Genomic DNA, 144179 nt, shown 5'->3' with positions numbered 1-144179 from the left:
AATAAATAAATAAAAAAGGATAGGGATGTTGCTCAGTGTGAAGTACCCCTAGAACCAAACACAAACACTCCCTCACCCCACCCCACATACCCACACGCATAAACACACACACACACACACACACACACACACACACACACACACACATCATACACACCCCAAAGCACCCAGCCTGGAACAGATCTGGGAAAGAAGATGGTTATGCCTAATGGTTATGCCTAAATGCCATCATTTTGGGGGGACAAGGGGATCGGGAATGGAATTCTGAGCCATATCCCCAGCCCTATTTTGTATTTTATTTGGAGACAGGGCCTCACTGAGTTGCTTAGTACCTCACTTTTGCGGAGACTGGCTTTGAACTCGAGATCCTACTGTGGCAGCCTTCTGAGCCACTGGGCCTAAGTCAAGTGCCCCTTAATTCCACCCCTGATACTCCCTCCTCCAAAAAAAATTATGGAATTTAGGCACAACCACTAAGAAGTTTAGTCCATTATGGGATGGGTAGAATCATAATATTCTGAAAGGTAACGTACTAGATACGGAAACAGTTGGTATGCCAGGGGCTGTGCCCACTGCATCCAGAGCACTGCTGCTGCTGCTCTCTTCCACAACTTCTCTGCACTTGTCTGGTCCATTTAAACAGGTTTCTGATACATTTCTCTAGTACAATCTGTGTCACACTTTTTATTGGGCCATTTTAATGTTTTTCAATTTAATAAATATTTCTCTTGATTACAAATATGTAAGGCTGTTTGATGGTATTCAGACACATCATAGTAATGGTAATTTTCTTGATAGGTTTGTTGTCAGTCTTCAGTAATTATAAAGAGTTATTTGTATGAAATTGCCATCAAACAATTAAGATGGCACTTAGGCCCAGTGGCTCAGAAGGCTGAGGCAGGAGGATTTCCAGTTCAAAGCCAGCCTCAGCAAAAGCGAGGCACTAAGCAACTTAGTAAGACCCTGTCTCTAAATAAAATACATAAATAAAATAGGGCTGGGGATGTGGCTCAGTGGTCAAGTTCCCCTGAATTCCATCCCTGGTACCCCTCTAAAAAAATGATGGCATTTAGGCATAGCCATCATTTTCAGGACTGTTGGTAACCCATACATACATACATATTCCCTAAACAACCTTGTATTTCAGTTCATTCACATCTGCCTCATTGTAGTATCTTTGATAATAACACTTCAAATTATAGATGATGTGATGAATATATAGATGAAAACTCGTGATGAATTATTTTTTTATTTTTCTACACCAAGTATTGGCAATCAAAAGGTCATTCAGATGTGTTACACAAATCTTCTTAAAATGCAAGGTCATTGGCCTACTGAAGCTTTCATATTTAGGTGGTTTTATTATAAAGCCATCTTCAACAAAGCAGATCAGGACATTGTACCAAGAAGCACAGAGAAAGCTTCATTCATCAAGACCAAAATTTATACCCCAAAGGCACACCCCACAATGACTCACCTCCTTTAGCCATACCCTACCTGCCTATAGTTACCACCCATTTATCCCATCAGTGGATTAATAACTGATTTGGTTAAGGCTCTTAAAGCCCTATCATTTCAACTCTGAACATTCATATTGTCTCACATGCAGCTTTTGGGGGAACACCTCATATCTAAACCAGAACACTATAAGAAAAAAAAAGAAATAAGGAAAGTTCAGATGCTCATTTATGTTCAAAGAAGACAAATAAAGTGATTGGTCTGCAGGCTGAGTTTTACCATAAACAGCAATGAGGTCAGAGTCCTCAGGATCCAATCATTGTCTAAAAGCCCCACTTTGAAACTTCTACATTGGGACCATGCTTTCAACATGAGCTTTTTGGATTATATTTCAGATTCAAACCATAATAGTGGTTATCATCCCAAGCTAAATGATTTTCTAATGTAATTAAACAAACATGAAAAGAGAAGCCAGAAAATGGGAAGTACCTCTGCCCCAAGTTCATGCCTCCACCACATCCTTCTACCATGATGTTCTGCCTCACCTTTGGCTCAGAGCTAAGGAGTTAACCAACTGTGGACTGAACCTCTGAAACTGGGAGCCAAAATAAACTTTTCCTCCTCTGTATTGTTCTTGCCGTTGTTGACAGGTGTTCTTCTCACACCAACAAAAAGCTGATTAAAACACATAGTAAACCAAATGACATCCATAGTGTTTAGGGTGTGATTCAACATTCATTTTGTGGCTTGAAGCCAGTCATAGAGCCAAAGTGCATTCTCTTGGTATAATACTTTGAATTTTCAAGCCCCAAAGACCCATTAGCTGATTCAGCAATGCCCCCAACAGGAAAGGCTTTGGCTTACCTTTGAACAAGGGCTTTGGTATGAGTCTCTGATCACCTGTATCAGCTTCTGTTAGGTCATACTGTGAGGAACTAAGCATTTTCCTTTTGTCCTTCGCTCCTGGCCATACCATGTTCCCTGGAAGTAGAACAAGAACCTCATTTCAAATATCACCTATTAACTGGGTTTCAGTTATCTTGTCCTTCTTTTGGAATTGAACCTTCTTAGATGAAAATCAGCGTAGCAAAAGTAGCTGTAATTTGTTTAGTGTCTACCATATGCAAATTTCTCAGCTGCATATTTTTCATTCATATAAGCCTTCAACCACTCTTGAAGAAATTATTATCTCCATTTTACTTATAAAAACACTCCAGTTCTAAAACATTATGTAACTAGTACTAGGTAATCTATGTGGTAGACACCAAGGAATTAAGTCCTAAATTGAGTTAGTCTCAAATCTCATATTCTTACCTCTTTAATTAGGAAAGAATATTACTTATTACCCAAACTAGGTAACTTTTTAAGACTAAAATAGGGCCTTATTAATAATTATAATTAATAGTTATTAATAAGAATAAACATAAGCCAGGTCCATGGCAGGCATATGGAAAGATATAATTTCTTTACCCTGTACATTCTTGGCCCTATTTTTACATTAAGAGACCTCTTATCAGCCAATTTAACCATTGGTGTCACTTCCTGGAGTGGGTCTCAGCTTCTTCTCTACCCTATTGTTCAATGATACAGAGGTTCTAACATACCTAAGCTAATTCCTAGAAGTCTAGCACAAGTATATGAGTTTGAACTTTCTGAATGTAAAGCCTAGCAATAGGTCAATTTCACACTTGAGTACATACTGCTCCTCTTCCTTAACATCAGTGAGACTTCTCATTTGCATCTCAGAGACCAAGAAAGCTTCAGAGTAACTGAAATTTTCTCAATAATTACATCTATGCACAGTTCTAAACACAGTGATCATTGCAAAAGATTTTTGAAATATTTATTGGTTATGATAAATATGGACAAATACATAGTCCATATCTCTGAATATGAAGACTAAAGCATGTGCATATACACATATGTTTTAATATACATGTAGACAATTTTCATTCATACTATCTCATATCTGGATCCATAAATAGTATAAATCTTCCTATATTTTATTTTAAGTCCTTAATTGTTAAGGTCTGATGAATTTAATCTATGGTACAACATAGCACAAGACTTGGTTGAAATGAGAACACAATAAATAATACAAATAAACTAATCACAACTAACATGGTATCCCTGAGTGTAGTTCTCTGCAATCCCATAACAACATTCACAGTTAATTTCAATTTCCTTTTTCACTAAGTAATTTTCCAAAGTAATTATATGGTTTCTAATTTTTTGAGATTCTCTTTTAGAAAGAGTTGGATAGATTTTCAAGCTAGAAAAACACTATTTTAGAATTTTGTCTGGACTTCTTATAAATACTTAATTTCACTTTTCTAAGAGATCTGGTTTCCACAAGGACTCTCAATTCTTTACACTTTTCAAACTTATGGGGGAAACAAATAAAAATGGCCTTGGTATATATCTATTGATCTAGCTTTGTTTTTATAGAGGGCAAGAATAAGGTGATTAAATTGTCTTTATAAACTCTATCATGAAAATATAAATCTTTGCACCTTATTATTGTGATTAAATGGTGGTTAAAACTCTCCTATGGGGGAAAAAATCTATATTCAGATAAGTTGGGGAGACTCTGTTCTTTCTATTACTTCTCTCAATACTCATTTATTATCTTAAAACTTTTAAGAAGGTTGGCAATAAAGAACTCAGAATTTGGCCATAAAAACATGTCCACAAAGACATCTTCAATAATCCCATTAAACAGCACTTATGTGGAATACACATTGGGAAATACTCTCCTAAATGACATGAATTCTCAAGACTGGTTGTAGTGTGTGGCCATCTCTCCCATTGTGAACAGAGGAAAACAAAGAGACAGAGATGCACAGATTCATATAAAACAAGAGGTTTGAAGCTGGGGATAATGGAGTTGGGGATGATATTTTGGTAGTCCTCTTCACATTAATCAACTAAATCCTGAAAGTTGGTCTCATTTGTAGGAATTTATTCAACATTTATCACGCTTGATATTATTTATTGTATGCTGTTCGTTGCCACATAATACAACTTCACTCACAGCAATAACAAAAGAATCTGATATTGGTAGCCTCCTACTCTGAAAATTTTGACATAATAAATGTCAAAAATCACTGCAACTAGATAAAAGACATAGGTGGGTTTATGGCACTCCTTTGTCAATTTTTATTTGTTTGTTATTTCCATGATATAAATAATTTCAAAAAAAATCAGTTAACCCAATTTGGTACAAAGCTATTCTATTTTAGTGGCACCTAATATTACACTATTTAGGAAAAATAGGGGAAAATTTTGTAAGACAGAGTAAGATTCCTAATTGGACCTTGTAAAAACAATGGGAAGTTTCTACAACATTAAAAAAACATAGTTAAACTATGTTTTAGATTGCAGTTATAAACTTTCCAAAGAAATTATAGTGCTCTCACATGCAATACATTAGGGATTTGAGCCCTTTCATTTTATTAAAATGCAAACTAACTATGCCATCTTGCTCTTTATGAAAATTCAATTACATTGAAAATCAACTAGAGAATATTGCCTCTGAGTTTAAGATGATTCAGTGAGCCACAAACGTTATGAAGATTATCAAGGAAGAAATTAGCCACAAGTCGCTCTTCACTTTAGGTTTTATAAACCATTCTCATGTACATAATCTTATTTTTTCCAACCAATGTTCTGTTTCCCTGACCTCTGACCTCCCAACCTCTCAAATAAGATTCCAGGGGTCTATGAGTAGAATCAAGAGAAATTATTTAAATTTTGCTTAATGGTAAAACACATCTACCATTTTGTGCATTTCTTTGTCCCTAGATTATAAAATTCATATGAAGAACGTGTATGTGATTTATATTATTGACCTTCAAACACTCCTGTTCCACCAATCAAGCAATCAAGTCTAGTTCAGAACACAGAAGACTGGTACTTGAAGGTCTCTTTGAAGGAGCTTCATATGGGATTCTTACATTCCTTAAATATAGAATGTCACAGGCCCCCAAAGGCAAATAGTACTGCACACATTTCAAGACTCCTTTCTGGCCTCTGGTCTTGAAAGGCATTTGAAGGAACTTTCCTGTATTACAGTCTGGTGGGCATATACAAATCCACAGGTTGTGAATTACATACACTGTACTTTTTACTTGTGTACATAAGAAGACTTAAATTTGTTTCCAAGTTTTCTCATCTAAAAGTTGCAATGAATTATTAGATATTTTAATATTACAAAAAAGAATCCAAAACAAATGGAAAACCTCATGTGTTTCACTGATTGAATAAATCTACTAAATGATACTTTATCACATTAACTTTGAGAGTAAACTCATTTTTTTGATATACAACAAAAACCCTGTCTCCACTGTTCTATGTAATTGTTACTAAATTAGATTCAAGATTTTTGAGAATGAGGAATAAATCAATAAATATTGGAATCTTTTCCATACAATTAAAAGCAAACTTAAAGATACACACACAAAAAGTGTCCTCTCCATGAGCCACTGACCACATGCATTAGGTGAAATTCCAGAAGTTTGATAATTCATTTTCCCTACAAATTGTGCAGGAGAGTTGCAACTCTAAAAACAATTAGTATTTTATGGTAAAAGCCATAAATATCAAGCCGACTTATAAAAATATCCTAAAAGATGAATATGAATCCACTTTACCTTGAGAAGAGACTCAGAGTAACAAATTAACTCAATAGAGTTTGTAGGGAAACATCAATTATTTAAGAAGGAGAATTCATTGCAATAAAGGAGATTCAAATAACAGACTGATCTCATGTTTTCATTGTACATGCAGGATAACAAATCGATGAGGGCCTGTCAATTGAATTTACAATATCCAATCAGTGCCACACATAATTATATGGTGCATATAACAGATGTGGCTTCCGATAAGGCAAACAAAAAGCAAAGAAATCTACTGGCTTAAGTATACAAAAAGCTGTGCTAAAACAGTCTTGAAAATAAGGCCACATATCCCCTCTATAATGCAGATAAATATAAAATAAACAGATGCTTGCCTAATGAAATTCTAACAGCTTGAAAAAAATAGTCTTTTACTTTTCTAATTTTATCCTTTCATATTATATTTTGGAATATTTGAAATTCTCATTTAGGAATGTCACATAAGGTATAATTTAGATGAAAAAGAATGAATAATGTGCTTTCTTCAATTTCAGCTTCTTTAAAACAATGAACAATAGAAATTCTGCTTTGCAGGATCACACTGGTCCAGAGAACACCTTTGTCTTTGGCAAAGAAGTTCATGGGATGAGAGTGGAGGGTGAGTTTCTATGTACTAGAGTGTGTAAGAACGATTTTTATCCTGAAGGGTGAATCAGTGCACATCAATCAGTCTTAGGAAGGGAAGGTTATAGAAGGGACTTCACCATCTCTTAGGTTTTTTCCTTTGCCTGGTAACTCACATGGAATGAAAAGGACAATGAAGGACCTCTGGCCAAGGACCAGGAATTTCTTCCTCCAACCATATTATGCTACTCTTTCACCCTAATATAATCCAAATAATTTTTTTTTACAAAAGTGTTAAGTAAGCATCCTAAAAGAGTACAAAATAGGACAAAAAAAGTTGTCATCTTATTTAATTAACTTCTTCCATTGAACTACACAATGGCATCAGAAACTCTAGTTTGCCCAGGTCTTTCAAAGAAATCCTTCAGGTGGGAATTTTCTTATTCCCTAACCAAATCAGTTTCATTCCCAATCCTATAGCAACACTTTTATTTTCTTGGTGTCAGGATTGAACCCAGGGCCTCACACATGCTAAGCCCATGCTCTACCATTCCACCTACATTCCCAGACCCACATGAAACACTTTGATCCACTCTTCCCTTGGAGAGTTCATCTTTCCCCAGACCACATTTCTATTTCCATCAAAATCATACTGGCATGGTTTCTGGCTTCTGAGCCACACAGCCAGCCCAATAATCCCTGCCAATAATCCCTGTGGTGGTGGAGAGACAGAGCAGTCAGGCTGGAACAGAGCAGCAAGAACTAACCATGGCCTCATGGAGCCCACCATGCTCTTGTGGGCCTGAGCCTCAGCAGGCTTGAGATGAAGAGCTGGCCTATCACTCACAGCCAGATGCCAGATGCCCACTGCAGAAGTCCATTCTACACAGATCTGTAGACCTCAACCTCCCACTTCCCCAGAAGCAGAGGAAAAATGGAAGTAGGGCAGACCTGAATAGGATTGCAGAGCCAACCAACAACATTAGTAATTTTCTAAAACCAGAGTAGTATGAGTCTCTGGACCAATAGTATTGACCCAAGTACTATATAAGCCCCTAGACTAGCAGCACACTCATGCATCAACCTCTCTTGGGTGGTCCCAAGGGAGTTCTGTTTCTATTCACACTTGAATAAATCCTACTCTTACACTTATCTTCCTCTGTGGATTTCATTCTTCAAAATTTCAAAACAAGAACCCAGAAAGAAGAAATTGGTGGTGAGCTTCTAGATAACACTGGAAGCCTTTAAGAGCTGCAACAGAGACCTCACCCACCAGCAGAAGTGGAGAATCTGGTTTCATCTCAAACTCCAGTTTCTCTACCTTTCCCATCTGAGAAAGGAGTCTAATGATGATTTTGTCTCTTCTTGCATATTGCAAACTGTGCCATCTCAGACTTGGGTAAAATGATGTTGTTTGAAGTTTTTTTCTTCCCAGGCTTCTGCTGGGTCTGAGGGGACACCATGGGCCATGCACCCATGAGTAGAAGCCTCCAGCAGCTCTTAACGAAATAGCTGCAGTCCTCATCCTCCAGCATCACCTAACAAAAGGGAGTCCAATTACAGAAGAAAGTAGATTTGTCCCATTCCCAAGAAGTAGAGTCTTCCTCCTAATCCTAGAGAAATAAGAGCTTGGCATTGCTGTGCTCAATGACTGTTGCTTCTGTTACAAAGTGATCTCCCCTCACATAAAGGAATAGTGCTTCTGCCTGAACCAGTCAATCATAGATAGTACTAGATAGTACGGTAGCCAAATGGAGTCCCTGAGTCCCATGTGATTTCCCCAGTGGGAGGAAAGGAGTTCTGGTTAATCTTTCTATAAACAGAACAGAGATTCCCTTTAGACTTCCATTGCCTGAGCCAAAGACCATTCTCTTAGAAATCATAAAACACACCTGCAGAATTACTTGACCCATAGGTAATTTTTATGGAGGAGGCTTTTGTATGACTATCATGGATGATTTATTAGTAAAATTGTTAGACAATATGGTCATGATAGCAATCTTCAGAAGACTATATATATATATATATATATATATATATATATATATATATACACCAAATGCTTATAGTCATAACATAATCATCAAAGAAACTGAAGTCCAATCAAGCATTCCAACCCAAAATAAGTACTCTTTCATTCAACAGGGATTTAATAGATATCAACTACATGTTAAAGGATGGCTAACAAGAAAGAATAGCAAACAAATAGAGACACAATAGCCAATCTCCAGGCCATATAGTCTTTCCTCTCTCTCTCCCATCACTACCCTGAGCTCTATGTTCCTACCTTGTCTCTTTTATTGCTCCCCAAAGTGATAAACTGATCATTGGAACTTGAGTCAGCACAGCACAGATAAGGGCTGAGTTGGCTGCTTCACACAACAAAAGCTGCAGTTAGGGAACACACACATCCCTCCTTCCATGCAGTCTCTCCCATGCTTGCCATCCATCCCTCGAAATCATTCCAAAGTGGGGTGGGGTGTTAGTATCCAAATAAGCATCTTAGTCTCAAGCAAACCAAGGGTGATTTCCCCAGGGATGTTAAGAAGTGGGGAAGGCTGTCCGCAGGTCTCATCAGTGACAGCATGGCCATACCACATCAACTCCCTCCTGAAACTCACTGGGAGAGTAACAGCTAGTTGCCATGGCCGACACACATGGCAAACCTCCTCTGAGAGGTTACAAAGGGTTTCCCACTCAGGGCTTCCTTTCAACAATAAAAAAAAATAATAGCCCTTTGGAGGATGCAGGGGTAAGGGATCAACTAATAACAGAATGTTTCTCGCTGCCATCAAAATAATTACCTCAGTTCTCTGAGTATGGAAATGGTGACCTTGTGTTGCTCTCTGCCTGCCATTTGACAAAGAGTGGCCAAGCAGCCAGCAACATGGGAAAGAGCAAGAAGAGCACAGCTTCCATGGGCAGTATCTGTCTTGGCAAAGGAAAAAGGCGTTTAAAAATGGCGAATAGGATTCTCAGCTCCCCAGAGAAATAAACGTTCCTCCCAAGTGTTTCCATATCTTCACCAAAGAACCTGTTTAAGGCATGTATTTGCCTCAGCACACATATATATATATATATATATATATATATATATATATATATATATATATATATATATATATTTTCTCCCTGGCAGGAGAAATGACTTACTAGCAAACTGGTACACAATTTCTACAACAAAATCAAACTTTTATTGTCTCCCTTTTCTCTGACTGAATTCTTTAATCTTTTTCACCTTTGCCTATTTATTCTCTAGTCCATTCCTCCTTATGCATATATGCTATTTGTTTAGTCAGTAACAACAGTTTTGTATCCTTACCTCTAGAATAATTTGGGCCTCAAAAAGGAAGAATAGTGGGCTTGGGAGCTGGCAGGACCTCTGGCACCTGCAGAATTCTGTGAAGAGGGCATTACCTGAGGGTTGACAGCATTCTTAGACATATTTCTAGAGTTGGTCTTGTTTTCGTTGTTGTTTCTGATTCCAGTGGCAAAACATGGAAGAAAACAGTGTTGATGGACAACTTTGGGAAATAGGAAAGGATGTTAGAGGAAAATAAATTCTCCCTTTATAAATAACCCAATGTCTTTGGAAGGACGAGTGAAGAGGGCAAGATAACTCCTTTCTCCCTTAAATACATTTCATCTCTAAACTCCTACCCAACACAGAGAAAGTTACTGTAATGAGCACAAAATTTAGGCCAAAACTTTATTGTTAAGAAATGTAACTTTATTTTTCTAAAACAAAACTCAATTTCTAGGTTAAGTACCTTTCTATTGAGTGACACAAATCAAATTTTAATCAATTTAATCCTCTCCCCATCTTGAGGTTACATATAAAACCTAGAGAGGTCACACAGTCTCAAGCTTTTGTGTATGGCCTGGGGGAAACTTTATGTAGCATCAGATGAAAGCTTCTATTCCATCAGATTACTGGCCATCGGTCCATGAGACAGGGATAATCCATGAATACCGATGGCAGGTGCCCTCAGATCCAGCTCAGTCTTGGTACTTCTGCCTTCTAGTTTCACAGACTCAGTCTACAGCTTATATAAACAACACAGGCCATAGAAATTAAGCTACTTACAACACCACTTCAGGTCATCAGAATTATTCCTTTAGGCCATGGTAAATTGGAGAAGTGAACACATCCTGACGTCTCAAATTCCCTTGCCTAAGCCCACCATGAAGGCATTATCTCTCTGGGGTTCTGCTGTCTTCCTAACTTGGCCAAATAATAAGGTTCAGGTTGTCTCTGCTTTTAGTCCCCCAAACATACTAGGATTATTATTTTTTTATTATCCCCTGAAAGATTGTTCTGTAGAAAGAACAGAAAATAGTCCTCAACTTGTCAAGGGGGTACATAGCTTTTCTCACTTCCCTCTGACTGCCCCTCATGCCAGAGAACTTTTATCCAATCTGATCACCAGGAAATCCAGTATGTGCTCTGGACTATGGTCACTTGGAAAACATCATATTCACGTTTTTATCCTCTGAAAACTAGGCAAGATTTTGAAATTAAAAACCCAGTTAAAAGCTTGGTTTGTTATTTTTCTCTTTCAGGTGTCTATCATTTTTCCAAGAGGGCAATACAATTGGAATGACAGAATAAACACTGAGTAAAAGGAAGTACTTGAAAACACACATGTACACCCATGCACACATATACCATATATATGTGTATATGTTATATAATATATGTAACAGACACATCACATTATATAAAATAATGTAGCATATTATATAATAAATTATATATGGATATGTATATATATAATTTTTTTTATCTCACACCATCACATTCTTACTAATATGTAAGGCACCAAATAGGGCAGACTTAGTGGTCCCCTTGTCCCTTATCTTTCTTCTACAGGGATGGTCTGTGCAAATAGTAGTAATAAAAGAGAAAACACTTAAAAATAAAAACTTACCTGAGGTTTCTTCAATATTCCAGTAAAATGAGTCTAGGAATCCCTTGAAAGATCTTCAGAAAAAGAGCTGGTTCCAGCTCTCTACACCAGGGAAGAGGTATAGCACTCAACCAAAAGCTCGGGAAACTAAGTCTTAAATCTGGATAATATTTGAATTAAGATATCCAAATGCCGGTTTACAGACTACTTCTCTTCTGGATATTTATGCCTGTTTGAGCACAGCAGATAAATTTATTTTTAATGTCCAGTTATCTGATTTAAAGCTGATGCTCCAAAATCTCAGTGCTCTGTTTCTTTTTTTCATCTGCATATGCTAAGAATTCCACATATTCTGTGAGAAGCAGACCTTTCTCTTCTCTGAAACTTTTCAAATGTTTCTAACATCGAATATGTGACAATGAAGATTCTGATATTGCAAGTGCCTCTGTGACTCAAGACTCAAGGTCCAGGTTGATTACCTAACTAACTGCATAAGATCATGCTTCTCCTCTCATACTACTCGAAGTAGACAATGCTACTTAAAAAATACCTGCCTCCCTTAGTAAGTTCCATAGGAAAAGACATTCTGTAGCATTTACCTCTGTTCCCATGTGTAAAGGATGAGGAGGAAAGTTCAATGGGTAAATGATCCTCTCTGACAGCAGATACTTACTGCCATTGGGTTATCTATACCCTGGGATAGTAATGCTATTACAGTCTCTACCTTACTCTCCAAGAGCCACACAGCACATGACTTACTCCAGAGGGTCCCAACACAATCACTGAAATGTTTGCATGTGAGGATGATGCACATTCCTATATATAGGGACCAGTCTCAACTCATATTCTCCCATGCAGGAAATTCACATGGGTATTAGTGGTGTACTGTGTAAAGTACTTCATATATTCTCTATTGGTAATATCAATTTTAAAAGTCTGGACTTCTTAATAATGGTAATAATGTATGTATGATTCACCTCACAGCTTATAATGACTCATCAGTCTGACACAAAAGTTAGATCTATGCTTCCAAATTTTAATGTGTTACAAATCACCTGTTAATTTTGTTAAAATGTACATTCTAATCCACTAAACCTAGATGGGGCATGAGATTCAGCATTTGGAAATACACACTCCCAGAAGATGACCTTGCTCTAGTCCATGACCACACCCTGAATACTACCCATCAAACCAAGTGTAATGAAGCCTAGAAAACATTCAGCCTAACAACATGTTAATAACTATTCTAAAGAGTCTTTTGCAGACTTTTAAAACTTATTCTCTACTCCCCTTTCACACAGATCTCACAATGTATAGCCAAACTGACAAAAATACTTTAAACAACACATATAAGACTAAGGTCATTTTTATTATTTACAACAAAGTGTTCCAAAACACATGGAGATCTTCTCTGGGTGTGTTTACTGAGGCAGACTCCCTCCTTCATGGGGAATCTACACCTACAACTTTATACACTATGGCCAACTGGCTCTGCTCACTGAGTTCCTACATGAGAACCTGGACATAATATGCAGAAAGAGACGACTTTGTTTGGGAGGAAAAATTGGGATCCCAGAATGTTATTCAAGAAACTTAAACTTCTTTGTAATTCTTTTCATTAAAAAAAAAAGGAAAAGAAAGAAAAGTATATATAATGTTGGAAAAATACTGGGTGGTGGTTTATTTTAAAGTTGTTATAGCATATTCTCTATACTTTTATATGAGTTTCAAATATTCCGTGATTTTTAAAAGGCTAAGACGATTTGAAAATAATGATGTTGTTTGTTTGTTTGTTGTTTTGTTTTGTTTTGTTTTGTTTTTGTTTGTTTGGGGTTTTGGGTTTTTTGTTGTTGTTATTCTTGTGGTTTTTCATTTCTGTTAGTGAATGTCTTCAGAAGAGATAAGAAAGAGGGGAAAGAAGGTAACAAAGACAACAGGAAATTTATAAGCACAATAAAATGTATTGTCTTTCAAATTTTTCATTTTCACTCAATACTTTTTGGAGGAAATTATCTCTCATATTTTAGATTTTCTTTCTCTCACATTTCTAAAATGAGAGAAAAACATGAAGAAGGTGGGTTCTTTCTCAAACTGCCTTAATATGGCTCTTTTTATCTAGAAAGAAATTAGACTGAGGCCAAGGGAGAAAATTGTCTCCTGGCAAACACCTAATTTAGAGCCCATTCTTACAACTAAGCTGTAATTATGTTGTCACTGTCTTGCCCTTGGTACTTGGAAGAGACCTGATTTAATTCTAGGAAACCCTGAAGTTCATGGTCGACTCACCTTTCTCTTGTCTTCTTGCATGTTTCTTTTAATCTCCTATCCCCCCCACCCCCACCCCCATAAAAAGGGAGTTAAAAAGGGACTCTCACAAAAATAGAAGGGAGACCAATAGAGTAGGAGACAGGATGGAGAAGGAGGCAGGAGGGGAGGGTGTGGGGAAGCTCTGGGGAATGAAATTCATCAAATTTATCTACTGTTCCTATATTTAGAAAACTGTTAGTTTTACCTATTTTCAAGACACATAAGTAAAAAATTTGTTCTCAAATCAATCGTTCCGAAGACATGGACATCAAGAAATTAAATATTCCTGAGCTGCACTAAATGATAGGCCAATAGAAAGGAACCGAAACCACTCTGTTCAGAGACACTGGAGTGAACTTTCCAGTGTTTGCAGCTTCATGCAACTAGGAAGACCCTTTCTTTCCTGGCATCTGCTACTTTCCTGTAACCCACTAACAGTTTACTTAGCAGAATTGTAATGGGGCGCATAGGGAATTTTCTTGCTAAATCCACATTATATCACTTTATCTTCACCACATTTTTATTGAATTCAAAAATTTGAATCTAAATTCCCAGGTACCAGAAATCTAATGATGCTGCAGTTTAAACATCCAAATATTGCCACCTTGGAATTTTGTGATTTGAAATGATCTGAAGAGTCAAAAAGGTCATTGTTAAGAATAACCAGGACTTGTTGAAGTATAAATAAATACTTTAATGAAAGTCTAATTTCAGTAATCAATTATGACCATCAAATTCAAAGTGTACTTTTTGTTTCATCCCAAACTTCCAGTGATATTTCTTTTTGCATCCACTCCATTTTGTTTATACAACAATTTAAACCTCCTGGAAACACTATATATTTTTTCTTTTTGCTTTTCATGTGGCTTATTATTCATATCTATCCTACTTTTCCTATGTTCTCATTTATCTGTGTAAAACATGTGCTGATATAAAATATTTTATTACAGAAGAAAGATCTTTATGTGGTTTATGATTCTGGAGCAGTTATGAAAAGCAAGTGTTCTATTGCTGTATTGCTTTCCTCTTATTTTCAGTCATTGCCTAGGAAACTCCCAAATTATGCTTCTTAATTCTAAAGTATCAGAGCTTGGCTCCATGAAAAATTCATGAATGCAGACTGAGTTATAGCATTAATATAGTACACTTGAGAAAATAAATCTTATTGAGTCATAAGTATCTTTAAGAAAGAAACAAATAAAAGATCCTGAGGCTTATCACTACCTTTTCAATTTGTTTTAGTAGGTATTTAATTCTCTCTCCCCTGTATAAACTTCTGTTTCCTTTATTGACTTGAGAAATATCTCTTGGCTATGCCTATCTCTGTCATCGTCTTTCACATAATCTGAAATCACTGTACCTTATTTCCTGTCAATTTCTTAATAAAATATATGACTTTTGTTTTCATATGCTTGACCCCTGAATGCGATATTTTAAAATATGACGAGCATCTGGCTTTTAGAATAAGAAAACCCTATGAGTACTACAGTCCTCCAAATATGTTTATGATCACTATTTTTATGCATGATATTTTTCTGTCTTTTGGAAGGGGAAAAATGTAGTGTGGCCATGAGAAGGTAAGTGGTAGACTAAGCAAGATTGTAGTTCAAATCTAGCTTGCACCTCACTGCATGTCCTTGACCCAACTATTTACCCTTCTCAGTTTCATCTGGGCATGGAGGATAGTTAAACAAGACAGCCTAGGAAGAACATCACCTCTTTTCCACATGTGTAGCTCACATTCTAGTGGTTTGATATCTTCATAATTGCTATGTTTTGAATCTGTCCATTCAGAAGTTCATGTATTGAAAACATAATCCTCAAATTCATATGTTAATGACGTTTGGAGGTGAGACTTTCTGAGGTAATTAGGATGAAATGAGGTCATGAGGATGTGGTCCCCAAGATGGTCTAATGGCTTCCTAAAAAGAATGAGAGAGATGAGAACGAGCATGTTTGCTCTGTCTCATCATGTGACATCTTCCACCATGTTATGACTCAGCAAAGAGGCCCTCACCAGATGCCAGCACCATGCTCTTAGACTTTTCAGCCTCCAAAACTATTCTTCATAAGTTTCCCAGTCTGTGGTGTTCAATTATAGGCACAGAAAATGAACAAAGACAATAAGGTACTTTGTAGAGTGTTTAAATAGTGTTTCCTCCCTTTTTTTCCTGTTAACACAACCCCTTTTTTCCTCAGCTGCCATTTCCAGGAAGGATTCCCTTCCTTGTGCCAGTACAATTTTAAATCCTCCAGCACACATTTCAGCTTACATTCTAAACTTATCTTTGGTCAAGGATATGAGTCCAAAATAACTGAAGTGTAAAATAACTAAGACAGAAAAGCAGATGGGAGAGAGAAAGGAAATCAGATGCGAGAGGTTAAAGGGGAACATTTCAAAGATAGAATAGGATTAAAGCCATTTTTAATAGAGAAATACATTTCAGCCGTGTTACTTTTTTTAACATAGTGAAAACATTAAGTATTCTTAATGACTCTCACATCAGCAAATCCTCACAACTTTATCCACACCAAATCTTTGTGAGAATCTTGTGCCAGTTCTTTTTATTTTTCTTAGTCATATTTGCTTCACTGAAGAGAAAGAGAATCATATTTCTCTGAATGCTCAAACGGAGTCAGGCTAAGAAGTACAGATCTTCTCTTTTTCTCCTGATATGTCCTAAACTGTGAATTCTAGGACCACCATAAAAACCAGGTGTCACCAGCAGTTATTATAGACTCAGTCTGAGGCACAGTTAGATTCAATCAAATCTATTTTATGGATGCTCATCACACTTCAGATACACATCCTATTTCTAAGTCCTATCTGAGTCTGCACCCAAGGGTCTCAGACACTCACCTATGACGTGTCTTAAGTCCAGGTCGCTGGAATTTGATCCAGGTGGAAGGTGCAAGGGGTACAACAGCAATGGAGGTCTCAGTCTCTCTGTTAGTCTCATCAGGCCCCAGAAGTCTGGGTTTTTAAGTCCTAGTTCAGTTATGCTTGCAGCTGAAAACTGAGTGAGGTCTGGGGTGTACGCCCTGAGTGTAGACTCTTACATCACTAAGTAAGTCTATCTAAGTTCTGCAGTTCACATTACATCATGGGCACGTGGCTTATAGTCATTCACTATTCAGTCAATACACATTCACTAATTAATATAATCAACAGTCAATAGTCCTACAATATTTCTGGTACTCATATCACCAGGTCACTCTTTCCAGGGCTGAAAGAGGTTGAGATAAATTTCATCCAATTATACAATTATGATATAATTGGATAAGTGGATTTGTATAGTCTATCTAAGTAGATTGTCTAGCAGTAACAAATAGATTAGTAAAAGCTTATTGAAGGCTAATCTGTCCAGTTAAATAACCACTAACTAGAACACGTGACTCCTGAACATTTGAAATGTGGCTAAATTGAGATGTGCTTTTGAATTTAAAGAACATACTGGATTCCAAAGACTTAGTAAGAAAAAAATGCTATTATATTACATATACTATTTATATAATTAATGATTCATCAATATTAATGATTATATTAACAATTCAAAATTGTCATCTACTGAATGTTGATATGTTGACACTAATTATTAATAATTGCTATGTTGATTGCATGTTAAAATATTTTCATATTTGATTAAAATAAATACATTATCAAAATTAAATTAGCATGTTGCTTTTTTCCTTCTTTCAATGTGGCTATCAAAATTGGTTAAATTACATATATGGCTTGCGTTTGTAATCTTCATTATATTTCTACCGGACAGTGATGATCTAATGTCCTCAATTGCCCTTTTAGATATTAAATAATCCTTTAAAAAGAGGCTCTGGTTACCCTCAAAACCTCTGCTGCTCATACCATTTTTCCATTCCATTCCTTGTCCTATGGAAAGCCCTCATCATGCTCCACCTGAATGAGACCTGTCCCTGGGGAAGTCTTTCTTTCTCTGTACACACAATTTATGCCCTCCAGTGCTTCCTGGGTTGGTGTCCTAAAACAACAAATTTTTTCATGACTTCCTACATAAAAACATTTGATTTGTTACACACCATCCAAATTTCTTCTTTTTAGGCATTAGCTCTGAATTTCCAGTGACCTTTTACAGCCCCTCAAATCTAAGTGGTTACTTAGTTATCATCTTCCAGAAGTTCTCATTGATGGGTAGATATTAGAGCATGTACTATTTTTTTGAACAGAGAAACCACATTTCCATCCAGCTGGCGAGTATCTGAAATAAATTGAGACCTGCATTCAAGGGAGATAAGTGGTTGCTTTAAATAAATGTTTCCCCAATAAAGTGTTGAGTAGAAATGGCCATAACTCTAACAATCTCAAAAATAGGTAAATATTTGATTAACTATAATCCTGGTGTTTCTTTTAAAAAAATCAGTTGTAATTGGACACAATACCTTTATCTTATTTATTTTTTATGTGGTGCTAAGGATCAAACCCAGGGCCTCACACGTGCTAGACAAAAAGTGTTCTACCACAACCCTAACCTTAATCATGGGTGTTCCTTTGGATGAAAATAACATTTAAATCAGTGGATTAAATAAAACAGATTGCTTTCCCCAATGTGGATTGGTCCCATTCAATTAGTTAAAGTCCTTAAAAGAACAAAATGGCTGTCTCTCTGCAAATAAAGACAGAATTCGTTTCCTGCCCGACGGCTCTTGGACTGGGATACTGGCTTTTCTCCTCCACAGCTGCATACTGAGGACAAAACTTCTAACACATGGATCTTTGGAGGATACACTCTAGCCATTTCCAAATCATACCACCACAGAAGAAGGAAAAAAAGGATGAGATGCTTCTGAGGGGTAAGCCAGAATGTCAGGGGAGAAAAAGGCATTACGTTATAAGTTCGAAGATGCAGAGGAGTATATATATAAAAGTATAGGAATTCCCAAGGGCATCGTAGAATGTTGTTTAAAGCACAGTTGGATGGGAAGGATAAGTGACAACAGGGTGAATGTGCAGATCTGCCTAGCAGTGAGAATACAAATAAGGACAGATGAGTAGAAGCATATATGTTTTGGCAGCAGGGGAAAATATAAATAAGCATGACCATCCTGGATTGGAAAAAGTTAGAAATGGATACGCAACACTTCTGAAGTTAGGAGAAGGAGAAGGAAAGAAGGAAAGAAAGAAGGAGGACAGTCCAAAGTTATTGATAAATATGTTAATTAGCTTTGCTCCTATCACTATATTATAACTTCATGTTGTATATCTCAAATAATTTTTTAAAAGTTATAGAGATAAAGCAAACTATTCAGGAGAATAACTTACAATGCCTATTCCCAATAAAAATAAGGAAAGATGAGACAAAGCAATTCAGATAAGTCCAGTGAGTGTTGCTAAATGGGAGTGATGATAGGTATGTGGATCTTAATTTGGCCTTAAAATGAGCCCTGGTAAATGTATGCTTAAAGAAAGTTAAGAGTAAAAGGAAACAATAATAAGTTCATGGACCATGGCTCACAAAAGGAGAGAAAACAAAGAATAAGAAACAACATAAGAAATTTTATACCCAGTTGTGCCATGGTTAAATAAAGATAAGCCTTCCTCAGGCCTTGGTCTCTTTGCTAGGGATGACATAACATAACAAAGTACCACTGAAAACAGAAATTTATTTTCTCACAATTCTGGAAGCTATTAGGTTGTGGGCAGGGCTCGTTTCTCTGAGGCCTCTCCTTGGTTTAAAGTGGCCATCTTCAACTCTTTTTATCCTCCATGATCTTTGCTCTGTATCTAAATTTCCTCTTACAAGGAAGAGGAAATTCCTTTTTGTCCACCCCCCAAAGACATTAATTAACTGTAATTACTTCTTTAAAGACCCTATATACAAATGTATTTACGTTCTGATGGTAGAGTGTGGGTGGGCAGGACACAATTCAACCCAATAGCCAAGACACATGACAAATGTTCCATAGGCTTTCTAGACCCTCAATTACCATTAGGGTATTTCCAAGATCACCAAAGTGTCTTTTTCATATCCAGTGTCTGTCTTCAGGAGTTTCTTTTGCTAGAAAAGTAAAGGAAAAAGGAATAGATCATAATCCAGAGGTTGGCTTCAGATCTGAGACAGTAAAATTACAGTTGGGGAGTTTTATGGGAAATATGTGCCAGAGACATTTGCCTTTCAAACTTTTTGCCACGATCCACAGGAGGAAATACACTTCCTATGAAACTTGTGTAATTCATTATAGACATGTTTCATGAAACATTCTACATGAGACACTCATTGCTTTTTTGTTGTTTTTGTTCTTTTCTATTCAATTTTAAATTGCATGAGTTAACCCACTAAAATAATTTTATGTCCCTCTAATGAGTCAAGAGCCACTATTTAGAAAAAAATAAAGAAAGAAATTTACAGAAGGCGACAAATACAGAATAGCTCCCTATGTACCCTACCCTTAGTATTTGCTTCTGTTGCCAAATTCTTTGTTCAAATGTCTGAAGATCTTTCCAAGGCCTCCATCTGACATTTTTTAAGTTATTCTGCCTAGAAGAGAAGGTAATTGCATCCCCTTAACTACTACTAATAATCATTAAGCAGCTTTAGCAGTACTCAAGGAAGAAAGAGTCCTATACTGATCCTAAGGCTGCATAGTCAGAGCAAAAAGGAAAGAAGTTTGAGGTAGTTTCAGAAAACAAAGCAGTATTCTTTATGGCAATAAAAAAAATCAAAACTGGAAAAATCACAACTTCTTAGAAAAGAACCAATTAATATTCTAGCCTAAGCATTGTTTAATCCAAAATTTATATTGAGAGCTTCCAGGTAGAAAAAAAATGCATAAATAAATGTTGACCTGAAAGTAGAAGGCAGAATATTAGTACTGTGAATGGTTGGGGAAGGAGAAGGAGCAAAGATAGGTGAAGGGTAGGTGAAAGTGATCAATTCACCATGTATGCATATATGGAAATATCACAGTAAACCCATCTAATATATACAATAAAAATAAAAAATAAAATGTATAAAGGAAAAAATATAATTTCATTTGTATTCCCATCTTTTTTATGTAGGAACTATAGCTTTCATGTTATACTATACACATGTCTCTCCAATCATCTTCAGTACCCAGAAGTATTCTCCAAAAGCACAACACAGATTTGAACAAGACACAACTATGTTAGAACGGAGACTATATTACAATGCAATCCAAAATATTTTAATTCAGCCCCAGGACATGAAATTTCATCCCACCCATGAAATTTCTGAGAGAAATATCTAGTAAAGAAAATCAGGGGAAAAAAATCAGTCGGATGATAAATTGTTAGACCTTTTTTCCTGGAATCCAAGAGAAGGAAGTCTGGTGAACCTGGACTGGACCAGAGGAAGCAGCCAGTTTGGCTGAACCACTTGAGTTTTACTTTAGCAATAGCACCTCCTGCTAAGAACACATTGTCCCCAACTTATGGTGGTCCAATTTGAGAATCATATTTACCTTACCAGGGTGCAAAAATTATACAGATTCAATAAACCTACGTTTCAAACTTTTAATTTTGGTCTTTTCCCAGGCTAGCAACATGTGGCACAATACTCAGGACACTGGACAGTGACAATGAGCCCCCCTTCCAGCCAGTCAGGTGATCACAGGAGAAAGTGACTGGATCTCCACAGTGTACCATATCACTGAGCTAATAGGATAAATGTATTAAATGTGATTTTGTATATAATACTTTTAGCTTAAAAATATGTTTTTCAGGACATTACTCTAAGTTGAGAACATTCTGTATAATTCAAACAATTTCCTGGAATATGACAATCAAATTGCTATTTCTCAGTACCAATTAGAAAGGAGGACAGAAAAGACTGGAAGGAGAAGCCTGATAGGCTTTCTTCACTCAAGAGACTACAGAATTTTCTATTTGGAAGTTTTTTTTTTTAAAGGAAGAATTTAACCACCCTTATGGATTGAATGATAGTCTTTTATTCTGTGTTCATAAAATACAGCTAATATCAATTCATTACTAGGTCTAAGTCTCATTGTAGACTAGTGCCTTCTCATAACTCTGAGTTATTGTTTTTATCCACTTTCTCATTCCATGCTGGTCTGTGCCCAAGCGGACTCGTGCCAGTCTACCTCACTGAATCAGAGCTGGTTTGCTTATTGCAAGAGGTTTCTGTTTCTTCTCCTCTAATTGCTCACTATGCCAACTTTACATCATTGTGACTTCATCTTTATTATTGTACTTATGCCTGATACATGCCAGGCTGAAGTGGTGGAGGCACATCTCTATAACCCTAGGTCCCCTCTGATCATGTTACAGCAGAGTGCTATGTACTGCTGGAGGGGGAACACTACATGGTTACTGGTCCCCAGACTTGGGGAAAGGAAAAATTCCTATTTGGATACTACTTTAAAAAGGTCTCACTCATCATGATATTTGTCCTTTATAATTTCCTTACCCCTTTTTAAAATTCCTCCTTTGTTCCAAAAGCTGCGATTAAATGACATCCACTCTCAATTTATTGGGGCTTTACTATTTAAATTCCACATGGATTCATTCTAGAAGTTATGTTTGTGTATTCCTTACATTATTAGACTGACTATCCTTCTGTTCTCACCCAAAACTGGAGAAATCGAGCTATTTTCAGGGCAATAGTTAACTCTGAGCTATCTCTTATTACTCTGGCCCTTGTGGTCAATTTGTGAGAGATATTTATTTGTAAAATAGAGATATTAATCATGGTATTGAGGGAAAAAAATGTGATCCTGAATCTAACCGGGAATAGAGGTCAAATGAAAGGCAAACACACAGTACAGAAGTGCCAGAGATGGATGGCAACTATAGTCTTAATCAGAGTTCCAGAAAAGATTTTGTGAGACTCCTGACTCAGACAGTCAAGGGAAAGCAATTTACATTTCATGTCTGAGACAGAACAATCTGTCACTTAGAAATATTTGGGTCAGTAATATTAGCTCAGAATAAAATCATGATGAGAACGTGAGAGTAATCTTAAATAAACTGGATAACCAAAAAGATTCTGAAAGCAGGAATGTTCCTTCCTTTTCTTTTAAACATATACATAAATATCCTACAGCTACACGACTGGCATATGATAGGTGCTTTATACATTCATCTGGATTCAAAAATTAGATTCTCGACATCTTTTACAATATGTACAATGTGCAGAATTTTACTCTCAAGTATTTAGAATTGCTAGTAAGAACTCCCTGCAAACAAAAATGGTTTCTTAAGGAGGTAGACTGTGGTAAGAAGAAAAGATAAAAGTCTGGGCACATATCAGCATGAATTTAAAAAAAAAAAACAGAATAAATTGAAAGATTTCATTTTTTTGATTAAAATGACTTAGACTTGTGTCTTAAATACATTATTTAAAAATTTATACATTTTATAGATTATTGTTCTCAAGAACAATGGTGGTTGTTATGTATAAATATTTTGTGATTAAAAAAAGATTAAAACAATATACATGTAAATATTAGGCTGAAGCTATTGGTGTCAGAAATATCTCTGTTTGCCATGAACTTTAGATTCAAAATCTTCCAAGTTCATTTGGTCTATAAAGGATATCATATTTCAGTGAACTGCATACTCCGTATGGCAAATGGATTTTTTTGACCACGCCCAAAACTCCACTGAATTCTCTAAGCAGTGCTTTATTGTACTCTGAAGGCTTCCTTGTACAAAAAAGCCTGAGCTGCTTCATAATGACTCCCCTCGAAACTGCTTGGCCATCCCGCAGTTTTCCATTTACACTGTACAGACTGAGAGGTTGCTAAGCAGCAAGCAGGCTCTCCCTGCCCAGAGACATGCTATGTTTCAAGAGCTCCTGGCTCTGGATTTTCTGTTTAATGTTAAAGAGATTTGATGAAACAATATTGGTCAAGCTTTAATTTTAATGCTGTTCAATGTTTCTGATATAGTGATCTTTTAACAGCCTTTCGTTTGCATTAAGGGAATAACATATGTAAGGTTTCCAATGTTATTCAATGAGCATACAGTCTACCACCCCCAGTTTACACATAAAGAAACTGAGGCTCAGAGAACGGAAGCTACCTAGTTTCAGATATCTGTTATTACAGTACCAACTGGACTAAGATACAAGCATTGTGTTTACAAGGTATAAAGGTAAAGAAGTAGTTAGCCCAATAAGAAGATTAAATGACTATATTCCTACAATCCAGAGAAACATTAATACCTTATGGTAAATTCTTCCACATGTTATTCTATTCAAAAATGTAAATATATGTATTTTTGTGAAAACAAGATCAAACTATAATATTCCTGCAGACTGTCAACTCTTTTAAGAGTGCAGATTAAATTTCACAGAGGTATCTCACATAGACTCTGACCCAGAATAAGTCCTTACAAAATTTTCACATGTATCCATAGAATGCATCAATGGAAAATATTTTTAAATTAGTTTAGTTCCTTAATGTTTCTCAGGAAAGCCTGCACCTCATGAACCATACATGAGGTCTGTGGCCAATTGGTCCATATTGACTGAAGAATTAATGGTCACTATAGATACCTATATAAAGATAATGTGATTGAGCTCACGGGATAAAGAGAGATGGGAAATAGCTACAGTGGAGACCATGAGTGGGACAAATAAGAGTGTGTACTTGGATCATTTCCTACAGAGAAGATAGTCATAGCAAGAGTATCCACGGGCATAGTGCCTGACACAAATATTTCATATATGCCAGTGATTCAAATGTTCTCTTGCTTCATAAAGGCATATGCATTTATATCTCTTTCCATAAATGAAGAGATAAGTAGTGTGCTTTGTAATTTGAGGCTCGGTGATCCTCATCAGTTCTGTAGAGACATCTGTGCCTGAAAATGTCTTCAGAAGAAGAATCTGTAAACTAGATGGAAGGGTAGAAGGACAAAGATGTTCCGATTCTACCCGTCATCACTCACCATATCAAGGAAAGAGGATTCATGCCTCAGAGTCTTAAGCAAATCACTTATTTGTAATAAATAATATTTTTATTGTCTAGGATTCTTTAGCTTGGTTTCTTTAACTACTATTAATTGTAGCAATAATACCTGTATTCAGTAACTATTGCCATAGAGTTTTCTGCAAAGTGAAAAGAAGAAGCTACTTAACCTCTCTGTACCTCAGTTTTATCATCAAAAATAGGAATAATAACAACATCTGTCTCAGAATTGTGGTGAAAATTACTTTAGCACATAAAACTGTAAAAACTGTCTGAATCTTAACGGCTGAATATGTAAACTTTTAGTATCTTTATTTCTATTATTTTTATAATGCACAAGTGATCATTACTTTTCACTTAAAAGTGAGACAATAATAGGTTGCACTTGGCATCTCTTGTTGAACATCAATTTGAAACAAAAAGGCAATTGTTTCTTTAAAGTAATTAAAAATTGATGGGAATCAAACTCTGTGACTGACATTGACACTTGATTATATCTAATCCTCAAGAGCCTATTCTGAGAGTTGACAAAGAGAAAGATTTTTTTTTTGTAGTTGTTTGTTTTTAAAAAATGTTTCTTAAAGGACAGACTGGCTGGATGAATGCAAAAAAATGGGAGACTAAAATTTTAAATGCTATTGTCTATTTACTAGGGACTCTGGCCTCTGTTGCCCTTGGAATTAATGTCCATTATAGGATTGACATTATAGGTCACCAGGGAAGCTTTATGTGGCAGATGGACCTCTGAGGGGAAGAGAAAGGCATCAGTACAACTGGGACTGAAGTTTGACAAGGACGGGCCATCAGTTCTGATGCCATTCCTCTAGAGAAAGAAACCCACAGAGAATGTTGCTTGATGTTTGTATATGGTATTAAGTCATTTGGGATCATAAACATGTCCTGTATCTAACTTGGTGAGTTCACGATATTATATATGTTTAGAATATTCAACTCAAAAGTTTAACCTTGACAGTGGTTCCCACCTGAGTGGTTTGACACATTTTATATGTCTTGCTGGTGTTACAGACTGTAGGCTTTTGCATCCCAAAATACTCATCCCTAGATAGGAACAATGGATAAACTGCAAAACCGCAAGGGAAAATATATATATATTTTTTGACCACATCCTTCCTGTGGTCAAAAAGATTAAAAAATGAGTTTCTCAGATAAGGAGCTATGGTGGGAAAAGTAGAAAATTCCAGTCACTAAATTCCTCCAAGTAATTTTGTCTAAACTGTCCTACTTTATGAACAGTTGCTGTCAGCAGTTCTGGCTTCTTCAATTCTCCGTTTTTTTTATTATCTTGGATTTCTCAAAACTGATGTTTGCCTGTACTGAAACAAGCTCCCCTCCTACTTTATATTTGAATTTTACTCTTGAATTATGAAGTGATTCTGAATATAGGTCACTTCTCTCACACACTGCAGAGGCTAGAAGGATCTGAAACAAAGTGATACAATGGCTGAGTCATGCAAAGCTGGCCTCTTCGGTGCATGAAGCTCTCTCTCCCCAGCAAGTCCACGGCTGTTCTTAGACAAAGGGCTCAGGGGGGCTCACCTCTTTTAAATCCAGCCTATGGACATAAAATACATTAATTCACTCAAAAGATGCTAAGCACCTCCTAGGATCAGGCACTGAAATACTAGAGCAGGATTCCTGCAATAAAGCTACCTAAAGTCTAGTCAGAGACAGAGGAAATCAAAGAGGATTTTCATTACCTTAGCTAAGCCTGCATAGCTCAGTAAGTGTTTAAAAAAAAAATCACCCGTGAAGGATAAATAGGAGGCAGGCAACAGGGCCAGGGGATGGGGTGGGGACTAGGAAAGGAAACACGTGCATTATAGAAGAGGCAACTGCTTGCTTAAATCATTTATGCTACTGGGGGATTTGCTACAGTTAGAGAAAGAAGTCAAGGTCGAGATGTTGCAGGAGATAGAAGGCAAGGGATTAAAGCAAAAAAAAAAAATGAAGCCAAAATGTGCTTGTGCGCTTTCAGATAAATTTGAACTTTATCCTGAGATGATTGGAAGTACAGTGTGAAGAAGAGGTTGGTCCTTCAGAAAGAAAACTCAGTAACAGTGTGCAGGGTGGATTAGAAAGAGAGAGAGAGAGAAATGGGAAAACTAGTTAGAATGCTATTGTTACTTTTCAGGAGAGATATTATTAAATGTGAACTAGAGAAAAGCTGGTGAGCATGAAGAAGATAGAAAAGATTGGAAAGCCCTTCACCGAGGACATGGCAAAAGGTAGCTCTTAAGATCATACCCTCTGAAGTGAGGCTGCCAGGATTTGCCAACTATGTATTTTAGGAAAACATAATTGAATCATTACTTTTTATAATTTTTACTATTGTGTTATTGTAATTATTATTCAAAGCATAAAGGAGGAGGGGGCACAGAAGACCAACCTATATCCCACCATCCAAATATAACCTACCACCAACATATCACTGTGCATTCCTTGTCCTCTGTATTTTTTTTACAAAATCAAGATCAAACTCAATAGGTTGCATCTCATAAAAAATTAATATCACTTACAACTTTCAATTACTTTGTTATAAAGTTTCAAGGTTTTTTTTAATAGAACAAAACAACAAAAACATCCAAAGTCCCATTTTTTTATCATTCTAAATACCACTTCCCCTTCATTGGCAAAGAGTATCATAAATTTAATATATATATATATATATATATATATACACATATGTATATATATGTGTATATATATATATATATATTTCCACATTTCATACATCTAGAAATGTATTTTAAGTGTAAGTAATATATAGCATGCTTTGTGTAGCTTTAATAGCATAGAGAAAATCACTAAGCTTTGAATTCTGAGAAACAGCATACTCTAATGACTAAAGCTTGGACTTAAGGGTCATACTGCCTGTATTTAAGGTCTAGATTTCTGTTATTTACTAGCTGTATAATCCTAGGAAAATCCACCTCCTTATTGCCTGTGCCCCTTATCTATGAAGTGTGTTATTGAGTTTTGATGATGATTGAGTAAGTTAATACATGTGAAAAGATTGGAGCAGTGTCTGACACTTAATATGCCTTCCAAAGATGTTAGTTAATTTTTTAATCAGTACTTTCAGTTGTTCTATAGCTGTTTTTATTTCCCACTATGCTAGTTTGTATTATATTTTTTTCATGTATTATCCTATTGATGGACATTTAGGTTGCTTCCATTTTTCGCTACTGCAAATAAGGCTGTAGTGAACATGTTCACCCATACACAATATCTGAGAGTATCTCTAGGGCATATTCCACAGTGAAATGATTGAGTCACTGGGTGTGAATCTACCATTTTGAGAGCCTTTTTAATGTGACTTTTCCTACTCACACACTTGACTTTACAGATTCTCATCTCTTCAACATTTGATATTGTCCAACTATTTTGTTTTCTGATCAGGAAAAAGGCATTCCATTTTCAATTCCTACTTCCCCTATAATCTGTGAGGGTATTTCCTAATTGACAATTCAGATTTCCTCTTCTGTGATATGCTGGTTCATTTTCTTTGTTCATTTTTCTATTGAGTGTTTTTCTTTTTCTTCTTCTTAATTTGTAGAATTTCTTTATATATTCTGGATCATACTTCTTTAACTAGAAAAAATTGCAAATACATTCTCCTTGGCTTTTAAATTTATCTTTTGACATTTGTTTTATGTAGAGAAGATCTTAATATGGACTCAAATTAACATTTTCTTTCCCTTTATAAGAATCTCTTTCCTAACCAAAGGTCTTAGTCTTTTCTATTTCATTCTAAGACAAAGTTTTTTATCTTAATTTTATTCTAATATTAAAGGTTTATTTTATGCAATTAATATTTTGACACATTAAGAATGTGTTTGTGAGTATGGTGTAAGATAAGGAAGGCAATGTTTCTACACTGTTTATTTATAAAACCATTTCTGTCATATATTAAGGTTTTACTTATGTCTGATTCTGAAATTTTCCTTTTATCCCACTGATGTAATCATGCATCCTTGCTGCATATTTTAATTACAACTTTCTCATATAAGTGAGGAAATCTGTATCATTTACAAACTACTTAATTAATCAATTTTGTATCCCTTGCCCATAAATTATGAGTTGAACTCCTGAAGATAGGATGAAAAGGGTGGAATCCAGAGTTAGTCTGAATGGTATTAGCAGGAGTAAAGAAAACATATAGAAAATATATAGAAGGTACATTAGAATAGGATATAGCTGTATATGAAGAACTAAAGGGAAAAATATGTGAAATTAAGGATGCATAATCAATATGCTCGTAGTACACATGAGTGTGTGGTTGTGATATTACAGAGTGAGGTCAAACGGTAGGAAAATAGACTGGAGAATGCTGAGATTATTTGCAGTTATTGCATCACAGGTGTTCAAAGGGCACAGCAGTTGCATGGAGCAATGGGAACTGAATACACGTCTAAATTCTTTAGAACCCCTGGAACCAAGAGATCAATTTGCAATTCATCAGCAGATAAATGGCAAAGTCTCCAGGTCTATAAGCAATCCCCTAAGAAGAACATGTACCTGGTCAGAAGAGTCTTCCCAATACATAGTGAGAAATGTAAAGAAAAGAAAACTTACAGAAAAGGAAGAAAGATATAAGAAAGGTAAGGAAAAGAGCATGCCAGATGGAGCACAGTATTCAGAAAAAAAAAATCATTTCTTGGATTTGACAATTTGGAAGCTGGTGATCACTTACAATGAAATTTCCAGCTAATAATAGAAGCCAGATTGTGAGAAGTTACCAAGTGGGTAAGGGAACTGATACAAGCCAGTTGAAAAAAAATAATATTTAAATGCCAATAAATAATTATAAGGAGATAAAGGGGAGGAGAGGGGATGGTCTAGAAGGTCAAAAAAAAAAATGGGCCATCTGATATGAAACTTCAAACATATGGACCGAAATCTTGGTTCAGCCAGCCAGCCTTACTGTCGAGTGCAGAGCCTTTCTTTGGATTCTGTGAACTTGCTCCCACAGATGACCTTAAATTTCCATAGCCTTCGTCTTCTGACTCCCGAGCACAGAGTGACTGCCAGGGACTTCTCAGTGCCTCAAATCTCTCCAACCTCACAATCAAGGAGCCTGAGCACCCCCAGCAGGTTGGGTTCTGTTTCCAGCTCTGTGGCCCATTCTGTCATTCGCCAGTAGGTACCCATGAAGATTTTTGAGTCTGCTAAGAACTGCTTTCTAACCTAGCTCCTTCTAGCAAAGTGGAGGCCTTCCATGTTCCTATGATAAAGCCTTTTCCATGAGCCATACCTGGTTTTCTTTTCCTGCCACTCCCACCTGAGGGTCTCCTGTTAGCAACTTTCCCAGGATCAAGAATTAAACACACCATACTATTCAGTAGTTGCCACTAGCCTTTTGAATGGCTCCTTGGGAAGTAGGACTTTAAAACTTGCCTTCTGACATCTCTAGTCTGAAAAGCTGCTGGGACCTCTGTTTTCTGTCTGATATCTTATCTCTCAAGATCTTCCACTTCTCCTTTTCCACCTTATGGTTTTTCAGGGATCCTCTGGCTTGCCCTAACAAATCTGTGAAGACTTTGAGGTATTTTCTACTCTGGTTCATGACACTTCCAATGGGGTCCTGTTTTTAAAACAGCCTCTGAAATAGCTTAGTGTTTTGTTTTGTTCTATTTTTACTGACCACCAAGTTCCAAAGACTATGTTTACCTGTTGGTGTAGCCGCTGACAATTATTTAAAAGTTTAATTAACAAATCACAATGGATATTGTTGATCATTAGATGTTTGTATCTTGCTGCAGGTGATGAGAGTCACAGACCTCAGATATCAAGAGAGAAAAGGCAGGAAAAGAAGATAAGGTAAGATTTCATCAGTAGGCAAGGACTCACCCAGGTATCATATTTCCCAACAAGTGGTACAAACAATAACAATTCTTGGCAATGCACAGCTGTAAAGTGAACAAGAGAAGATGATATTTAGTTTGGGCTTTACAATGACAATGCCAAGTGAAAATCTGTAATTATCATCAAGGGAGTTTTTCAAATCAGAATATTTAAGTGTACAAAGTTCAACTGAATTGCAAAACTGTTCTTAACAAAAGTATTCTGTTTGTAGAGTCTGTGTATGATTTCAGACTTCTGACAGCAGGATTCAATTCAGACTGCTCACTTCACACAGACTTACATATCTGCCCCCTGCTGCATTGCTGCAGCCATTAGGCTGAACTGCTCTGCTTTTTCATGCCTTCAGGACTTATAAACATTTTTATTTCCTTCTACAATGTTCTTCTCTCCTTCCTCTTCCAATTAATACAATAAGTATAAACCCTTCTCTGACTATTTTGTCAAAGTTATTTATACTCTCTTCTGAGTTTGAGTTATTTATACTCTCTTTTCAATACCTGGATTAAATCACAAAATTTTCACTTTTTTTTTTTTGGTTTAAGGTTTCATTTGTTTGAGTTTAGTTTGGAATTTGCTTTTTTATTTATTTGTGTTTTGCTTTTTTAAAGTAGTGCTGTCATGGAAGATCTTTTTCTCTTCAAAAGGTGTTAGAAGAGGAATTGACAAAGAACTCAAAGTAATATTTGATGAATATATTAATATATAACACTAGTGGTGAGTGAAAGTTTGCTCAGCTACTAGATATTTTCTGAAGAAGACTTGAACTTCAAAAGCAATCCATGTATTCTGTGGAGCTTGGGCTCTGTATCCATAGTGAATGAAGAATTTGTGGTTAAGAAGGAATCCTTTATGAGCATTTGGGCCTGAAATTCTGAGGAAAAGAGAAGTGTATTATTACAGACAATATATCTACAGTTGGCAATCCTCCCAACTCCTCTTCTTTCTCAGCTGTCTTGAATGGAGCAACCCTCAGAATGACCTTGGGAGCTCTGCATTGGATTGGGTAGCCACAAGATGGGAGGAGCCTAGTGCTTGGAGGAGAAAAATTCTAGCAGCAACACTTCCATTGTACTTGTTCTGTGAACAAAATTTCACTGTGCTCGGTTACTAAATGTGGGCTTTATCTATGATGGCAGCTAGTAGTACCTTAACACAAAAACAACACAACTTACATTAAAAACACATGTGCAAAACAATACAAATTGTGTAGAACACACACAAACAAAAAATAAGCATACGTGAAGTAGCATAGTTGCCAAGGAAAAGAAATTGCAAGCTGAAAATAGAGTTGAAGGGATCAGTAGTGCTGAGATACCCCATGATGTACACACCAAGAAGTATAACTCGCTCCAGAGGTCCAAAGGAAAGAAAAAAAAATGCAACTATATAATAAAACTGCAAGAATTTGAAACTTGTACAACTGACCAACTGACCAATAGAGACAGAGGAGCCAACCCTGGAGTTTGACCTTAGACAGGAAATTTGGAGCCATTGCTGAAATGCCCTCTCTTCTGAGAGCATGATAGTGACAAATCATGGTACTCTCTACCAATGAATTGGCTGGGTAGTAAAGGGTCATAAGACCCAAATCACAGCTAGCATTGTGGTAAAAAAAAAAATCCTCTGATCTGATATCAGAGATATAGATCATAATCTTTTCATAACAGATTTGCTATGCATTATTGAAAAAAATCACTGTATGATCAAGATCTCAATTGTCCAAACTATAACATAAATATAATTCCCCTCTTGTCTGTTGTATTTTTATTGTAAATATTAACTCATATTAATTGTACAAATTAATGGTCTCATGGTGACATTTTCAGACTTTAATGTATCGGATTTTAATCATATCCACCCTCCCTAATGCCTCTTTAGTGTAGTGCATGAGATAGTGTAAGTGAATTGAAAGTATTTCTACTCAAATAAATACATCTCAAAATTTAGTGTTGGTGGTAGTGATGTGTATTTATATATGGGAACTGTGAAGCTTGTAATCACTGGAATTTGGGGTACACATCAGCTGCAAGAATCTAGCCACAAACTGGATTAATTATCTCACTTGTGCAATGTCTGTTCCATGAGCACACTTCTAGTATCCCTCTGCAGAGCCAGAGATAGCAGGGAAGCATCAGGTAACTGTGATCTCTATAATTTTGCTAGAAAATACCTAGAAGAGATGTTCTCTAAGTGACCACAGAAATGAGAGATATAAGTAAATTTAGTCAAGGAAAGCAAGCCCAGAAATAAAATTCTAGAACAAGGAAAGACTTGGAGAATGTTCCATAATAGAGTTCCTCTTTGTGCCAGCTACCAAGGGTTATTATGTCTTCAATATATGTCTTTTCTATACTGGGTACTTGGATCACTAAAGTCCCTGAAATAGTATAAAAAAGTTTCTGTAATTACGTACATTTTTCTGGGGAAAGGGGGCTTTCTTCAAATTTTCAAAACAATTATAGACTTTAAAAAGACATAGAATAATGAAGATCAATTCCAGTTTAGCAATTTATGTATATATTTGATATGCCAAGCACCAAATGGAAAAAGCAAGTCTTTTTGGATCAAGGACATTACTGGACAGAAAATGTCAAAGTCAGGCTGGAGATCTAATTAGGTCAATCTCTGAGTAGCATTTATCATCCTGAATTTGTTTTACCAGGCTACTTTTTCTGTTTAAGATACATTCAAGGAATCTTTCCTGATCTTTCTTGACCTTTGTCCTGTTTGAAATGAAACACTCTTTAGAAATTATTTCCCTTGATACTAAGCCCATCTCTTTGTTCTTAGAACACTTAATGTCAAAATCTCCATCTATGAGCCCAGCTAAGCAAACCCTCTGGGAATGATGGCTATATTCTCTATAGAATTTTAGGCTTGGTCATACATTAATTTCTATCTGAACTCATTTTCTCACTCAAAGTAGGTTGGAACTACTATTTAGGTGATGGTCAGGAATAAAATCAGATTGGAGTTTGTGCCATGAATGGTATTAAAACTTAAGGCAAGATGACTAGCATCAGAGATATTAAGTTCCAGGATGGGGTTAATTTCAAGTTCAGATGAATGTCCCTGGGGATGCTGCAATACTTAGCAACATAAGCAGATGGAAATTTATTAATCAATTTTGATCTAAATATAAGACAGGACTGTCCAGATGTCCCCAGTACAAACCATCTATATTAATCATCTTCCATTACTATAACAAATACCTGAGATAATCAACTTATAAAAAGAAAATGTTTATTCTAGCTCACATTTCTAGAGGTTTCAGTCCTTGATCCAATAACCCATTGCTTTTTGCTCTCTAGTAAGGCAGCATATCATGGTGGAAGCTAATGTTAGAGTGAAACAATTCCCCTAGAGTGAAACCATTCATAACCAGGGAGAAAAGAGGAAGAAGGGGCTGGGGTCCCACTATTACCTTCAAAGCATGCCACCAATGACCCAAAGACTTCCCACTAGGCCCAACTTCTGAAAGGTTCCACTACCTTCCACTAGTGCCAACCTGGGAACCAAACCTTTATACCTGGGCTTTTAGGGGACATTTATGGTCCAAACTAGAGCACCATCTTCCTTTATAAATTGCCAAATATCCTATTTGAGGCAGCTGTGGTAGCAACACAAGCACAAAAATGCAAAGTGGCATAAAACAATCGACCTTATTTTGAGAAGTATGATACAGTTGGAGACTAGAAAAAAAAATCTAGAAAAGATTGGAGAGATGGAAGGAGGGTGGGTCACAAAAAAAGCTGACATTCTGTAATGTGAAGGCAATAGGACTACTTAAAGAGGATTCCCATTTTCCAACTCTAAGAATCCGCAGCCCTGTGAAACCAAAGTAGATGATAAAGATAGTTGGCTTCTGTCCTTCAATATTTAAGGGACTTTGCAGCATCACAGAGACCCCATATCTGCCTTCAGGAGCTGCAGATTGGTTGATAAGAGGCAGATTCCCTGCTGATCCTATATAGTGAACTCCTGAAATACTGTGTCTCCGTTTGTCAGTCCCTGTCTGGTCTTTAATAACTTGAGAATCTTCCTCAGCAGCCTCCTGGTTATAAGCTGAGTCATTTCGATTCCCAGACTCATCCCTTGCAGAAATTCCAAGGGGAAGACTGTTAGCCAAGGCCTTAAAGTGAAAGTGCCCTCACTCACTTGTTGCAAAGTTTTCACTGAATGGAATCAATTTTAATTGTGTGAATCTTCTCAAGGGGCCTGAATCTGTCTGAACTGGGCAGTTACATTCAATTGAGGTAAAAGAACCAGTCCTGCAACAGGAATATGAGTGCAGAGGAAGACTGTGCCTTTATCAAAGTAGTCTCCTTGAAGGGTGGAGTAACAAAGTCTTATGGAGAAACTCTAGCTCCATTGGACAAAGGAGATACTAGAAAACACAAATATCTCATGGGGAAAAGGAAGTGGTGTGGAAGGTTATCATCAGGTATTTGGAAACAATATTCCAACTGCATTTATTCAGCAAATACTTCCCATATACTATGTGTTAGTCAGTATTTCATCAAGATGACCAAGATACCTGACAGTAACAACTTAAGGAGAAAAAAATTTATTTTGACTCACAGTTTGAGAGATCTCAAGCCATGATTAGTTTGCTCCATTTCCCTGGGCCTGAGGTAAGGTAGAACATCATGTAGAAAAGAACTTCTGAGCTCATGGCATGACAGCTGGAAGCAAAGATGAGAGAAAGAGGAGAAGGAGATAGAATCCCCATGGAGATAGAGGCCCCAAGTGACCTAGTCCTCCAATCATGCTCCACCTGCCTACAGTTCCCACCAATTCTCAGTAATCCTTTTAAAGAATTAATTCATCACATGGATTGATCTTTTGATGAGGTCAGACCCTTCATGTTCCAATCATTTCCAAAAACCCCATCTCTGATCATTGCTTTACTGGGGACCAAGACTTCAACACATTGAGACTCTAGGGGACACTCAAGATCCAAACCATAACATATTACACACCAGGAATTGTTCTAGGGCTACCAGCTACATTAGTAAACAAAATAGCAAAAAATCCCTACTCTGTAGGATACCTTTGCAGCAGTAATCATCATCTCAAAGTGCAGCAGAGAGACGCAAATGACTCTTCAAGTGCAGATATTTATAGCAGACCCAACAACAGTCTGCAAAATGAAATCACCTGAAAATTATCCATGGATGATGCTCGTTGTAAACCAGTTACTAATACCAAGAATCTTTCATTTACCTCTCCTTAACTGCTCTCCACCCAGTCTACTCTGCTGTCTGCCCTGAGAGATTAACTTCTGTGAACTCAATCAATAGTTACCTGTGCTCTCAAGCTCCCTGTTGGGTTCAGCTGGTGGGAAAAAAGATTGGAGAGAGGGAAGAGTGGGGTCAGATTACTTATTCCCCTGGTTCTTTCCTTCCAAAGTTTTCCAGAGCTGGTCGTGTTCTTTAAAGTAAGGAGCATGCCATTCATCTCCAAGAAGCCTCCTTTACACATACCCTCTCCTTACAGGGCCCAGGAAGGAACCTCCACTCATCCCTCCAGGCCTTTGTGCAGAAGCAGAACCTATGCTCCTAGCCAACAATCCCATATAGATCTCCTTTTAGAACTTGCCTGTTTTAAAAATAGTATAGTAGGCTGAATAATAGTCACCCAAAGGTATCCCTGGAACCTCTAAATTTTACCTTATAAGGTAAACGTATATGCAGATGTGATGAAAGATTTTGAGATGGGAATATTATCCTGGTTTGCCCCTGGGAACCGCAAATACAATCACTGTATCCTTAAAATACACAGAGAAGAGAAGACACCACTAGGAAAGGAGGCAATATAGCTACAGAGACAGATTGAGGTGACACGGCCACAGGTAAAGGAATACCAGAGGCCACCAACAGTGAAAATGGGTTAAGTAATGAATCCTCCCCCTGAGGCTCCCAAGGGAGTACTGCCTGTGACACCTCAATTTCGGCCCTGTGATACCCATTGCAGACTTCTAACCTCTAGAACTGAGAATAAATGTCATTCATTTGAAGCCACCAAGTTTATAGTAATTTATTATATCCGTTACAGACATCTAGCATACTTCATTAATAAATTCTCCTCAAATTTTCCTCATTAGCCTATAGAGATTATCACCTATTACTACAGAGTTCTCATTATGAGAGTATACAGAAGAAGCAAAGTCCCTGAAATTACATAAAAATTATGGGTGTGTCTAGGTAAATCTTCAGTAAGAAGAGGCTCACTAATTTTCATCAGATTCTCAAAAAAGCTCTGTTGTAATAGAAGTGAAATGGTGAAGCTGAATTTGTCATTTACTGACCTCCACCATAGCACTGGACAAGAACAGATCTCTTAATACCACCAGGCATGCTGCACAAGATACAGTCTCCAGGGCCAGGATGGACAAGCAAGAGGGTTTCTTAGTGACATTTATCCCCTTGTATTTTATGCAAAGCTACTCTTGTTTTGGAATTCTTTATTACTCTGATCTTCTCAGGATTTTGCCCTATATCCAGGAAACAACCTCTTATTTTGTAGAAACGTTTTTGTTTAAAAGTAATATATGAATTTCCTAAAAAAAATAATTGAGCTCAAATTTAGCCCCACCAAGCAGCCTGGAGAGGCAGCCCATATTGTACACATCCACACGCCCACCAGTGGAACACACCAGCATGGGTCTCTTTTCCTTAAACATTCTCACATGTATCTACTTGTTCTTACAGCTAGAAAAATGGAAGCAAAGATAAGACATACTTTTGTTACAAAATTATGAGCCTTTCTATTTAATAAATGGACTCATGACAGTGTCCCATAGCAGGCAGTAATAAACTATTTTATGGGACTAAGGAGTGAGGAAGTCACAAAAGGAAGGAGTCAAAGCAGTATCTCAAATAGAACATAAGAATTTGTGACATGCAGGACATACCAGGCCAGAGACAGGACAAATACTCTGAACTTTAAACTGTCCACTTTTGGCTTTGTTTTGATCCAGACATAGAAATCTGCATTTTTCAAATTGTAGGACATAAAGTCACATTAGTGGAAATTATGGAAAATACACTATAATATGTTGCTTCCACTTTACTCTATCACAAAAAAAAGTTGTTATAAATAATTATGAATTAAAGTTTGAGTGAGTATGTGCATTTATTTGGATAAATACATGTGGGTGGAATGGCTGAATGTATACTGAACTTTTTAAAAAATCACCTACCTGTTTTCCAAAGTGTTTTATTATTTTGCATACCCACAAGAAGTATATGAGTTTGAGTTGCTCCAGACCTTCCTCAATACTTGGTATGGTCAGTCATTTTCATTTTAGACATTTTAATGTATATGCAGTGATATCTCCTTGTGGTTTTTAATTTGCATTTCCCTGCGTAAAGATGTTGAATGAATAAATATATTAGTACTTACTTTTTCCATGTGTAAACTCAGTAAGGTGGCTGTTCAAATTTTTCACTCATTTGTTTATTGGAACATTTGAATTCTTATAAATGAACTGTTAAAATTTTTGTATACTCTAGATATATGTCTTTGTTGGATATTTGCTTTGCTAACTCATTCTGGTTTGGGGGTGTTTTTTTTGAAGAGAGAATGTTCGATAATTAACAAAAATCTAATTTGTGTGCAAATGTGTCCTATATAGGTGAATGAAGATGAAGCAGAGCTAGTATTCTCTTCCTCTTAATCAGACATGGATATGAACATAATTTTGCATGATTGTATATAGGTATATGGAAGGGAAGCTTGAATATCATGGCTTATAATTCAAATTGCTCCATATCATAAGGTATGCAAGTATGCTGATAGAAAGGGAGAAGAATGTGGGATAAAATTACAGATATTTTAAGAATAGTATAACTAATTTTTAGTGTGAATTTACTACATGCTAGAAACTATTCTCAATATTTCTCTTGGCTCAATACATTAATCCTCCCTCTACCCTATCAAATTGGTAAACTAACCCCATCTGCATACCATTACAAATCTATCACCTAAAGATATTCAGAATTTAGGGAAGATGTCCATATCCATATTCTTCATTGTTCTGTTTCCACTCTATATCAGTTTCCCAATAGAATTTTGGCATAGGGTTCTCTGGTTTAATTTCTGCTTCCTGAGTGCTAGATTTCAGGGCTGGAATTGATCACTTTGATACTGGAATTCTAACTTTTTCTACTTGAAACTTTCAATGAGTCTCTGGCTAATTTGAGGTCAAGTACATAAATTGAGCTACACAATCACACCCACAAGTAAACATCCACACAGACAGGCTCTGCTCAGCATGTCCATGGAAGTCAAATATGGATAGTTCTCAAATCCTGACCCACACCAACAAGTGTTTACTCTGAGGCTCCAGTACTCCTGTACCCACTAAACTGAACCTGATCCCTGTATTAAGACATGTTTTGGAGTCCAGAAATTCAAAGAAAATTTATTCCACTGAACTGACCATGGAAGGTCATATTGAAGGACTAGTGTTTCCCATCTCAAAATGACCACTTATGCATTTACTCTCTAGTTTCTTCTAGCTGAACACCAGATATTATGTTACCACCAAAGTCTAAACCTTATACTTAATTTTGAAAAAATATCAATACTGCATATGTTTTGTGGGTTCTCCCTATTCTTTATCATTCAAAGGTTATAACAAAGAAACTCTGTACTGTATAAAAAGTTTTAAAATCTTAACTTAAAGCCTCTTGCTTCTGATGGTCCTCATTTCTTTTTTGTTTGCTTCTATTGAATGCACTATAATTGTACATTGGGTACATTTTGGTATAATCATACATTCAAATAATTTAATTTATTACATTTCAGTCCCCAAGATCCCCACTTTCCTTCCCATCTTCCCTTCTCCTATTCCCCTTTTTCTACTCCACTTGTCTACTTTCCACTCAAATATTTTTAACTGGTGTTTTACATATACACATAAAGGTGGGACTCACTGTGGTATATTTACATGTGGATATAGCATAATTTTTTCAAAGTCATTCTGCATTTCCTCCCACTTCTCATCCCTCCTCCCTCCCTTTCAATCTCCTTCTACTCATTGATCTTCTGTCTTTATTATATCCAATGCCCACCCTGATTTTTTCCCCTTATTTTGCTCTACCTTCTGCATATGGGAGAGAACACTCAACCCTTGATTTTCTGAGTCTGGTTTATTTCATTTAACATGATATTCTCTAGTTCCATCTATTCACCAGCAAATGACACAATTCCATTCTTCTTTATGGCTCAGTGAAATTCCATTTTTTGTATACCACATTTTCTTCATCCATTCATCTATTGACATGCATCTGGAATGGTTCCATATCTTGCCCATTGTGAGTTGCACAGCTATAAAAATTGATGTGGCTATATCATTGAAGTATGGCTGATTTTAGTTTTGGGGGATATATACTGAGGAGTGCAATATCTGGATCATATGGTGGCTTTGTTCCTAGTTTTGTGAGGAATCTCCAAACTGCTTGTACTAATAAGCACTTCCATCAACAATGTATGAATGATATGTCAAAATACATTCTACTCTCATGTGCAACTAAAAAGAACAAATTTTAAAAATTTTTAGATACTATATGATGTATGATGGCCTTCTTTTTTTTTACTTTAATGAAAAGTTCTGCTTTTATAGCATCAGCAAACAGGAAAGAAAGAGGATAAAATAAATTATGTATCTACCGCAAGCCTGGATAACATTGCAGAACTACACGGGAGAGAAGGCAAGCAAAGATAAGGTGACAAAGACATATAAGTATCTGGAATGAGATAAGAAAATAAAGATGAGAGCAGAGGATAGGCAGGAAGCAAGTGTAGCTGAATGAATTTAGACAGGGTGTTTAAGAAAGATGAGAAATTATAAAAAATAATGCTGTCTTCTGTTTCTGTTTCTTGGGACTAGCTAAAAAAGTAAACCTTTATTATATTCAGTTGCCCAGACTCATATTAAGACTATATTAAATAATACCAGTGTTAGACTATTTAACTACTTGCAAGTCAGGTTGGCCACAATTTTGGATAAATTGGTATAGATGGAATGGGGCCTTATAATTGATAAATCAATGTGCAAGAAGTTATAACTATTTATTTATTTATTTATTTATTAAAGAGAGAGTGAGAGAGGAAAGAGAGAGAGAGAGAGAATTTTTAATATTTATTTTTTAGTTCTCGGTGGACACAACATCTTTGTTGGTATGTGGTGCTGAGGATCGAACCCGGGCCGCACGCATGCCAGGAGAGCGCACTACTGCTTGAGCCACATCCCCAGCCCAACTATTTATTTTTTTAATTAATAAATACAATTAATTTTAACAAAGGTAGGAAGATAGTCAACAAAAAATATCAATAGATTCAGTCTCTAATTTTCTTTGAAAGTAAATAAATAAAGCTCACTATAAGGATCAAAATCAACAAAGGAAAGAACAGGTATTTAATACATGATGAAAAAGCAATTTTCAAGGTGCTTATTCTTTTGGGTAAATAAAGAAATAATATCCTCAAGAGCATAGTCTCTATGATGTCCATATTTTCATAGAAGGAAATGGCTCTGATTAATCATTACATTCCAAAGAAATGAGTGGCAGGTTTATGAGCTACATATGAGAGACACTCTATAAACCATTATTAATTATCAATTTTAAAAAATTTTTTTAGTTGTCAATGGCTCTTTATTTATTTATTTATATGTGGTGCTGAGAATCGAACCCAGTGCCTCACACACGCTAGGCAAGAGCTCTACCGCTGAGCCACAACCCCAGCCCTGAATTATCAATTTTGGTTAGCTTCGCTACTTTGGCTTTCATCATTAGATATTACAGAGAATCATTACTCAAACTAAATAATACCATTAGGTATATTTCAGTATATTTATATTTGTATATAGGCATCTAGGTAATTCCTATATTCACACATGTGAGTACTCAGTCTCATAATAATGAAACCATTGCCCAGCACCTCACAGAATAGAGAAGGAGCCTGAGATCTTAACTGCCCTCTTGCAAATTAACTCTGGAGAACTACTACAAGAGATGAAGCAAGAACTCAAGGAACTAACTTAAAATTGTTCGCAAGCACTAACACAGTTTCACACAAATTCGCACAATCAAAGGAGGGAATGGGAAAAAGTGGTGCCACAGGAGAGAAAACAGCCAGGGATGAAGGGTAGCCAGGTACAGAAGTGCTAAAATAAGTTGAGGAAATCTTCCTTTTGCTTCTGCTCTTCCAACATTATGTTTGATCAATCCCATTGCCAAGAAATCCACAGCATCAATTCAGGACTCCTGATGTCAGAAAGACCATATGGAAGCAGAGGAAAGGATCCTAAAGAAGGATAATATTTGCGACAGTAGAAATGGATGAAGCTGGTGATTGGTTATCAGAAGCTACCTAGATGTCCAGCATCTAGGTGGACAATCTTGGGAAGATTGATAACTAAAATGTGATATATACATGTGATGGATTACTATACGGTTAGCAAAACAGACTAGATGTCCATACAACTGACTTAGTAGGTTTTTAAAAATACCTTGTATGAAAATAGAGGTAAGAAACATAATGTGAATTATTGCGTAATACATCCAAGTAAATTAAATCCATATGCAAAAATATATATTTTATAAGACCAGCTACATATAACACATTAAAATGGATGCTTAATGATAAGGGCAGTGTACGGATATGAATAATTTGTGTGGGTATATATATGAAATATAGATATACATATGAAATACACATATGTATAAAATTTCCTTTGAAACTATACTTCTGAGAAAATAGACCATTTACAGTAAATTATCTATTTATAAGTGGGCAAGTAAAATGTAACTAAAAGTGTATGTGGAAGAATAAGATGAACCCTGTCTGCAGTCTTTGAGAATTTTTATGTTTCTAAGTTCTGTGTTGTCAACCATAACAGTGATAGGATGTTCCTTGTATAAACTCTCAAATTTGAGATATTATAAGGATAATATCTCATGCCTTACAAAATAGTGAATTGAGTGGCTGAAACAGAGTCTATAAAAATGGACTTCACAGAATTCTTTCAAAAAGCATCTATGAATACAGATTCTCCCAATCAAAATTCCTGAAAGAACTCCCTTTATAGAAATTGGCAAATCAGTTCTAAAATTTACACAGAAATTCAAAGGCCTAGAAAAACAAAAACAATTTTGACAAGGGAAAATAATTAATGGACTTCATTACCAGATTCCAAGAAATAATTATAAAGCCATGCTAATCAAATCTACAATATTGTATTTGAATATAAAGGCAGACAAATAAATCAATGAAATGAAATAGGGTCCCAAAATAAACTAACATATAAATGATTGATCATTATGACAATACAATTCAATGATACTTAAAGAACTGGACAAACTAATGAGAAGAAAAATAAATGTCTACTATTCTCTCAAGTAAGGCAAATAATTAAATTAACAATAAAACAACAATTTGAGATAGATTATAGATATAAATGTACAAGCCAAATATATAAAAGTTTTAGAACTATGTTGCAATAACCAATAATCACATGTGGTCATATAAAATTAAATTAATTAACATTAATTGGTATTTAAAACTTCATTTCTCACTCACACTGGCCCATATTTCAAATGCTCAATAACCAAAGTAGCTAAAGGCTACAATATTGAATAGAGCAAACTGAAAGTTCTATTGGAAGGTAGTTTTCCAGAAGAAAAACCTATAAGAATGTCTTTGCTAGTTTGAGTTAAGTAAATGTTTCTTTTCTTAGGGTGGGGACTGGGGATTGAATCAAGGGCCACTTTACCACTGAGCTACATCCCCAGTCCTTTTGATTTTTTATCTTGAGACAGAGTCTTACTAAGTTGCTGTGGCTGGCCTCGAACTTGCAATCCTCCTGCCTCAACCTCCCAATTCACTGTGATTACAGGCATTTGCCCTCACACATAGCAAGATCTCTTAGCACACAGAAATCACAACACAATAAACTGTAGAACTGGTACACTGGATTTTCTCAAAACTAACACATCTCATATAAAAACGTTGTCAAGAGAATGATAGACAAAGCCTAGACTAGAAGGATATATTCACAATACATATACTAAGAAATTGTTCTGTCTGCAGAATAGAAAACTCTTTCAGTTCTGTAAGAAAGGGCAAAGAATCCAATAAAAAATTTGAGATATGTCTTGAACAGACAACTCATAAAAGAAGATATAAAAATGGCAAAAATGTTCAACAGAAACAAGAGTGCTTATCATCAATCATCAGAAAAATGCTAATAAAAAACACAAAAAATACTACTATGACTGAATTGAAAAAGTGATACCATCCTGATTCTGATGAAAATGTGGAGTATCCAGAACTCTCAAAAATTGATGTTGGGAGTGTAAAATGGTACAATTACTTTGGAAGATTATTTGTCAAAGTCTTATAAAGTTAACATATAGCAATATGTTTATGCTATAAAATTGTCATGACCTAGCAATTTCACTTGTGCAACTTTTTTATTTATAAATGGACACAATACCTTTGTTTTGTTTACTTCTTTTTGTGTGGTGCTGAGGATCAAACCCTGTGCCTCACATGTACAAGGCAAGCGCTCTGCCACTGAGCCACAACCTCATCCCTCACTTGTGCAATTTCTTTACCCAAATAAAAGCACATTTCTACATAAATACTGGTATACAAACTCTTCTTAGCACCCTTTTTTAAAAAAATATTAGCAACAAACAACAAACTGGAAACACCCAAATGTCCTTCAACCAAAGAACAAACAATTATTATTTTTTTATTTTTAAAGTGAAATACTACTTAGCAATAAAATAGGGCAAACCTCTTACATACAAAGCAGCATAGAGGAATCTCAAAACTATGCAAGAGATCACCAAGCGAAATCCAAAGAATAAATACTGTTTTATTTCATTTATAGGTTCCAGAAGAGGCAAAACTCATCTTTGGTGATAAAAATAGTTGTTACCCTGAAAGGAGGTGGATATTGACTAGAAAGAGACAGGAATAAATTCCCTGGAACAAGGGAAATGTTCTACATATTGAGATGAGCATTCACAGGGTAGATGCATTGTCAAAAATCATTAAGCTACATTTACAATATGTGCATTTCACTGTACATAAATTCTCCCTCAATTTAAATAAAGTTCTGAAGACTTTTTTCTAAAAAGTAATCTGTAATTATAAAGATGTGTTCTAAACGTGCCCTTATTCTTGGTACCTACAGTGACAATAGCTCCAGTTCAGTATACCACCCACCCACCTATCCCCAAGTGTCCTCCTAAGGTATTCATTATAGAATGTCTCATTATCAAGTCTCAAGGCAGAAATAGAGACCTTGCCCCCTGTGGTCTTCAAAGCCTCAGACACCCTAGCCACAGACAGAGAGCAATGCCTCTACCCTTGGTTGTTTGAACATAGATCATCATAAAGAATCTGACAAAGACAACATGTCACAGACCACTGGAGTTTTTCTTATTCCAACAGGAGCTGACTCAACTGTGTATTAGTCATCACAGAGATCAAAAATCTACTTTCTCATTCTGAGCTTGTAAACCTGAGCCCAGACCTCAGCAAACATCCAAAAGGCAATTTTCTATCGATTTTTTTTCCTTTATGTCCTACAAGTCAAACAATAAATAAGTAATAATGCTTGAACATCCACTTTGCATTTGTTTTATTTGCTACTGCATGTTTAGGCATATCTTTATATCTTTTGGTTTCCAACTGACCTGGATATGCTCAAACATATATTGACATCAGGGAAGTTACCATGGAAACCAAAGCAACTGCACATTGAGATTTATAGGCAGGTAATTTAAGAAACCCGGGAGCAAAGGGTGAGTACTTGATAATGTCCTGGTCGCCCCAAGGCATATCAAAATTAAATAAAGCACTAAGTCTTGAAATGAGGAGTAGTTATCACACAAGGAACAGTAGCTGAAAGAATAAAGCATTTTCCTCTAAAGACCTGGTTGTCAGGATAGGCACTATGATGTTAGTTTGTTTGATGTAAAAAATCAGTTCTGAATTTTCCATGTTTAATCACTAGATCAAAACACTGCCTAGCTATATGAATATGCTTTATTAACATTAGCTGCCCCCAAAATTAGATTAACACCACATAGAGAGTCTATATTTATTCCAAACATTGACTTAAAATTAAAAGAATACTTCAGAGTGACCCACAAATTAAGGTCCAATGACACCGATTCTGAGGAAGGACCCAATCATGTGTACCATGAAGAGCCCAGGTTCGGAGACTATACATTTTGGAATTCCTCTTAACCAACACAACACATCTTTCCCAAATAATTAAATAGTGGGCTTCTTTTTTCTTTCTTTCTTTCTTTTTTTTTTTGAGAGAGATTCTTTTTTATTCTTTTTGTTTTGTTTGTTCTTTTTAGATATACATGACAGTGGAATGCATTTTGAAATATTATACACACATGGAGTATAACTTATTCTAATTAGGATCCCATTTTTGTGGTTGTACATGATGTGGTGTTCCTCTGGTGGTCTATTCATATATGAACATAGGGAAGTTAATAGTGGGCTTCTAACCTCTTTTTTGATAGTCTATTTTGTTTTGTTTTAGTACCAGGGATTGAACTCGGGGTGTTTTACCACTGAACTACATCCAAGTTCTTTTAATTTTTTTATCTTGAGATAGGGTCTCACTAAGTTTCTGCAGATGGACTGGAACTTGTGATCTCTTACCTCAGCCTCACAAGTAGCTGGGATTATAGGTGTACACTACAGTACCCAGCTCTAAACTCTTTCTAAACAAATTTAAGGACATGAAGCTCACAACCCCAAACAGAATAACAATTGTAAAGAATTCCTTTTGTAAGATATTTCAGCAGTGGAAGGTTTGATTTACATTTGGTATCTCTGCTGAAGATCAGCAAAACAAAGAGAAAGATGAATTTTATCTTTTTTACCTTTTTGCTTGCTTATTAGTGTGGCCATTCCAAAATGTTTCCCTAAAACATTGTCAAAATCAAAATCCTTTGCAATTCTTTACAATAGCATAGCTTCTTATATTCACAAAATATTTTCTGATATAAAAATCTTATCTGAATCTTAGACAAAACACTGTTCAATTTCAAAATATTCTATGAAAACCCTTGATACTTCAGAAAAATTTAATATCGTCTATACATAGTATGCTAGAGAGAGTACAAGATTCTGAATCAGAACTCACTTTGGGTCCTGAATTTGCTATGTACCAAGTGTGTAATACTGAACATTTAGTTTCTTTAAATTTTAATTTCTTTCTTCATAAGGTGGGTATGATAATCATGCCTAGCTCACAGGATTGTTAATTATATTTCAAATCATGTAGTAAACGTAGTAAAAGCATTTATAGTCATAAAACAATAGGCAATTATAATGTTCAATATTTTGAAGCTAAAAATTAATGCTTGTCCCCATTCTTTCTTCACTAACAATGAACACTAAGCCTAGATATCATAAAATAATAATATGGGATTACAGAAATAAAGACTGCAATGCAGTGATAAAAGAAGGTTTCAATAACTCAAATAGTAATAATTTCTACCAATTGTGAAACACCAATCAAATGCCAAATCTGACTATCATTTAATCCTATCAAAAACCTACAGGTAGATATGGGTTCCATTTTGGAGATTATAAAACTAGAGGTTGTAAGCATACTGCTTTTCCCCACTAGCATCACATCCTTGAGGGTAGAGTGCCGTCCTCCCCATTCCACATCATCCCAGGGAAGCTTTTCATTACAGCTTTCTGACTTCCCCTGACCAAGAGAGTGGAAATACACAAAACTGGACCAAAAAGTCATCTGTTTGTAGATCTCTATATAAACTTAAAAGGAAAGATCCCTTTTTGAGGTATTAAGAGAAAAGGATTGGTATCTAAAGCTGCCAGTATACATCTTGCCTACTGTAGGTCACAGACCACTGACACAGCATAAAATCAAACAGAGATCATCAGTAGTAGTGACAAAGATGAAGTCCCAGAAGAGCCTCTGGACCTGATCTACCCAAACTTAAGCTTGGAGGTACCAGTCTCCAGGACCCAAGTTGTAAGAACAATAAATTCTTATTTCATTGAGGCTGCTTGAATTACTATGGAAAGGTCCTGGAAAGACACAGAATAGAATTTGCCCAAAATACATAGGTGATAAATAGACAGACCAACATACACACATACATAAACTTGTATTTACAGAGATATAGGATCCCAGGCGGGGAATGGTGTGAAACATTTACTGCTCCTCAGGCTAAAGGGACAAGAAAAGGAAATTGTGCTGATGTAGCCCAGTGAAAACTGGAACCGTGATGGAAAACTATTCTCACAGGCGTCTGCTTTTGGAGGGATGCTACGTGAACATACTTGATCAATGAAGCAGGGAAGGAATACCCACGCCACCCGCCTACTGCCTCAATCACTCTTTGATCTCCTACAGAATCCAACTGGGAAAAGGGCCTAGGTGAACAGTCCATGGAATTAGCATCTCAGGACAGAAAAGGTCAAGGATTCTCTGGGGAGTAGAAGCATGTGGAGAAACAACAGCACTATTGAGTTTCCTTGAAATCAAAGAAACATGAGTATTTCCTGGGACACATGCCCAAAGTGGAACAGTTAGTAAATACTGAAGGCAGGGCTCAGTTCAGATCTGTTATACACTGAAGTCCATGCTCTTTCCCCCATGTTTCAAGTGTTTTAGGCTCAGATCTGTCTCTGTATTTGACTGGCTTCCATTCTGGAGATCTCAGTGACAGAGTGTTTATGCCTCAAGCTCAGTAACTCATGAAGAAATCCTTGATCTCAACTCTTTGTTGTTTTCCTGGTCCTTGTGATGTTCTGTCATTCAGGCTTTATCTTCAAAATAAAGCCATGCTGCTAAGGTTGTAGTGAGATAATCTGGTGATTCACAGTGATATTAGATAACCCATACTGGTCACCGGTCCCTCTTCACCATATCAAGGAAGCGACATTGATGTCATTCAATTCCATTTTTGTTTTTGTTGTTTTGTTGTTATGGGGTTTTTGTTTGGTTGGGGTTTTGATTTGGGGTTTTTTGGGGGGAGGGTCTGGGTTTTTTTTTTTGGTTCCTTGGTAGTTTTTGTTTTATTTTTTAGAGTGACATGAAAGAACCCTAAGTCTTCAATTACTTTAGCATTATTTAGGGAAAAAAAACAAACATATGCAATATGGACTGAGGAAACCTTTAAAGAGCACATCAAACATCCAAATAAAAAGGAAAATATAATTAAAGAAAACTGAAATTAAAAATTATGACCATGGAAATACATTTGCATTTAAGGTTACAAATACAGAAATTTAAGGGATATCTTGTTTCTGAACTGAAGCATCACAAGATAGACTTGCAGGCAGTGCTAGACTTTTATCTTCAAAGAAATGAAATAGGGTTGCATTCATTTAATTCATACAACAACTGTCTATTGAGTACGTATTTTATTCTAGGCCTTATTTCAGGTAAATCTTAGCACTCATTGTTTATATTCCAGTAAGGAATCCAGAACATAAATTATATATGTTGGGGGCTAATAAATGCTAAGGACAAAATTTAAACAAGGAAAGCTGAGGAAATCCTTGAAATTTTTGAAACAGTAACAAAGGAGGGCCTCACTAGGATGGAGATATTTAAGCAAAATATAGGTGAGAGACAGAATCGTGTGAATTTTAGCATGGAAAACACTTTAAGCAGAGGAACAACATTTGGAGGTGGACAAAGACCCCTTCAGGCAAGATCTAGTAATTCCTCATGATAAAGAATAAACATATTCCAAAATAATAAATAATCTCAAACAATAATACACACACACACACACACCATTACAGAAATGTAATGAAAAAGTTCTATACATATCAAATGACGAAAATCTAAATAAAGTGAGGACAAAGAAGAATGTGACACATGTGCTTCTGGTCTCTTTATTATGACACTTTGCAATTCAAAGTAGCAGTAACTAAGATACATTCAAACCTTAAACAGACATCCTTATGGAAATTCCATTTCCAGTCACAGGTACTAGATATACAGAGAAACAACAGAATAGAACACTAAAAAATGCTGAAGAACATGTACTTTAAAAATCTTTAAAGCACAGTTGAGCTAGCAGTCAAGAACAACAATTTAAGACCAAAAACATGAAATCAATTTTTCAGGATAAGTTAGCTTTACAGATAGCATTGACCCTGAGAACATCTAATAATTGTTAGCTTTGAGCCTGAATTTTAACAGCAACATGGGGACAATAGACAGGAGTACTAGCTTGGAGACGGACGTGACACCCCACATAAAGTTAAGATCATTGAAAATTTACATGTCAGTGCATGAACCAGAAATAACCCACTCCACACAGACTTGTCTTTCTTAATTTTGAGAATTAAAAACATAAATAAAAAAAAGAAAAAAATTGTTCCCCTCTGAAAATCTTTAACTGTACTACTACACTCATATCCCATGTGTGGCCCAAAGAAACTCAAACCAATAATTACTAAAAGGTGATCTTACATTGTTGTATCCCTTTAATACCTATAGGAAACAAGAAACTTCATCTCAGGAAGAGTACTGTATCTTCAGCTGCAAGTCACAATGAATTCCCTCACTATAAAATTCAAAGGAATACATGTTCATAATCAAAACTCAGCAATCACACACACACACAATAAATAAATAAATAAATAAATAAATAAATAAATAAATAAATAAATAAATAAAACCTACTGTAAACAAGAAGAGCCTGGAGAAACAGTAAATACAGAATCAAACCTGCAAAGACTAGGTATTGGACATATTAGATAGAGAATATAAAATAAGCAAATTGAATGTGTTTACAAAAATAACAATGGAGGTTAAAAGTTTAATGAAGGAACCATTAAAATTGATCATCAATTTAAAAAGAACCAACTACAGTACTTAAAATACATAATAGAATTAAAAATCTAATGGATGAATTAAAAGATAGTTTAAAAGCTAGAGATAGAATTCCTCAACTAGAAAATATTTCTGAAAAAAATAGCTTAAAATATAAATAGCAACCATTTTACCATCTATGTGGATCTCATGTTGTATACCTTTAAATATTCACAGTAAGGTTAATTTTTTATTTTATTTTTTTTTTGAGAATTTTTTAATATTTATTTTTTAGTTTTAGTTTTCGATGGACACAACATCCTTGTTTGTATGTGGTGCTAAGGATCGAACCCTGGGCCAAACGCATGCCAGGCGATTTCGCTACCACTTGAGCCACATCCCCAGCCCCTAAGGTTAATTTTTTCAAAAGGGGGAATTTTCTCAGAATATAGTATGAGATTAAAGAGAGGGAAAATATGAAATAAAGACTAAAGCAGAAGATAGAGAAGGCCAAACTCCATCAGATTTCAAGATGGAAAGAACAGGATAACAAATAGGTAATCGTAAAAGAAATAATTGTTAAAAATTCTCCATAAATCATTTTAAAAAATCAATTCCAAGACAATGGAAGCTTCTATAATCATAAATAGGATAAATAAAAAATCCACAGCCAGACTTCTTTTATAATATCAAACACCAAAGACAATGAAAGAATATTTTTAAAAATCAGAAAGAAAAATACCCTACAAAGGATGAACAGCTAAGTTATCTTCAAAAAGATAAGCCAGCAGACAGTGGCACAGATGACAATAACATTTTCTAATAATAAGGGCAAAATGAAGATATATTCAGGAAAACCAAAATTGAAAAAAAAAAAACTGTGAAACACATAAACATTTTTTTAAATTTTTCTAAATCTACAGAATGGTCCTCAGGAAGAAAAGATGCCAGAATTAAGATCTAAGGAACAAGAAGGAAAAATGATGAAAGAATTATCCTGTTAGATAAATTCAAACATCAACATAAAACAACTAAAATGCTCTCCAAATAGGAAAGTAAGAGTGTTTTGTTTCATTTGTTAGGTAGAATTTAAATCCCGAATAGCAATATACATGCATTGGAAAGATGGTGATGTGGGAAAAGTGGTCTAAGAGTCCTAGCACAGCATGAAAGTAAATTTAGGCTGTGTCAGTTAAATATTAATGTCATAATTTCTAGGAAAGTCATGAGTAAGGAAATAGAGTTGTGAAATTTCAAACTAGTACACAGGTAGACAAGAGGGCGAAATGAGGCAAAGAAAATCAATATAAAAGAAGGAAATGGGGTGCCAGAAACAGAAGAAATGGGGGATGAGAAAGTCTAAAATGTGATTTTTCACGTGAACCCAATTCTGTCAGTGATTCCCTTTCATAAAAAGCAATTAAATTTTGTCTCTCTTTAGTTAAAGTACAAAGATCATCAGTGACTATGCCAATTTTAAGAGTATACCTAAAACACAGAAACAGAAAATTTGAAAATAAAAGGATGTTTTTTTTTTAAATAGAAAATGAAGTTGGTTTAGCTATGTTGCTCTCAAAAAGCTGATTCTAAGTTGAAAAGATCAAGATGCTCAGTCATGAAAAATATGTAATAATCTAAATGTGCATGCTCTTATAAATTAATTTTTAAGTCTGTAAAGAAAAAAGTAAGAAAACAACAAGAAAGGAATAAAGCTACACCAGTGAACATTTTAACTCAGCTGTGTATCTAAATAAACTATGGAAACAAATATCAGTAAGAATAGTGATGTTATAAAGTTTGATAGAATTGCTCTCATGGACATACAAAATAAAAGTAGATTGGATGATAGTTTATAGTATATTTAGAAAATAAAACAATTGCTGGGCACAGTGGCGCAAGCCTGTAATCTCAGCAGTTTGGGAGGCTGAGACAACCTCAGCAAACTCGAGGATCTAAGCAACTCAGTGAGACCCTGTCTCTAAATAAAATGCAAAATAGGGCTGTGGATGTGACTCAGTGGTCAAGTGCCCCTGAATTCAATCCCCCCCCCAACAAAAATAAAAAGAAAACAATTAATACTGAGCCAAGAAAAATAAATTAATTTTCTTTCCCTCTATGTATCAAAAGAGATTTGTTTTAGTCAGTTTTTTGCTGCTGCAACTAAAAGATCCTAATCAGAACAATTGTAAGGGAGGAAAAGTTTATTTGAGGGCTCACAGTTTGAGAGATCTCAGTCCATAGACAGCAGGCTCCATTTCTCAGAGCTCAAGGTGAGGCAGAGAAACAGTTCACATGATAATCAGAAAGCAGAGGGACAGAGACTCCACTCAACAGAGACAAAATATATACCCCAAAGGCAAGATCCCAATGACCCACCTCCTCCAGCCACACCCGACCTGCCTTCAGTTACCACTCAATTAATCCCATTAGAGGATTAATTCACTGATAGAGTTAAGGTTCTCATAACCCAATCATTTCTCCTCTAAATCATCCTGCACATGAACTTTTGGGGGACACCTTACATCCAAACCATTACAGGATGAATCTGAACAAGAAAAAAGCATAATAGATTTTAAAGGCATATGCCAGAAGAAGAGACATGATACAATACATTGTATATACAGTTCAAAAAATGGGCATACTACACAATATATTAGGAAACATAACATCTGTGGTAAAATAAAAGAGAAAATTAACAGAATGTTTAGCACCAAGTTCAAGAAAGTGGCTTAGGACTGGGACTGTAGCTAAGTGGTAGAGCACTTGCCTTGCAGGTGTGAGACCCTGGGTTCGATCCTCAGCACCACATAAAAACAAATAAGTAAATAAATAAAGATGTTGTGTCCATCTACAACTAAAAAAAAAAAAACGAAAGTGGCTTATTCTGAGTAGGAAGTACAGACACATATTCAGAAGAGAACTTGCAAGATTTCAAAGGAACTAATAAGGTTATAATTTTTAAAAAGATGATCAATGCTCAACTAACCACTCTGTATTTTAATCATTGTCATTACCCTTTAAGTTGTGGTTGCACAATAAACATATGCAGAAAAAAATAAAAAGGTCAATCTGACTTTCACAACAATCAGTAGATTAGAAGAAAAGCACATGTACAAACACATGTGCATAGAATCAAATTGAAAGAATACTGAAAAAGAGAAAGTGATTTTCTGAAGGCTACACAGTTAACCGACAGACCACTCTTAAGCCAAATCACTGATTTTTCTGCCTGCGCACAAATTAACCTCACCTTACATGTTAGATAAAAGAAATTAAATGGAGTTTTTCTTTTGTAAGACTTTTGATGATAAAAATATTAGGATCAAGAATCTAATCATGTTACAGGTCCCTAAAATATTTCTCAAATTTGGGGCAGGACAAGTGCCATGAATTTTACAAGCCAAACCTTTGTCTTTCTGCTACAGATAAGACAGATAAAAACAGAAAGAGAAAATCCACTGAAAACCAGAGTATGAAAATGTAGGCAATTTTAAGCATCTAGAAATGACTTTCCAAAAAGAGATAAGTTGGGATATACTTGAAGAGCATTACAACTAGAACTGATCTGAATGACTGAGGATTGAACCCATTAATAAACTTCAGGCATCAACAGAAACTTGCAGGTGGAGCCGGAAGGGTAGATGAGGCAGTAATTATATGTGCAAGGATGTTCCTGGTTTAAAAAACATTTGAACCTTAAATCTGCAAAAATCAATCTATATTTATATTTATTTTATTTTCGAATATATTAAAGTATATTAGAAATCTTTTAAAGCCATTTAATAAAATATTCATCAGCATGAATATGGGTAAAAATCACTGAACTGCAAAAGGCTGACTTTCATACATTAAACATTTAGTATTCTATTTTTATTCACACATTTTTGCCCTAATTTCTAAGTATAGTTGAGAAATTTATTTTAATTATCTCTATTCTCCTAGCTTTTATTCTCAGCCCTATACCATTCTGGGTGTGAAATTGATAATGAGAAGAAAATTGATAAAACGTGGGAACAGAGGCTGAAGTCAAACTCAAGATGCTGGACTAGTTTTGCAACTATAATATAAATTTGTATAAATTTGGGTTTGTTTTATTATGAAGATGTTTCAAAACAAATTTCTGTTCACACTATCATATCAGAGCCATGTCAAGATCATAGCCCAGAATGAGCCAACAAATTGCTGCAGTGCAATGGAAATCTGTAGAGAAGAAATACTGCTAACCCTCTGTGGTACACCATGGTTGATTCTACCTAGTATGGTCTGGAAAGACGTGCTTTATTATTACACACTAATAATTTACATCACACTCAAGATTTCTCATAGGGCAAAATATTTTTCAGTTTCTGAATGAATCAAAAGCTTAACTATTAATGAAACTAATAGGCTAGATTCTACACCAGGGTTTATGATAAAAAGCAACCTTAATTAGAAGAGAAAAGCAGGTTATAAGAAGGTTATTGTGAATTTATCCTGTAATTTCCAAGGTCTGTTTCAGTAAATAATTCCAAATATGTGCATGTTCAGGTCACCATCCCAAATACATTCCTCCATTTGACTTTCAAAATTTCCCACATCCCACCCACTTCCAAGCAGCTAGTCTACTTCTGCCTGAATGCTTCAGGAGAGAAGTAGGAATGCATTTACTTGGCTCTGACCTCTAAAAGGAAAATAGAGAGAACTTGAGAGTCAGGCCAACTTTGGGGGAAAAGTAAAAAATAAAGAGACTAAGACTTACCCTTGAGTCTTTAAAAAGTTTGTAGAGGCTAGGAAGAAGTTGGAGGAAAGTAATGGGAAGAGAGGTAATGGGGAAAATGATATTGAAGAAGTGAGGGATAAAGGTATAACCAGAGAAGGCTGGGGCCGTAGTGCTTATCTAGCATGTGTGAGACTCTGGGTTCAATCATCAGCACCTCATGAAGATAAATAAATAAAATAAAGTTGTGTCTATCTACAACTACAAAAATATAAAAAAAATTTTAAAAAGAAACAACCAGAATTTGTGTAAAGAAAATTTGATCTGTGCTTACAGCCTCCACACAAGTGAATGTAGATGCGACAAAAAATTTCTCATTGGCCTTCAGTTGGGGGTTCCCTCTCATGTGCATCTTGAGAAGATCACCAGGAGCAGCAACACCATCCACTGCCCTGAGAGTCTTCTCTGTTCCCATCTAACTCATTTCAAATGCTTTATCACATACCAGAACATGTGGAAGTCATAGAGAAAGGAGGAGTATGGTGTCCTAGACACGGTGACGGGACAGTTAAGGAAAGTGCCTTTAGATACGTGGCTGGTAAGGGTTAGGGTCTAAAAGAAATAAGTTCCATTCTCCCTGGGCCATGACTCCTGCCAATGCTATCGCTCCTCTCCAGCCCAGCCATGCAAAGGAAAATAAAATGTCATGACAACAAACACCATGCTTAATAGGGAACAAAAACCTTTCTCATACATGACTTCATTCACCTTCATAAAACTTGTTGAAACAGTTAGGTCAAGTTCCATTATTCTCTCCAAATTACAGATGAGTAAAACTCAGGCTCCAAGAGGTTACATAATTTACTATGGTGCACACAGGACCCAGGTTTCATCTGGTACCAAAGCTTCCATTCTCTGTGACTCTGCTGTTTCTCCACTACCACTTGGGTCTGCCTGGAGGTAGAATAGGTGCCATCCAAGGTTTGAGAGACACTAAAAGCTGACTCTCCCTTCCTCAGTTCCAGAATATCTTGCCTTGGAAACATCCCCTAGGTCCAGGCAAGGCCTCCAGGAGTTCCTTAGTAAAATGGCCCCACCTATCAGCCCAGTCCTACAATGCAGGCTCCATTGACTGGGACTTCCACAGGACACTACTACTGCTTAAGAAGTTTAAATGAAAGAATGGGCAAAGTGCCTACTATGAAGTAGAATCTCAGTAAATATTTCATTTGGGCACGTGGGGGAGGTAATTTATTGGTGATTGAACCCAGGGCCTCACACATGCTGGATAAGTACTCTGCCACTGAGCTACCTACATCCCAGCCCTTTTTTTGTCTAATTTTGAGAGGCTGCAGCATAAAACTTGTGATCCTCAGCCTCAGCCTCCCAAGTAGCTGGGATGACAGGCATGCACCATCATACCCACCTTCAATTTTTTTTCTTAATTCAAAGAAATAATTCCAGAATTTTGGGGGCCACATAACCTAATCCCTTTCCTTTTCCAAAATAAATAGTCATAAATAATATAATTTCTTGTATCTCAGATGATAAAATTTTAGAAAAAAACTAAATCTCACAAATCTGAATCTTTCTGAAAATAATGAGAATCAGAATCCAGTATCATAAAGGAAAACAGTTTTGTTACTTCAACTCTGCTCTCAGTAGTAAAATATTAAAAATTATTTTCTCTAGAATTAATGAATTTATCATGTCCCTCAGTCCTGTGGCATATAAGCATAAAGAATAATATACCCTGGGAGAATGTAAAATCCTAGATTAATATTGAATGAACAGCAAAGGATAAACAGGACTTTCCGCTCCGCTCTCCCTGAAGACAAACACAAACAGTAAGCCAAGAAGCAGATATGAATCAAACCAATGAATGCACGCATTGGTTTTTGCAATACCAACAGGGCTTTTAAAATGTCAAAAGAAAAGTATACTTTAATAAAAATACATAAAAACTGTGCTGAAAAATTAATGTAGTACACCGTGTGCAAATAAACCGCTACATGAATAGAAAGTTGAGATTAACTTCATGCATCAGTAAACTTCAGGTGACAAATCACTATGACAACTTCTCTTCCGCTTTCAAATGCAAATAGAGGTCTTTGGGGAATAGTTGATGCATAATGGGGGTCAAAATTTTTAACTCACACAACTTGGATATGCAGAGACATGTTATTTATTTTTTTTTATAGTTTTCCCCATGAGCCCCTATCTTCTGGTTATAAGGAAACTTTCTCAATGAATGGCTAAGCCAGTTTAAACCTAATCTGATTTGATAACTTAATAGTCAGGCAATGTTCAATCTCCCCTGTAAGGAAAGAGCTCAGTCTCTCAGATTTCCTCTGCCTCTTTCTTCTCACTTCTGAAATATGGGAATAAGGTGTCAGGACAGGAAGAAAAGAGTGTGAGCTGGGTAGACACAGTGACCTTGAGCCTGGTATTCTGATCTCCTAGATAATGTCTTGTTCATCTAGCTTCTGCTTATCTTGCTAACATGGTTGCAATTTGTACTTTGTCTGTGTGTCTGTCTGTCTAACCCCATACTCCTTAATGACACTACAGCAAGAAAAGAATAAAGTGTCTTGGATGCAGGAAAAGTTGAGAAAGTTTTCTCTGCAGAGCCCCAAAAGGGGGTTAGGGGCTCAAGCTTTCTGCATTTACTTCCTTCACAACTAGCATTCTGGTTTTTAGTTTATTTTGTTTCAGTACCAGAGATTATACCCAGCACTTACATTCTTTTCTTTTTTTTTTCCAGAAAAGATCTCTCTTAGGGCCTAAGTTGCTACGGCTGGCCTTGAACTCACAACCCTCCTGCCTCAGCCTCCTAAACCACTGGGATTAGAGGTGTGTGCCACAGCACCAAACATACAACTAGTATTCTGGATTATACTCCTCAGTCCAAAAAAGGGAAATGGAGGCTCATGTCTGATCAATGTGTTCTTTGCTTCTCTTTTACTCTGGCCCCTTCCCATCACCATCTCCCAGGGTTGGAAAAGAGATGGGCTTTGCTTTGACTTCTATATTCTGCCTCTGTCAGGTACATGGTTTTACATTGTCATAAATAGAAAGGTAATTTCTCTGCTAGGGAATTCTCCAGGTTTAGTACCTGATATGTTAGAAGAAAAAAAAAATAAAGTGATTTAAATCTCTCAAGCCCATCATCTGGTTTATAATGCTTTCATTTTTTTCTTCCTGTTTTCTATACCAGAAAATGATAAAACATTCCTTTTCTCTTCATCATTCTTTATAATAAATTTACCTCCTCCTTTAGGCAGAGGTTGTCTCAGATTAACTAGGGCAGAGAGTTCATGGACTCCAGAAGACGAAAATAAATCAGTGATTTAAAAAATCATATTACTCATCCTCCTGCCCATAAATACAGTTGTCTGTTCCCAAAGTAAACATGTTTATATTGACATAGATGTGTGTGTACAGCTATCTTTTCATATAAACATTCTAGTATATAGGATTTCTTAATACATAAGTTTTGTTGTTGATTTTAACATATGGAATTTAATATAGATTATATTGAGAATGATGACCATCTCTCTGGCATTACCTTGAAGAAAAGGAAGCCCCCAGATTTAAGAGCAATGTGGTAACTCTGTGTGATAACAAAGATTGGCCCTACAATTGGGATAAAGGAAAATGTTGATAAGGAAGAATGTTTTCAGAGGAACAAACTGGCTTTGAACATTATAAGTGGTTTAGTATGCAGACCAACCTTGGCTCCATATGACTTCAAAGGACAAAATTTAGTTCAAGTAGTTAATGGGATGACATATTTCTAACAATCAAAGCTGTCTAATTGTAGAGCTTTGACTGGGAGCCAATGTTTACCTCTTAACTGGGGTTACTTAAACTGAGCCAGGGACACCCATAGTTGGGATGTTGTGTTGATTATTTAAGGATGTTAAGATTGTTTCCAGTATCCTGAGGTACTGTGCTTAGAGTCTTCAAAGCTGAGAGCCACAGAAATAGTACCTGATAAAAGATAAAGTGTCAAAGGAACACAACTGTACTGGCAGGAAAACTGACCATGCCCATTCTTTGATTGACGATGACTGAGCCTGAATAAGAAAAAGTTAAAATTGTCTGTTTATAGTAGAATTAGCTTAAATTACAGTTTATGACAAATTTGGTTAAAAGGAGGCTATAGAATAAAAGCTATCGGGTTTCAGAAAAGAATACTAAAAGAAGTAAAAGTAGTGAAAGCCAGTGATTTTCTGGTTTGGAACAGAGAGGAAAGCATTAATAGGGATTATACAAATAAGGAAAGCAAAACTGTATGTATAAATGTATTATGGTGTATTACTGTTTATCCTAAGATAATGCCATTTTTTAAGAGTTGCATTACTTGAATATGCCCAAGCAATATAAGATGCTATATCTATTGATTCTTTCCTTTTCCTTTTGGGAGCTCTTCCTGTGATAACAGTAAATAGAACAGAGAGGAAAATTGATAACTGTTAATAGGCAGTTCACTCATAACACTAGACAGGTGTTGAAAAGAAGTGTGGGAAAAGATGACCAGTTGAAGGATGGAGATAGGTGACAGCACCATTGATCATCCTTGTCATGATGTCATGAGCCACCAGCCCAGGCCTGTCAGGAAGAGGGCAGGGAAAAGAATAGAGTACCACCAGCCAGCAGTGGTTCTCCAGAATCTAGAAAGTAAGAAGACTTGGCCAGTTCAGGATGAAACAGGGATGTCTGAGTAGAGTTCATGATACAGGAAGGAAGATGATGTTCCCCTTAGCAGTACTAAGAACCAGCCTATGATAACCACCTTTCATTTACTAACTCATTAATCCTTCACTTCTACCAGGTGGGAAAATATTAATATATCTTCTCATAGTTAATGAAAATGAAACTGAGGCCCAGAGAAATTACCCCAGGTCACACAGTCAGTGATGGGTTTCTGGGATTTAAAATTTCAAAGCTCAAGGTCTTTCCATTTCATCCCACTTGCAAAATAAGCTCAAACATCAGCAAATACGAAAAACTGACAAATGATAAGAGACGCAAGAACCAGGTGGAAAGAATAAATCAAACTGGAATGGATAAAAACAATGAGCAGATACTTGGGAAGAGCTAGAGTATATAAGATTCGCAGCCAGAGAGTCCATTTAAACTAACCCAGGAACCAGATAGATATCAAACCCAGAAGATGATGGAGGAGAAAAAAGGCAATGATTTCCTCAAGAACAAACCCAAACAAAAATGCTCCTCAAATTTGGGTGCTGCTACTAGACTTATCTTTATTGTTTTCTAACACCCAAGCCTTGGGGATGAGGGAACCTCTGACTTCCTCATATCATTCTTGATTCTTACATCATAACTGTAGCCCATGCATGTGAGCTATGCAAGGTCCAGCTGCACCGAGAAATAAGAAGTGAAATGAAAGACTCAGAGATTTTAGAAAGGAGTCGCCACTACTTTTCTTGTTCTCAAATTGGAATTCACTTTTCTGTGGAATCCATGAACTTTCTCACAGTAAGTGATTCACAGATCATTAGTGTCATCGGAATAGAAATAAAGAAGAAAAGAAGAAAGCATGAGTAAGAGAGGATTGCCATTTTTCTTAGTCAGCGTCCTCCAGAGAGACAAAACTGACAGGAGACAGAGACCGAGATAGATGAGACAGAATGAATTAGGAGAATCGCTTCAATTAATTATGGAGGCTGAAAAGTCCCACAATAGGTCATCTGCAAGCTGCGGAACCAGAGAAATTGGTAGTACTCTTGAGAACCCAGAGATCCACTGGTGCAAGTCCGGAAAAAGGTTGGAGAATCTGAAGTTCTGATGTTTAAGGATAGGAGAAGGGTGTCTCAGCTCCAGGAGAGAGGGGGAAAATTCACCTTCCCTCTGCCTTTCTGTTCTGTCTGGGCCCCAGCCAATGGATGATGCCTACCCACACTGAGGATGGATCTCTCTCACTCAGTCCACTGACATACACCAATCTCCTCTGGAAACACCCTCAGACATACCTGGAGAAGCCCAATAACTATAATCGAAAGAACAACCACTTGGATTTCTCTTTCAGCATAAGAGGGATGGGCTCAGTGCTCAGGAAGCATTGAGAATAAATACCAGCTATGCGTATTCCTTAATCCAGTCAAGTCGACACCCACAATTAATCATCACACCATCTTACAGGCTGCAGCATTGCATGGTCAGGTTTAGTAATTTTTGTCAACAGGAAGCCCTTTTTGCATTTAGACAAAAGCCCTCATTTATTTTCCAAGTGAAAGCATGAGAAAAATAGTCTCAAAACTAAACAAGTGAAAGGATATGCTATGTAAGATGCTCTCAAAGAATATGGTAATTACCAGAAATATAATATACTATAATTATGTTCTCCAAAATAGGTCTATTCAAAGTAGTCATTCATATATGTGATTATGCATAGCAGCTAAGTGAAGGAGGCATTAGCAAGGTTGTCAATATGCAAATGCTATTTCTACCAGGCCATATAATTTATCAAATGGAATTAAACATCTCAAAGGAAACAGACATCTCATTTCCCTAGCACATAGCAAACATCACTATTCCTATACACATGAAATGGTCTATTCATTTATTATAGTGCATTGCTTCTAATAATTAGAATCATTCTCTTTGGATTTTGTTTTCAGAGATGAATTTTTTTATAATTACTTTACCTTGTTACCATCTGAGTAAAACACATTTAAAAGATTTGTGTTACTGAGGGGAGGACGGATAATATCAGCCATTAGAAATTGCTTTGCTTCTTCAGAGAGTCAAAATTTGGTATATTCTCAGACATGCAAAGAACATGCTTCTTGCACATTTCCAGGCCCAACAAAGTCCTGTCAAAGCACATACATATCTGTGTACAAATGCACACATAACCCTCCCCCACCCCCATCACCCCCCCCATCAGGAAACCTATAGCATCATCTCTCATTCAGCTATCCATTATAATTGAATGGCATACAATTGAAATATAAAATTACCATTTTTAAGAGCTCTTACAGACACCATTCTAAGCCTGTGACCCTGTGGCCAATTCCTGCAGATTTCACCTCTGCCAGCTTTTCACAAATGGCTCTCTCAAAACATAACATGTGGCTACCATAATTGAACATTATTTACATCGGAATGAAAAGGGGCTGTGGAACCATCACAGGGCTTTAAGTTCTGATTTCTGCACTACTGACTAAGTTGGTCTCTGCTTCCAAAAATACCATTTCCTGGTTTGCCCTACATTTGATTAGCAATCTCACAGTGGGGGGCATGAGGGTGGGGGACAGAGCCAAGGACCATTCAGCCGCCCAAGCCGCACAGGGCTCAAGAGCTTGGAAAGAAAGAGGCTGGACCCTCCCCTTGGCAATAGCTGCTTTCCACTCCCACAGAGAAGCAGGGAGCTCGCTGTAGCTGCTTGTCGTGTGAGAGCCTTGAGGCATGAAAATGGGGATGGCTGCAAAGCTGCAGGATGGGAGAGTAGAATATTTGGCATGGCACTGTGACTGCTTCTAAATAAGCACAAAAGAAAATTCCCTATCAGGCCATGGACTCCATCTTCTCTTATTTCCAGGCTCAGCTTGAATTGCACAGGGCCACAAGAGAAGAAAGCTGATTTTTGAAAATCCCCTAAAAACTTAAAGGAAAACCCCTCAGACTGACAAGGATCTGACATCAGCTAATAGAAACCAAGATGCCTAGAATTAGGGGTATTATTCAAGAGCAGGAACTGCAGGTTTTAAGTACCCATTAGGATGCCACAGCACATTGAAAAGTGTTCTTTGCTTCGGAGTCTTGTTGGAGCAACCCTCTTTGCATGATCCATTATGCCGATCTCAATCTGCCTCTCAGTTTCATTCAACAGGTGTTCATGAAACACCTTCTTGTTCATGTGTCTGTGCTGGGTATTATGAGAGCATCCCCGATGAATAAAATAGTCTCTGACTTCAAAAAGCAGGATGCCTAATAAGAGAGACAAGCGCATAAAGAAGTAGTCTCATCTAATTTAGAAGCAAAGAGATCTCTTTGTATAACTATAGTAAAAGGAGAAGCAGCTTAAAAGTAAAGGACAGTAGTCTCAAAAGTAAAGGACATCAGATTCTTGGCTTAGTCACAGCTCAGTCCCTGCTATGTTATTTAGGGAAAAATCACTTAACATCTCTGGATTCTGTTTTCTTTCTACCTAAAATGAGAAAGACCACTCCCACCCTTCTTTTTTTCCAATGTTGTCTTGGGATCAAACAAAATGTATTAACTGAGCCTTTAGAGACTGGATGGATGTGGTTGTTGTTTTATGTGTCAACTTGAACTGGACATGAAATCCCCAGATAAGCATTATTTCTTTATGTGTCTGAGGATGTGTTGAGAAGAGAGCAGCATTTGAATTGGTGGACCCAGTAAAGCAGATTGCCACCCCCACACACACACACACACAGTGGACGGGCATTAGCCAATCCACTGACAGCTTTTAAAGAACTAAAGACAAAGGAAGGAGAATTTGTGTCTCCCCGACCCCGTTGCAGTTTGAACTGAAACATTTCATCTCATCTTCGGTCCTCAGACTGGAATTTACACTATTCCTGGGCTTTCTTGGTTCTCAGGTCTTCAGACTTGAACCTAATTATACCACCGGTTCTCCTGGGTCTCCAGTTTACAGACATCAGATCACATGACTTGCCAGCCTCCACAAGAGATGGATGGAAAAAATATAGAGAGATAGATAGATAGATAGATAGATAGATAGATAGATAGATAGATAGATAGATAGATAAAAGAAAGAAAGAAACAGATAGAATAGGATAGCTTTAGAGATACAGTTACTGATACATATATTGGTTCCAATTTTCTGAAAAACTCTGATCAACAGTGATTTACATGTTGAATAACTAATAAGAGCTAACATTAATTAATCTGTGTCAAGCACTGTGTTCAGTAGTTAAAACTTTTTTTTGTTTAATCCTTATTCTATGAATGTCTTCCTCTATATAGATAAGGAAACTACAACGAAATATAAAATAGTTTAGGGGCTGTGTCTGAATCACACACTGGCTCCTAACCACCCTCTTAGGCTGTTAATTATCACTCATAAGTTCTGTGACTTTGGACAATCTTTTAACCCCTTTGACCTTCATCTTTCTTATCAATACAGTAAAAATGGTCTCAAGGAAAGTTCTTAGACCAAACAATTTTAAATGCTACTGTAAAGGCAAAAGCTCTGGGGAGCTCAGAGGAGAAAGTCAATAATCCCTGTTAATGAGGAGCGTATTAATGGTATTAATGGTATGAATCCCAGCTCAGTACCCAGCTTTCCATGTGCCTGTTCTGTCAGCTCATCCTGTGTTTTTACTAGTTCTTTTAGCCCTGCTGGCCACTGTGACTTATTCATTTTTATCATCTTCCCTAAATGATTGGATAAATGAATGGACCTATCTAATAGCCTGAGGCTATTTGGATCTTCTTATGACTCCCCAAACTTCTGAACCAGGTCAAAACCCTTTGCTACGTATTTGCATCTCTTCCTGGACATCATCGTGATTGTCTGTGTGTGTCTGTCTTCCCCCAGATTTTAAGTTCATGAGATGAATATCATCTACCTTATTTACCACTGTGTCTCCAATGTCTACCTCATAGCAGGTGATATGAAATGATTAAATAACAATGAATGACTGAATGAATTTTCTAAAGTCTGTCTTTTCCAATGGCCTAGTTTTTAACCATCCAAAAATAACTTTTGTTCCTTAAAAAAAAAAAAAAGAACTTACTGACCTAGTATTCCTGTTCTTTTTAAGATAAAATACTTGGTACCTTTGAATTTAATATTTATAAATATCAAAAGACTAGATATGTGTTACTCTTTTAAGATATATTTTTATAACAGACTGACATACACAGACACAAAGGTGAGAGATAAACATAGTTTCTAAAAACTGCCTCACAGGTGTGTCCCAATGATGAATCATATTTAGACCAACCATCTTTGAATTTGATTTCAATATCTAGATCCTAGATAACCTGAGAAATAGTAGGAGAATCTAGCACTTTAGAGAAACTAAACAAAATTCAATCTTGCTTATTAATATGGGAGAAGAGACAGACATTTCAGAAATTTTTTTTAAAGATTCTAGTGTTTTCTAGTTACCCTTGAGTTAAGCCAACTGACTCTAAACAAAATATATATAACCTTCATATATAACCCAAGTTCCATGCTTTTACAAGAGTAAACCAACATAGCATTCAACACAGATGCCCTCAGTTTATGATGAAGTTACATCCAGACTGACCCATCATAAGCTGGAAATACTGTAAGTCAAAATGTATTTGATACACTCAATATCTCAAACATCATAGCCCAGCATTAAGTCAAACCCACCTCACGCAGTGTTTGTCCACTCATGTGATCACATGGCCAATGGGTAGCTGCAGTTTGTGCTGCTCAGCAGTATGAGAGATTGTTGTATCACACATCATTTACCTAGGAAAAGATTAAGATTTAAAGTAAAGTTTCTACTGAATGCAAATAACTTTTGCAACATAAAAAAATTGTAAATTTCACAATAACGAAGCTATGGAACCAACTTTGTGCCCTTCAACAGATGAATGGATAAAGATAATGTGGTACATATACACAATGGAATATTACTCTGCTATAAAGAAGAATGAAATTATGGCGTTTGCCAGTAAATGGATAGAAATAGAGACTATTGTGCTAAGTGAAATAAGCCAACCCATAAAACCAAAAGCTCAATGTTCTCTCTGATATGTGATGCTGACACACAGTTGAGGGGGTTAGAGTGGGTGGTGAGGTGGGAAGTGGAGATTCACTGGATTGGGGAGAAGGAAGAGAGGATGGGAATGGGAAAGACAGTAGAATGAATCAGATGTAGCATTTTTATGTTCATTTATGAATATGGGACCAGTGTAACTCCATATAATGTACAACCACAAGAATGGAAAGTTATAGTCCATGTATGTATGATATGTCAGACGACATTCTACCGTCATGTATAACTAAAACTAACTAAATAAAAATTTTAAAAAATGTAAATTTGTGATTCAAATCATCATAAATGGGTGACCATCTATATTTGAGTCATGCAAACAACTTCCCTTTATCTCACTTCCTGTCTACTATAGTATCACTCAACGTCTGCCCAGGAAAACAGGAAATATTACAAAGTATTTATAGCACAGAGAATTCGATGCAGGCAACTGGTAACATAGGGGTTACAATTGCTGAGAAGCCAAACAGGAATTATAGGCAAACACAAAGATCAGTAACAGCAAGCAGCTGTAAACACCTCTGGGCTAGAGGGGCCAAGAGGAAGTGTATGTCTGAATCTAGAGATGAGGGTACTTGAGGGAAGCTGGAACCAGGCAGGAACTCAGCCACCAGCCAAAAAGGCTACCTTGAGCAGACACAGGTAAGGAAACATGCCTGTCTCTTTTATCCCCCTGTTCTCAATCTGAGGAGCACAGATTGCAGGAGTCAGACCCCTATGGTCCTCAGAAGCGGGTGGGAGAGTCAAGGAACCAGTCTGAGGGCACTTGCTTGACAGCCTCCAGGTGATCCACTTACAGATCTATTTTCCTAGGTCACAGAAGTCAAGATCTGACCATTCTGAAAGCTCATTCTCATAAGAGGTTAGTAAATTAACATTCTGATTTAAAATATTTTGTTACTAAGAAAACTTTTTCTAAAACTTATTGTTCTTAAGTTCTATTATTTTATATTCACTTATTATTTAAAGTTTCTATTTCAAAGGATAACACTAACCTGTGCATTATTGTAAAAGACATGTCATTTTAAAAATCCACTCATTGTTAAGGATTATTCATAATCATAGGTAAGAGCTGAGAAATTTGTTCTGGCTTGCCATTTTGCATATTCAAAGCAGGAAGTGTAGGTAAAGCTAAGATCTAAGGGAAGAATAAACAAAAGGGCATGCATAATAAAATGCAAAGGGCTAGAAGCCTGCCAAATTTTCTGACAATTCCTGACACCAAGTAATAATCATTTTTAGAAAACAAAACCCTTTTTTAAAGCATGCCTAAAGTCAGCTGTCAAAAAGGTCTTTTAGGAATTTAAATCACTTGATTATTCTTGATTATTCAGAAAACATACCTTGTAATATACAAAATGCACAGACCTGCTCAGCTCACATAAAATATTCATTCTAAGTGACTAGTTCAATCACTCCACTTAAAGCCCTGATTGCTCATGGCCCTATTTCTTTGGCCCATGACCTCACTGAAATTTTTAAAAGCAAAAAAAAGCCAAGTGTAACCATCCCTGTTGGGATAGTCTTCTCTGTCCATTGGTAAATCATGGTTCTGGGAATCATTTCTAAAGGGCATGTGAAGCAAAGAAACATGGTTTTAGGGCCTTGTCCTTCCCCACTACAGTTGACATTTCCAATATCAGTGACCATTTTCTTTTCAGATCATCAGAGAGTATGTTGTTAGGAAAATCACCAGGAAGCTGGCTTAAACATGCCTAGTCCTGACTCTGCCAAGACATGCTCAGCCTTGTGAAGTGTGTGAAATTCAGAGTTCTAAACCACTAGTGCCCATTCAAAAACCCTCTGGCAATTCTCACATGATGAGGAATGGCCCAACTATAAATGAGAAATTATAATTTTACTCCCTCCTCTACCCCTGTGGTTTTAAATGCATTAGGTCTTTTCTGATTTTCCTGCTTTAAAATGGTAAATTGAGTAGTACAATTGCGCTCTGCTAAAACAGCTACTTATATCTCCCAGGAGCTCAGAGTGGAGGGAAAAGAGTCTCATTAATTCAGCACACTTCTCAGACATTACCTGCTCCTAATTCAACTAACCAAGAAAAAAAAATGTTTACTTCCTTTGTAACATTTAACCCACTTTCCTAAGAAATTTTGAATAATTTGACGAGGTTAAGGACAAATCAATTTTTTCCTAAAAAGCCACAATAATACAGTCTCAGTATTTGCTATACTTTTAAACTGAACCAAAGATGAGAAATGCATATCATCCAATTGAAAAAATAAGTATAATTAAAATGTTAACCTAGAGCTGAGTTTAAAAATGCCAATCAGGACAGATGAGAAGACAATATAGGGCTGGAGGTTGGAGCGAATGTTTTACCTTAGAAATAAATTCAGATGTGACTATCAGAAATATTTATTCTTTTTTTTTTAAAGAAAGAGTGAGAGAGGGAGAAAGAGAGAGAGAGAATTTTAATATTTATTTTATAGTTATCAGCGGACACAACATCTTTGTTTGTATGTGGTGCTGAGGATCAAACCCGGGCCACACGCGTGCCAGGCGAGCACACTACCACTTGAGCCACATCCCCAGCCCCAGAAATCTTTATTCTTAAGAATAATTTCTAAAATTTTCAGTAAAACTGCTCCTACTTTCCTCCTTTGAAGAAAAGACAAAATGTGAACTTGTTTCATGATAGTTGTTTGATATACTAATCATGATATCAAGCCACATTAAATTGCTTGTCACCAAGTAGTTTCAAGAAAGTTAGGAAGCAATATAAAGTTGAAGCAATCTCAGATTCTCAGATCTTGTACTTTAAAAAAAAATTTTGAGCTACCTGAAATATCACTGACCAGGAAATACCTTGCCCTAACTTATGGATTATAAAGTGTCAAATTGCATCATTATACACTTTTTTTATATTTTACATGCCATTCCTTTCTAACACTTCCTGACTTTGCTGTATGTAAATTACATATGACTATTTTCCTATACACATGTCATTTTTAAATATAGTATCAAGGTGATGCCATTTGATACAGTTTGAATATGCCCCCCATGAAGTCTGGTGTTGTCAAGGTGATGATACTGAAAGGTAGGGCCTTAAAAAGGTAGTTAAGCCATGTGTTAGTCAGTTTTCCATTTCTGTGACAAAACACATGAGATAATCAACTGATAAGGAGGAAAGTTTTATCTTGGCAAAGTTTCATAGGTTTCAATGTAGGGTCGGTTAGTTCCATTGCTTCTGGACCTATGGCAAGGCAGAACATTATGGTGGGAAAGTGATGGAGCAAAAATCAACTAAAATGTAAACTTTAACACTATCAGTCACCTAGAATTAACAAAATAATACACTTTATGATAATGCATCTTTGCAAATTGAGCTAGGTAAATATTTCTAAGAAACAAAAATCACAAACTATGAGAGAAAAAAATTAATAATTTGACTTCATGAAAATTAAAAACTTCTATTCTTCAAAAGACAGTCAATAAAATAAAAAAGAAGTCATAGAATGGAAAGTATATGTGCAAAACACATGTCTTATAAAGGGTTGTGTTCAAAATATGTAAAAAATTTTAAAAAATAATAATAAATGAACAATTCAATTAAAATGTGCAAGAGTTTAACAGATATTTTACCCCCACCCCTGAAAAAGAGAGAGAGATACATAGAAAATAAACATATGAAAGGATAACTTGCCATCTGTAATCACTGAAAAAATGCCCAAGTGCCATCCTGAGTGTCTAAATTTTGAAACAGACAATAGCAAATACTGGAGAGGATGTGGAACAGCAAGAATTTTCAAACATTGCTAGTTGGAATGAAAAATAATAGACCATCTTTGGAATATACCTTGGCACTTTCTTATAAAGTCAAACATATAATGAAATGTGACCCAGAAATCCAACCTCTGGGTATTTTAAATGAAACACATGTTTACACAAAGACACATACATGAATATTTATAATAACTGTATTCATAACAGCCAAAAAGTGGGAAAAACCCAGTGTCCATCAACTCTTGAGTGCTTAAACAAAGTGTGGTATACCCATATAGTAAAACACTACTTAGCATAGAAAGAAACAAACTATTGATAGGATGGCAGGGATGAATCTTTGGAACATTATACTAAAAGGGGGAGGAAGATGCAAAATGTTGCATGATATCTTATTCCATCTGTGGCATTCTAGAAACTGTGATGTCATGAGAACAAAAATCAGACCAGGATTCCCTTGAGTAGGAATGGATGATCTGAGACTACAAAGCACACCTTGCAGCTCTTGGAGCCGATTGTAATATTCCATAATATTCCATACACAGACTATGTTGGTGACATTGACTGGACCATATACTTGACTGTGCACATTGTCAAACTTACTAACAGCATCCCTAAGCAAGCTGAATCTTACTGTGTGTATACTTCAAAAACATAATCTTAACAAAAGCCAATGTTATGACCATACTCTTTCTGGTAATCAAACCTAAAAAGGCAATATTAAATTTTGGCAATGATGTGGAATAACTGGGACTCTTGCACTTTGCTGTTCTCAGTACAAATCAACACAATCCTTTTAAGATTTTGTTTTAATATTTTCTTTAAAAACTAAAGAGATACCAACCATACTTACTCAAGAGGGAAAAAAAATGTCCACACAGACTTGTACTCAAATATAATAGCAGATTTATTCTAGGTAACTGAAAACAGGAGAACACCTAAGTATTAACCGGCCTTAGTAAATCTAGACAATGGACTACATAATTCAACAAATTAAAAAAAAAAACAGAAAAAATTTTGGTGTGTGTAACATGGAGAAACCTGAAAATCATTTTGCTGAGTATAAAAAAAACTCAATAGGAAATAAATACTATATTTTTCCATTTATATAACATTCTAGAAAGATCAAACTAATCCATAGTGCCAAAAAATGTTTGCCTCTGAGCAGCAATGAAGAGAAAGATAGGTTATAAAGGGATATAGAAATATTTTGACATGATAGAAATGGTTTGTGTTATAACTATAATAATGATTTTATGGGAATATAACTCTGTAAAAACTCATCAAATTGTAAACTTTTAAGTGGATTTATTTTACATAAATTATAACTCAAGAAGAAAATTTAAAAAAAAAAAAAACAGTTATAAGAGGAGGCTTAAATTAAAGTGATTAAGTGAAGATCTACCAAAAAACGTCTCTGGACTTTCAACCCAATCAGATTTATCGTTCCACATAGGGAAAATACTCCAGGATGAACACTGATTATCCAACAGCTACTTTTATAAAAACTTCATTAAGAAAAAGCAGTAGGTCTTCATGGAAGCAGCTTTCACTTTAGAGGCAGAACAAAAGCAGCAGCACATTCTCTTACCCAAACAGGAGCACAGCAACTTTCAACAGCTCCTGCAGCACACAGAACCGTTCCTGAGTCCCTCGGCTAGGGTGGGGCTGGGGCTGAAGTGTAGAGCCCCCCCCCCCAAAGGCCCCTGAGTCAGAACACTTTCTCCAGCTCACTTTTGGTCTAGGATAATCTCCCAAATACATGCTAAGCTAGAGTTAAAGGATGCTGCTATCATTTCACTCTAGAATGGTCTAAATAGAAGAACTTGCAAAAGGACCAAACTTGTCAAACTCATCAGGCCCAGTTATTCCCTAGACATTTTCTTGGGCTTCACCAATTTGCCACGTTTGTGTTCAAATTAACTGATTCCTGTATTCAAAATGAAAGAATGGAAAAGGAAATTTGGTCCAGAGGTGCCATTATAAAATATGAAAATTTGAGATGAAATTTTTTGAACTATCTTTATAATTATACATAAAAGTGGGATTCATTGTGATATAGTGTGCAAAGGCATAACTTGGTATAATGCACTAATAAAAAATAATAATAAAAGGTAGACCAGCAGAGTAAACTAAGGGAATCCTGGGAAGGAATGAAGGGAGGGAAATGGGAAGTATTGGGAAATGAAATTGATCAAATTATGTTATGCACATATACAAATATGTCACAGTGAATCCCAATATTGTGTATAATTAGAATGCACCAGTAAAATCACTTTTAAAAAAGTACAAAACATGACTACTTTTAAAAGTTAGCTGCCTACCTTTGGAGAAGAAATATAATGAGATTTTGCTTTTCTATCTTCATGGTCTTTATAACATCAAAATATCTTGAGAGCAAACCAACAAATTACTTATTGGACTATTTGCATACTTACACTTCACAACATTGTCAGATATTTTTTTTCCAAATATATGGAGTTCTGTTATCCTAGGAGAGGAAACTTTTAAATGATTAATTTTCTTTTCTATTTACTTATTTGTTTGTTTATAATACCAAGGGTTGAACCCAGGAGCACTTAACTGCTGAGCCATATCCCCAGCCTTTTTAAATTAATTTTTTATTTTGAGACAAGATCTAGCAAAGTTGCTTAGAGCCTCAATAAGTAACTGAGCCTGGCTTGGAATTTGCAATCCTCCTGCCTCAGCCTCCCAAGCCACTGGGATTACAGGTGTGTGGCATCACACCTAGTATAATTTTCACTTTTTAAGCAGTTTAGGATATTGTAGGTACAGACATGTAGAAGCATATCTTCTTAGTAAAATGATCTCTGACTTAGAGTATCACTCTGCAGGAAGTATTGTACACTGTTATCTGTTTTTCTAACAGCCCTATTTGTCATAACAATTATTTCCACTGCTTCTAAATGTGGTCACCTGCGTGGCTGAAATAATAATGTATTTGAAACAATCTGTGAGATGCAGGAGCCATTTTTGAAAATTTAGCAATTCATCTAATTATGGTTCAAATAAAAACTATTTAAATATTTAAATGCTTTTCTTCTTGCTGTTTGAAGATCCAACTATAGCAGACTATAAAATGATTAATGAAGCAAATGCTAAAGGAAGCACACATTTTCAATGAAGAGGAAAGATGAGGAGGTTGAATTATACACTCCAACAGAATCAAGAAAATGGAAACTGATAGCTGATGACTTTGCATTCCTTATTCTCCTTTGCTAACATAATTGTAAAAAGAAAGATTTTAACTTAGAAATTCAAATAATATCCACCTGAGGAGACATAAGACATGGAATCTGTACTGTACTAAAAAAAAGTTGGGGTATGAAGAGTAAAAAAGAATATTAAATAAAAATAATTTGACATAGTCAGAGAGATCAAGAAATGGTGCTTTTGTGATACAAGAATATTTGAATTATTCATCTTCTCCTAGAAAATGTGTCATTTGTAATAAAGTTCACCAGAGTTTTTCACATAAAGATAATTAATGGAGAATTTTATAAAAATAAATGCTCTGATAATACTCTTCAAACAAAATTCCTTTTTTCTTTAAAGTATGATTTTTAAAAGAGAAATTTTATTTTCATATTAACAATTCTAAGGTCTTTAATAATTTGGTTTCAATACATCTAAGAATTAGGGCCATCAGCAGTTTTTTTAATACAAATGTCAAAGTAAACATGGAGGCTGATTGCAAAATAATAAGAATCTAAGTAGGAAAGCATAGACTAAACTGCAGGCAAACAACATAAATCTCAAAACATCCCTCTCTAAAATTCAGAAATTGGGAAAACATCCATTTTGGCTAGCTAGCAGTTACCCCACGTAGTTATGTATGCCTTTTACTCCTGAAAAAAAATGATTAAACAATAATTAGCAACAGCTTCTTCCAGCTCCTCCCCACTCCCAGAATTAAAACCAACAAGGACTTGGGAGTTCATTTGAAAAAGAAAAAAAAATGGTTTTTAAGGAGAGGCCTTGGGCAATGAGCACACTCATGACAAGCAACAATGCACAGGTCCCACCTGACCCAGGCCCCTCTGAGGCTCCTGCTCTGTCAATCGTGGCTCCCGTCTTGGTTGCCATGAAGTCGGTTTCCTAGTTCACAATCTCTGCCTCCTCTGTTTTCACAATACTTCCTCTTCTTCAAAGGGAGTCAGATAAAGCAAAGACCTGAATGGACCAGTGCTGCTGACCTAGAGAGGCCCAATTTCATCTATGAAAACAAGAGCACTGTCCAAATCTCTGGTGCTGAAAAAGCAAAAAGAGCAAATTCATTCAGTTTAGATTATCCTCATTGGCAAGAAAAAACACACCTACACAGCTCCAGTTTCTGAGTGAAAAAGGAGGAAAGCAAGGCCCCCAATGCTATGCAGGAAATTATGTTTTTGATAAATAAAATATGTAAAGTATCCTATATGTGCTATGGGCTGATATATTAGGGTAGTTGCTGCATTAGTGCATAATGTAAAAAAAAAGAATTAAACCTGCTAAGAGGATTTATTCTGCATTATCATTTAATTACCAACATGTCTCTATTTTCAATTAGAGTGCTATCATTTCATTAGGCACATGCACTGAGATTTTCTAATTTAAACCCTCCTAGGTAACCCAAAGCTCAGCAGACTTGATTAGCATTTTTATCTTTCTTTTCCTCATTGAACGTAAAATAACCCATCTTTGTGTTTAAGTCAAAAATAGTAGACTCCCTAGGTCTCCTTTGCATAGACACTATTTGCCACAATTTATGCAGGTTGCCTCAGGGGAGAATTTCACCTTGCACAATTCTATTAGAGGATGCTATGGCTTGGAATTGAACAGAATACTGATTCTCCCTGTTCCTGCATAGTCTAGGAATTAAGAGGCTTTGGAGTCAAATTAACCTGGTTTCAAGTCCCATCTCCACCACTAACTAGTTGTGCCTCTGGCAAATGATTTATCCTCTGTGTCAGTTTTGCATTTTAAAATGGGGATTGCTATGAGGAATAAAAGGCAAAACATGAAGTGAGAAAAGTCAACATGAAGTGATTAGCACAGAATCTGATAGATCATTAGGGACAATTTTTATAGTTGTTATTATCATTTTTTAATTGCAATATCCAGGATATGGATAAGAAAAATATTAAGAAGTTTCAGTCAAGCTATACATTCCCCCAAGCAACTTAATATTAAACTGATAATAACAATGTCAGTATAATGTATTGGAGGCCTATATCACAAACATTATGCTCTGCAGACTGATTGTCACTCATGCACTTAATATTAAGGACTGTACAAGTTACTTTTGCCAGTTATTCTCTGACTGCACAACTCATTCTACCTCTGCCATTCATGGCTCTATTCTGTGCCCCCATCTGACTTACAGACTCCAACATTTGATCTCACATCTCCTGCCCTCTGGCTTAAGCCTCTGGATCAAGCCAACAGGAAGCACCAACAGGAAATGTGTAGGTGGCAAAAGACAGGAAATGAATGTCTTCCTTCATTACCACCCTGCTTTGGATCATTGTTCTCGTTCTCCATAGCTTCATCTTTCACTGAACTTGGCTAACAACCTTATTTCTCTCCTTGCCCATGCAGGTCTTGGAGTACTATTAACTTCCTGAACTTGCCCCTGCCTGGAACTTGAACATCCCTTCTTGATTTGCTTGTCCGTACTTTGGAAATAATGCTATCATTAAATTCTCATCCAAATTTCATTCAAGTATGCCTGTTTTCTATCAGGAACATGAATGACATGCCACTTCTGCTCAACACTTTCCTCATTAGCCAATGGGGTTAGCGTTCTGTTAAAAAAAAAAAGTTGTTGAAAACTTACAACATACCAAGCACTAAGCTCAGTGTAAAGTGCAAGGAAAAAATAATAGATCTATGTATTTAAATATGTGTGTGTGAGCACGCACACCTCAGTCTTCCTTTTCCAAGTCCTCAGCCTACACAAGGAGTAGAGCCATAAATCACAAACCACAACCCAGTGCAGTAATCCAAGATATATGTATGTGCAAAGTGCAACAGGTATATATAAAGTAGATTTATATCCTACTTTATTGGTAAAGATGGAGGGCAGGCAGGAGGCAGAGAGAATTGAGAAAAATCAGAAAATCTTTTAGTTTGTTCTCAAATAAGAAGAGGAATTTAAGGAACAGAGCTATGAGAAAGATGCATTTTGGCATAGAAGAAAATTTTTAAAGTCACAATGACCTGAAGATATGCAGCATGCTAAGTGAACAGCAAAGTGATTGCGGGTAAGTAGAACACGGTGCTCAGGTTAGGAATGCTATGGGGGTGGGCAGAGGCCCTCAGGAGATATGGTTAAATGGCTGGTGATTGTTTCAGAGAACATTCCTGAAACCTGTACAAAAGTGAGGGAGCTGCGAAGTGATTTGATCTCAGCTAAAATGTAGATTGACAATTTTAGCAGCAATAAAAATGGGATAGCAGTTTAATGGATAGTAATAACAGAGATAAAAGATAAAAATCTAAGCCAAAGCAGTGGTCATTGGAGTGTAAGAGCTGGGGAAAAATTGAACAAGTAGCTCAGAAAGAATGAGACCTTAAGGGCTGGGATTGTGGCTCAGAGATAAAGCACTTGTCTAGCATGTGTGAGGTACTGGGTTCAATCCTCAGCCTCACATAAAAATAAATAAATAAATAAATAAAATAAAGGTTTAAAAAAAAGAATGAGACCTTAAGACCTTTGAATACAAGATTAACTGTGACTTCAGTAAGTAATGTCTGGTTTGGGCCAGCTCCTACATGGTAACACAATTCACTGAGAAAGGATACATGGAGGACAGGGAACAGATTGGTCAGGGCTAGATGAGTTTCCTTTAGAAGAAAAGATCTCCTCAGCTAGCGTTACAGTAATTTTCATTAAATGAGATGACAATCACTTTGAGGTAAAAGGAAGTCATCATCTTCTAATTAAAATAAAAAATACACTACAACAGAACTGGATGGTTGAAATTAGGGATGCCTTTTAATGCAAGAAATTTCAGATATCAATGACACACAAGCCTCCAGAGAGGCGTTCCCTCTTCTGGAAGCTCTCCCTATGTCACTAGAATAATTGACAACTGAGCAAACCCACACCACACTGACAGCACCATAACGTTAGACTCTTGTTTGTTACATGTCTGTTTCCCTAAAGGACTTTGACGTATATCCACAGTAACCTCTGCAGTATTTGGCATGTGGTCAGGGAATTCAATAATTGGCTTTTGTATATCATAAGATTTTGGTAAAATACCAAAACTATGACACTGCTTCTATGTTCCAACATCTAATTCCAAAAGAATAGAGATGTTATTTTTTTTTCTCATCAAGGGTTAATATTTTTTGAAACTGCTAGGATGCTTCCTCCCACTTAGTACAAAACATACTTATATCAGACTCTCAGGACAATTAAGATTTTGAAAGCAGGATCACCTGTGAAAGAAAAGCTGCGTCTGAAAATCCAATAGTCTGTTCAAATAGGTCCTTACCAAAGTTATTTGCAGCTAAAATTGTCACACTTCAAAATCTCCACACGTTATAATGATTGTTTTCTCCCCTCCTATTACCATGTTTAAATATCATTAGATTTTGAGACTGACAGTATGAACATTGAATCCCAATATATCCTAGTGAAGAGTGATGCAGAGTGCATTGCATGTGTGCATGTGTGTGTGTGTGTGTATGTGTGCGCACGCACACACATACACACACATACACACACATACTCACACTCCAATATAACAACCATGTAACTGCATACTGAATCTTAGGCAGGAATACCAGGGCTTGACTGCCAGGTTGGTGGAAATGTATCAACAATCAATCCAAATTCTTCAAGTGCTTTCAAATACAATATGGCTCTCTGTATTCTATCAAAACCAATTAAGTGAATCCACATGATGGAAATTATGACTGCTAAATCAAGTTAATCCATTATTTCTCAGAGGATCTGCATAGGGAGAAAACACTAAATAGACTAAATATACTTGGGTCTTCTTATCTTTTAATTAAAACTCAAACTAAAATTATTTTTACATGATTCTGCCATCAAATTCTTTCACAACTTTACTTTCTTCTTTTCCTTTTAAAAGAGGCTAACCCTTCTGCTTTTGTAGCATCCTACTAATAGCAGTTAAATTTAGTGAAAATCCTTTGAATCTATTTAAAGACCCAAATTTGCCTGCAAAGGAAAAGCAGAGTAGGTAAAGGAATATAAAGCATATCATAAAGCTTCATTAAAACAGCATGGTGCTGGCCACGATTAGACAGGTTGATCAGTAGAAAATATTTCAGAATGCAGAAATATATGTGTGTATGTGTATTTATAACCTAATATATATAATATAATCTAAATGTCAATCAATAATGGATGAGTTGTATTAACTCTAAAATGCTTACAATGGAATATTAGTGGCGGTAAAGAATAAAACCAATGACTACTTTTTCATATGTGCTCTCTTGTATACATCGTTAAGTAAAGACAGCGAGTTGAAGAAGCAATGAGTTTATATACACCACATTATCATTTATCTAAGAAAAGGAAGGTGTATGTATGTGTGTGTGCATGTGCATGCAATAGGAGATTAAACTATAAATGATCACTCATATGACATGAAAGGAAACATGTAGAGGAGATAGAGATAGAAGTCAGGGGCAAGAAATTTACAGGATGAATCTTAGTGTTTTGTCATTCCAGAAAGCACAGAACTTATCAAAAATGATTAGAAAAGAATCAGAAAGATTCATGAACAAACTTGAAATATCTACTACTATATAAAGATGAGTCATTCAGAGAACCAATAAGAATAATAACATCAGCAGTGGAAATGGATCAAATATATTAAAAATCCAGGAACTCACAATGATCATTATTTTTAAAGTTGATCACCTTGGGAGGATTCTAGGAAACCAACTCATTCCGAATACTGAAAAATACTGGGAAGAAATTTTGCATATAACTGTCTTTCCAGTAAAAACGGTACCTCAGAATATTAAACATTGATGAGAGGAATGTTCTCTATGTGGAAGTATTCCAGCTATCAAATATAGAGGAAGTGAGTGAATCAGAATATTATCATTTGCAAACCCTTAAGTATAATCTGGGTCCCGGAAGTGATCCTCCATGGCAGCAAACATCACACAGTGGACAACTGGATATTCTGCATCTCTTGATGAAAGCTGAGAACACTACCCACAAAGTAGTCTTGCTAAAAACACACCCTAAATATGATCATGTCTTGACCTAACAATCAAATCAGTAAACACAAAGGGAAAAGAGGAATATGTTTTATTTTTTTAAAAGGAACTGCAATAAGAAATACCCAGAAAGTAGAAAAGTTTACAAAATGAGTGACTCTGTCTTTTCAATCAATTAACAGCAAGTAAGCAGATCACAGATAGATAGATAAATGATAAATGAATTAATAAATAAGTGGAAGGGTAACTGATGAAAGAAAACAACCATGAGAGACATGTCAACAAAATGTGATATGTGTACCCTTTATGATTTCTGATTCAAATAGACTCAACATAAAATCTTAAAATCAATAAATAAAGTATGTATGAGGAAAATATAGATATTTATGAAATTAATTAATTAATGGTTGTTTTGGTATGAGCACAGCACTTTGGCTACATTCTTTAACAAGAGTTGGTTTGGGGGTTTTTTTGTTTTGTTGTTTTGTTTTGTTTTTTGAGGATACATACTAAAATAAGATTGCAATGTAATGTCTGAAATTTGCTTCAAAATAGCAGGGATAGTAAATAAGGAGATGTAAATTAATAAAAGTCTGACTATGAGCTGATAAGGGTTGAGGCTAAGTACCTTGTACCTTTCTCTCCACAGCATATACTTAAAAATATTCATAAAAAATGCTTTTAAAAAGACCTATGTGCATATTCTGGATTCACCATTTATTATCTCTTGAATACTAAACAAGTAGCTTACACATTTTGGACAACTGGATATTCTATATATGTATATTCTGCATTCTTTTCTATACATATATGTAACATAATAATGATGATGATGATGATGATGATGATGATGATGATGATTCCATTGAACCCACCTCTACTTTTAGATTTTGTAAAAGAATTAATTGAAGGAGATTTGAGATGGAGGATTAGAGGGAGGCTGCATTTCCAGTGGTATCTTGGCTCAGGATTCCAGCAGTGGGTACTGCTTCTTGGTTTCTCTTTCTCTCCTCTCCTCTTCCACTAACAGTCCAATTCTCTTTTTCTGCCTCTCCTCCTTTATTTTGTTTTTCCTACTTTTTCCATCTTCTTCAAAACCATCACTTCCTGTGCCTCTTCTGCATTCTGTTCATATTTTGAACATTCCAAACTCTCTTGTATCTTCCTATCACATTTTCTTTTCCCTCCACAAACTGAATTTTACCATCTTTTAAAACTATTTGGTTTATATAAATTCTGCCCATACCATTCATGTTACTGCAACTATTAATGCTGTGGGGGATGACATAGTTGATGCCTTCTATTTACATTAATGCCTGCTCTAGTTCACTCATTTTTAATTGTTTTTGTTGTTGGCAATTGCTGACTCCGCCATTCTTATTCTTGTGGTAATTAGTGTTGTAGATGTAATACTGTACACCAGGCATTTATTTTAATGCTGTATATTGTTTGGATTGGTTGTTGTTGCTGTTTTTTGTTTGCCCCTTTTCTGTGATGTTCTGGAAAACTATAGGGACACTACAGGTTCACAGGGCAGACTGCTGCTGAATTAAACCCTGGCCAAAAAAAAAAACAGTATACCTTGCTTCACACACAAATTTCAGATAAGTTTCAATATTAAGAAGAGAATAGAAGAGACAAAGTCCAAACTAATAATCAGGTCAAGTAGAAATAGCTAGGAATGGACCACTAGGTCCCATTCATGGACATGTAAACCTACAGCAAAAGCAGAATTCACACAAAGTGGGTATGACACCCTAAAAGCTCTCTGTCTGGATTGCCCTAGAACACTTTGGCAAGAGAATCCCATGTCCTAAAAAGGCCCACACATAAAAGTGTATGAGAAATCTATTCCAACAGATACATAAAACCCAAAACAGGAATATAAGAAATATTCAAAAACAAGATGACACAATGCTTCCTAAAGTTAATAATTCATAAGCAACTTAATCCAAAGATAATCAAGTAGATCAAATATCAGATAAAGAATTCAAAAGGATGATTATAAAAATAATCAATGAATTCTGACAGAATGCAAAAAAACAACTGAATATGCAAGTCAGTACAAGAAATGAATGAGAAATTCAGCAAGGAAATAAAGATATTAAAAAAGAGCCAAACATAAATCTTAAAAATAAAAAGCACAACAAATCAAATTAAATGTTTATTCATCTCTTTAATAGACTAGATCATGCTGTAGACAGAATCTCTGAGTTTGAAGATAATGTATCCAGCCTTAAACATTCAGATAGTATTAAAGACAAAAAGGTAATAATGATCAGAACACACAAAAATTTGAGGACAAAAATAAGAGCCTAAATTTAAGAACCTTTGTAATTGAGGATTATGAGATACAGGCTAATGAAATGGAACCTCTTCAGGGAAATAATAATAGAAAATTTTTCAAACCTTGATAATGAAGACGGACATTATAAAAACAGGAGGCATTCAGAACTCCAAATAGATAGATATTTAGAAAGCCTTAAAAAAATTCTCTCCATGATACATTTTATATATACACATATATTTTTTTTTAATTTCAGTGCTGGGGATTGAACTCAGTCTGTGACACATTCTAATTGAAATGCCTAACATACAGAACAAGGATAGAATTTTAAAAGCCTCAAGAGAATAATATCAGCTCACTTTTAGAAGCAAGTCAATCAAAATTACTTTTGATTTCTCAGCACAAATTATAAAATCCAGGAATGATGTGTTCCAAGTCCTGAAAGAAAATAACTGGCAACCAAGAGTGCTACATCCAGGAAATCTATCCTTCAAAATTGAAACAGAATAAAAATCTTCCAAGATACACAGAAACTAAAAGAATTCATGGCTATTAAACTGGAACAACAGAACTCACTTAGAGAAATACTCCAGACAGAAGAAATCAAAAACAAACACCAGAGCTCACAAATGAACAAATCTCATCTTAAGGGTAGCTAAGCAAATGAGAAGCAGGACCAAAGTAAACATTATACATAAATCAAGAATAGTAGGAATTAATAAACCTCTCTATATAATAATATTGAATGTAAATTGCCTCAACCCTCCAATTAAAAGAATGGACTGGAAGAATGGATTAAAAAACAAGACCCAACTGTATATTGTTTGCAAAGAATCACCTTACAGGCAAAGATAGCACAGGTTGAAAATGGAAGGACAGAAATTGATAAACCATGGGAATGGAGCCCAAAAACAGACTCAAGCAAAAACTAATAAAAGAGACATAACAGTCATTTCCTACTGGTAAAGGGAACAATCCAACAAGATGATATACTGATAGTAAGTATTTGTGCCCCAAATGATGGTCTACCTAATTACATAAAGGGACACTATTCAAAATAAAACCTCAGATAGATCCCAGTACAATAATATAGGATGATTTTAACACACCACTCTTTCCAATAGATAGGCCATCCACACATAAACTCAGTAAAGACTCTTTAGACCTGAAAAATATTATAAATCAAATTAACTTAACGGACATTTTATAGAATAACAGCTGAATACACTTTATTCTCAGTGGCTCATGGAACCTCATCCAAAATAGACCATAATTCAGGTCACAAAGCAACTCTAAGAAAATACAAAAGAAAAAATATAATTCCTTGAATATTATCAGATTATTATGGAATGAAAGTAGAAATAAACATCAAATAACCCTAGAGAAAATATATAAACACATGGAGTTTGAACAGTACAGTTTTGAATGATGAGTGGATGATAGAAAAAATGAGGGGACAAATTTAAAAATTCTTAGAATAAAATAAGAATAGAGATACAACATCCCAGAGCCTATGGGACACTATGAAGGCAGTTCTAACAGAAAAGTTATAGCTATGAGTGCCTACCTCATAGAAAATGAGAAAGGACCCAAATTTTTTATTTATTATAACAATCTAATGATTCATCTCATGACCCCTTGAAAATGGGAAAAAAATCCAAAACCACTAAAAGGAAGAAAGTAATTAAGATCAGACCAACAATCAATGAAATTGTGAATAAAAAAATCAATACAAAATATCAATGAAATGAAGAGTTGTCTTTTTGAAAAGATAAGCCAGATTGATGAGTTCTTAGAAAAACTAACCAAAACAAAAAGATAGAAGACTCAATTAAAAAATAAAATAATAAATTTAGAGATAACAAAAGAAGTAACCACAGATATAGAAATCCAACAGATTATCAGGGACTGTTTTGAAAACTTCTACTCCAATAAATTGGAAAACCTAGAAGAAAAGGATGTTGCTAGACATATATGACCTATCAATATTAAATTAAGAAGACAGAAAACTTAAACAGACCAGTAACTTATGATGATATGAAAGCAATAACAAAAAAAATTCCAGTGCAGAAAATTCCAAGGACTGATGGATTCTTAACTGAGTTCTACCAGACCTTTGAAGAAGAACTAATGCCAATGCTCCTCAAATTATTCTGTAACATAGAAGAGGATGGAACACTTCTAAACTCATTCAATGAATCCAGCATCACACTCACTCCAAAATGAAATAAGAACACATCAAGTAAAGAAAATTACAGACCAATATCCCTGAAGAACTTAGATGCAAATATCCTTAATAAAATGTTACCTGATCACATTCAACCACATATTAAAAAGATTGTACATCATGAATGGTTTTATAGGGATGCAAGGATGGTTTATCATACACAAATCAGTAAATTTAATTTATCACAGAAATAGAATTAGGAACAAAAATCACTTAGTCATCTCAACAGATGCAGAGACAGTCTTTGAAAAAATTCAGAGTACATTCATGATAAAAACACTGAAGAAACTAGGGATATAGGGAACCTACCTCAGCATCATAAAGGCTGTATATGAAAAACCCAAAGCCAACATAATAATAAACAAGGAAAAAGGAAGCATTTCCTTTAAAATATGGAACAACCAATGAAACAGAATAGAGGACACAGAGACCAATCCACAAAATTACACTTTCTTATATTTGATAAAGGAGCTAAAAGCATGCAAAGGAGGAAGGATAGCATCTTCAACAAATGGTGCTAGGAAAACTGGAAATCCATATGCAACAAAATGAAACTGAATCCCTTTCTCTCTCCATGCACAAAAGTTAACTCAAAATGGATCAAAGAGCTTGATATCAAATCAGAGACTCTGCACCTGATAGAAGAAAAAGTTGGCTCCGATCTACATATTGTGGGGTTGGGCTCCAAATTCCTTAATAGGACATCCATAGCACAAGAGTTAATAACAAGAATCAACAAATGGGACTTACTTAAACTAAAAAAGTGTTTTCTCAGCAAGAGAAACAATAAGAGAGGTAAATAGGGAGCTTACATCCTGGGAACAAATTTTTACTCCTCACACTTCAGATAGAGCCCTAATATCCAGAGTATAGAAAGAACTCAAAAAATTAAACAATAAGATAACAAATAACCCAATCAACAAATGGGCCAAGGACCTGAACAGACACTTCTCAGAGGAGGACATACAATCAATCAACAAGTACATGAAAAACTGCTCACTGTCTCTAGCAGTCAGAGAAATGCAAATCAAAACCCTAAGATACCATCTCACTCCAATAAGATTGGCAGCCATTATGAAGTCAAACAACAACAAGTGCTGGCGAGGATGTGGGGAAAAGGATACACTTGTACATTGCTGGTGGGATTGCAAATTGGTGCAGCCAATTTGGAAAGCAGTTTGGAGATTCCTGGGAAAGCTGGGAATGGAACCACCATTTGACCCAGCTATTGCCCTTCTCCGACTATTCCCTGAAGACCTTAAAAGAGCGTACTATAGGGATACTGCCACATCGATGTTCATAGCAGCACAATTCACAATAGCTAGACTGTGGAACCAACCCAGATGCCCTTCAATAGATGAGTGGATAAAAAAAATGTGGCATTTATACACAATGGAGTATTACGCAGCACTAAAAAATGACAAAATCATGGCATTTGCAGGGAAATGGATGGCATTAGAGCAGGTTATGCTAAGTGAAGCTAGCCAATCCCTAAAAAACAAATGCCAAATGTTTTCTTTGATATAAGGAGAACAACTAAGAACAGAGCAGGGAGGAAGAGCATGAGGAAAAGATTAACATTAAACAGGGATGAGAGGTGGTAGGGAAAGGGAGAGAGAAGGGAAATTGCATGGAAATGGAAGGAGACCCTCATTGTTATACAAAATTACATATAAGAGGTTGTGAGGGGAAAGGGAAAAAAACAACAAGGGAGAGAAATGAATTACAGTAGATGGGTAGAGAGAGAAGATGGGAGGGGAGGGAAGGGGGGATAGTAGAGGATAGGAAAGGTAGCAGAATACAACAGACACTAGTATGGCATTATATAAAAACGTAGATGTATAACCGATGTGATTCTGCAATCTGTATATGGGGTAAAAATGGTAGTTCATAACCCACTTGAATCAAATGTATGAAATATGATATGTCAAGAGCTTTGTAATGTTGTGAACAACTAATAAAAAAATAAAAATTAAAATAAATAAAATACAATAAAATGTGGAACAAGACAAGTATGTTCAATTTCATCATTCCTATTCAATATAGTATTAGATATTCCAGCCAGAACAACTAGGCAGGAGAAGGAAATAAAAGGGATATAAATAAGAAAGGAAGAAGTCAAATTGTCACTGTTTCTAGAATATATGATCCTATACTTAGAAGATTCAAATAGCTACACCAGAAGACTTCTAAAGCTAATAAACAAATTCAGCAAAGCATCAGGTTACAAAATCAACATACAAAGATCAATAGCTCTCCTATATAAAAATAATGAATCTGCTGAGAAAGAAAACAGGAAAACAATTCTATTCACCATAGCCTTAAAATAATAAATAAATAAAATACCTAGAAATAAATCCAACCAAGGAGGCGAACGACCTCTACAATGCAAACTATAAAATATTAAGGAAAGAAATTGAAGAGAACCTTAGAAGATGCAAAGACCTCTCATGTTCACGCATAGATAAAGTAATATTGTTTAAATGGTCATACAACCAAAAGCAATATAGAGATTCAATGTAATTCTCATCAAACATCAATGGCATTCTTCAGAGAACTAGGGAAAAAAAGTCCTAAAAATCACTTGGAAGAATAAGAGATGCAAAAGAGCCAAAGCAACTAAAAAAAAAAATGATGGAGATATCACAATACCTGCAATTATACCACAGAGCTATTACTATAGACTGCATGATTCTGCTATAGAAACATACACAGAGACTAATGATACAGAATGGACAACATATAGAAAAAACACCCAAATGCATTCTTCTGATCCTTGACATAAATGTCAAAACCATACATTAGATAAAAGATAGCCATTTTAACAAATGGTGTTGAGAAAACTTGTTATCTATGTGTAGAAGAATGAAATTAGACCCTTATCTCTCATCTTACACAAAGTCAACTCAATTAGTTAAAGTCAACTCAAAATGTGTCAAAGACCCAGGAATTAGACCAGAAGCTATGGTCTATTAGAAGAAAACATAGCATGAACACTCCAACATAGAGGCACAGGCAAAGTGTTTCTCATTAGGACCATTAAAGCTCAGGATATAACATTGAGAGTTAATAAGTGGACTGGCATCAAATTAAAAAGCTTCTGCAAAGGAAACAATTAAAAATGTGAAGAAAGAACATACAGAATGGAAGAAAATCCTTACTAGCTATTCTTCTAACAGAAAGTTAATATCCAAAATATATAATGAACTCAAAAAACTTAACACCAAAAGAAAAACAAGTAACCCAATTAATAAATGGGCAAATGAACTAAACAGAAACTTCCCCCAAAGAATAAATACAAATGGACAACAAATGTATGAAAAAATGTTCAACATCATTAGCAATTAGAGAAATGCAAATCAAACTGCCCTGACATTTTATCTCTTTCCAGTCAGAATGGCAGTCATTAAGAATACTAACAATGATTGATAAGTACTGGGAGAATGTGCAGAAAAAAGAACATTTTTACAGGGTTGGTGATACTGTAAATTAGTGCAACCACAATGAAAAAGGAACATTTTTACACTGTTGGTGAGACAGAAAGTTCTTGCAAACACTGTGGAAATCAGTATGGAGTTTCCTCAAAAGACTAGGAATGGAACCACCAAATGATCAAGCTATACCATTCCTCAATATTTATTCTAAAAAGTTAAAGTCATCATACTACAGTAATATATGCATACCCACGTCTATAGTAACACAGTTCACTATGGGACCAACCTAGATGTCCAACAGTGGATGAATGGATAAAGAAAATTTTGCAGGAAAATAGATGTAACTTGGAACATTATGTTAAGTTAAATAAGTCAGAATGTCAAGGGCCAAATATTTTCTCTCCTATGTGGAAGCTAAGGAGGAAAAAAGAAAAGAAAAGGAGGATCTCATGAAAATCAAAGGGAGATCAGTAGAGTAGAGGAAAGGGATGTGGGGAGGGATAAAGGGAGAGGAAAGATGAAATACTAGAAAATTAGATTTTTATATTTTGAGCATATACAGATATGTAACACCAAAATCCACCATTATGTAGATCTGTAATGCACCAATAGGGGAAAAAAGTTAATTGAAAAGAAGAAAAGGTTAGAATTGGAAATTGCTCTTTTATCTGTAATTATTTTGTGACATTAGGCTAGTATTCACCTTCTCTGAACCTAATTTTCTTTCATGTAAAATGGGCATAATACCAGCAGGACTATACAAATTAGCTCTGACAAACTAACACTTCCTCTCTGAAGCCATTTTGATTTCATTGGACATAATTATTTATTCTTTGGCTAGATTTACTTTATCATTGTACTAATAGTTTTCTTTGAGATATAATTTAAATATTTGCTATGACAAGTCTCCGGAACCTTTGAAAATTAATCAGTCTTTGAATCCTTCACCTCATGGAAGGTATATCACAAAAGTGTCAAATAAATTGTGATGTATTCAACTCCTTAAATAAATTAGATGCTATTTCCACAAACTGATTAATCTCCTGAAACTAGTGACCCTGAGTTCTACTCGCCATATATTACTCAAATATTGTAAAATAGACATCAGATCCTCAGGAAAATCTCAAATGTTTTCCTGGTCAAATGTAAATGTGACAGGTAAAAATCAGAGTAGGATTTGAAGTCCTGGATTATAAACATAATTAATTGGGTGATTTATTGGCATGGGAAAAGCTATGTGATAACTGTTAGCTCCTACCTTTCAGTTCCTACATGCAATACAAACATATGCTCCAGTAGAAAATTATTTCTAGCGTAAAGTATCAGCCCAATGCCCCAAATGATAAAGCTATGAAGAGGTACTTAGCTCCAAGGATGAGTTAACAGTGATGGATTTTTATATAGGTGGCCATTCACCTTGAAGCAGCTCAATAATGGGCAGGGAAATTGAGTGGGATCTCCAAAAGGGAACAAACTCCAGAAGACCCTATTGGAGGGTCAAGTACGTGCTCAAGAACAGTTTAAAATATTCCCACTTGAGAGAAAATCTCAATTCCCACATTCTGAAAATGTGGTGACAGCATGGTTTCTACTTCTGAGAATTTTAAGGCTTTGTTCTCATAAAACCTGAAGAAAGCCAAAAGCAGTTCAATTAAAGTGTCTAAACGTGGTCATCTGTTATCTACAGCTCCATGGGACAGATCAGCTGGGCCCCACAGAGTTTAGCTTTGCACTCTTCCCAGAATACTCCCTGAAGCTTCTCTGAAGCTATTAATTAGACACATCTCTGTAGTCAAACTCACTTCTCAGTGCTCTCTTGACTTTAACAAGCAAACACTAGAGTGCAGTGCAGAGCAAAGGGAAATTTTCTCTCTAATTAAAAAGAAGTTCGTGATCTGTAATTTCAAAGTCCATCAAGCATGGTTCTTTAAAAATATATGAACTATGCAGGAGGTTATAGGTTCTATATTTTAAAAAAAAGACAAAATTAAATTAAGCTCAGTTTATACCTTTGGAAGTCAGACATCGGAAAGGAAATCATGGCAATATCATTTATTCACTGAAAAGTGATGCATTCATATTTTACAAGACCAGGACTGCATTAAAATCTTTAAAGTCTCTACACAGTTATGTATTTCAAAACATATTTAATACCATAACTCAATTTTATTAACATTCTCAGTTTCCATTAAATATTTTACATATTATGAGATGGGGATTTTTATTTCACCTCCTAGAAAAGTTTATGCTTAAAAAGCAATATGGAGCAATTTCAGTGTATTCCATAGAGTTTTCTTCAGATCACATTATTATGTTCTGAAGTCAGTTGAAATATGCCAAGGCTTTAGGTAACTAAAATTTTCTATTATTTTCATGAGTTGAAATGGAAAGAGGACTGCAGAATAAATCTGTAAAAGAACAAAACATAAATCCACAGTGGTCATAAATTTGTCATGGAAAACTCCCAGAGAAATTGTTTTAGAGAAAATCTGAGCAAATAGCTGCATACATTGAGAAGAAGCTGCATTCACTAAAACATACTGGAGGTTAATTTCCCTAAAATATTTTAAAAATCTGCTAAAATTTATGTCATGATAAGTTTCTCCATCGATGAAATTAAGTTCATAATTTCCACTATACATATCACAAATGAGCTAAGGCAGAGGGAGAAGAGAAGAGCTTTCAAAAAAATTAAAGAGCAAAAAAATTATAAGTGATTACCAAAGGATTAATCATTGCCTGCTAATAGCCAAAAATAGAACAATGTCACACACAGCATGTAACAGAGTATATAGCACATAAGAAGCATTTACTGGTTTTTAATGGAAGATCATTTATCAAATAAATAAATAAAATAAAATACTAAATAAGCCTGGAGTGTGTTCTAATGCTAGAAGTACTCCAACAAAACAAAACCCCCACACTCGCAATTGGTGTATGCCAAAGGAACACAAAGCCCAACTGAAAGAGGTCCCAATGGCCAAAGCTGGAACAATTTGAACAATAAAATAAATAAAATACCTTTGGATTATAATGCAAAGTGCTGGATAAATATATATGAACTCATAATGACATAAACAAATGATCAAATAATTGGGTAAATAAATAAATAGGACAGAATAAACCAATAACTTGTGTAGAAGAACTTTAAATAATATATGTAGATATCTCACCCTCCAGGAAGGGGAGCAAAACTGTTCACTCTTTAAATGTGAACTGTGCACAGCAACTTCCTTCCAAAGAGTATGGGAGAAAAGAAGTAACTGAACAGTGGAGAAACTTGACAACCACTACTTCAGCCAGGTGTAATTAATGATGGTGGAGTGTGATGATCACTACTATCCAAAGTACATGTATGAAGATGAGAATTAGTGTGAATATACTATGTATACAACTAGAGATATGAAAAAATGTGTTCTTTATAAGCAATAAGAATTGTCATGCATTCTGCTGTCATATATAAATTTTTAAAATTACATAAAAAACATTAATTCTGCAGTTTGTGTGTACCCTTCATAGGATATCTTGACAGCGGCATCTTGTTTGTGTGGTCTTCCTCCCCAAACTCACAACCCCATGATAAAAAATTAAGAAAAATCCCAAATATGCAACACTATGAAAAATATCTAAATAGCATTCCTCAAAATGGTCAATGTTATCAAATGTAAGAAAAATATGAGAAACCATCCCAACCAAGAGGAACCTCAGGGACATGACAGCTTAATGTCATTTCCTGGATATGATCCTGGAACATAAAGAGAATATTAGGTAAAAACTAAGGAAATCTGAATAAAGGAAGGACTACTTATCAATACTGCTTCATTAATTATAACATATGTACCTTACTAATTAATGCAAGATGTTAATAATGTGGAGGAGTTGGGGCAGGAAGCATCTAGGAATTTGCTCTACTATCTTTTTTTTTCTTAAATTTAGAACTTTAATTTAAAAAGAAAAAAAACCTCAACAAAGGTGCCTTTTTCTTTGTAGGGGGTGCAAGATACAGCAATTTCTCTTCCACCTTGGAGTAGATGTCTCAACATGCTCCCTGACCATTGAATTTCCAGAAACTTCACTAATGTAGCAGTCTACTGAAATATTGCAGGTTTTTTCTTTATTTTTTTTTAATTTTTATTTATTTATTTTTGGTATTGGGCATTGAACCCAAAGGCACTTTACCACTGAGCCACATTCCCAGTGATTTTTATTTTTTATTTTGAACTAGTGTCTGGCAGAGTTGCTGAGGTTGACAATCTTCCTGTCTCAACCCCCTGCGCTCCTGGGATTTACAAGTGCCTACCACCATGGCCAGGTCCCTCTTACTGTGGTGCTGGGGATTGAACCCAGGGCCTTGTGCATGAGAGGCAAGCATTCTACCAACTGAGCTATATCGCCAGCCCTCATTGCATGTTTTATCCAAATCTATCTGGTTCACATATAACTCAGTAAGACATAAAAAGTGTTTTAGTTTATGTTTAATTGGCATAAATTTCTCAAAGTAGTGGACCACAATAGTATTTTTTTTTTCAGAAATCAAGGCAACCATAGTTGACTTCTGCAGACTATTTTGCCAGAGGGCAAGAAATTTACACAGTTGGCAAAACAGTGAAGGTGTAACGTTGGTTGTGCCAGGTAAAAACAAATAGTGTTGGGTACTCTTTATGAATTGGTATTAAAAGAAAAAAAGTACTAACCAGGTCAATAACTGCATATAGACTGCCAAAATTTATGTTAATTTTATTTAGTAAATGTATTTTACCTTGAACAACTACAGGCTCTACAACTGATAGAGTTCACAGTGATACACAGTCATTCTCCACAATCTAGCCAACTTCTGCATAGGTCAAGCAGGCAATTAAAATGGGGATGTGTTCAGTATCACCACCTCTCATAGGTTCTTGATAGTGACACTAATACCTGAAAATCCCCCTAACATGCATTTTGCTTATGGTTTACTATCTTGGTAAGAAATAGTAATATTTAGAAATTTTCGTTAGTTCTTTCTACCATAATGATCTATATCATGGGTCAAAGACCCATGGGATTTCTTCCAGGTACCAAAGTATTTCTAATCCAATTTTACATACAGAAACAATTGAAATTATAACAGGGTAGGTCTATGAACCAGAGGTATATTCTTAAAGTCACATTTGAATTGACCCCATGTATCACCTGGCCATTGTCACAGTAATATTTTGGGTTGCCAAAAATTAGAAATAATTCAGAACCAGTGTTTAGAAAAACTCACGAAAGTCTTAATATTTTCCCCCAGTGCACATTCATTCTGCTATATGTATGCAGATGTATTCATAGCACATATGTATGGCAATGCTATAGGGTTATTCCTCAAGAGAACCTGGCTCTTCAATCAAAAACCTCTGGGTATGACAACAGTCTGAAAAACTGGTAAAAATCCATCACCCTTCTGAGGTATTTAATCACCATTCCTAGAGGGGGTTTTGTAATAAAATTAAGTAATGTCCTTGTAGACTCTGCATCTATTTTATTCATAGGGACACCACCATCACCTAGCGACAGTTGGAGGACCCCATGAACCAAAGTATTCTGATTACTCTTCTGCCCCTGATGGCTTTTCTAGTAAATGTGCCTACCTTACCTTTGTCAGTTGGCCATGTGGCCTCAGATACTCTGGCAGCCTATACTAAAGTCAATGACTTCCTATCCTAAAGTCAAGGAACTCATGCCAATGGTGGTTCTACCCACCTTTTTGAGATGCAGGTGGTACCCCATGAGCTAACATTAATCCAGAATATTCAGTAACTATACCCATATCAGTATATTTGGCTTGGTCTTCTTAGAGTATTTCCATCACCCTTGATCTAAGACCCTAGAACCCACTTTCACTTATATTCCCCATGTTATAGCTAATATATATTAGGAAAGTTTTCAATTTTCTCTCTTGTTGAATCATATTTTGTACCTGACTACCTGAAGCCAGAGGACATAAGCATACTAATTCCCCAAATCCCATCTTTGCAGGTCTTTCTCTTAGGATCATTCCCATCACTAATTCTGTATTTGTTAGTGTCTAATCAGGAGAAAGAAACCATAGATAAATTATAACAGGTAAATTTTTATATAAAAAATTACTATTAGTAAATATTGTTTTAAAAGGACCAATAAGACTATAAGAGGTACAGAAGTAGCAAATGTAGAAAGCCCTATCCTCTGGGCAAAGAAATTTTTCAAGGAACAAGGACTCCAGATGATCTATAGAAACAGCATTACAGTTCTTGAGAAACTTGCCTAAGGGTTCAGGGAAGCCAGAGGACTGCTGGTCCTTTTTAAGAATGTGAATTTTATAGGCCATTAGGCTGAAACCTGTACCTAGATGCATGCACAAACTTTGAACAGCTATTACCTTACACTGATTGAGTCCTCTAGGATACAGGTACTAAGATGTTCTTATATATGCATATTTGTTGGGATTAAAGCCTGTTAAAAATAAAGGAAAAATTATAAAGGACAGTTAAGGAAAGACTTCAGACCATGATGCAGGTCTGACACATGCAACAGAAAAGTGAAAGGAAAAATGATAGGAAGAGACTTGTACTGTACTCTGTGAAAGTCTCAGCTAGCCCAGCAGTGGGCTAGCTAGTTTGTGAGGGACACTCCTAACTGGAAGACAAGACCAGATAGTGGACAGAATGTGCACTGTTCTGAGACTAGAGAGAAGCAAGTAAGGCATCCAGAATGCAAAAGTTAAAGAGGTGTTTGCTTTCAGGAGCCAACTCTGCACTAGTATGAGCCTGAGAGGGAGCACCTCTTTAAATCTAGCACTCCTGTCCTCGCTTGCCTCTCCCTAGCCCTAGCCTTGCACAAATCACCATCTAGCTAGTCTGTGCAATTAATTCTATTATACTTGCCTTTTCATATTTCTATCTATCCAATAGTCCATCTTAGTTTTTATTTATTTCAAAGTAGATATCACCTCTGAATACCAAATATTATTTGATGAATGAGAGTTTAATATCTTGAAGATTCCATTTTGGAGATAAATTACATACAGGAAAATGCATAAATCTTCAAGGAATATTCAGTGTGCCTATGTAACAAAAAATCTCTGTCAACATATACAACAGTTTTTTAGAAAGTCCTCTCACGGCCCTTTTCAATTTTCAACCCCATCACTGGAGGCAACCACAGTTATGAATTTCCTTTTGGTCTCAGACTCAATATGCCTCTCCTGGAAATGCTCACGATGGAATCACGCAGCATAATGAAGGTGTGGAGAGAAAATATATTTGTGTGTCTGTACAATTCAAGCTTTCTAAACAAGTTTTCTGAAATTTAATGTCACAAATGAGCAATGCTGTCAACACAGGCCAAACGTTTGTGTCTTTACGGAATATCAGAATTTACTGAAAAACAATAAATTCACAAGCTACATCACTTTCAGCAGTGGCAATTCATGGGTCACCTGATAGTCATAAGACAGGCAATCATGAGTCCTTTCATTTTATTCCAATCTTAGTGTCTAATATCTATAACACTCTACTTCACACAATGATATATATAGGCCACAGAAAGACCCAAAAAAAGGGGTTAAGGTGGTTATAGGATGTTGTGCCAAGAGCACAGGTGGAGACATATAAATGCATAGTCAAAATTCACTGTAGGTGGTCAGATAAATGTTTTAACAACCAGTTCTGCAGAGTTGCCACAACAGAGGGTGTGAATGGATAGCAGTTTCAGTTTCAGAGTGCCAGCTTGGAGTGCCAGCTTGAAGTCCCAGCTTGAATTGTCAGCTTGGAGAGGGCCTTGTGTGTTCCTCATGGGCAGAAAGAATTGCATTTGCACTAAAGTGTAAGGCATAGAGAATTAGAGGTCCATTGCTTTGTTGATTTTCCTAGACAAGGCTAGTGACAAGTGACAGGATCAGCATGCCCCTGTGGCCATTCTTTAGGGATCCTCCTTTTATAGGGTCTTAGGTGAGTCAGTTGCATCTGAAAAGGTTGATAAACACCTATATCTGATGTTCCTGATATGATCTGGGATGTTCACATGTCTAGGTACTGCTGATTTAGTTTGATAAATTGGCATAAATAAGTTATCTATCCATTTGTGCCTGATGGTTATGCCAGGCAAATGATGGTTGCTTACCTATTCAAATGAGGCAAAGAGTCATTCTTTCTTGGCATTTGTGCTCAAAATGGAGTAATTCATGGCAAACTACTGCTTTACAAAATAGAATAAATAACTCAGGGTTGGCACAACCTGAAAACTACTGTTCTATATGAATTGTGGAGTAACTCAGAACAGGGCACAGCCTGCTCTTTACACTTTGTACCTTGGTTAATAATAACTTATTCAGTAGGGCTAAGAGTGAGTCATAATAAAAGTGGAAGGCACAGAGAATTAAAGGTCCATTGCTTTGTTGATTCATACCCATATAGCTAGAAAGATTTACCTAATTCCAGATGTATATCTATATTTCAAACAGATAACGCAGATTCCATGAGTCTCTGTATTCTACTATTTTACTCCAAAGAATAGTGGTTGGTTGTTTGGTTGGTTGCTTTGAGCAGACAACTTGGCTGGACTAATACCCTTAACCCTGTCTTCTCTTGTATGGATGGAAACTGAAAACTTTCTTCCCCACTTTGTTAAGTTGCCTGGAATTTACCCTCAACACACAATGTCCAAAGAGAGCCATAAATTTGAAAAGAGTTTATATGTATAAGGTAGGTCTTTATCCCTTTAGTTCCCTTCTTTCTGAGATTGGAATCCCCTTTACTTTCTGGCTGCTATAACCTATTCAGATTCTATCAATTTTTCAAGGCCTTAAGACTGAATTTTTCTATCAATTTCTAGTATTCTACATGATGTGGACAAGAATTGGCAAAGGATCAGCTAGTGTCCATTCCTCATTAATTAAAAATAGCATGCTACAGTGATGCAGCCACATCAATGTTTATAACAGTTCAATTCACAATAGCAAAGCTATGGAAACAACAAAGGAGTCTTTCAGTGGATGAAGGGATAAAGAAAATTTTGTATATATACACAATGGAATACTACAGTCATAAAGGAGAATGAAATTATGGCACTTGCCAGTAAATGGATGGAAGTGGAGAATATCATGCTAAGTGAAGTAAGTCAATCCTAAAAAAACAAAGATTGGATGTTCTGTCTGATTTGTGGATGCTAACCCCAAACAAGGAAGGTTGGAGCAGGGAATAACAGAAATAGACTGGACTAGACTAAGGGTAATGAAGGGAAGGGAGGGTGAGGGGAATAGGAAAGACAGTAGAATTAATTGGTCATAACTTTCCTAGCCTTATATTTGTATACACAACCAGGGTACCTTCACATCATGCATGACCACAAGAGTGGGAATCTAATAGAATAAGTTATACTTTATGTATGTATACTCTGCCAAAATACATTCTACTGTCATATATAACTAAGAATTTTTTAAAGTTGTTTTCTTACATTTTAAGAATTTATAGTATTATCTATGGGAGGATTGGTCCAATAGGAATACCTCTTTATCCGTGAATATAAACTCTCTCCAAACTGAGTTTTGAAAAGTCTCAGAAAAAAAAATGTAGCATTTGTTAAATTTATTTTTCATATTACTTATGTGGCAGATTGTATTTTATTAAAGGACTGTAATAATATCTCTCCCATCACTCTCAATTTTCTCCCAAAATGACCTTAGTACTTCTCCCACCAAAAACTTATTTTTATATATCAGACATCATAGAGAGCAGAGAGGGTTAGTATCAGCTCTGACCACAGAGTACCGTGGAGGTGATGCTATGTGACTTCAAAACTAGGTTAATAAGGTAATGTACCCCTGCCTGGTCTCTTCTTCTTGGTATGTTAGCTCTGAAGCTGCTGAATCAACCAATAACCAGCATCCACCACCCGACAGTTAGTGAATGAACCTTTGGATGCTACTAGATTCCAGGATTCAGGTCTTCCTGCTGAGAGCCCTGTCACAAAACTGTCTTCACATGTCCTGTCCAAATGGCTGACCTAGGGAGAAAACATGGCAGCGGGAATGGAATGAGCCGCCCCATGCCCTGCTCTGACTGCAGAAATCACCCAGGGCTCCAGGCCTCAGTGTTCCAGTAGGATGCCCAGCATTGGAGCAGGACCCAAAGACCGAAGTTCTAGCCCACGCAAGAATAGGTGAGCACCTTAGCAGAATCACCTACCAACACATCTGCAGATCACCAAGACTTGGCTCTGCTCCCACGCAGGTCACTCAGCTGCTACCTACCCACAGCATAACCCATCGCCAGGCTCCCCCCACCTCATCAGGCTCCCACCAACCTCAGCAGACAGCCCCACACTGAAAGCAGACCGCCGCCATCTTGGCTCAACATTCTCGCCATATTAGCTGGGGCCAGTTCCCAGATTTGATTTCCAGAGGCCAGGTACCAGGTTTCCAACCTCCCCCCCTCCCCAGCAGCACTTACCCAACACAGTAGCTGCCCAACACAGGTGTGCAATGTGACCAGGGAGCTGCCCATGGGAGTCCCAGGGTGAGAGTTTCCTCGACTGGGAACTGCTGGGGGAGAGGGAGATGAGGCTAAAGTCTGGAGTCCAACAGAGAGACCAGGAACAGGGAAGTCTCCAGGCAAGAGAGGGAGACAGTACGGGTGCTCAAGTCATATGAGCAGTCCCAAAAAGAGACCCTTGAGGTGCAGTCTCCCTGCAGGGACTGGCAGGTGCCACTTCCCACAGCCAGATGCCCTGTGCCAGGCCCAGTCTTCCCACCCTGGTAACCTCCACCATCTGGAGGGCAGAGGCACCAGCTTACAACAGATGACCCCACTTATTGGATGAGAAGAGAAGCAGGAAAGATATGGATCTCTAAAGCTGGCTACAACCCTGGTTTCTTCCTTCAAGTTTTTTGTTAGTTTGTTTTTTCTCTTTACCCCTCTATCCTCCGGCCCTCACATCCCCAACATATGTGAAACCAAGAACTTTGCATGAAATAGGACTTTGAGGACTGAGTCATCTGAATAATATAGAGGTGTTGTATATGTCCTTTTATTTTCTTTTCATTTTTATTCTTTCATTTTTCTTTTCCCCTTTAAATTTTACTGTTTTAACATCTGTATTTTTCTAAATACATAAATATGTTTATTTTATGTATTCTACTGTCTTCCCATGTACTTGCCTACCCTAAATTACTTCCTGTCTATTCTCTTGCTACTAACCCTCTTCATTAGATTTCTCCTTCATACTTCCTAAGATATATTAATTCTATATTCTCACATCCTACCTTCTCAGCATAATGGCCTATGCCCCACCCTCAGTTTATTCTCCACTGTCAGAAACTTTTATGCTATTCCCTATTTCTTGAATGTTTCTTGAATATTATCAAAAATATATAATCAGTAGTTTTGTAAAAATAATTGATAATAATAATTTAGATAATAATTGAATCCAACATTTCTGTACATTGAGACTAAACTTTAAATGTCTTAATAACAACAAATTGTTTTTAGGTAGTATATTGTTGATATTGGTAACTGTTAACATTGTCCTTCCCCACAAAGGAGAGGTCTTGGAACCCTACAAGAGCACTACAAAACCTATAGGGTAAAACAATAACAGTCTAGATCCACAGAGCTGGAAAGGAAGACACACAAGCAACATGAAAAGACAAGGGAAGAAAGTGCCCCCAACAAATGAAGACACCACATCATTAGAATCATTGGCAGCCACAGCAGAAGAAATGACACAGAATGAGTTTAGGATGTACATGGTTAAAATGTTCTGTGAACTCAAGGAAGATACAAGAGAGCAAATACAGGCAGTGAAAGATCACTTTGACAAGGAGCTACATAAACAAATACAGAAAGCAAAAGATGACCTCAACAGGGAGATAGAGGTTCTAAAAAAATACAGAAATCCTTAAAATGAAAGAAATAATAAACCAAATTAAAAATTCAAATGAAAGCATCACTAACATAGTAGACCACTTAGAAGATAGGACATAAGACAATGAAGACAAAATATATAATCTTGAAAAGAACACAGACCACACAGTGACAATGGTAAGAAACCACGAGCAGAACACTCATGAAATATGGGATAGCATAAAAAGACCAAATTTAAGAGTTATTGGGATAGAGGAAGGCATAGAGATCCAAACCAAAGAAATAAACAGTCTATTCAATGAAATAATGTCAGAAAACTTTCCAAACATGAAGAATGAATTGGAAATTCAAACTCAAGAAGCCTACAGGACACCGAATGTACAAAATCACAACAGATCCATACCAAGGCACATTATAATGAAAATGCCCAACATACAGAATAAGGAGAGAATATTAAAAGCCACTAGAGAAAGGAATAAGATTATATATAGGAAGAAATAAATTAGGATAACAGCAGATTTTTCAACACAGACCCTGAAAGCTAGAAGATCCTAGAACAACATATATCAAGCTCTGAAAGAAAATGGGTGCCAACCAAGAATATTGTATCCAGGAAATTAAGCTTTAGATTTGAAGATGAAATACAAACCTTTCATGATAAACAAAAGTTAAAAAGAATTTAAAGCTAGAAAATCAACACTACAAAACAACCTTGGAAAATTATTCCATTAAGAGGAAACAAAAAACAACAATGAAAATCAGCAAAGGACATGTATGACGAAGTGAGGAAAAAGAAAAGAAAAAAAAGAAGTGTGTCACATTAGATTGGGTAGAGAGAAGTGATGGGAGGGGAGGTAAGGGGAAGGGGGGAAAGGGAGGACAGCAGAATAAAATAGACATTCTTATTGCTGTATGTATATACGTGACTGCATGACCAATGTGATTCTGCAAACTGTACACACAGAAAAATGAGAAATTATTTTTAAAAATGAAAAGAAAAGCAGCAGAGGGAAATAGTGACCTAAAGGAAAAACTAATCAAAGAAGAAAATCAAGTCAAGTAAAATAACAAAAATAAAGAAATATGGCTGGGAATACAAACCATCTCTCAAAGTAACCCTGAAGGTTAATGGCTTAAACTCACCAATCAAAAGACATAGGGTAGCAGATTGGATTAAAAGAAAAAGACCCAACAATATGCTGCCTCCAGAGACTCGTTTGATAGGAAAAGACATCCACAGACTGAATGTGAACAGTTGGGACAAATCATACCCCTTACATGGACTGCGGAACCAAGCAGGGGTTTCCATCCTCGTATCACATAAAGTAGACTTCAAGCCAAAGTTAATCATAATGGATAAAGATGGACATTGCATATTGCTCAAGGGAACCATACACCAACAAGACATAACAATCATAAACATATATGCCCCAAACAATGGTGCAGCTATGTTCATCAAACAAATTCTTCTCAAGTTCAAGAGTCAAAATAATCACAACACAATAATCTTGGGAGACTTTAAAACACCTCTCTCGCCACTGGATATATCTTTGAAACAAAAGTTGAATAAAGACACTATAGAACTCAATAATAAAATCAATAATGTAGTCTTAACTGACATATATAGAATATTTCAACCTGCATAAAGCACATACACTTTCTTCTCAGCACCATATGGATCCTTCTCTAAAATAGACTATATACTATGCCACAAAGCAACTCTTAGCAAATACAAAAAAATAGAGATACTACCATGTATTTTATCAGATCATAATGGAATGACATTGGAAATCCATGACAAAGTAAAAAATAAAAATTACTCCCCAACACCTGGATACTAAACACTATGCTACTGAATAAACAATGGGTTGCAGAAGACATCAAAGAGGAGATTAAAAATTCTTAGAGTAAATGAGAACATAGACACAACATATCTTAATCTCTGGGACACTGTGAAAGCAGTTCTAAGAGGAAAGTTCATAGCATGGGATTAATTCCTTAAAAGAAGAAAAGCCAACAAATAAATGACCTCAGTTTACATCTCAAAACACTAGAAGAAGAACAATTCAACAGCAAGAGCAGTAGAAGGCAAGAAATAATTAAAGTCAGAGCTGAAATCAATGATATTGAAACAAAATAAACAATTGAAAAAATTGACAAAACAAAAAGTTAGCTCCTTGAAAAAATAAAAAAATTGACACACCATTAGTTATGCTAACAAAGAGAAGGAGAAAGAGAACTCAAATTACCAGCATACATGATAAAAAAAAAAGGTAATATCACAACAGACACTATAGAAATGCAGAGGATAATTAGAAATTATTTTGAAAACTTATATTCCAATAAAATAGAAGACACTGAAGGCATCAACAAATTTTTTAAGTCATATGACTTGCCCAGGAGGTTATATACAATTTAAACAGACCAATATCAAGTGATGAAATAGAAGATACCATCAGAAGCCTACCAACCAAGAAAAACCCAGGACCGGACAGTTACACAGCTGAATTCTACAAGACCTTTAAAGAAGAACTAATACCAATACTCTTCAATTTATTTCATGAAATGGAAAAAGAGGGAGCACTTCCAAACTCATTCTATGAAGCCAATATTACCGTGATTCCAAAACCAGGCAAGGACACATCAAAGAAAGAAAACTTTAGACCAATATCTCTAATTAACATAGATGCAAAAATTCCGGCATATTGAATATAAAAACATATCAAAAAGATTGTGCACCATGATCAAGTGGGATTCATCCCAGGGACTCCAGGTTGGTTTAGCATAAGGAAATCAATAAATGTAATTTATCACATCAATAGACTCAAAGATAAGAAATATGTGATCATCCCAATAGATACAGAAAAAGCATTTGACAAAATACAGCACCCTTTCATGTTCAAAACACTAGAAAAACTAGGGATAACAGGAATATACCTCAACATCATAAAGGCTATCTACACTAAGCCCCAGTCCAACATCATTCTAAATGGACAAAAATTGAAGGCATTCCCTCTAAAAACTGAAACAGGACAAGGATGTCATCTTTCACCACTTCTATTTAACATAGTTTTTGAAACAGTGGCCAGAGCAATTAGACAGATGAAAGAAATTAAAGGGATATGTATAGGAAAAGAAGAACTTAAATTAACACTATTTGCTGACAATATGATTCTGTACCTAGAAGACCCAAAAACTCCACCAGAAAACTTCTAGAACTAGTAAATGAATTCAGCAAAGTAGCATGTTATAAAATCAACACCCATAAATCAAGGGCATTTCAGTATATCAGTGACAAATCCTCTGAGAAGGAAATGAGGAAAACTATCCCATTCTCAATAGCCTCAAAAAAAATAAAATACTTGGGAATCAACTTAACGAAATAGGTGAAAGATCTATTCAGTGAAAACTACAGAATTTTAAAGAAAGAAATCAAAGAATATCTTAGAATATGGAAAGATCTACCTTGCTCTTGGACAGGCAGAATTAATAATATCAAAATGGCCATACTACCAAAAGCACTATACAGATTTAATGCAATACTGATCAAAATCCCAATGACATTCCTCATAGAAATAGAAAACGCAGTCATGAAATTCACCTGGAAAAATAAGAGACCCAGAATAGCTAAAGGAATCCATAGCAGGAAGAGTGAAGCAGGTGTCATCACTATACCAGACCTTAAACTATACTTCAGAGCAATAGTAACAAAACCAGCATGATATTGGCACCAAAACAGACTAGTAGACCAATGGTACAAAATAGAGGACACAGAGACTAACCCACAAAATTACAATTATCTTATATTAGAGAAAAGTGCCAAAAACATGCATTGGAGAAAAGATAGCCTCTTCAACAAATGGTGCTGGGAAAACTGGAAATCCATATGCAACAAAATTAAATTAAACCCCTGTCTCTCACCATGCACAAAACTTAACTCAATGCGGAACAAGGACCTAGGAATTAAACCAGAGATTCTTTGTCTAATAGAAGAAAAAGTAGGCCCTAATCTCCATCTTGTGGGATTAGGCCCCAACTTCCTTAATAAGACTCCTAAAGCGCAAGAATTAAAAACAAGAATTAATAAATGGAATGGAATCAAACTAAAAAATTTCTTCTCAGCAAAAGAAACAACCTGTGAAGTGAAGAGACAGCCTACATCCTGGGAGCAAATTTTTACCCCTGACATACCAGAAAGAGCACTAATCTCTAGGGTATATAAAGAACTCAAGAAGCTAAACATCAAAAAAACAAATAACTAATCAATAATTTGGCCAAGGACGTGAACAGACACTTCTCAGAAGAGGATATTCAATAAATCAACAAGTATATGAAAAAAATGTTTATCATCTCTAGCTATTAAAGAAATGCAAATCAAAACTACTCTAAGAAACTATCTCACTCCAGTCAGAATGACAGCTATTATGAAGACAAACATCAATAAGTGTAGGAAATGTGGGGGGAAAGGCACACTCATACATTGCTGGTGGGACTGCAAATTGGTGCAGCCAATATGAAAAGCAGTATGGAGATTCCTTGGAAATCTGGGAATGGACCATTTGACCCAGCTATCCCCATCCTTGGTCTATACCCATACTACAGGGACACAGCCACATCAATGTTTATAGCAGCACAATTCACAATAGCTAAACTGTGGAATCAACCTAAATGCCTTTCAGGAGATGAATGGATTAAAAAGTGTGGCATATATACACAACTGAATATTACTCATCAATAAAAAAGAATAAAAATATGGCATTTGCATGTAAATAGACACAGTTAAAGAAGATAATGCTAAGTGAAGTTAGCCGATCCCCAAAAAACAAATGGTGAATGTTTTCTCTGATATAAGTTGACTGACTCATAGTGGGGAAAGAGGGAACATGGGAGGAATAGATGAACTCTAGATAGGGCAGAGCGGGGGGAATGGGAAAGGGAGAGGGCAGGGGGTTAGCAATGATGGTGGAATGTTATGGACATCATTATCCAAAGTACATATATGAAGACACGAATTGGTGTGAACATACTTTTATATGAACAGAGATATGAAAAATTGTGTTCTATATGTGAAATAAGAATTGTAATACATTCTGCTGTCATGTATTTTAAAAAAATAAAAGCAATTCTAAAAAAATGGCTGACCTATATATTTTTAGATGGTATTTGTCATTAAGATTCAAGGTAATTTTTTATACAAAAATAAATAGTCACAGCAGATTAGGGTCAGGGTGATTCAGCTATGACATCTATAATGCCAATGATTTCCAGTTTTGTCTGGATAATATGAATGAGTAGAGAGGCACCTCCTTTTCTCTCACACATGCCCTTCTGAAATTTCAAGTTAAAAAAAATATCAGTCAAATTTCCCAGCTAGAAGGGGACTGTTCTTCATCAAAATGTATTCCTTTAGTAGAACGCCTACCCTTGGAAATTTTATGACTCTGAGTGATTTGGACCTGAAAATCTGTGTCTCCAGGAATCAATAATTTAATTTTTACTTGGAGTATCTTATAAGCTAATCTTATTGCTTTCTAGAATCTCATATATGTAAGGTCAAACTTTCACTATACAAGCCAGTGGTACTTAAACTTTAAATAAGAAATGACTGCTCTAATAAAAATTCAGGAAAGAAAAAGTTCATCGAGTTCTATTCACCTTTGTCAAATGATAAAATATGTGTTAGATGTATTAGGCAAACAATTGCAAATAATAATAATAATGATGATGATGAAGGGCATAGCACTATACCCAAGAGGAGAGGAAGAGAAAGAAAACTAAGTTACAATGATGAACTTCTTTCTAGAAGAGATGATATGAAATAGATTTTCAGCATCTGGGGAAATTACATAAAATCTGTTAGGTAAAAGTAGCTTAATGCTTTGGGAGATTTGACTCCTATGCTACATTTCTCTTTATTTGTTAGTATTTTCTTCAAAAGCTATGAGACATCTGAGCTTTTAAAAGACAAAAATGGTCAAAAATCTACCGCAAACAATTGAAGAAGAAAAAAGAGGAAGAAAAGTAATGCAATTAAGAGCAAAATCATATATCACAGAGGGTGATACAAATTAGTAATAGGCTCTTGGAGAGCCATTTGGCAATGCCTATCATGAGAGGAATAAAAATGTTCATCTTCTATGACTCAGTGATCCCACTGCTGGAGTTTATCCTGAGAAATTATATTAAAAGCAAAAACATTTTTAAGTATGTAGGCTTTTATTTCATAGCTTTTTTTATACTCGCAAAACAATAGCCAACAATCTAAATGATGAACAATTAGGGAATGGTTAAAAGATGAATTACTCTTACACAGTTATTAAAAATAATAATTTTAAAGACTGAGTAACATCTTGGAAAATATGATACTTTTGTGATACAATATTAAAATTCTAATAGAGCAATACAAAAAGAAAATGCTATTATACTAAATAAATATATGTATATCCATATATGGACAACAGGAAAAAAAACAAATAAAACAGTTTATTTTTAAGCACCATGGGCATCTTCAATTAATTTTGTCTTTTTAAAATTTGTTAACTTTAGAATCAATCCAATTTATACAATAACTGATAACAGGCCATACTCCTTGAAACATTGTTGCTGTTTATATAGATATATATACCTTTGCACAAACTAGTAAAAACTTATGGAAGAATTCAGGCATGCTTACTAAGTGAGTTAATGTTTAATTAACAAAATCTTACCTGAAACAAAGGTTTCAGGAAAGTGGGGTTTTTTTCACCAGATAATAAGTGTACATAGCACACATTCCTCTTCTTTTAGTTCAAAATTTGGGTGGACTCGGAATGAATGAAAGCATTTTGTCCAACAGTCCCACTCTGCTGCAGATTTGTTAAGATTTTTTCTGGATGTTTTCAGAATCATCATATTGTTTCACATTTTAGTAACTTGCTACTATTGAGTAATACAGGTTTTTTGAGTGTACATTTTAGAAAAAGAGATGAAAAAAGGAGTTCGGGGACCAGAGCTACAGAATATGGGACAAATCAAATTAAACAAATATTTAATAAAAAGAAAACTGAGTATACCTACTTTGTTATTTTGTTTAGGATTGACCTGTTGAGGAGCCCTAAAACACAGTGGTTCTTAAATTACTGTAGTACCTTCAGTAATAACTTCAAGCTGGGGCGGGGGGAGTTTTTTTGGTTTTTTGTGTTTTTTGGCAGAGGGTACTAGGGATTGAACTCAGGGGACCTTGACCACTGTGCCACATCCCCAGCCCTATTTTGTATTTTATTTAGAGACAGGGTCTCACTGAGTGCTTAGTGCCTCGCTTTTGCTGAAGCTGGCTTTGAACTCATGACCCTCCTGTTCCGCCTCCAGAGCCACTGGGATTACAGGCGTGTGCCACAGTGCCTAGCCAAGTTTAGGGTTTTTAAGATACAACTTATGTACCCAGGCCCCATGACCAAGAATCATGCTTAAACACATCTAGCCTGTGGCCCAGAAATCCACATCATAACAAAGATCCAAACTGATTCAGGTCCCAAGACCACACCTGAGGGTAAATGGTTTGAGCTGAAACTAAATCTGATTAAAGAAATCTAATAATTATCAAAAAGAGCTAAACGGATTAATAGAAGTCTGGGGCTTTTATGTTTTTCCTGCCCCTCCCGACTCTTTCTTCTTGGCTCCTTTGTATTTATAATTCTGAACTTTCTCCCTTCTTAAAAAAAAAAAAAAAGATTTTTTAAAAACAAAAAACACATGATGGGTTTAGCATTTTCCTCTTGGCCTTTAGATATTTGTACCTGTCAGTGTCTAGAGCCTTGGGAAGCCTCGTGCATGAAGAATATGGGGGGGGGGAGTTTTTTCCCAAGGAAAGTATTCAAGACTACCAGCAGGCAAAAAGATCAGCGAAGATGTCCTTGTCACAAAATGAATAAAGATATCTGTAAATGTTATGCTGTATTGGCACTAAATTCAACCAAAAAAATTAAAGAATAAAGATTGATAAGAAGAGTTTAGAAGAGAAATAACAGTGAACAGAGAAGAAGAATGATGAATGACTGAATTACAACAGGAAAAGAGTAGAAGTGCTAATGGGAACATTGAAAAGTTCTCCTGGTGATAAAACAGTCACATCTTAAAAGAGAGAAAACTACCTGCTACAATGTGCCCATATGGAAGCATTCAGAGATGTGCAAGGGACATAAACTGACCTCATCTTCTTGTAAGGGGCCCCTCATATTTCAACTGGTGTTACTCAATTCTCAGTAAGAAATAATATATAAGAAACCCAGAGCTAGTTCTAGCAATGGAGAAGGTTATATTAAAAGACTATTCTGAATTTTCTGCTGGGAACATCTGGAAGAACTATAAAAAGTTTGGTGCCATAGACAATGGAGATCTATGGGCAGCTTTAAAAAAAGGAAACCTGAAAGAGGAAAACTTTGAGAGATCAATAAAATATTGATTCAAACATTTTATATGACACTGAGAGTCATAAAGGACTCATTGTGACATTTTCTCCAGATTCTAAGCCAAATAAAATTCTTCAGCAGAGCTCTATCAGGAAACTAAGCTAGAGAATTTATACAGTGTTAAGAACATTATATATCTGTTTGGTCTCACTAAAGAAATGAGTCAGTCCACCTCGGTTCCAGAAGTGCTAAATACACATTAAAGTTGATTTTTATAATAACAGTAAAGTAGAGCACACATTTTGAGTAAAAAAAAATATGCTAAAATTAAAATTATAACCTTCCACATTCCTAAACTATCACTTGGAGAATATAAAAACAAAAACAAAATGCAAAAACAGGTCAAGAATCAGGAAGTATAGAAAATTCAAGAGAAGCTCCTTTTAAAATAATTACATTTACTGACTCTCAGCAACAGATTTCAAGGGACAATCTCTGGGTTTGGAGCTTTGTTTGGAAAATACATAGAAAGGTAAGAAATAGTGTGAAAATGGAGTCACTGGCTGAAACACTTTCCATCCAGAATTTCTCACAAATATTAGCATCCATGTGACTCTCTGGATGCCACTGGAGCATGTTACAGACTTATTTTTTTAAAAAAAATACCTGAAAAGGCAAATAAATTTTTAACACCAAAGTTTTATCAAATTGCCTCAGTTGGTGTTTAATTGCAATAGGCTGGATGCTATTCGGATTTCTGTAACTAGTGAAGTTGTAAAATATTGTGAAAGCCAACAGGAGGTTAAGTGCTTGGGTGAAAATTCCATGTCCTTCCTGACTTAAGACAACAGGCCTAACCTGAATATGCCTGAGTGAGCTATTATACTTTCAGGGACGTCTGAATCCAAAAGGTGAAAAACGTTTAGTTACATAGGTTCAAAATTGAAATTGTCTCACCAAATTTTGAATATCCTATCATTTTGTCAGACACACTTTCACTTCTATGTAAGTAATATGTTTTAATCTAATAGGTCTAATTTCTCAACTGTACCTGCCCCAAAGGACCCCAATTCTCAGAACTCTAAGCAAGTGAATAGTTCCTCTGGTTCCCTTGAGATCTACTATTTCACAGTCAATGTGTTGGAAGATTTAGTTCAATAGAAAAGCCAGGCCTCAGTAGGTTCTTATACAATTTTTACCGATTGCATCGATCAATTAAAGAACAAACTGAATGTTTAAAAATTAAATAAATGAATGAAAACCACAGTAAAGTCATGTAGGTCTACGATTAAGAAGAGGCCAAATGGGGTGAAATTCTACCTGCTAGTTAGTGAATATCACAGGAACTGCCGAGAAGAAACAGGTGCTGAAGTCCATAGAACTAGGTCCACTCCATCCTGATACATACTAACTGAGTGACCTTGGTCACCTTATTTAATTTAAGCTCAAGCTCACCATGAATAAAATAGGGATGTAGCACCTGAGGTTGCTGTGAGGATTTAATAAACTAATACATGCACAAAATAGTCAGGGACTAGCACTCGGCAGCTCTCAATAAATGTTACATGCTCCTTTCAACATTTGAACAATATCAAACTTAAGTTGCAAGTATCTGTGACCCAAATGATCACTGTGGTTTAAGTGAGCATTAGCTATTAAACAGAACCTCGGCCTATAATAAAATATTTGCCCAAGATTAAAAATGTTCTTATAGAAACATGAATGGAGGTTGTAGTAGGGAAAGTGATGGAAATAAGTGTATGATTCCATGATGTAAGTGGAGTAAGAGAAGGCTTCAAATTTATCGACTTTCCAGATTAGGATTCTGAATTACATTATTAAAGTGTCTACATATAGGGATTTTTTTGTTTGTTTTAATCGCCAAAAAAAAAAAGTTTTCTCTGGCTTATTTTACACAGTGTATGTGTTAGTCAGGTTTTGCATTCCTGTGACCAAAATACTTAACATGAAAAACGTAAAGGCAATTTCAGAGATTTAGTCCATGGTGAACAGACTCAATCGCTCTTGGCCCAAGGTAAGGCAGCACAGCATGGTGAAAGGGCAAGGCAGAGGGAAGTTGCTCAAGAAGCAGAAAGGAGGGGAAGAAGAGGGATGGGGCTGAGGGGAAGATGAACCCTTCCAGGATATGCCCCCAGTGATCCACCTCCTCCAGCCATGCTCCACCTGTGTACAGGTACCACCCAATTAGTTCATTCCAAACCATAACAGCCTGATGTTCTTCAATTCCATCTATCTATCAGAAAATAACATAATTTCATTCTTCTTCATGACTGATTAAAACTTCCTGTGTTATATATAAAATTGTATATATACATATTTTCTTTACCACTCATCTGTTAAAAATTACCTAGGCTATTTGCATAATTTGGCTACTGTGGATTACACTGCTGTAAACATTGGTATGCATGCATCACTATAGTGTGCTGATTTCAGTTCTTTCAGATGAATACCAAGTAGTAAGACTCACTACTTAGGGTCATATGGTAGTTCCATTCCTCGTCTTTTGAGGAATCTCCAAACAGTGGTTGTACTAATTTGCAGTCCCACAAACAAAGCATGAGCCTACATTTTCCCCCACATCCTTACCAGCAATTATTGTTATTTGTATCCTGATTTAATTGGTGCATTATAATTACACATAATAGTAAGATTCATCATGTTATTTGTATTCTTGATGATTGCAATTCTAACTCCAGTGAGATGAAATCTCAAATGTAGTTTTAGTTTGTATTTCCCTGATTGCTAAGGAGGTTGAACATTTTTTTCTCATAATTTTTTTTTTGGCCGTTTGTATTTCTTCTTTAGAGAAATGTCTTTTTATATCATTTGCCCATTTGTTTATTCAGTTATTAGCAGGCTCACAAAGCCAAAGGTTGAAGGTTTTCTCTCATATAAGGAAGTTAAAAAGAAATAAGGAGAGTAAATCTCAATAAAACAGAATGGAGAACATTGGAGTAGAGGAACAGGAATAGGGAGAAGGTGGAATAATTGGAAAGGAAAACAACTGCAGAATGAAATTGATCAAATTATGCTATGTGCATGTATGAATTCACAATGAATTCCCACTTTAGGTAAAACCATAATATACTAGTTTTAAAAAACAATAAAAATAGAAGGAAGACCAATAGACTAGAGGAAGGGTATCAGAAAGAGGGGAGAGAAAAAGGAAAGTAATGAGGGTTGAAATGAAGCAAATAATATTATATTCCTTTTTGAATATGTCAAAATGAAGCCCACTACCAGATATGACTATAATGCATGTTATAGTTTAGATATGAAATATCCTCTAAAAGCTCATGTATGAGACAATGAATGAACATTCAATGGTGAAGTGATTATATCATGAGAGTTGTGACCTACTAGTGGATTAATCCACTTATATGGATTAACAGGATGATAAATTTAGTAAGGTAGAGTGTGGTTAATGTCCTGAGCTGCTTTCCCCTGCTATACCCTTCCACCACAGTGTTCTGCTTCACCTCTGGCCCAGGGCTTTGGAGTCAGATGACATGGACTAAACTTCTGAAACTGTGAGCCAAGATAAACTTTTTCTCCTTTATGCTGTTCTTGCAGGTATTTTGGTCACTGCATTGAAGAGCTGACCAAAACAATGCACTAATAAAAAAATAGAAAATAAAAAGCTAATAAAATGAACAATTCATAATTTTTAAGGAACAAAAAAACCTTTCTCTGAACTATGTATATTATTTATTTTTAATTCTCCAAATAGTTGCCCAAAATTTTTAGTCATTCCCTTACAGTAATCAAGTACCTTAAGATATTAAAATGAAAACTAGGATAAAATTTAGGAATATACAACATGCCATTAATAAGGAGATTCAGATGCCACCTTCAGCAGTGAGTGCTAATCTGGTAATTTACAATTCTGGTTTCTCAACTTCATATCTGCGGCTCTGAGCAAGGGTTTTATAAATATCTGTTACTGATCCTTAGTGAAGGATACATCAGGGCTTACTCTAGAGCAACATTTTAATGGGAGAATGGGTGGGTTTCTTGACCTTCCATACATACTCCCTTCCCCTCACCAGCAAAAACTGTATAAATATTCTCTTAAAATCTATGAAGGAAATCTGGGGTGTCACACAGTGATATAGCACTTGCGTAAAAGGCCCTGAGTTTGACCCTCAGTACCACCAAAAAAAAAAAAATCTTTAAAGGTAGTTCATTACAAAATGAAAACAATGAAGCCAAACTTGATTTGAGACTCAGACAAAAAGAATTTAGTCATAAAGCTCAAAATAATTAACACAACAAATTATTTTTGAATGTTTTATTTTAAAACCTAAATTTAAATTTAATCAGCCCATCCAGTAAAACCCAGCATATCTTCATCTTTCAATAAATATCTTTAAAAAATAAGTTTTCTGAGGACTCATGGCTTTGTCCCATGGAATACAACCGAGGGATAAATATTATCTTGAGAATACTGAGATAAAGCTCTGTAATAAGCTAAGATCAAGAGATACTATCACCTTATTATCCTTCCCCAATGTAGGCAGGTGAGGCATGTATGGAGAGGTAGGCATGCCCTGGAAGAGTTCATCTTCCCCATACCCCTTCCCCCAACTTCTACCTTCTCTCTTTCCGCTTCCTGATCATCATTTCCTGAACAGCTTGCCTCTTCCATGCCCTTCCACCATGATTTCCTGCCTCACCTTGGGCCCAGAGAAATGGGCCCAGAGTTAGTTCAGTCCACCATGAACTAACTCTCTGAAACCATAAGCCAAAATGAACTTTCCCACCTCTAAGTTGTTCTTGTGAAGTATTTTAGTCACAGAGATGCAAATCTAACACACTGTCCAAACAATTGAAGACCATTATGATAAGTATATTTTCAATTACAAGTATTGAATTGTGATCCTAATAAGTCATGATACTAATAAACCTTAAAATGTATTGCAAACGATAATAATCTATTAGATTTTTTCACAATTTATTGCTTTTATTCCTTTGACGTATCTTTATTATTTATTCAAAAATAATGAATAAATATTTCTGCTGGTTACAGACTCTAAGTATCAAGAGATATATCCCTGAAGTTATGATAACAGAACTATGAAGCATTTTTATAATTTGTTGCAATGCCAGTCTTTCTTGCACTAATTATAGAAATTTACTTAGATTCCATTTTCAATCAAGATAGGAGGCTTCTTCTCCTACAAAAACTCACACTAGCCACATTAAAAAATAAAATATCAGTACTTTGATCCATCATTGATAATTTCTGGAAATGCTCTAAATCTCTGTATTTTGGTGAGTTGTTTAATTTTCTTTATATAGTTTGCCAAGAAGAATTAATGCACTTTCCCATTATTCAACATTCAGACTCCAAAAAATGTACAATCAGAACACAAATCATGAATTAAGGTACTAAAATCATCTGGGGCATAAAAAATCAAATATGTTGAAAATAAAAGAACTAAAAAGTCTCATTAAGTTTTCATTGTTCCAGTGGCTCTCTTAATCTTCAAGTATATATGATGTACTCTGGCTTGTCTATCTCCATTTGAGTAGAAGCCAATTTTGCCTCTTGGTTTTAAAATATTGTTTCCAATTTATATTTTAGTTTTAAGCACTTGAGAACAAAGTTTTTTAATTGAAAATCTCAATCCTCTTTTTCTGAATTTCCATAATCATTAATTAGTTTTTCAAACCATAGAGAATTTTATCTAAAAATTTGTTGTAATTTATATAGGTAGCATCTTGAATTCAGTGAAATATATGTTACACACCTTAACATCTACTAATGGTATAACATAAATCAAGAACAGAAGGAGGGGAGGAAAGTTAGAGTTAGATAAATATGCTAATTTTTGCCTCTATAACAGCTATATTTTTTTCAATTGTCATTAAAACCTTCAGTTAAAATAGCAACAGCTTCCTTGCTTTATTGTTATGCAGGAAAGTATTAACAATAAAAAATTAACTAGAACTGGGGTGATGGAGGAAAGTAAAGAAATATGCTAATTTTGTGATTGCTAATAGAAGAAAAGATAGTGACCAAAGTATTAAAGAATAAAGTAAATCATGTAATAGTGAACAAATTTAGCCACTAAAACAAAATTACAAACCTTCTAAACACCACAAGTAAAAGTAAAGCAAAGAATGAACTATAGATAACTTTTGAAAGCAGTAAAAACATAAAGTATAATTAATTTCAAAGAACTAGATTCATGTACACTTATCATCACAGTAAATCTAAATGGATTAAGTTCATCCTTTGAAAGAAAAGGATGTAAGAAGGTATGTAAGAGATGTGTAGCAAGCAAGTGAAGGAAAAGAAAGAAGTAATAAACTGTGAGAGGAAGGACGGGGAGGTGGGGATAAGAGACAGCAGAAAAAGAAAGGAAAAAAGAGAAATAAAGGAGGGGAGAGGAATGAGAAAAGAGAAAGCAGAAGAGTTTGTAGCCTCCATATAAGACCAGGTTGGATTCATATTATAAAACATTAAATTACACAGAGAAAATCATCATCTGGTTTTAAAAGTGAATATTTGTAATTGATTAGATATGAGGGATCCCCAAAAGCTCATGAGTGAGACAAAGCAAGAAAGTTCAGAAGTGAAATGATTGGGCTTATGAGAGCCTTAACCTAACCACTCAATCCAGGAGAATGGATTAACTGGAGAGTAACTGTAGGCAAGTAGGATGTGACTGGAAGGTCACTGGGGGCATGCCTTTGGGTTTACGTTTTGTCCTTGATGAGCAAAAGCTCTCTTGCTTCATGACTATCAAGTCCTGAGCTGCTTCCTTCACCACACTCTTCCACCATGATGTTTTACCCTACTCAGCCCTGAGCAATGACATCAACAATCTGTAGACTGAGACCTCTGAACTGTAAGTCCCAAATAAACTTTCCCTCCTCTAAAATGGTTCTTGTCTGGTCTTTTGGTCACAGCATGAGAAAAGCTGACTAAAACAATATTCATGGTAAGAATTTATTAAAGATAAAACACTGAATAGACCAAAAGACAGCATCAATGGTCACAAAGCAATACCACAGGAAGTTACCCCCCCCCAAAATCAACAGGAGCCCAGTTCAATGGCGCAAGTCTGTAATCCCAGCAGCTTGGGAGGCTGAGGCAGGAGGATTATGAGTTCAAAACCAGCCTCAGCAAAAGCAAGGTGCTGAGCAACTGAGACCCTGTCTCAGGGATATGGCTCACTGGTTGAGTGCCTCTGAGTTTAATCCCTTCTGTGATACTCAAAAAAAAAATCAACAGGAGAATCTTATGCACCTCTCAGTCTATGACTGATGTAGAAGGGAAAATAATAATTCAGCAATTCCACTACTGAGTTATTAACTAATTAACAATTATGGAAACAAAGAAAAAGAGTATTGAAGTTTTGAATTAAATACTGTATCACCAAGTGCTGGAGATTGAAATATAAATTTGAAGCATGTTATTTATCTAAAAGAAACGAAATCAGTACAACAAAGAGACCTCCTTATTCTCATGATTATTGTAGCACTATTCACAATATTCAAGCTATGCAATTAAATGTCCACCGATGGATGAATGAACAAAGAAAATACAATGAAAACACAATACACTACTATTCATCCTTTTTAAAAGGACAAAATCCTATAATTTATGACAGTGTAGATGGAACTGGTGAACAATCTGTCAAGTGACATAAACCTAGTAAGACAAATATGGCAAGATCTCATTCATGTGAAATCTTTAAAACTTAACCTTATAAAAGTTAAAAGTGAAATAAAAGCTATCAAAGTCTGAGAAGAGTCGGTGAAACAGGAGATGAGGTTGGTCATTAAGTAAAATGTTATAGTTAGGAGGAGTAAGTCTAGTATTCTATTGCACAGGCAGGAGAACAGAGTTAATGATATTGCATTGTATACTTTAAAATAACTGGAAGAGATTTTATATGTCCTCGCCACAGAGAAATGAAAAAATGTTTAAAGTGACAGATGTGCAAATCTCCCTGATTATTCATTATGCATATGTAAACACAAACATCACATTGTACCCCATGTATATGTATAAATATTGTGTCAATCAAAAAATTTTAAAAAGGAGAAAAATCAAGTAATAATATAGATCTAAATGACAGGAAAAGTAAAAATAATTAATTTAGATCAAACTGTGTTCCCGAACATAAAACCTACAATTCATTTTTATATACAATCATTATTAAAAATGACCATTTTTGAGGCCACTATGAAAACCATGATTAATTCCAAAACATTAAAATACCAGCAACATTCTTTGATTAAAAAAATGCAAAAACCTAGAAATTTGTAATAAAACAAAATTTTAAATATTCGTATAAATTGGAGGCATTTGTCTATTATTCATAGTCATCAGCTGTAAAATAAATAATCTCTAAATCACATCATTGTGAAATATGTATGAATTTTAAATATTATACAAGTACAAAATCTTCTCTAAGAATCATCCTTTTCTTCCCACAATTGAGAAGCAATGTGACACTTCAAAGATTTTAAGAGCTTGATCTATGCTGTCCACATGTGCCTATCTAAATTAATTTAAAGTAGTTAAAATTTCAGTTTTTCAAAACAAGCTTAATTTAAAGAGATCACTGACTACATATGCCTAGTGACTGCCATATTGGACATTAGAATATTTGCCTCATTACAAACAGTTCTATTAGAAAATGCTGGCTTTGGTTACTAGAGATACCAGAATAATATTTAGAAGTTTATGAGAATTATTTAAGTTTTATTTTGGCAAATTAACAGGGTCCTTCTGGTGAGAGTCTCAGATGATTTTTTTCCCAGTTAATTTCCTAATTATACTAAAAGATCATTCCCTCACTTAATATCCAAATACATTAAGGTGCTAATTGAATATGATGAGTAAGCTGTGCATACTAATTGTCACTAATAAGCTTAATGCTGATTGCTTAAGCCTATAACAGCTACTTACCTACACAGTGATTCAAGACAACTTGCTGTCCCTCACTCTTCATTAAGAAAATGTGTTTTATGAAGTTGATTTCATTACATGTGAGCCCAGAGGAATTACACCATGGGAAGTCCTTTTAACATTTAAAAGTATTGCAAATGTATACCCTGAACAAAACGCTCCTGCAGCTGAAGGTAATTCTTAAATCCATCCCAGTTTTCCAAAGAATCTTAGAGCATTTTTTGTGTGTGTGTGGTAAACTTTGAATCATTAATAAATACTTTCTCTGTCTGATATATTTCTTCATTGGTTCAGTATTTTTTTATTTATAACTTTTTTCTTAATTGGTGCTTTAGAGATGTACATGAAGGTAAAATTCACAGTGGTATATTCATATTTACACATAACATAATATGGTCAACTTTATTGCACTGTTCTTCCTTTTTTCATGGGATCTCTCTTCTATTCGGACTCCCCTTCTTTGTTTTCTTTACTTTGCTCTAGGTTCCACATATGAGAGAAAATATTCAATTCTTGACTTTCTGAGCCTCACTTATTTTATCTAGCATAATGTTTTCCAGTTCCATCCATTTACCAATGAATGCCACAATTTCATTCTTTTTTATGACTGACTAAAACTCCACTGATTTTCTTAATCCATTCATCTATTAATGGAAACGTGGCTAGTTCCATAACTTGGCTATTATGAACTGTGTTGTTATAAACATTGGTATTCATGTGTCACTATAGTATGTTGATTTTAGTTCTATCAAACAAATAGAGAAGTGGGATAGTTGGTTCCTAAGGGAGTTCCATTTCTAGTCTTGCAAGGAAACTCCATACTGCTTTCAAAATTGCTTAAACTAATTTGCAATGTATTAGTGTGCCTTTTTCCCTACATCTTCAACAGCATTGATGATTATTGTATTCCTGATGATTGCCATTCTGACAAAAGTAAAATGAAATCTCAATGTAGTTTTATTTTGCATTTCCCTGGTTTCTAGGAATGTTAATTTTTTTTCCATGTGTCTGCTGGCCTTTTGTATTTCTTCTTTTGGGGAATGTTTGTGTAGTTCATTTGCTCTTCTGTTGTTTAGGTTATTTGGTTTTTGTATTATGTTTTATGATTTCATTATATATTCTGGATATTAATCATCTTTCAGAGGAACCAACAAAAATTTTCTCCCATTCTGTGGGCTCTCTCTTCATACTCTTTCCCTTTGCTGTGCAGGAGTTTATGATTTGACAGCATCCTTATTATTGATTTTATTTCATGACCTTGAGGCATCTTATTAAAGAAGTTAGTGTCTATGTCAATATGTTAGAGTATTGAGCCTATATTTCCTTTTAGCAACCGTAGAAATTCAAGCAAAATTTCTGGTCTAATTCTACTTAACTTTTGTGTAAGGTAAAAAATAGGAATCCAGTTTCATTCTTCTACATATAGATATCTAGTTTTCCCATATCTAGTTTTCTGGGGCTGAGGTTGTGGCTCAGTGGTAGAGCACTCACCTAGCAGGTACAAGGCCCTGGGTTTGATCCTCAGTACCACATAAAATAAATAAAATAAAGGTATTGTATCCAACTACAACTAAAAAAAAAATTTATTTAAAGTCTACCTTTTCTGGGGCTGAGGTTGTGGCTCAGTGGTAGAGCACTCACCTAGCAGGTACAAGGCCCTGGGTTTGATCCTCAGTACCACATAAAACAAATAAAATAAAGGTATTGTATCCAACTACAACTAAAAAAAAAAAACAAATTTATTTAAAGTCTATCTTTTCTACAACATACATTTTTGTCACTTTTGTGAAGTGTCAGATGGCTGTGAGTATATGGTTTTGTTTCCGTTTTCTATTCTATTCCATTGATTTTCATGTCTATTTTGATGCCAACCCTGTTTTTATTAATGTAACTCTGTAGAATAATTTGATATCAGTTATTGTTATGCCTCCTGCAATGCTTTGACTATTCTGGATCTCTTATTCATTTTTAAAAATTCTCTTTAGTTATATAAAACATCAGGATACATTTTGGCAGAATCACAAAAACATGGAGTATAATTTGCTCTAATTCAGTACCTAGCACTTCCCTCTACCTCCTGCTCTCCTCCCTTTATTGCACTGATCTTCCTGCCATATACTTTATTTTTGTTTTAAAAAAAAATAATGTCTTGGGATGCTATAGCCTAAACATGGAGGACTGAGGAACTTCCAGATCCTAGAGCCTAAACATGGACGCGCACCTGAGGAACTTCCGGACCTGGGGGGCCTAAACATGGATGCCTGAGGCATTCTGGATCTGAGGCCCCAAAGATGGACCCATACCTGAGGAACTTCCCAGTCTGGGGACCTAAACATGTACACCTGAGGAACTTCCGAATCCTAGAGTCTCAACATGGACGTGCACCAAAGGAACTTCCAGATCCTGGGGCTTAAACATGGACATGAGCCTGAGGAACTTCCAGATCCAGGGGCCTAAACATGGACGCCTGAAGCACTTCTGGATCCAGGGTCTTAAACATGGACGTGCACCTGAGGAATTTCCGGATGCTAAGGCCTAAACACGGATGCCTGAGGCACTTCCGGATCTGAGGGCCAAAGATCAACCTATACCTAAGGAAAATCCCGATCTCGGGGCCTAAACTTGGACGCCTGAGGAACTTCCAAATCCTAGAGCCTAAACATGGACGTGCAACTGAGGAACTTCCAGATCTGGGGACCTAAATATGGACGCTTGAGGCATTTCTGGATCCCAGAGCCTAAACATGGACGCCTGAGGAACTTCTGGATCCTAGAACCTAAACATGAATGTGCACCTGAGGCACTTTCGGATGCTAAAGCCTAAACATGGATGTGCACCCAAGGAACTTCCAGATCCAGGGGCCTAAATATGAACGTGCACCCATCGAACTTCCACATCCTGGGCTTAAACATGAAAGTGTGCCTGAGGAACTTCCAGATCCGGGGGCCTAAACATGGATGTGTCCCTGGAACTTCTGGGTCCTTGTGCCTAAAAAGGGCAGGGCGTGACTCTCAGAAGGGACGTGGTCCATGAAGAGGAGTGGAGCATGGGGCCTGTTGGGGGCAGACTGAGCTGTCACACTCTGAACTTGAATGTGACGTGGCCTCATTTCCCGGCCTTCCCCTGGGTGTCACTTCCTCCCCTTCCAGGCAGTGCTGGGGAGAAAGTGAGACCAGGCACAGGGGCCAGGTCCTGAGGAGGGACACCATCTTTCTCATCGCTTAGCCAGGCACCCAGCCTGGCTGGGGACAGGGACATCTTGTGACACTGGCTGCCTCCTGCATCCCTGCCCCAGGACCTCATGGACCACAGGCAGAGACAGTCGTTGATTCTCCCCTGGACATTGACCCTCAGTCCCGGGGTCTGCCCAGGGAGAGCTCTGTCTCCCAGAGGGTCAGGGGGCCCCTGTGACCTGCTGCTCCTTACCCACTGTCATCCAGGGCAAACACAGGTCAGGACACCAGATGCTACTGAGAGTGACATCTCCTGGATGGGCGGCTGGGGACTTTGCCTCTGTCCCCAGGCCTCAGACACCGGATGATCCCCCCCAGAGACAGAAAATAACCCCACACTGCCCTTATTTTTAAACTTCGGATTCTAAAATTTTCCTGCTGCCACCTTCTTTGTGAAGCCAGTTTTTCAATATAGACAATATTCCGGGGGGGGGGGGGGGGGGACAAAACATGGAGTCAATCAAACCAAGCTGACACATCTGGTCCTCCAAGAGAAATCTGGATTGGACGGAGAACAGCCATTCTCAACTGACAAAATAATGAAGTTTCCTTGTCCTTATTTTGTGTAAGCAAAATAAATAATCTGATGTTAATCATCAAATTATTTTTGATGAATGCTTGGCTTATAGGAAAAGTGATTCTGTTTTGTGAAGTGATACCTGATTTTAAAATTTAAAATGATGCCAATTAGGATTGTTAAATTACACTGTCATAATTCTATTCTTTGATAGCAGAAATAAATAAACCTTTTAAAAAATAGAAATAAAATAAAATATATTCAAAAAAATTAATGTCTTGTGTACATACTTTATGTTGGGACTCACAGTGCTATCTTTACATATGTACTTACCAAAGTTTGGTCATATTCATACCATTGTTCTTCTCTTTTCCCATCCATGCTTCCTCCCATTCATCCCCCTTCATTTAATCTACTGATTTTTTTCTGTTTTGATGGTATTCCCAATCCCTTTTTATTCCTTTCTCTCTCTTTCATATACTGTTGAGAATAAAGTGACTTCAGTCATTGATGGATGAAGTATTCTATAGATGTATTTTAGGTCCATATTATTAATTGTAATTTTTAGTTCTGTAGAAGTTTGGTTTATATTTTAATGATCTATCTCGTAGTGAAGGGTTATTTGGTATTACAATATGGTGGTCCACTTGTATTGTGGTCTATTTGATTATTAATATTGAGAAGGGTGTGTTTTATGTACATAGATACACCATTGTTGGGGGTATAAATATTTATCATCATTATAACTTATTCTTGTGTTATTCCCTTAAGCAGTATGAAGTGACCTTCTTTTTCTCTTCTGATTAACTTTGGCTTGATATTCACTTTGTCTCATATAATTTAAAAAAGCCACCCCTGCTTGTTTATGAGTACCATTTGCATGGTATGTTTTTTTTTTCATCCTTTCACCTTTTGTCTATAGATATCTTTGCCTATTAGTCTCTTGCAAACCACATGAAACTCAATGCTATAAACTTCCCTTCTTCCTAGAATTGTCTGCATACTGTCCTAGAGATTTTGATATATTGTATCTCTTTTCTTCTAAGATTTTTTTTATTTCTCTCCTGGTTTCCTCTCTGATCCATTTCTTATTCAAAAGTGCATTATTTAACCTGGTGTCAATATTGTTTCTGTTGCTGTTAATTTCTAATTTCATTCCACTATTATCTGATAGTATGCAAGGAATTATCTTGATTTTAATTTTCTAATAATTGCTTTTTGTCCTAAAATATGACCTATTTCATAGCAAGTTTCCTATGCTGCTGAGAAGAAAGTAAATTCAGTTATTGATTGGAATTTTTCTATAGATGTCTGTTGGGTATATTTGATTAATAGTATTTTTTAATTTTAAAGAGTCTTTACTTAGTTTATGTTTGGGTGACCTATCTATTCATGAGAAAGGTTTGTTGAAATCACCAAGTAACATTGTCTTATGACCTATATGATTCTTTACATTGAGTATGGTTTGGTTTGTTTAATTTATGAAGGTATGTCAATGGTAGGGACATAAATATTTACAATAGCTATTATCTTATTGGGCAATTCTCTTACATAATATAAATGATTCTCTTTGTCTCTTCTGATTAATTTTAGCTTGAAATATATTTTGTCTATTAAAAGAGTAGCTAGCCATGCTTGTTTTCAGTTTCCATTTTCATGATATATCTTTTTCCATCCCTTCACCCTCAGCCTATGGATATCTTTGCCTATACAGTGAAATTCTTATAAACAACATAGATTGGATCTTGTGTCATAATCCATTCTGTGAATCTATATTCTTTGCTTGGAGAATTTAGACCATTTATACTCAAGGTTATTATAAAGATATTAATCTTATTTCCTGACCTTTTTTTGTTTCTAATGCTCAATTCAGACTTGATTCCCCTTTAATTGACTATATTTCTAATGAGATGCATCCATATAATGATTCTTCTGCATTAAATATTTAATTTACTATGTTTTGTAGTGAAAGCTTATTGGTTGTGAATTCTTTCAGTTTCTGCTCATCATAGAAGGCTTTCATTTAACTTCAATTCTGAAGAATAGTTTTGCCAGTCATCAGATGCTTTGTTGGTGCCTGTTTTCTTTCAGGGCTTAGTATATAGTATTCCAAGCCCACCTGGCTTTTAGGGTCTGGGCTAAGAAATCAGTATAAATTCTAATTGACTTGCCTATAAATGTAACCTGACATTTTTCTCTTGTGATTTTTTAAAATTATATATTAATTATGTGTCTAGAAATTTTAGTTATATTGTGACTTAAAGAGTATCTTTTCTATCTTGCCAATTTTGGGTTCTGAATACACTTGTATTTGGATTTCCATCTGATTTTAAGGCTTGGATACTTTTCTAATAGTATTTCATTGAAAAGATTGTGTGTTCCTTTAGTTTGTATTTAGGTACCTTTCATCTATGCCAATGATTCTTAGATTTTTGTCTCTTAAAGTAATCCCACATTTCTTGATTATTCTGATCATGGTCTTTTAACATATTTTCTTCATTGTTGATTTTATTTTCAATATTACATCCTTTGTCTTTGAGGCCTGGGATTCTGTTTTCAAAGTGGTCTAATCTATTATTGATGTTTTTGACTAAATTTTTTAATTTGATCAATTGAGTCTTATTTTCAGGGTTTGGGTTTGGTTCTTTTTCAGAATCTCTAACTCTTCATTTAAATGCTTTTTGAGATCCTGTAGATTCTCACTTACCTCATTCCTTGGGTTTTCTTTTTGTTCATTGAACATTTTAATTACAATTTGCTCCACATTTTTTCTATTATTTCCTCCACTGTGATGTCAGTGGAGTCAGTTGTATTGGGAGCTCTTTGGAGTGGATGTTTACCTTGATTTTTCAAATTGTCAGTATATCTACCCATCTTCTGGGTAACTCTCTCTTCTACTTTTTAATGAGCTGCTTTTTCTTTCCTATGTATTCTAGGTTAAACAAATGTCTGGGTATTAATGTTTTCACTCAGTTTGAATTTGCCACTATATTCAGTGTCTGATATCACCTTAAGAGGAGATGCTAATCACAGCAATTACAGTCACTTCAGAAAAAATGCCTTATACTCCTATGTCTTTTTAAAAATTTTTCAGTAATAATGTTTTCCCACGGTCCACTAATCTAAATGGTTAATTGGAGTGATTTTCTTGAATTAGTTGAGAAATTAGATACTAAGTAAAGTAAATTTTGTTTTTAAACTATATTTGGCTCTCTGGGTAGCTGTTCTCCCACTGCTATGATTCTTGACTGTGGAGGAGTTGAGACACAATTTTTCCTCCACCATTTTCTGGGAGTTGGTCTATTTGTTTATTTTTCTTGGTCAGGTTTTTGAAATAGAGTATTTTCTTCCCAGGGTGTCAGTTATTGTGCAGTTTTTTTTATTCTCAGCTCTGATCCTAAGTGGTCCAATTTAGGGGATTATGTATGCAAAGTTTCACTGTAAGTTTTCACTCCCTTCTTGGATGAACAGCTCTGATACCCACCTCTTTCTGAGACTTTCAGATCATGTGCTACAAGGATGAGTGGAATGTGTCGTCTATTCTTCAGCCCCCTTCTAGGCTTATAAGAGATGATGTAGGATCACAAGATTTATTTCTGAATCTAATTGGTCTCAGTTCCCCATCCCTGCCCCAAGTGTCAGCTAGGATCCTCATCCCAGAGCATAGATTCCTCTGTTTCAAGTGAAAGTGTTCATTGCTCTTCTCCACTTTGTAGCCTCAATTTACTGGTGTTGAATTTCTGTTTTGATTCAGTCTTATGGATTTTCTATAATAGTTTGGTTTCCTCTGAAGACCTAATTTCATTCCCCAAAGGTATAAGCTATTCGGATTAAAGGGATGTTAAAAATACAGTTCATTAAATGTAAAGAAGTTCAGGTATGAAGGTAACAGAAAGGTTGAAATATTTAAAAGGTAAAAGTAGAAAGAGTGGAAGTCAAGTCGTGTATGAAGGCCCTAAAGAGTGGGGTGAAGTGAAAGATTAGAAGACACAAAACAAAATATATTGCTATTAGAGGGAAAGGTGAAAAGAATACATGTAATAAAACAAGCACACAAGTAGAGCAGAACACCACCAACCACCCCCAATATCCAACAATAAAATTAAAAGGATAAAAAATTAAAACAACAAAAACAAATAAACAAATAAAGAAACAAAAAATATCGCTACCTCTTAGAAAACAGAACAAAATGATAAAAGGTTGGTAAAAGGAAAAAATGATAAACTAAGAAAAGAAAAACAAAAAACATTAACATGTGTATAAATGAACCAATCAGTAAATATAGCCAGAACTACAACTAAAATATATTAAAAATTTAAAATAAAAATTCTTCATAAGAAATGCCTGAAGGTTTCCATTGGGGTAGCTGAAGTTGAGTATCTACCTCCTGTTTCAGAGAGTCCTTCTATTCCCTTACTTCTTGAGCTATGCATTTCTTAGATGGAACCCTGGCTAGGTGATATTAAACTCAACCTCTTTTTGTGATTTTCACCTCTCTGCCTGCTGGATAGATTCAAAGTGTAGCTGGTTGAGATGGCTCTTAGCTTCTAGACTTGCCAGTAGGGAGGATGAAATTGGAAGTACCTTCTATTGGAATTTTGTTCAGATGTCTTAGATCACTGTTCTTCCTTATGGGAAGTGTAGAGATCTATTTTGGAAGTTCTGACTGCTGCCTCTAAACAGAACTTTGATCATTTGTGTAGGGTATGTACTCCAGAGAGATAAGATCCTTGCACCCCTAGGGCTAAATAGATGTCAGTCTCTGCTAGACATCTGGGTGGCTAGAATCTCCCCAGAGTTCTACTCACAGGATAGGGTTACTGACCTCTCTGGGTGGATAGTTCACTGCACATTTCCTGTAGCCTGCCAATCACCCATGGCTTTCCAAGTCTCCAATCCCCAATGTGGTAACACCCACCTGATTAGTTTTCCCCAATCCTTTTCAGCTGATCATTCACACCACAGAGCTCAAAAGGAAATCAAGTTGCATTCTCCTATTTCCTATATAATCATGTCCACCTGGTCAATCCTTTCTTGCTGGTCACTGATCCTTTTGAGTCATCGGGGTCAAAGGGAAAGTAGATTGTACTCTCCTCTGTACCTCTGTGTCAAGTTCCCCTGGGTCCACTATTCTCAGTAACTGTTTTGCAATCGTGATTTTCCAGGTGCACTTTAAGTCCTGTAGTAAGTACTGGCTGAGACTGAGTGGAAGTGTTTGCTAAGGACTATCAGGTTCCCATAGCAATAAGAGTCAGAGTAAACTCTTGGAGCTGGAGCTCCACCTCAGTTCTTCACCTAGAAGTTGAGAAATGCAGAACACTTTTTTATGCCAAATATGTCCTATATTTCTCTTTTTCATTGTGCTTGTCCCTTTGTGGTGACACAACACCACTACAACTACCAGGCTCAGGTGTATTTCTTTTTATCCTCATTCACTACTCCAGAATCTCTGGGCTTCTCTGAATCTCTGACAGATAAATAATGATTTCTAAGGGTGTTCTTCAGACACTCACCTCCTACATAGCCATATTCCTGTCCTGTCCTTTGGTTTCCAAACAGCAGAGCAAGTGGGGAGTGCCTCTTTCCTGCACTCCTCCACCTTGCATATCCCAGTTCAGTATATTTTAAAATGCCTAATACCACCTACTTGTATTGTGATTGGGTGATTCATTTATATTCTCTGAGCCTCAGATCTCTCTTAAATTCAGGGAAATGAGGGGCAAGAAAGTGACAGCCTAATTACAAGTTTGTATCCCCCTACTTAAAAAATAACAAAGCTTAATTTGGAGAGCTTGGAGAGATCAGAAATAGAAATTAAACTTTAAATATAAATAATAATGAAAACTCTTTTAAATTCAGAGATAGATATTATTGAGCACAATATCAAGAGGTGCATGTCCCCCTGCTGCAGTCTCAGGCCCGGAGCTTGAAGACCCCTTAGGCCAATGGGAGAAATTCTTTACAATGCAGATCTGACAGGATGACTGATTCTGCTGCAACTGCACTGCTGAAGGTCAATGGCCATCTTAGATTAATTCAATGAGTATAGAAAGAGATGGTGACAGTCTGATTGTCCCTTCCCCCCATCAGATGCAGAAGCCCATGAATAGAGCAACCTCTTAACCTCTGCTTGGGTCCTGTTGTTCTAACTTCTCTGTCCTTCCAAGAGTATCTGGCCAACTGAAAAGTAAACTCCATTCTTACTTTTCACCTGCTAATCCACACATTCATCCCACCTTGTCATGAACAGAATACCAAGTGCAACTAAATACATGCAGGAGAAAAGATCAGTAAGAGAACTCAAGGATCCAAAGGAGGAAGCCCAGGCAGTCCACACTGTTCCAAAGTTAATGGAAGGGACAAAAGGAACTGCTAAGGAAGACTGCAATAAGAGACAGACAAGAATAAGATCCTAAAGCAAAATAAAAGCAAATTATAAATGAATATTAAAATATGATGAAGCATTAACAAAGGGAAAATGCACTGGGAAAAAAAGTAAGGGAAGAAACAATTTTGTGTCGTATGAAATCAAATGGAAAACCTGTCTTGCTGCACATAGTAAGATAATGAACTCTGAAAGAAATTGAAAATAAATATTTAGAGAACTAGGGCTGGGGATGTGGCTCAGGCAGTAATGCACTCGCCTGGCATACACGGGGTGCTGGGTTCGATCCTCAGCACCACATAAAATAAAAAATAAAGATGTTGTGTCCACCAAAAACTAAAAACTAAATATTAAAAAATTCTCTCTCTCTCTCTCTCTCTCTCTCTCTCTCTCTCTCTCTCTCTCTCTCTTTAAAAAAAAATATTTAGAGAACTATAAAAAAAATGATGTCTAGAAGGACAACAAAAAACAGATAATAACCATGACCACACCCGCCAGCCACCAGCACAGAGCTCCTTCCATCATCACAAGAGAAGGGTGGAGTAAGGTTTTCAGTGTCTGGACACAAGAGATGTATCAAGTATCTCACCAACTCCTTTCCCCTGTAGCTCCAGTTCACCCTCGACATGTCTCCATCTCCAAAGAGTAGAGAACTGGGGCAGATCCAGGTTTTGATTTTTAATACTCAACATAATTTGGGAGGCTCTAGTTATGCAAAAGAAAACAAAATTCCAAACACAAAATTCAGTACAAAGCTGGATACTTATTTTTGTCTTCGTTCTCCTTTTCATCATGTATTTTTGCAATTGTTGTTATTTTCTTTCCTAAATTTTCATGATTTTTCCCAGCAGACATTTAGTTTCCTCTGTGGTTAATAAAAGGGCTTTTAACATTTTGTAGTTACTGCCAGATATCTCACTGCCTCTTTCTACCAGACAATCTCATTTCCATAACATTTTCCCATACATGTAAATTTTTACAGAATTAATACATCAAGAAAAATATTAGAATATTAATTTACATTTAGACACATAGAAGTTAAATTTAATTTTAAAATACTATACTATGTTGAGATACAAAGTGTGATCAAATCACATACAAATATATTGCTTTTTTGTTGAATACATGTAGAAGCTTTGTCCCTGGAACACTTGTTTCTTTAAGCCACTTGCTGAATAGTGTTTTAATTTGGAACTGACAGATTTTATCAGGAGAATGTACACTGATATATCTAAGACATAATCCAGTGTTTTCCAAAGTGTTCATAGCTTGGGATAGAGGCTTACAAGTAATCTTCAAAAAAAATTTTTTTGAGTGTTATTTTTCCTAAATAGACAAATAAGTAGTTTTGAAATACTGCTCAAGGCTCTGTCAGACTTTCTAAAAATCTGTTAAATAAGAGCATTATGAGCATGTGAGCAAGAATCAACACAGTGATATCCAGCTGAAGCTCACTCTTTTATTCAGAAGCTCACACACTTCCCATCAGGTATAAGTGAATCTCTTTAAGTGTTCCTGAAAACTTTCAATTCTTTGGCCCCTAACACAGTACTATGATTGAGCTCTATAAAATGTGACTAAAATGACTTCAGGTAAGTGTTGTTCTGCACACCAGGGCTAAGAAAAACGAAAAAGTGGAAGGCCTATTCTTCAAGGCCAATGTGTTGTTTAATGTGAACAAGATAAGCTAAACTCTCATTCCATTTCATACCAATTCAGATACAAAAACTCACACCCTAGTACTTTTAAGTCTGCATTTCATTTATAGGAAAGATCCCTGGAGTAGTAAAAAGCAATTCTTTGTGCACTGTAAGAAAGATGAAGAGAGCGACTGAATTGGCAAAGCGAAGATAGAATTGGAAAAATACAAATGAAAAAAAAAACAAGAAAAAGATGTCTAAAGATTTTCTTTGTCCACAGATATGAAGAAAAAATGTGCCAAAAGCAAAACATATTGATAACTCACTTTAAAACACTCTGTTGCACTGCTGCACTAAATTAAAGATTTTTTAAACTTTTTATTTCTTTTCAGAAATAACCTGGACATAAATCTGGTGCCTTCACTCACACAGCCCCAAACACAGTGACAGAGAGCAAAGTTTATAAAGAACCATGTGGTTACCATCAGGAAAATAGAGTAAAGTCATGTGGGAATAAGGCAGAGGTGCCAGCCACATGACCAGCCACATGATCAGTCAACAAAAGTCTGACCAGCAGGGCAGGTGGCGCAGCCTGTAATCCTAGCAGCTCAGGAGGCCGAGGCAGGAGGATGGAAAGTTGAAAGCCAGCTTCAGCAAAAGTGAGGCACTAAGCAACTCAGTGAGATCCTGTCCCTAATAAAATACCGAATAGGGCTGTGGATGTGGCTCAATGGTTGAACATCCTTGAGTTCAATCCCTGGTAACCATCACCACCACCACCTCAAAAAAAAAGAAAGGAAAAGAAAAGCCTGACCATCAGATTCATTGGAAGAATTGGAACCCAGTATTGAGGGTGAGCAGTCCCTCAAAAACACAGCTTCAGCAAAAGGGCCACTCCCTATCCAAAAGCAGAAAGTACTGATCCTTTTCGTGTTCCATCGCTTACAAGACAACCGCCCTCTGCCTTTGCTCCTCTAGTGCCTACTACTGTACACTTCTGTCCTCTCTTTTGATTGGCTTCCTCTTCTTCAGAGTTTCTGCTTGGACTTATTTTCTTACTGATTACATTGTTTTCGGACATCAAACCCCACTATAAATCTACTACAAAATCATCCACTGTCTTCCTGTATAAATATCAGACTTCTCCTAATTTTATTGACCAAAGAGCCACACCAAGACACCTAACTGGTTCTAGCAAGGCTGTTGACAGCTCCTTTCATACCCATGGCTCTCTCTTGGTCAAATCAGCTGTTCCGAGAACAAGGTGTCCTGATAATAGCTGATGGCCTCGTGCTCAAGTAATATTTCAGAGGAGAGATTTTCATAATGCTTGTTTGTCCCGTGTAGTAGCTAAAACATAGATATAACTTCCTGCCTCCCAAAATATCATACCCTGGAACTTTCTGGGGGTCATAACACAAAACCGCAACTAACTTTAAGGTATAATTCTAGATAAAGTTTGCTTTTTAAAAAATTTTAACCCAGATCTAGTGAGTTTCTGTGTTATGCTCTGTATTAGGCAATGAGGAATGGGAAAGAAAACACTCCTGAAAAAGAGATATTGCAACAACAACCACAAAAAAAAAAAATAAAAAGGCTTGGGGGAAAAGGCACCAAGCATGGGAGGGGTGGTATAGGGTGAGTGAGAAGACACCACACATGAGACTTAGCCCTGGGCTCAAATTTCAGTTTTGACATTTCCCAGCTGTGCACTTTGAACAAATTGCTTAACGTTTCTGAACTTCAGTATTCCTTCTATCACACAAAAGTAACAATAGAGCCTAGTGTTTTTAAATGCTTGGATAAACACACACACACACACACACACACACACACACACACACACACACACAAGCTCACGGGCTTAGTACTTGCCTTCAGGAGCTCACTATGATATCCCAGGAGATTGAATTTTATGTTAAATTTTTTAATTTTCTTTTGTAACAAGGGTAACAAAAAAAATAATAAAGTGCCTTATTTCTCCATCAGGTCCAAAGGGGTAATGGGGAAATGTCTTCGACAAAGCACCAAGACCCTGTCTTTTCTTTACACAGTATTTTATTCATTGGTATCTGTGGTTTATACCCACTTGTGATACGAGTGATGAGTCAGTTCCACATCCAGTATCAATCCTCCTGTGCAGCATGATGTCCCACCAATAAGTAATTTCACCACTTTCTCCTTGCCTACCAACCATTGCAGGATCATTCATAACAGAAGCTTCAACCTGTAGTCCAAAGTATCCAGGAGCCATTTTCAGTGTGTGGCAAAGTTAAATATTCCACTTTCTTCTCCTCGTTTCCTGGCCCTTTTATAGTTAAGTAAAATTCACATGTTCTCTTTCTGGGGAATTAAATTTGAATTAAAATGACACTCATCACACTTGCTTTGATTAAGAGATGCCTAATATTAAGAGGCTTCTGGATGTCTCAGTGATGATGTTGCTAGGAATGATTGGCATGTGAGACAGCAACTGAAGCAGAGACCCACCCTAAGTGTGGGTAACACTGTCTGATAGGTTAGGGGATGAGATGGAATAAAAGTTGGAAGAATGAAGAGGCAGCAGGAGTCACGAACTTGATTCTTCCTGAGCAGGTTCTTGATTGCAGCTGTGATTGCCCGAGGATATCAGACCCCAAGTCCTTCACTCTTCCAAAGAGGACTCTGACCAGTGACTCTCCAGTGAGTTTCCAGGCCTTCAGTCCTGGACTGGGGAGGCATCATTGGGTCCCTCTTGTCCTGAGGCTCCAGCTTCTTGGACTGAGCAGCCACTGGTTCCTCCAGCTCTTCGGCCTACAGACAGCCACTGTGAACCCTACAGCTTCTGGTTGTACAAGCCAATCTAATAAATCCTCTTTTTATAATATAGGTGCTAGTTCTGTTCTCCAGAGGACAGCTAAAAGTTTGACCTAGTAAAAAGTTAATATGCTTTCCTCTGTTTGGGTGCCCAGCAATAATCAGTAGGAAGAAACCTTTGTTGAGCAAGTCACAGCAATTTGGAGCTTAATTTGTTACCCAAAACCAATCTGGCTGCTGGATAATATGAAGCAGCTCTCAGCGCTATTGAAAATTATTAAGCAGATTCAAATAAAATGCTATCTTAATTCCATGAAGCAGAGATTATAAACCTTTTGGTCAACTCATCAGAGAGAATCAGCAATTTCAAGGGCTGCAATTTCAAGGGCTACAGAGACTAGACTGCAGAGGATAACACAGCAATGGCAAAAGCAGGGCAGGAGAGCATGTACTAAGGCTTCCATAACTTCATAACACAGGGGATATTTCCATTATACCACATTCATTTTAGCCAAAATACCTATCTGAGATTTAGATTGCATTTATATTTAGCTGTCCTGTAACAGCCAATGTTATGGAGCACTAGCACAAGCTACTTCCAGCTCTGAGCACCTCATGCAATGCTCATAATAGCGCTATGAGGTTAGCATGTTATCTCCAACACTTTCAAGATCAAGACACTGAGATGCAGTGATGCCTCATGATTTGAAGAGAAACTGTTTATTGGCAAAATCAGAAGATAATTCTGTAACATGGGGTCCACAAACAGATTCATCTAATCTATAGTTAGGATGGTTGAATAGCATAATATGTGAAGCATTTGGTAGAGAACCACGTCCACAGTGCCACAGTGGACAGCATCTCTCTGTTATCATGTTCATGTTGATGAGGATAGGTAAGAAAGAAATCAGCTCATTCTTGAGTTTCTCAAAGAGAAGTTTGTGTATGTTGCCCATGGTCTGTGCTCAACTGAGTTGAACTCATATAATTCCAATGACAAGAACAAAACCTCCAATCAAGCTGAAAGAAAAAGCATCCAAGTAAGACGAAAGTTCCCATAAGTTCTGGGCTATGTACCATTTAGGCCCTTGTTGCTTCATGTACTTCTCATGTCTCTGTCACTAAGATAAATAATTTGTGCTGATAATGACTATAATGATGTTGCTATTATCGTAAATGACAGCTCACCATATGGATGCAAGACGTGTTTCCTGTGGAGGATTGTCTTGTGTCCTGGGCAATGCACATGTTGACATCACTTCAAGTGATGACACATAAAGTTAGTTTTTAGTTATTTCACCAAGTAACTGAAACAAGCAACTTGTCAATCATCCAGAATACAAATCCCTCGCCAAAAAACTAAATGGAAAATAGGAAATTTGGAAAGGATGTCAGGCAAAACACAGGCATGATTTTTGTAACAGAAATGCATCATACGGAGTATTATAAGCAACACCAAATAAATCTTAAAATCTTAAAATACAATACAGAATAATTTAAGGAATTAAATAAACAAATACAAAAGCAATATCTTACAAATGAGAGTATCTGAGTGTTGGCCAAATACATGTACTCAAATTATTAGTTAGCAGGCAGTTTATAATCAGAAATTCCATGATATAACACTAAACTTTCATCGAAATGGCAAAACATAAAAAGATGTATTAAATCAAAAAATAGTAATAATAATTTAAGGGCTTTTAGGTCTCCCATTTTGCTATTTCACATTCAGATTTGCTCTGAAATTATCTCGTAAGTTATTTTATCATCACAGTTTGTTTGAATCAAGTCCTAAATGAATCTCATATACTGAAATTCCTTGATACATTTTTTTAAGTCTCCTTTAATCTATAAATACACCCATATCTTTTTATATCATGCAATTTGTATACTGAAGCAATGAGTACATTTGTTTTGCAGAATTTCCTATATTCTGTATTATAGACTGTATTAGCTGTACTTCTTTATTGCCACTGTGTGTCATCTAAATCTGCTGATTATAGACCGTTGTTATTGGCTAACATTTCCCTCTACCTTCTACTTTTCTGAAAATTAGTTGTTGGATACAGAGGCTGGATCCCATTCACATTTAACTTTCTAGACAATATTACTTTACAGGTAAGATTGTGCACTTCTACCAGGATAACCATCAAGCCAGGTTGCTCTCTTTTAGTGATGTTGTTAGTAGTGATAGTTCCTGAGAATTAGTGCAAGTTTATTAATTATTCAGTGTTGATAAAATAATCATATTTAAAATCTTTCTCTTTTTTTTCATTTGTTAGTTGGATTGCTCCTCTAAAGACAAGAATTTCTTAACTGTTTTTATACCCAGTTTGCATAAGAAAGGCAGGACAAATGCTCCATTCCCTTTATCATTTTTCACATTCATCAGATGATTAATTAGAATTCTCTAAATGTGATCAATGATTTTTTTAAAATAAGATTGTTTTCCAGAATAATTAAATCATCCAATTAATTCTGGTCTAACTCACTAATTCTTGCAAAGGTTCTTAAACAATACCAGTAAAGAAATTTTATATGGTGATTCCCTACTCCTGACAAAATCATAAATTTACCTTAATATAGATAAAGTGCTATTTTATGGGCATGGATGGGAATTTAGATGACACACAGTGGCAATAAAGAAGTACAGCTAAATTTGCAGTGCCATAAACTTATTTAATAAAAGAATCAACAATTTTTTGTTTACTGTATCTTTTTCTTTTATACAATAATTTCCTATTCAAAATTTTACTGATTTTCCTGTGATTTATTGAAAATTTCTATTAAAAATGGTATATTATTCTTTTATTATAGTTTGAATCTTTAATAGTCCCCTGAAAAGTTCATATGTTAGGCAATGCAGAAATGTTCAGAGGTGAAATAATTAGATTATGAGAACCGTAACCTCATTAGTGGATTAATCCATTTGATTGATTAATAATTGAAATGGATGCTTGATAGTAACTGTAGGCAGGTGGGGTATGGCTGGAGGGCATAGGTAACTGGGGACATGCCCTGGGCTATAGCTGTCCCTGACTCTCCTCTCTCTCTCTTCCTCTCTCTCTTTTTCTCCCTCTCTATCTCAGCTACCATGAGTGGCCCAGTTTCCTTTACCACATCCTTCCTCCACGATATTCTATCTCACTTCAGGCCCAGAAAAATGGAATAAGCAACCAAGGGACTGAACTTCTGAAACCATGAGCCCACAATAAACTTTTCCTCTTCTGAGTTTTTATCCAGTATTTGGGGTACAACAGTGAAAAATTGTCTATCCACAGCGTTAATTGATAATTCTATATCTTCAATTATAGGGCTATAATTTACCTATTCTTAGGTAATTGATTCATCTGTTGATTCTATGTTATAAACTCAGGCTGTGAATCAGATGCTGCGTTGGAATAGTAATAGTGAATAGTAAGTGGTCTGTGAACTTATGGTGCAGTTTGAACTTATGGTATAGTTAGAGAGACAATAAGCAAATAAATAAATAAATGCACGACTTTAAATTGTGGCAAAAGACCTTCAAATAAACAATCAGGATTAAGTGATAGATAATGAATAAATACACTTACATTCATTTATTTAAAATATACATTTGGACTTCTGTTTCTAGTCCAGATGGGTCAGATTATCTTCCAGTGCAGAAAACACATAAAGCTTAAAAGAGAGAAAGAGAGAGAGAGAGAAGAAAATACAAGAAACCATGGTGTTCAAACATCAAACACCAAGCAATACAGGACAGTGATTTTTGAGAAAAGGGAAATGAATCATGTGGGCCCCATGATTACCTCAGCTTACAGCCCAGGAGCTGGAAAGGATTCCAGCATCTCTTTGAGTTGAGGAATCAGACCTGGGAATACAGACACACTAAAGCAATTAGAGTTCACAGGACATAGTACCACAGAGACCTGAAGGGAGAAAGCTTCAGAGATCTACAGATGGTGCCTCCCAGTCTTCAGGTAATGGAAATCAGCATATCCAAATAAGGCCTGTGAATTGTACCCAAGGTTCAGGAAAGAAGAGAGAGAAATAGAAGGAAGAACTCCTGTGGCTTATCCAATGCTGGGAAGGCTGTATGATCTCACCAGGCGGGGTAGAAGACCTCGAAGTACATGATATATTAGGCAGAAGAGCCAGCAGCCATTGTCTCCATACAGGTAAAAAGTTAGACATGTAGTAAAAGAAATCTACATGGTCTTAACTTCAGAAAGTTAAAGCAAGTCAAGATAGTTGAACTGTTTCCATGGAACTTAATTTTGCCCCATAACAGAGCTTGAGAATATTTATAGACTACAGAAGTATTTCACATGCAACTAGGTAAAATTTATACTCATAATTGGCATTCTTTTATAAAATAAAAAAGTTACAATGTAGGCAAAGAAGCAGAATAATATGACCCATCAATTACAGTGGGCCCAGAAATAACACATATGTTAGAATTAATATGCAAGGACCTTAAATAGTTCTAATAACTGTATACATTCAAAAAGCTAGAGGAATGATTGAGTATGTTAACTATAAAAAATACAATCTAGCAATGATCCATATCAAAATCCTAAAGAGGAAAAGTATAGTATCCTAGGTGAATTTTTAATTAACTTAGTTAATGAACTTGAAGGTATAGCAAAAAAAAATTGAGGAGAGAATAAGAGACTGACAGCAAAAAACAAATCAAACTTTAGTAGATGACGACAAATAACTTAAATAACATAAAATGTGAGAAGAGAGAGGAAAGCAAAAAGAATTTAAGAAATAATGGCTCGAAATTTTTGTAATTTGAGGAAAAAAATGTAAACCCACAGACTGAAGAATTTAAAGTATGAAGAAAACTACACAAAGGGACACACAATCAGTTTTCTCAAAATCATGATAAGGAGAAAAATCTTAATAACAGTCAAATGGAGGGGAGACATCAGTGCATATGAGGTAACAATGAATGACAGACTTCTCATTGAAATTACCAAGTCAGCAGACAGTGGAATAAGTTTTTTTTAAGTACTAAATTCTTAAAATATCTTTCAAAGAAAGTAACAGTCATAGAGATGGTGAATAGATTAGCAATCCCCAGGGGCTAGGGACTAAGTGACTAAGAGATATGAGTGTAGCTATAAATGAATAGCATAAGGGATATTTGTGCTTATAGTAAAATATGTAGGCTAAAACTTGATCTAACCATGATCAGGTGTGTGAGATACTTGGTGAAAATATGAATGAGATATGTGAATTGCATCAGCACCCAATTCCTTATTCTAACATTACACTAGAAAGGTACAAGATATTACTGGGGCAAAGGTTATAAGGAACCTCTCTGTACTATACATTTTACAAGTTTGCAATCTATAGTTATTTTGAAATAATTTTTTAAATAAGACAAGTTACAATAACTGAAAGAAATCAAAAACAACATAACTGCACTGTAAGAAAAGGCAACCTTCTAATAGAAAGAAAATAATATCAGGTAAAAATCTGTATCTCCACAAAAGAATGAAGAGCACTAGAAATAGGATATATGGGAAAATATTTAAGACTTTCATCTTTTTTGTTATCTTTGAATATCTTTAAAAGATAATTGTTCAAAGGAAAACTTACTAGTATTCTGAGATGTATTCTGAGATGTGAGGCACAAAGAATAAACCAAAAGCCAGGAGACTTTTTTTAAAATGGAAATGTATTATCATGTAATGTATATAATTTTTTAATGTATATGTATTATCGTGTATCATGTAAATGTATATTACACTTGAAATGATATGATATTACTTGAAGGCAAATCATGATAAATAAAAGTAGTTATAAAGCACCAGCATTTTTTTAAAAAGGAGAAGTTGTAGAAAATGTTCCAAAAATGAAAAATAGAACCAAAGAAAAGGTAAATAGAAAAGGGGAATGAAAGAAAATGGGGTAAAGTAGAAAAGTAAGGTGAAAATGTTAGATTTAAGCCCCAACGTAATAAGAGTAACATTAAATATACATGGAAAAAATACATCTCTCAGAGGTTGAATTTTAAGGGTAAAATATAGGCTGAATTTCTAACCCCGAGGAGCTCAGAATATAAACTTACCAAGAACTGGATCATTACCAATGTAAGTGGTGAAGATGCCATCAGTCTAGACAGGAGTGTGCCCCTAACTGTGACTGGCGTAGTTATAAGAAGAGGGAACATGATGGAAATACAGGGAAATGCAAGCAGAATGCCGTGGAAAGACCGAGGCAGAAAATAGAGTTGTGTTTTCACAAGATAAAGAACATCAGGGCTACAAGATGTTGGAAGAGGAAAAGAAGGGTCCACTCCTTCAGGCTTCAGAAGAAGGAAGGTCCTATTAACACCTGGAGTTTGGGACTTCAGTCTCCAGACTCCAAAAGAACAATTTTTGGTTGTTTTAAACCACACAGTTTGTGGTATGTCATATGGCAGCCCTAGAAAATTCATGCAATGCCCCAGTTGTAAAGCAGAGAATGCTAGATTCGATTTTTAAAAAAGCAAGTCCCAACTATATGCCACTAATAGGAGCACCTCCCCCTCTAACTATGAAAACACAAAAAGGTAACATATAGAATTATCAAGAAGTTAAACATAGTATTACCTTATGACCCAGTAATTCCACGTCTGGTTATACAATCAAAAATATTCCAAGCAGATTCAAATAGATTTTTTTTTCTTGGTACCAGAGATTAAACCCAGGGGTGCTTAACCACTGAGCCATATCCCCAGTCTTTATTATTATTGTTATATATTTCATTAGAGTCAGGGTCTTGCTGAGTTGCTTAGGGCCTTGCTAAGTTGCTGAGACCGGGTTTGAACTTGTGGTCTTCCTGCCTCTGCTCTCCCACCCTTAGTCACTGGGATTACAGACTTGCGTCCCCATACCCAGGTCAGATAGATTCTTATATACCACTGTATACGTGTATGATATAGCAGCATATTCACAAGAGCCAAAGCCAAAAGGAAGAAATAACTCTGGTGTCCATCAACAGATAAATGAATAAATAATATGTAAATCAATGGAAGTGTAACTGATGTGATTCTGCAAGCTGTATACGGGGTAAAATGGGAGTTCATAACCCACTTGAATCAAAATGTGAAATATGATATATCAAGAACTATGTAATGTTTTGAACAACCAACAATTAAATAAATAAATAAATAAATAAAGATTTGGATGAAACTTTAAAAAAAAATGCAATATATACCTACAATGGAATATTATTCAGCTGTAAAAAGAAATGAATTTCTGGAGAGGATTAAACTTCAAAATAATTTGCTAAGTAAAATAATCCAGACACAAAAGCCAAATACTAAATGATATCACTTATATAATAGACAAGTTTGCCAAGACAGACAGTAGAGATTATCAGAGGCTAAGAGGAGATGAAATGGGGATTTATGACTTAATGAGTACAGATATTACACAGTACTGTGAATGTTCTTAATGTCACTGAACCGTAAACTTAAAAACAGTCAAAATGATAAATGTTATACATATTTTGCCACAATTTTTTTTAAAAAAATCTAAGTTTGTTATGGGCTGTCTTTGCATGGCTTGATATCTCATTTCTTTTAATAGCTGAATGATAATCTATTATCTGAATATACTACAGTCTGTTTATGCATTCACTTACCAACTGCTTCCAAGTTCTATAGATTATGAATAAAGCTGCTATAAACACTCATGTTTAGTTTTTTTGTGTGAGATTAAATTTTCAACTCACTTGGGAACATTACCAGAGAATGAGATTGCTATGTCATATGATAAAAGCATGTTTAGTTTTGTAAGAAATTGCCACATCTTCTTCCAAAGTGGCTGCGCTAGTTTGCATTTCCACCAACAGTGAATGAGCCTTCTCACCACACTCTGTGTTGTAAGTGCTTTGTATTTTACGCATTCCAGTAAATGTGTACTGGTATCATCTTTTTTCCTCATTTCCAAGTTTTTTGTGACAAATGATGCTGAATATCCTTCCAAATTCTTATTTACCATCTAAATATCTTCTTTGATAAGGTGTCTGTTCAGATCATTTGCCCATTTTTCAATAGTTTGTTTTCTTACTGGTGAGTTTTGAAAGGTCTTCGTGTATTTTGCTGGCAAGTCCTTTATCAGAGACATGCTTTTCTGTCATTCTGTGTGGCTTGTCTTTTCATTCATTTGACAGTGGATTGTGCTTTTGGCGTTTTATCTTAAAAGACACTGCCAAACCCAAGGTCATCTAGGTTTTCTTGTTATGATTTAGAAGTTTTGTAGTTTTGCCTCTACATTTGGTTCTACGATCCACTTTGAGCTTATTTTTGTGAAAGGCATAAGGTCTGTGTCTAGATTCACTTTTTAATGTGGGTGTTCCATTTGTTCAAAGAGTCCATTGATTTTTGACAAAGGTAAAAAGACAATTCAATGAAAAAAAGAACCATCTTTTTAACAAATAGTGCGGAAAACCTGACCAATGCTTTTACCCTGTAAAAAACTGACCCCAAATGGCTCATATAACTAAATGTAATATATAATTTATAAGACATCTAGAAGAAAACACCGGGGCCAACCTTTATGACCTTGAGTTAGACCAAGAGTTCTCTGATACGACATCAGTCAATGAAAGAAAAAGTGAATAACTTTATCTATATGGAAAATCTTTGCTTTACAAAAGGTACTGACAGTGGACTTGTACTCAGAATATAGAGAGAATTCTCCAAAGTCAACACTAAGAATTATACCCGTATATGGTTTGAATAGGCACTTCACCAAACAAGATGCATTGATAACAAAAAGGGAGATTTGTTTTTAAAAATGTTCAACATTATTAGTCGCGCAGGAAATGTAGATTCAACCAAAATGAATTCCACTAGTCAGTTATTAGGATATAGAAGCAATTATTAGAAGGATCAAAATCCAAGTCTGAACAGGGCATATGTGGAGAGGACATGGGGCAGCTACAACACTGACAGGCTGCTGGTGGGAATGTAAATTGTCACCTCTCTTTGGAAAACAGGTTGACAAATTCTTCAAAAGTAACACTTGTTCCCATCATATGAATGAGCTAGCCCACTATTAGGTATTTATCTGAATGAAAATTTTTTAAAAATATTCTTTTTTTTTAGAGAGAGTGAGAGAGAGAGAGAGAGAGAGAGAGATTTTTTAATATTTATTTTTTAGTTCTCAGCAGACACAACATCTTTGTTGGTATGTGGTGCTGAGGATCGAACCCGGGCCGCACGCATGCCAGGCGAGCGCGCTACCGCTTGAGCCACATCCCCAGCCCCTAAAAAATATTCTTATAAGCTTATTATTTTATATATAGTGCTTATTATTTTATATATATTGCTGCATTATATATATATATATATATAATAAGCTTATAAATCCAAAGTATGTATATATACTTTCTACCCTTTGGATCTATTAATAAGACAAAAATTTTATACACTAGTCTACATATACTAGCTATCATCTTATTACAGTTATTCTTATTTGACCATAGTTTCTTTAGTAAAACAGAATGTTAATAAGGTGTATCTTGGGTCTTCCCATTTAATTTATATGGTAAATTTTATTATAGCACCTTTACCAAATCTCAATTTACAAAATCACTGGAATGTGATACAGTATAATAAAATCTTGGCTTGAGATATTAACCAGATGATAAAAGTGCTACATAAGATTCATTTGTAATATGTAAACTGCTAGTTCCATCTTCATGCCCTGTAATTACAAGGAAATTAAAAAAAAAAAAACTCCTGACTATCTTTTGAGGGGGGAAAAAACAAGGTAGAAAAACAAAGAAATTTTCCTCTTCATTTTTCCAGCTGCTTGAACATGACAGCATTAGAGAATCTTCCTCTCAGTGCAGATCAACACGGTTATTGCTTTGTCCGGGGAATTAATGTAGGTGCTGTGCCAGGGACCAGGAATCCTGTGCAAAAGATCCCAATCACTCTAGATAGGTCTGAATTTGACACGAAATTGCTATAAATCTTCTATCTTTAACTGTCCAGGTCCCTGCCAGTTCTTCTCTGTGCCCCTCTGCTGTCACTTTTAAAAGGAATTTTGTTTTCTCACCAACCTGACCTTTTCCCTTAAACAGTGACAGCCTCCTCTCAGAGACTTCTAAGAGAATATTCCCTGGCTTGAAGGAAAGCGGAAGGATGCAAATATTCAGTCGTTTCCAGTCTTTTCTTAATGCACATGGAGCTATCTTAAGGAGAATGTCTACTTTTGCTTGCAATGTCAAGATCATGGACCACTCACTCACTTGAAGAATGTATGCCCCACTGAAAGCCCCTGCTCTGTACTTGATCAAACTTGTAGTTGGATTCCAGTCTTTATTTTGCAAGCCTAGAATAATCTTCCTTTTCTACTCCATCACCATGCCATAGAAATAATGCATGTAGTGAAAATGATCAACTTGCAAAAAATAAAAATTAGCCTCCAAGTTATATTTTTTCCATATATGTATTTACCTTAAAATGAGTGACTCATCAATGTAGTACTGATAATTTGAGTCTCTTTAAAAATATGTCAAGATGTTCTCTAGACAACTGGACGGAAGCTGTCATTTTCTGCTTGCTAAAGCAGGTGAATAAAGTTGACTAAAGTAAATGCTAATGTTGTCCTTCATTTAAAACACTCCTCTAAAAGGAAAACTATATCTTTAAAGCTCTAAAGCCTTGTACTTTTATTTCACCATCTATAAATGGGCACTGAGACCTCAGACTACTTTCCAAAGGAACCAAAAAGAATGGCTGATTGCTACAAGAGACATTAAAAGGCATGAAAGAATCTCCAAAATTCTGTGTCAAAACCAAGTTCTATAAAATCTCCTTTCAGTCAAAATATAACTATGATGTTTCCACTAGCTTATCGAATCAAATGACTCACACATTTTTAAGGAGAGGAAACATTCAAGAAATAATCATATAGCTAAAAGACGAGAAACTGATGAAAAGCCAACTTACAAAGCATATGATGGAGAAAGGCTTACGATCCGTAATATATAAAGAGTACCTAGATATCATTAAGCAAAAGATAAATGCTCCCTTGTTAAAACAGGCAATATACATGAACAGGCAATTAATCCAAGAAGATACATTTAATCAAGATATAAAAAATTGACCCAATAATAAAGAATTAATAATTTATGTTATTGATATATCTGTTTCAAAAGTATATATAATAAAAGCCTATTTATTTATGCCATGCTGTCCCCGGCCAGCATGGGCAGCCAAACTAAGGGTCACTCAAGTGAATTGCCTAAGGTATCAAATAAAACACACACAATTTACCTTTAATTCAAGACCTGGGGACGGCTCCTCTGCCCTCAGCCTCAAGCCCCCCAAATGGGAGAGTGAGGAATGTCATGAGGGGCTGGCGAGAGAGAGCCACCACATTCAGGAGTGGACGTTTATTGGGAGTACTTTCATTCTTTAGAAATTTCCATCCAAAAAAGGTCAAGAGGGGCAGGTTTACAGAGGCAGGTAAGGTAATTTGACCCTTCATGCCTACACATGAAGACACATTTTGCAACATTTTACGACTTCCAAGATGGGCCCCCCCCAGGGCCACTTTGATGTGGCCAGATCACAGGAAGTGACCAACAGAGCCTCAACCATTTTCCAGGGAAGGAAAATGCTAGGCACAAAGAGCGCCGGCCTCGCACAATGCCATATATTATACGATATATAAATATATATTACATGGTTCATTTTTTTAAACTTTTTGTTTTAATTAGTGATATATGACAGTAGACATTTATGCACTTTGATGTACTATACATAGATGGGATATAATTTCTCATTTTTCTGAGTGTACATGTTGCAGAATCATATTGGTCATGCAGTCACATATATACATACAGTAATAATGTCTGTTTCATTCTGTTATATTTCCTATCCCCACATCCCCTCCTTTTCCCCCCCTTCACTTCTCTCTACCTAATCTAAGGTAATGCTATACCTCCCTAGTGCCCCCTGCCTTATTATGAATTAGCATTCACATATTAGAGAAAACATTCAGCCTTTGGTTTTGTGGGATTGGCTTATTTCACTTAGCATGATATTCTCCAACTCCAACCATTTACTGGAAAATTCCATAATTTTACTCTTCTTTAAATCTGAGTAATATTACATTGAATATATATACCACATTTTCTTTATCAATTTGTCTATTGAGGCACATTTAGTTTGGTTCCTTAGTCTAGCTATTGTGAATTGAGCTGCTATAAACATTGATGTGGCTGCATCACTATATTATGCTGATTTTAAGTCTTTGGGTATAAACCATGGAGTGGGATAGCTAGATCAAATGGTGGTTCCATTCCCAATTTCCTGAGGAATCTCCATACTGCTTTCCATAGTGGTTGTACCAATTTGCAGTCCCACCAGCAATGTATGAGTGTACCTTTTTCACTACATCCTCACCAACATTTACCAACAAATACATGAAAAAGTGCTCAACATCTCTAGCAATTAGAGAAATGCAAATCAAAACTACATGGTTCATTTTTAAAAGTATGTTTCTATTCTATCATTTCCAAGCAAACTAGTTAAAGATGTGTTGACTCAAAATGCTTAGTTTTCTAAAGTAGATGACTTTCACAGCACATAGACAAAGATTTTTGGGGGATTCTTCTCAGAATCTTTGATGTGATATACACTGGTAGAAATAATGTATACCATTCTTCATCAAGTCAACAAAACCAGATATATTTCCAAGCCACTCCAAGTGTTCTCTCCATAGGCAGAGTAGATGATATTTCTTTCCAGTTCAATTTGTTCTTAGCAAAGTAACTTTTAACTGTTTTGACAACTTCGACTCCACAATTTCCAAAAGAAGCACATGAAATGCAAATTCTTTTCTGATATGAGCAATGCATAATATGTGAAAATCCAAAAATTAAGTTAGTTATACATCTGTAGTTTCACTTCCATTTGTAGCTTCCTTCAAATTGCATGCTGAAGGAAACTGGAATAGCTTCCAATTCTTTCATTACCCACTTCAAATTAAAGGAATAAAAGTCAGCAATTCTGGAATATGTGACATCATTTAGCAGAAACCAATTCTATTGTCACTCTGCTCCAAGCTACGCCATTTCCAGGGCAAATGAATTCACTAGAGTCACTCATTATATAAATTTTCTTTTACTTAGCTTTGAAACAATTTTGTAGAATATACCAGGAAAGCTACAGATTAAGGGAAACCCAAGTCAGTAAAATCCCAGACTTCAAATTGAGCCTTCTTCAAAACACATTTTTCATCAGTTTTTGATTAACCAATATAATTGGCTCATTGGTTCCAAAGTCTTTATACTTCCATTATATAAGTCTTTCCATAAAAGAAATATTTAAGCTTTCATGTCTCATAATACATTATAAAAATAAAAACAATAAATGCAGCAGTTAAATTTTACTTTCTTTGCTTTAACATTTTTAACTTCACCTTAAGTTCAATAAAAAAAAAC

This window comes from Ictidomys tridecemlineatus, chromosome 7 (assembly GCF_052094955.1).
Source record: "Ictidomys tridecemlineatus isolate mIctTri1 chromosome 7, mIctTri1.hap1, whole genome shotgun sequence".
Classification (NCBI taxonomy): Eukaryota; Metazoa; Chordata; class Mammalia; order Rodentia; family Sciuridae; genus Ictidomys; species Ictidomys tridecemlineatus.
The sequence above is the reverse complement of the archived record's forward strand: the minus strand, read 5'-3'. Positions refer to the sequence as shown.